The following is a 126,070-nucleotide window of genomic DNA, read 5'->3' on the forward strand; positions in this document are numbered from 1 at the left end:
CAATACAAGAAATTCTTAATCAAAGGATGTTTAAAGATTGACTTCTCTAGATTATCCATGAAAATTTCTGCAAGTAATGGGCTTAATGGATTTCCCATAATTAAACCTTTTGAGGAGGAATAAATATTGTTGTTGAATTGAAAATAATTTTGGTTGAGACATAATGACAGAAGGTCAATTATTTCTCGTTTTATGACTGGGTTCACTCTATTTTTATCTAATAATTCTATTACTAAAGTAATAGTATCATCTGGAGGTATACTGGGAAATAGATTCTGCACATCAAAGGATAGTAATTTTGCGTTGTCTGGTAGAGATAAGTTCTCTATTTTATTGATTAAGTCATATGAGTTCCGTAGACTAAATTTTGGTTGGAAGTTACTATGGTTTAAGATGATATTGATAAGCCTTTCTGATAATTTCACTGATGGTGCAGTGACAAAGGAAACCACTGGTCTAATTGGATAACCCTGTTTGTGCAGTTTTATGAGTGAATATAATTTTGGCATTTGGGGGTTCATCAATGTTAATTTGAACTTTTCCCTTTCTGTAAAAAGTATGTTAGAATTTTTCAAAAAATCTTTCACTTGTCTTTGAAATAAATTAGTTGGATCACGTTTCAGCGTTTCAAAATTTCCTAAATTCAAGAAATCAAGGGTTCCGTTGACATAGCAATGGAAATTAATAAACTTAAAAATTCAAATATTCTAATGAATGACCAATTAGATTTGAATAGATCACCATTATTGAACTTGTTTTCTTAAAAACCCATAAAGAATTATTATTGATGTAGATGGTAGGCAATTTGCTTTAGGTAAGCATAATCGAGCAGGTATGTGATGTAGAGATTCAGGTAATTTCTTACAGGTAGTCTCGATTGTGGTTACCTGTAGTATATAAATATGAATGTAAGGATGCTTGGATGTATTAATCATTTGAAAAAGCTAATGTTTTAGCGAAACATGTTATGATTATTTTCAATAAAGTTAGTGGAGATCAAATCGTTTAAGTGTAGTTTGTGAAATTACTATGGATCTTCATCAAGTAACGGCCGAATCAATCAGAAAACTTATTTTAACGTTTTAGAGTCCAGAATCTGCTTCCGTCCTCAGAACTTAAAAAATCAGCTACTAGAGTTTTTATTTGCTTCGATCTAATTTCAAACGTCCACGACTAGAGTCGAAATGTGAAATATGTCGTCAGTTACGAAAATTGATAATTCACAGAAAGATCCATTGATAAACTGATTTCCTCTACAAAAATTGATTTTTGTTAGATATGTTTTGGTTTGTATTCGTAGTGTAAATTTTTCAAAGATTCAACATTTCATAGTGTTCGTGTTCAATGAACATTGGCAGATTGAAACAATAAGATCATTTACTTGAATTTCCATTTTATAAAAACTGGTTAGCAGTTTGGAAATCTAAAGGAAGATTAATAAATGAAGTATAAAAAATTTATTGAAGCGAAATATTCGTATGAGTTGGTTAAAACTGCAAATGAAATCCAAAAAATGTGAAAAGTAGGTATATAGGTTGTAGGTAAACAATAAATGTGAAGTATGAAAAGATGAAAAGTAAATACATTATTGCAACCCGAAATAATTGTGAAAATAATGGATTACAAATACAAATGCTATAAATTGGTAATGTTTGGAATGAAGATATAAAATTGAATTTATAATACATACATACAAAAACTGAAAAGGGAAACCAGCAAGTTCCTTGAAATATAATGGAATAACTCATTTAAAAATCTCTCAATTCTCTATCTAGTTTTTTTAAAGAAAAAATAATGCAATGCAATATCTCAAGTTTGAATATTTCTTATTAGTCAGTGGGCTATGCTTGAAAACTGGCAGTAAACAAATCTAAAGAAATGAACTTCAAACGTTCAAGCCAGTCTCGAATATACCTGCACAGTAGGTATATTCGAGACTGGCTTGAACGTTTAAAGTTCATTTCCTTAGAAATTTAAATGTTTCCTAAAATCGATTACCAGATGACTTTGTAGAATATATTCAATTTCTTGTAAAAGTTCACATATTTCATCAACCATGAAAATGAAATATGGATTTAATTTGTTTATTTCTTGAAGGGAATGAAATATCCCTGTTTCAAATTTTATTTTCATTTTTTTCAGCAACATACGGTCACCAGCCTAGTTTGGAAATCCAACCGAATCAGAAAGTAGTGACGAAAGAAGTAGGTGGAAGTTTAGCTCTAACGTGTAGGCCGAATGTTCAGGATCCTGGTCTAGTGACGCAACTAGAATGGAGAGACCCTCGGAATAGAAGGATAGACAGCTCCAATAGGGCAAATTCAGTTTATGTCCAGGTGAGCCAGAATTGATACTTCTGTTTTTGTGTTTCCGAACTGGTATTGTGTACACCAATTGTTCCAATTAAAAAATCTCGAAAAATTCTGTATCACTTTCTACCAAAAAATAAAATTGAGATTGATTTGCTGTTTATAGAAAAAACCTCATAAAAAATGGTGAATTTTTTATGTTTGAGACAAATTAAAATGGACAATTCAATTATTGTGAAAATTGTTTCATGTTCATGAAGGAACGAGGGCCAAATAAATCATAATAACAAATTTTTACATGAATCGAATTTAAAGTGAGAAAACTATGACACATTGGTTGATTAAATCAGGGAAATTGATGGCCGTATCTTTGTGAGTACAGCTGGGTACAAATGATAAAAATAAAAATATGGTTGACTATGATGCATATAGATAAAGAAATAAAACTGAAGTAGGAAATGTCCGGAATTCGTTCAAAAATGTCAATCAATACTATTTGGCTTATAGAAATTGTATTGACTGGTTCGATTCAAAACAAAAATTGACAGCCACATAATTTTTTTCAACGAAAAGAAAATGCTAATAATTGAATATTCAATATACAGTGTCATCATTAAAGTGCGCACCATATGGGAAACTTTTTTTTCGAAAAGTTTCAATGAAATTTAACTTCGGCACTTTGAAAAATTTTTATAGCAAATTTTTAATTTCTCTCTAAAAATGTCCGTATAAGTAAAAATGTATCAGAAAAGTTAAACTCCATGATGAGTTTGTTATGTATACATGAATTGATGACAATTAACCGAACTTGTTTTTTAAAATAAAGAGGATATCTGTCAAAAATAAGCAAAACGTTAACTCTATCCTAGATGCATAAAATTTGACATATGGATATAAAATTGCCGTAGACACAACTTTTTCAAGTAACTTTTTGTTAATTTCGATCTAGAAATGCACTTTTTCAATTTTTTTCAAAAAAAAAAGTTCAATTTGACAAACACTGAACGTCAGTGGGTCGCATTTGGCCGCATCATTTTAAGTTAAATTTAAAGCACAAACAAGTGCCGAAGTTGAACTTCATTGAAACTTTTCGAAAAAAAAGTTTCCCATATGGTGCGCACTTTAATGGTGACACTGTATATTCAAATGATATTTCATTATGTCTGGAGTGGATTTAGGATATAATCTCGGAAGGTGATAGTACAATTATAAATTTGGTTAAAGCAGTGTTGTGACAAACCTGGATTACACGTTTAACCTCTCTACGAGTTGCCAGAAATATTTCGCTGATATAATTATGATTGATCTCACGTATATTCCCGAATATCCCAAATGTTCCACATTTTTCAGACCAGATCTAGATCTGTGAAAAAATCATATAATTGCCAGAAGGTTCGAGCTAAAATTGAGGTAGTCATCAAAGTAGTCCTAAAGGACATTAGGGAAGTCTGAGGTGAAAAAAATGAATTTCAAGAGGAATCCAAGAAGGGGGTCAGTAAGCGTGTCTGGAACAGAATAATAATTAGCAAAGATAGGTAGCTTATTATAAAATACCATGCTCAACTGAAACCCCGATGTTCTATGGATAGTCTTTGTGGATCATGTATTGACGTCAGTTTGAAATAATTACACTTTCTTTATTTGTGGATTTTGGGAATCAAGGTTTATGAATAGCTAATGTAAGATCTCACTAAATAGGTATCCAGTTTTATTAGACATAACTTAAGAAACAAACCCAGAAGCCGAAACTCTAATTATGAATGTGATTCTATTGAAAACACTTTCCAGAACGAAAATTTTGTTTCTCGACTCTCGTTCCCAACCAAGTTAGCATCATCAGGAGATGACAGGATTGATGTACAGGATTGAACAATTTTGCTAAACCACAAATACCCACATTATTCATGGAACAAATTGAAGAACAGACCTGTATAGACTAGTTTGGTGACATTCAAATGCAGCAGATTATTTAATCTGAGAAACATGAAATATTCAGAATTGCACAAGAGAGTTGAAAGTTACACTTCAAAAGCTACTGCAGAAAATACTGGGTTCCTTGTCGACAATATACAGAAAATATTTCATCAAAGAGCTGTAAAAGCGTATCGTAGTCCTAGATCATCTTGATGATGGAAAATTTGCTTCAATTGAATTACCAAAGATGAATAAATGAACAGTCCGAATAAAGAAAAAGGATTCCCAATCCATTTCAATTGTAGCACATTTGACACCACATTCTACCATTATTGACGTATACTATTTTCAAATCTAAAAAAATGAACTTTGAATGTTCAAGCCCGTCTCGAATATACCTATACAGTATGTTGAATAGACTGACGCCTATCTGAAAACAACTACTCCACTGGCTATTACCACGAATGGCCTTGATTTATTTCAGGCAGGCGTCAGTGCAGGAATCTTCACAGAAAATTTCCTGCATATGCAATTGGCAATACAACTGAAAAAGTCGACCTTCAATTTTGGAACGGGCACACTTGCATACCGGTTTCTGTGAAGATTCCTACACTGGAGTAGTTGTTTTCTGATAGACGTCAGTCCATTCAACCTACTGTGTAGGTATATTCGAGACGGGCTTGAACATTTAAACTTCATTTCTTTAGATTTGTTAACTGCCTGTCTTCAAGCACAGCCCACTGACTAATGAGAAATATATACTATTTTCTATAAAATACATGAAAATCAAGACGAAATATGCAAATTTTGGTTTTCTTCGAATATCCCCTGAATTGATCAGAATTTCACAAAATTTGATTAAATTTTAAAATAGGCAACTTTTGCTTAATTCGGCGGAATTATTATTTATTTTCAGATGCTAGCTGGAGAACCAGGAGCAGTCCTTATCTTCTCGAGTTTGACGGAAAATCAAGCTGGAAAATATACATGCCACGCTTTTTACGCTAATACTGAATCTTTGAGTGCTTCCGTAGAGCTCAACACTTACAGTAAGTATAAAATTCTGAAAATCAAGAACATCATTGATGATTTCTACCAATTCTCAATCTCTCGATTTCCAATGTTGATAAAGGCTTGCCATTATCATTTCTAATCTTCAGCAAAACCCATGAGATACTTCGAAAGTAATTTACTACTGAATACATGACTGAAGGGATCCAAAAAGTCTTTTTTATTCACATCAAGGCCCCATCCTATCGGTAGTAATGAATTTTACGTACGTTCAATTGATACCGTAGTTTTCATCGTGGTGGTTATGCCATATTTTCAAATAACAACCACTTGCTTGCCACCCATTTTCATAGCAGATTTCATCTAAAAAAAGGATAGGACGTTATTGGATTAGTAACCCTGCTTGTTATCATCAGATGGCGTAAAATTTCATTCGATTTTAATGTAACTATCTGCAATATCGAGTATAAGATTATGAAAGTTGTTTATCACTTGTGGTGATTGCAGCTATACCACAGCTCTTGTTCATTTCGCGGCTTTAAACCAATGGATTTGAGAGTTAAGGCTACTAGCGCGTGGAATGAATCGATTTTTAAATTTTCCTATTTATTCTGTGATTATCAAATTCAGAAATGATAAGCGTTATAGCTTCATCAATTTCAGTTTTACTATTATCTTCTTACCGTTGAAATTTATCAGATTACCATTATCATTCAATATGCGTAGAGTGATGTCAAGGTACTGACTACCGCCAGGTTGGTTCGGCATATAAATAATATTTTGCAGTTCCTTGGTGGGTTTGTATCCGGGCTCCACATCGATATCGAATTCGAAGATGCTGTGAATTTCATTACCCTGCCCTGCCCATTCATGCCCTGGCGGTGACATCGCAATCCACACAAATAATTCTGACCTCAATGATATTAACGAGCAATGTTGATTCATTAGTTTCACCGGTGCTGAACACATTGGCTTAAAACCCCAAATGTTCAGGAATGGTGTTTTCATAGTTGAGATGGATGTAATATTTCGACTACATTTCACATTTCAGAGTATTGTTGTTTGCATGTACGAGAAATACTTCGTTAATATTCTCCTCAACCCCATTTTACGATTGAATTTCTTCATGTTTGATGAATTTCATTATCACCTCATTGATTTCATCAATTTCATATGCCACGGTTGAATTTTTATAATGGTGAGGAGTGGGTTATCTGTTTTGGAATAATCGATAACGTTTTTTATCACATCCTTATTGAATATGGAGTTGTAGGAGTAGAAACCATGTAAACCTAGACCATAATTACTGCTGGTAAGTATTCAATTCGATAGGTGGGTGTAAGTTGGCGCGCAACCCGCTAAAGTATCATGACAATGAAAACGTCCGTGACATGACTGATTTACGTCCTTTAATAGCTGGCAACAGAAATTGTGGAGTAATCGTCGCCTTCTGGGTGGTCTATTCAATTCATTCATCTCATTATGTGTGACTGAATTCACATCATTCATTTCACGATAACAACAGAAAATTTTTCGTAGGTGGACCATCATTCACATCGGAATTACGGCTGCTGGAATCAGTGTAATGAACCTGACGGTACTACTACTTTATGACATCGATATCATTCTGTAGGTTTTTTGGTAGCATATCCCATACAGATATCATTTCATGTGATGCACACCCAATTAACACATCTTTCGGCATATCGTCGAGATGTTCTTTTCGTAAAGTGCGTACTTTGAAATATGAGGCCAATTAATAACTCATTCCCCTGATGGTTCCCTGTCCTGTATTGGTGTTGTTTCCATGTCTTATTCTGGAGAAGCTTCAGGCACAGATCGTCACGCATGAATGAATACTCCACAAGAATACGAAATCGCCATTTTCTTGACATGATACTTGAGGTCGACTTCAGAAAGGGGTTCTTTGAAGTAGTGATTGTAGTAGTTTTTTGTATTTTGAGCCTTCAGATATAGCCTCAAAGCTAGTCTCGCCCAGTTGCTGCTTACTCGCCCTTGCTGCTTAAACTGCTTTGGTTGTGCCAGCTGAAGCGCTAGCTAAACTACCTTGTGCTGGTGATCCGGCACAAAATGGTATGAGAGATGGAATTACATCAATTTCTGGTAACAAATTCGCTACACCCTGCCTTGATTGGTTGGGACATACTGTAACGTCAGAGGTTGGTAACGTCCATATAAGTGATGAATGATGATACTTCAGTTTCATCGTAATCTGGCAGAAAACGATAATTGGCAATATACTTTCTGTTTGAAGGTGATTGACAATGTTTAATGATGAATTTCACTAGTTCGGACTTCCATTGTCTACTATATAAAATGATTTGAAATCCCTGAAACAATTAATAATTAATAGCTGAAAATAAGAATTATATTAACCAAAATAAACCTGAAATGAAATAATAGTGAAATAAAATACAAGTAAATTTTTTTCAAAAGATTGAATTCAAATTGACATAATAATTGTCAAAATTGATATAACTTTGTTTAACAATTTTGAAAAACAAATAGTTGATGTTCATGGAAATATATGGTATGTTTGATTTATAACAAAATGTCGGAGAAAATTCGTGTTTGACTTGATAAATTGAAAAAAGAAATACATGATGGAAAATTCCAAATGATGTTACTTACTTTTATTTATGTCTAAATGTAATAAATGAGTATATATTGTACTAAGATGATTGATATCTATTCGTTTGTTCATAGTATTGGGCTCTTTCATAATTTCTACCATTTCAAGAAAAAGTCTGTTTTTGTAATTGTTTTCAACTTGTAAAATCATACTTTGTTCGTAATTTGGAAAATGATTTTTTGTAATACAATGTTCAGCCAAAGCACAAGATTTTTTATTGAGTTTTATGTCACTTTTATGGGAAACAATTCGATCTCTAAATGATGTAGAAGAAGTTCCAATGTACTCTAAATCACAATCATTGCAAGGTATGTTATATACTATATTAGTTTGCTTCATTGGTTCTGTTTTCTTTCAATTTAGTATATAGATTTCCAACGGTTTTGATATTTTTGTTTGTAATTTTAATATTGATATTTTGATTGAATTTTGAGAATATGCTTTTAATTTGTTTTGATAAAATGGGAATATAAATCAATGAAGAATATACCTATAGTTGTTTTTTCTGTGTTAACATATCCGAAGATTGAGATTGATTGTTTGTATTATTATTGGAATTTTGTATTTCATAGTTAGGATTATTAATTCTTCTGGAGACAGTATTATAGATTAGTTTTTTTAATAATTTAGATGGATAAGAATTATTATCAATGAGAATATTATATAAAATTTTGAATTTTTTTTTAAAGTAGGATGTACCAATTTTTCAATCCTATTTTTTAATCCTAATACTAAATTGATTTTTGTTTTTTGATTATGAAAAGAATGATAATTTAAATATCTCCCAGAAATATCATTTGTGTTTTCTATACCAAAATTAGTATCTGAAGTAGAAGCATTGATATATGATACAACCAATGAACATAATGATCTATTCAGAGCTCAAATCACAAATTTGGTAACCAAGCATTTTCAAAATAACAAAAATAATCATCATATTTCAGACAAAATATTCAATAAAACCAAACAATTTTTCAAAAATCATCCTCAACTCATCATAACCAAATCTGACAAAGGAAATGTTACTGTAATTATGGAAAAAGAAAAATACCTAGGATGTCCAATGAGTTATTAGAAGATGGTAATACATATAAAATTTCACAAAGAGATCCAACTTCAACTATTCAACAAAAATCTAATAAACTCATCTGTAACTTGATGCCTATGAATTCAATAATGAGTACTTACAGGAAAAAAGTGTAATGGTAGTGAGTTGGTAGTCCTGATCACGAATCTGAAGAAATTTTGAGCCTATTCTGCTCCCTAATATGTTTTACTTAAAAATAGGGTGTTCCATCGCGAGTGGCGGACAGTGTATATCACTTTAATTGAAATTTTTTCAGGAAGAAAGTGTATTCGTAGTAAGTTGGTAGTCCTGATCACGAATCTGAAGGAATTTTGAGCCTATTTTGATCCCTAATATGTTTTATCGTAAAAATGGGGTGTTTTATCGCGAGTGGCGGACAGTGTATATCACTTTGGCCAACCCCATTCAGGTGGTAGGTGCATTTTGAGCATTTCCATCAGTCCTGAGAGTTTCATCATTCTACCTCGAATATTACGAAAGATACGGGGGTGTTTCCATGAGAAGTGAGACACACTATATATATATATATATATATATATATATATATATATATATATATATATATATATATATATATATATATATATAAATATATATAGGTCCTCCACAGGAAACGCAGCAATAAGTCGAAGGAGTGCGTATATGATGATTTTAGCCGCGTATATGTGACATTTGCTTTCCATTTATGGTGGAAATGCCTTGAATTGAAACACAATTTTTAAAATTTTGTATGCATGTTGATATCTCTGGGTCTTCCTCCCAAACTACGGTTTTTGCCTCATCCGGGTGTATACTTGTTGACAAACTCACAGCTGTAAGTCCTCCGCATATACTCTTGCGATTCGAACTACAGTGGATAGCTCTTCCGGCAATGTTGTCTGAATATTGGTAATCAGTGGGAATCATTGAAGAGTAGTATAGTCAGAGTAAGACAGAGACAGAGACTGTTATATCTTATTTCATACCCAACTAGTTATCTCATTAATGTTTCAAAATGCCGAAATATTCACACAACTATACTTTCCCAGGATCACGTGTTTTTACCCTCTTTTAGGTAAAATCAGATCCCGAAAAATTCTTCGGAATCAGATTTCACCTAAAAACTGCGACTGTTGAATTTTTTTCCAGTATTAAGCTGATTAATTGAATTGTAATTGAATTTATGTCACAGAAAATCGTATAATATATAAATATGCATGTAAATGTTAGGCATTTCAACAAAAAAAATGCTTGAAATTTAAATACTTTATACTGACTACGTTATTCATTACAATATCTTCAAATACAATAATCTTGTGATTTATATGTACGTTTCTTGAATTCTAATCACTTATCCATTAGTTTGTAGATTCGAAAAACCTTTCCGATTCTAGTAGATCTTCAAGACCATCATTATCTTCGTCTCCAATATTTTTTCCAGTCTGCATTCGTTCTGCATTCGTTCTGCATCCACAATTTCATGTGAATCAATAACTCCTTCGTAGTTTTTTTTTCTTGAACATTGGAGCATTTGTTTTGGTTAGTTTCCGGGTTTTGCCGTGGTCTTCTTTGGTTACAATTTCTAAACCTAAACCTAAAGAAGACCACGGCAAAACCCGGAAACCAATCAGAACATTAATGCCAGCCGTTAAAGCCTACAATCCTTTATTGAAGCATTTTTCATAACAATGTCAATTTGAGCATAAATTTGTGCATTTCAAACCATGTTTTTGTCGGCCACATTTCTGACTGTTACATCCAGTTTCACAGGTGCAACAAATACTTTTGAGCCATATTTTCTGTAGAATTGAGCATAACGCCACTTTAATGTTCCTTCCAGCCTCTATCTGTTGCTGTCAGTTCGTTACCCAGACAAATTTGAAGCTGATGAAATGCCCTGTTACAATGTTGTTCTTCTGCACCTTCTATGGATGGGAGATTTGCCAATATGAAAGATGTAATTTTTACCAATAGATATTTTCGAAATCTTCATTGATTCAGTGTTATTATATTGTCATTTCCACATTTACCAACAGTTTTGTTTAATTGTATTCCATTTTTTGATATTTTTTGATATCATTGTTCGTATCTTCATTATAAAAAATATTGGCCATTTTTATCATCCAATAAGGAATTTATATTTTTTTTTCCTTTTCCGGTAAATCCAGATATTGTATCGCAACCAGAAAAACAATGCAGAAATGCAACAATATTTTTGAAAGATTCATATTTGAAACAATTAGACGTGAAAAATAGATTTTCTACATTTCCAGAACATGGCTTGAAAAAATAAATAAGTATGTTTATTTGAATGAAATTTCAATAAATAGCTCAGAATTCTCAGACATTAACATAATGATGAAAAAACAATTTTCAGATTCGAGTTTTTCATTTTTTTAGCATTTTCTGAGACAATTTGCAATAGTAATGTATACTTTTTTCGCACCATCAAAGAGTAGAGATCTCAAGGAACAAGAAGCACATTTTTTTTTAAACATATTTTTACGTGTGAATTTTCAATTGAAAATCAGGGTGCTTTTTTCAGTAGAATATAAAAATAAAATACCAAAAAAATTGGTTTTTTGAATTCTTCGCATAAATTTTGAGTTTATGTGAAAAAAGTTAGTTGTAGATCTTTTTATTGCCTACAACTCTGCCATTCAACTTTTTTCCATTGGACTTGTAGTTTTGCCGGAAATCGCGATAAACCGTTTTTTACTTTTAATAACTCATCCCCTTCCATTTTCTGAGCTTAGATCGCCCATAATTTTTTTTCATTTTATTTTTGTCATATTTGCTTCCTTTTCCAATGGGTTTCATCTACAAGTGAACTTAGTTGGCATCATCAGAGTAATGAAGCGATTAATATAACATGCTCCAGAAATATTTTCACATAACGATTGTGAGATTATGAATTGATATTGAATTCAATCGATGAAATATTAGATCGCACATTATACGTTTGTAATCTAATCACTTGTTTTCCACAAACTAGTTGAACTATTTGAACCATTTCGCTCATTAAATTTTAATTTTTGGTCTATTACTTGAGATTAACTTTTTTGAATCAGAAGAGGCCAAGCAAACCCACTTCTGAATTTACAGTAATAGTAAATTGCAATTATCATTAACAAATTGAGGTGAAAAAAAATGATATTCAGTTATTCGTTCATAACTCAAAAACTATCAAAAATTGAGGAATTGAAAATAGATTTTAACAGAAGAGGAATTATTCAATTACATAGTTCCAAACTCTCGAAACCCTACCACCTTTATTTATTATTTTAATTCACCTTCGAAAATAGGGCTCCGACCCATATCACGACACGGACATATCGGCAATGAAGACGGACACCACCGCCGTTCACTACAACCTTACCCTTCAATTTTTTTTTTTTTTTCAGTTAGTTACAATTACATAATCACATGCTGATAAGTGTATTGAATAGCAAATGTACCAATGTTTGATAGACTTTTTCAATACTGGAATATTTACCGCTCAACAGCAACAGATGATAAATAAATAAAGAATATGTTATTCATAAAGTCCTCGTTCAGTTGATACCAACAATCAGTAACTTTTTATTGAATGAAACTGAATGATACATACATATGACCTAAATAAATTATTTTCAAGAGAATTTCACCTAGATCATTTTTGTCGAAAATAATTACTCTAGAATGGACACAATTTCATCATTTCAATAAGTAGATCATTTCTTCAAAAAAATTACGAGAATGAATACACAGATGCAGAATACCGTAGAATAAATCTGTTCGACTTCTAGTGAGCTCATCAAAATTTATGAAAAAATCTTAAGTTAATATCTATAATAAAGTAATTATTCTCCAATATATTTAAATTTCTCGATTTGGAATTTCTTGCTTAACAGGGCTATAGACGTCACCTACCATTAGTTTGATGATCATTGAGTAATTATTTCAAGAGGTCCTGAAATATATTATTTATAGTGGCCCCAAAATTTTCCTAACAAAGGTCAGTTACTCGAGTAAATAGTTCGAATAGCAATGCATTCCATTCGATTTCACGTTAGCAACTCCCTTGTCAAAGGCAAGTTATTTTATTATAGAAGTGAATAAGTTTTGTACGTTTTTGATATTTTTCCAAATTAAAAGATCATGTTTCAAAAACTATTTATTAAATGATGAGAAAACAACATAATTCTAAAAATTACAAAATAAAAAATTATTTTTTTATGTTGTTTTTTTTATGTGTAGGTTCACATTATATCAAAAAATAATTTCAACTGAATGACATCAGTAGGTACCTTTCTATTGAATGAAACTCAATAGTACGTATGATCTAAATAAATTACTTTCAAGAAAAGAATTTCACCTGAATACATTTTTTTCGAAAACAATCTCCTCTAGAATAGACATATTTTCATCATTTCAATAAATAGCGTATTTCTTTGAAACAATATTAGAAATGAGTACACAGAATATACTTTGTGCCTGCTTCTCTGGGGACCGAATTAGGTTCTTAGAGTTCGGCAGAGCCGTACTCTTGAACCTGAAAGACCTGACCTGAAAGACCACTCACTGGGTTTATTTGGCCGAGTGTGAATAGGTGTGAGCCACAATAAACCCTTGCGGGTTGCGGTGGAGGGTCGAATAGACCCACTCACTTTAGATCTAACCTAACCCTAACACAGAATCAGAATTTTGTAAGTTAAATATGTTCGCCTTCTAGAGTGAGATCGTCAAAATTTATGAAAAAAAGCTTCTATAATGAAGATAATAATTGAATATAAATAACAATGAATCTCGTTTGTTACATCGTGGATCGGAAAATAATTCCAATTTGAAAAATGGGTTTTTCGACTCCGAACTTCAAAGTATTTGATGTGCAATTATATATGTGGTTGAATCATTATTTTAAAATAAAAATTCCTGATGACAATGTTTTCATTATTGTATTACATTATCAAGTAAAGTAAACTATAATTTCATCGACTACCAGTCCAACTACCAGTCCATATTGTAAAGTTAACGTTATTCTCAAATGTTTTTTCTACATTCTTACTGATTTATCACGAAATGCATTTAAAGCGGTATTGCCAGTTCAACGGAAGAGGCATACACTGCTAATCCTAAATGACATATACTCTGGAAGACTGATCCACTGTCGTTTAGCAAGAGCATATACGCAAGACAGTATACGCACAACAGTGACACCAACCACAGATACGGAGAAACCTCAAACTAAACTATACGGAAAATGCGAAAAACACGTCTTAGGTCATCCCCCTGATATTTATTCTACTGATGCTTCATGATGTTTTAAGCTGTTTTACACGGGAAGCGATAGCTCCTCCGTATACGGAGGACTTATCGCACCCGGACGACCTATTGCATGCAAATGGTCTATTAGCGGAGGAGCTACCTACCGGAGGATAAATATATATATATATATATATATATATATATATATATATATATATATATATATATATATATATATATATTATTAGAAAAATGAAAATAACAAACTTTAAACTCGAACGTACATGGAACTTGTGAACTATTTTCGAAAGCAATAAAATAATCGATGAGCGGGCGATCTACATCAGGCATCGGGAATGACTGGCCGTCCGAAGGTTGCCAGAGAGTCCCTTGACTGACAGCGACTCATCAGTTCTTACGCGGAGTTGCCAACACGTCCATCCTAACGTAGTCTTCGCTCTCGAAGATACCAGAAACATTACTTGGCAGCAGCGACATCTGCAACTCCAACTGAAATACAAATTTTTCAGACCATTATCTTTTCTTTCCTTTCTAATAGTAGTGAGACCGCAGCCATCACTTCGGCTCTACCTGTAACGGGACAGAGACCAACAAAAATTCACATGAATATCACATTTTCAACTGGTGAGGCCCCAGCCATCACCCCGGCTCTAGCGCTGACGGGACAGAGACCGGAAATTTCACAAAAACTGATATGCAATAAATTTAGTTTTTCACAGTGAGACCGCAGCCACCACCTCGGCTCTACCGCTGACGGGATAGAGACCGGAAATGTCACTTAACTTTAAGAAAAAACTGAATAAAACTCATCGTAATACTTATGAAAGCTCATACTCACGATCACCGTTACTTTCAACTGGCACATCGTTCTCTAAAAATTCTAGAATTTTCTCCATATCACATGACACAGCCCACTGTGAAGGCCAACGCCTCAGCTGTTCCTTTGCTGCTCTTGTCACAATATTTGTGCCAACCTTCTTGATTTCGAATCGATCACGTTCTAAGCAAGCAACTACCTCGTAAGGTCCCAAAAATTCATAATCTGATTTGCTGATATGCATCTGTGAGTCCCGATGCATCAAAACAAAATCACCAGGTGAGAAATTTAAATTATTTCTTCGTCGCCGATTCGCTTCATCTAGATTGGTTTTCTTGGACAACCTTTCAGCGATCCGTTTTCTGTCTAATTCTCTGTCACGAATGGGCGATAAATCGGGAGAAATCTCTTTCAACAAAGCTTTAATGAGTGGGGTGCTACAACTGCCAATCAGCAGTTGTAATGGAGAAACATTCGTACTTTTTTGAAATGTTGTGTTCAACACCAGTTGGATTTTCCACAAGTTGCTCGACCATTCTGACTTTACATGTGTTTCAATTCTTAGTAAGTTTCTAATTGTTCTCATGTACCTCTTAACCTGACTATTGCCGCGATATACATCTGGAGTAACATAGTGAAACTCAATTTTCCCTAAAACTTGATCAACATATTTTGTCGAACTCACCGAATGCAACTCAAAACTCCCATCAGAACTGCTCTGAGATTCCTTTCTGTCATTTGAAATGTTGGTTTTTTTCTTATTGAAATTCACAATTTGCTAAAACTATTCAATATTTATATCAGGAACTCCAGACCTCTATGAAACCTACCCAGAATTTCAAAAATGTGTTTTTGCACAAAGTCGGCGCCAGCTTCACATGAGTCATTTATATTGGTAACATGGGTTCCAAAACTTTCATTTTTCCAAGACCGTCCTGGAACTATACAAAAGTCTTGGAACTAGCCATTAGTTAGCAGGAAAAGTCTTGGAAATGAACTTTAGTCATATATATATATATATATATATATATATATATATATATATATATATATATATATATATATATATTGTTATGATAGGTTTTTGTTAAAAGTTTTGATTTTCCTTAGTTCAATGTTGGAAGTTTTGGGGAAGTCAAAGTTTCATTCTTCGATGTTCATTATTATTAAAAGGCCAGATACTTTACCTTGATTCAAGTTCCTATTTTTATAATCCAAGTTATTACATTTCAGTATTAGTGTATTTCAAATTATTTCCAAACAGCGTAACTAACCGGAAACCATCAATCAACAGGAAAAGTACACTGAAAACAGTAAATAAATCAATAAAACATAATAGAATATAATGGAACAGATTTAAATTACAAATTTGTGAGAAAAAAGTTAGTTAACACTGATACAAGAATTTGTAGCTAATCAGATGAATAAATTGGAAAGGAGGTGTCAACAATTTGATCATGAAGAATTTTGAATTCAAAATTATACAAATTGAAATCAGAATGTACAGAAAGGTGATAAAAGTTAATCATTATTATTATTATTGTATATTGGGTAACATAGTTCATAAATATAAGCAGTGAAAGTAGTGAAAAGTACGGAAATTCAAAAATTTCAAAAAATATTGCCATGGAAAAAGGAGATTTGTTGTGTAACCATGGGAGAATCAATAAAAGGAGAAAGAAGTGTGTTTGGGAAGGAGCGACACGCAAATTTTTTGAAGAGCCCAATAAATTGAAATACCAGTCCTATTTTGCAACCAATCAACATAAATCCTTGATAAAAAAAAGAAAAAAACGTACCTACATTAAAAAAAGAAGGATACTTACTGGAATTTCTGAATTTTTTGGAAAAATTCCATTTCCACTTCAAAAGGAGCCATCCCTGGAAGCTGAGCTTGTATGAGGTATAATTCATCCTCAATTTAAATTACAAAGCCTTAAGCGGAATCCAATTTGAATGATATTTGAAGAATTCCAATCTCGAAGTCAGAAATCCATGTTTCCATTCACATCAGACTTTCAAGTGCGCAAAACGTATATCATTGAACTTTCTTGCACTCACTAAATCAATAATTTGATAAATATAAGAACTCTAACTGCTTTGAATGTTGAATAATTGGAATTATTATTCATAGTTGTGGGTAAATATTGTTAGACTCCATCACTTCACGCAACACAGAGTTTTTTTTTGTGCCTATTGCTACGTATGAAGGTATTATAACATCACAGAACATATTCTAAGAATATTTACTACTCCTTGGATATTTATTTGAATATTTATATAGGATAAGTTATCTGGCGCAGTTAAGGGTAAGTTTAAGTTGTCTTGCAAACCATTTACTGAATTTGTTATATTTATTATAAATTTGAAACTTTGAAGCAAAATTTTAATTTTCCATAAAAGTTAAGAGACACAAAATTCTTGAAAAACCCTTTCCAAGAATTCTACCTTGAGAGAGAGAGAGCTGCATGAGCTACCAGACTGAGCTGAGCAAACTTCGAGGATAGAGGTAGGACGTTGAAGTAAGATAAATATCTGCCGGAGCATAGAATTCTTTTCTTTCACAAAACTTTAAAGACATTGAATTGGAATCAGAACCAAAATAAATCAAATTTAAAAATAAAAAAAAAGAATTTTTTTTTTAAATCACAATTCCATCATCATAATTCATAGCAATATATATATATATATATATATATATATATATATATATATATATATATATATATATATATATATATATATGACTAAAGTTCATTTCCAAGACTTTTCCTGCTAACTAATGGCTAGTTCCAAGACTTTTGTATAGTTCCAGGACGGTCTTGGAAAAATGAAAGTTTTGGAACCCATGTTACCAATATAAATGACTCATGTGAAGCTGGCGCCGACTTTGTGCAAAAACACATTTTTGAAATTCTGGGTAGGTTTCATAGAGGTCTGGAGTTCCTGATATAAATATTGAATAGTTTTAGCAAATTGTGAATTTCAATAAGAAAAAAACCAACATTTCAAATGACAGAAAGGAATCTCAGAGCAGTTCTGATGGGAGTTTTGAGTTGCATTCGGTGAGTTCGACAAAATATGTTGATCAAGTTTTAGGGAAAAATGTGTTTTTGCAAAAAGTCGGCGCCAGCTTCAGATGAGTTATATACAAGCACGTTGATATCAATTTTGTGAGATTCCATGTTACCCCGGAGAATTCTCATTATATGAAGGTGAAACAAGAAATATGTTTTGTGAGATTTTATTCAAGAAGCAATATTACAATGAATAATCACAGTCAATCGGTTATGTTGTGAATCACATTGGAAGTACACCCGTTTTGTGTTTTCACCGGACCACTATGTGAATTGACATATCAAAATCGCAATCAATTTACTTTGAAATCACAAGAACTGTGGTAAAATCCAATATCCTGTGATTTGACAATCACTCTTTAGGTGAATTTTGAATTTGCATTCTGATAATGAAATCATGTTGTGAGAGTCATATTAATTCCGATATTATCTGCACTTCAGGCTACTTTCTTTTAGTGATCTCATGTAAATACAGCTGACGATTATGAAAAGGCGAGAAAATTCTATTTACTGTGAAAAAACTTTTATATTGAAAATGACACAATTGATGAAAAATATTTAAATTATATTCAGTAGTACCGTGCCTATTGATTTTTTGCTCTTCTGCAGACTTTGCAAAAGCCTTTGACAATATTTCTTTATATTTCAGTTGTATGGATTGCTTCGATAGTCCTGAAATATTTCAATAGAGATTATTGGCAATTTATCTTGCGTGTAAATTACCTATAATCTGTTTGGAAATCGCAGTAAAATTGTTATTTGATAAAAATTATTGGAACCAAGTGAGATATCGTGGTGTGATTTATTTTACTTATTCAATGGGTACCTTGTGTATTCGCTGTATCTGAAGTGGAATAGTGTCATTGAAGATTTCAGAGTGGTTGGTTTTTCAGAGGTTACACGAAATCTGTAATCAAGAGTATATGGTAGAGAGAACATGGATACTGATAATACAGATTTATATCTAAGATATAACTTTATCAATGTCCAAATCCACCCTGTTTTGGCGAATAAATCGAATGTGACGAAAAAAACATTTTTACATTCACCTGAATGTTATGTTTTGTATATTTAATTTCACCTCGAGCATTGAATTGAATTTGTGTATATTTCGAGAAAAAGTTTTTCGAAAAAGTATTGTTCAATAGTCGATGTTACTCATCACCAAAATAAAAAAGTGCACATGAACATGGGACTGTACAGTTTTTGAGATACAGGTTGTTGAACATTTTCTAAAAATGTTTTTTTTTTTTCGATATACAAATTTTGTATCACGACACGAGAAAAACTATATTTCTATTAGTTTTTTGCTATAGAGAAATTCAATGTGACCCAAATAATTGATGAATAAATTGTATCTTCGAAATTCAACTATCAAGCATTAGCTTATTTTTGCCATAGGATTTTTGTTTCAAAATTTCCCTCATTTCATATGATTGAATTGAATCTGGAACCGAGATAAGATGTACTCACTTATACAGGGTGCTAGTGAATAAGTGCGACAAACTTCAGGAGGTGATTCTGTATGAAAAAATTATGACAGTTTGCTCTCTAGCTTTTGTCCGCGAATTCATCGTATTTATAGATACCAGATGTTATAGTTTTCTTAAAAACTGACTGTTCATTTATTGCTCTGAAACCGGTCGAGATATGCAAATTAAATTTGCTGGGCTTTAAGGGATAGTTATTGCACATTTTCTTACATGCAATTGAGAATTTGTGTGCATCAGTGGTTTGCGTACTGGTATGTCAGATACGTGAGATATTTTAAACTGATAATAATTTTTGAGTTCTTCATTCAATTCATGACAAAAAATCTCTCTTGCCTTTTTTTCATATGGAGGGCCGTTTTTTTTGCAAAAAGAAACATCTCAACGCATATTTTTCATTTCTTCAATACACTATCAAGAACTTTCTAATTCAATTACATTAAACAAGAACAACAACAGAAAATAACACTTATAAATAAACAGGCGCATAGCTACAACAAATGTTCAAAATGACCTCTCTGAGACGTCATACAAAATTCAACTCTTCGCCTCATTGATTGTCGTATTCGCGTAAATATTCCTGGTGTATTTCTTATTGCCTCACGTCCGGCTATAATTCGTTTCCTCAGGTCTTCTACATTTTCGATGGGAGAGGAATAAACCAACGACTTGAGAAAATCCGAATGCAAAAATGGAGAGAATTCAAATCCGGCGATCGAGCAGGTCAATGTTCCGTACCTCCCCTACCTATCCAACGATTTGGATATTCTGTATCTGAGTGAATACGTACATTAATGCTAAAATGGGCTGGTGCACCATCATGCATGAACCATAAGTGCTGTCTCAGCTGCAGAGGGATTTCTTCAAGACAAACAGTTAACTTTTTCTGTAGAAAATGAAGGTAAGAGTCGCTAAATAATCATCAATTACCCCAAGCCATACATTTACTGAAAACTGATGATGAAAATGAGCTTCAAAGATTCCACGTGGATTTTTCTCAGCCCAAAAGTGATATGGAAATTTCATATACACTGTCGTCAAGAATTAACTTCGTAAGTAAACGCCATTTGGAAAATTAAGAATTTGAGCAATTTGATGAAGAATCCAATGGCAAAAAACTATGTGCGGAAAAAAGGCTCTGGGAAGTGGAGCTTGCACACGTTGAATATGAAACGGATATAGTTGCTGTTCTGTGAGAATTTTGAATATAGTGAAGTTGCTTACATTCAATATGTTGGCCATTTTTCAAGTACTTGTTGCAGGTTACTCTATAGATAAAATCCAACTCTGACAATTCCACATTTGCATAATTTTTCAGTCTTTCCGATAAAAGAAAAATTAATTACTTATTGATATTCATATTATACCAAACTGGAAGCTTAATAATGAAGAAACGTTAATTGAACATGTCGTTGAATTATTCGTTTTTGAGAATGTTGCCAGTAGCCTACTAGCTTCGCACAAGTCTCTCGAACACTTCTGAGGGTTGCCGTTAGGAAGCAGCCGGTTGACAGAGAAAAAACAATTTCAGAACAATTTTAGAATAACAATGACAAATACGCGTAAAGATGTTTTATTTATTTATATAAAAACGGCGCCCCATACAAAAAAGGCAAGAGAGACATTTTTGTTACAAATTGAACGAGTCATTCAGAAATGATTGTTAGTTTGAGCTCAGTACCCATATGCGCGCCAATGATGAACATAAAATTCTTGATTGCATATCAGAAAATGCGCAATAACTATCTCTCCAAATTTAATTTGCATATCTTGACCGGTTCCAGAACAATAAATAAATAGTCAGTTTTTAAGTAAAACTTGAACAACCTGTATATCGGAAAACTAAGTATTTGCGGATGAAAGTTATATAGCAAAATGTCACTCATTTCACTTATTCACTAAATACCCTGTGGTGAAAAATTGGAAATTGTAGAAAGATGACTATGAATGAAGTGGATTTTCGAAAATTCGATCACCTGTGCGATGTGATGGTACCACATTGTTTTTTCTGCATTGAAGTATGATTTGTAATGTTATTCAATGGCGAAAATATTCACAACTCATTAAATTATAGGCCCTGAAGGAGCTTTCCATTAGAAGCGAAAGCTTGACAAAGTAAAGCAGAGTTTAATTTTTTATTTTTTGACTGAGAGACCCTGTTAATCTATTTTACCGTACATTTCTCCAGTCGCTAAGATTGTCCACTTTATATGTGTGTTCTGTGTCTTTGATCCTCACAAGGACCATTTCACGACGTTTTATCAAAGTTTCATTTGTCATCCTCTGGTGATGTTTGTACTCTGGACCTAGGCTGATTCTTTGGAACTCCCTCAATTTATAGATGTAGCAGGTACCTGTCATCTGAGTTATTTACCCTACCTGAGTTGGTCTGATTACCAGTGCTGGCCTACCTAACGCACCGAGCATTCGAGACTGGAATGGTCAGTAAAAAACCGGTGAGTATGCAAGAGTGTATTTAGCCATGTATGCCACTACTTCCCGGTACTGATTTGTATTGCGATACAGTGGCAGTGGACAGTGTGCCAGGTCCCGTTCCCACATGTGGTTCACCGGTACTAGTGTAACGCTAGTTGCACACACACCGATTTTGGACGGCCGACTTTGTACCGGTCGTTCAAATTCCAATAGTGAACCACATGTGGGAACGGGACCTGGCACACACGCCGACCGGTGATCGTCGCCGGTAAAATACCGGTGAGCAGCCGTCCACTGCCGGCAGTTCCGGGAAGTACTGGCGTACATGACTACACTCTTGCATACTCACCGGTTTTTTACCGACCATTCCAGTCTCGAATGCTCGGTGAAATTGTAGTTACCACGCATTAACTTCGTTTTGGTAGTGCGTGCTAATTACGATTGTTTGACCGATTGTTTGACCGATAAAAATCCGGTGAGTGTGCAAGAACCCGCTACCAATAAAATATTGGCCGATTTTATACTGGCCGTCCAAAATCGGTGTGTGTGCAACTAGCGTATATATATATATATATATATATATATATATATATATATATATATATATATATATATATATATATACATATATATATATATATATATATATATATATACATATATATATATATATATATATATATATATATATATATATATATATAAAGGATATATATACAAGACAAGATGACTTCGAAGTAGTCTTTTGGGTTTGTCCTTGAACGACATTGATTCAGTCACGCCCCATATTTCCGACAATGAATTTGACCTCGAATGAACCCGAACCAGTCTTTGTTATCATATAATACAAAATCACAATTGTGATGGTAATCGTTTTCTATTCCAACAGTTGACATAAGCTTCATCGATGCTCCCGAAAACCAGTATCCGATAGTGGGAAAAGACTTTGAAGTAAAATGTAAGGTAAAAGGTAATCCCGCTCCCCTCATAGACTGGAACAAGAATGAACAATCAATCAAAACAAATGAAAAATTCGTCGTTGGACCCGATCGATTGCTTATCAGAAATGTTACCGAAGCTGACGATGGAGTGTATAAATGTACCGCAATTGAACTCTCTACTGGACAATTCAAAACGAGAAATATCAAGGTAGGTTTCAGATGATAAGTGTAGTGAATTTCAAAGTTTCCGAATTCAAAACAGATTTTTTTTATAAATATATATAATCTATATTCGAAGTCATGGCCATCCAAGCGAAGTTTTATTTTTTTACCCATTTTCTTAAATGGGGACTACGAAAGAAAAAATGCTGAAACGATAAATAGGCAGCATCCTGTATCTGTAGATCTGTATCTGTAGAGTAGGGAGGGTGAGTGTAAGCCCACGCACTTAGGCCACATGTGACCCATTGTACATCCTCCCGAGGAGTTGTCCTCCTAGGTCGTCGTCCATCCTGTCCTTTCCAGGAAGGTGGACAGGTCGCTGGGAGACATCTCCTTTATATCGGCAGGTGTAGGCCAAGACTCGCCGAACACACACTCTCTTATTGACGATAACTCCGGGCACTCGCACAGGATATGCCTGACAGTCTCATCTTCCTGTTCACACATCCTGCATAGAGGTGTGTCCACTAGCCCCATATTATGTAGGTGTTTCCTTAGCTGACAGTGGCCAGTCAGAAATCCTACTGTAAGGCGTAGATTTTTCCTGGTCATCGCCAGATATTTCTTCGGCGCCAGCTTCCCAGGGTCGCCCAAGGTGATCCTGGCAAGATTACATCCTTTGATTTCATCCCATCTCTTTAAAGATTGAGCATGGGTGTAACATTTGACTAGTTCCGCAATTGTCGATGTCATCAGGCCGTGGGTGCCACTTGGTCCTAAAATTCTTAGTCCAGCCGCTTCCTTGGCTAAAGAGTCGGCAATGCGATTACCTTTACTCCTTTCGTGCCCTTTAACCCACCTCAGGATAATGTTATTATCTACCGAGGCTTTGGCTAAATCTTGGTGGCACTCTAGTGCTAGTCCTGAAGTAACACGGTGTCTGTTCAAGGCTAATAGTGCTTGTCTGCTATCAGTGCAGATTGTAATGTTTTTGCCAGAAATTCTTTTCTTGGTTATTTCTTTTGTGGCGATTGAGATACCAGCCAGTTCTGTTTGGACCACGCTGGTATTTCTTCCCATTCCCCATTTAATCCTTAGGCTTAGTGATCTGGAGTACACTCCACATCCTGAACCTTCTTTGGTTTTTGAGCCATCTGTATAAATCCGTATTGCATTTGTAGCATCTGACTCTGTGTTCTGCTTAATTTGTATTTTGTAGGGTTTATTAAACACAAACCTGGGTTCAATTGCATCACTTGTTGCCTGCAGCAGAGGTTGCGCAGTAAGCGCTTCCCGCCATAGGCCCAGCCTCAATCGACCCATTCCTACTTCTAGGTTTACACCAGCCGTGTGCAATCGTATCATGGCCATTAACGCAACCTCCTTAACGTACAGATCCAGAGGGGTCAGACCCGTGATTAATTCCATTGCCGCGGTTGGTGTTGTTCTCATGGCTCCTGTGATGTTTAAACAAGCCAGTCGCTGTATTTGATATAATTTTTGGATGGCCGTTGCTTGTAGAACTTTCGGTCCCTATGCAATGGCTCCATACGTTAACATAGGTCTTATTATTGCAGTGTAGATCCAGGCGACTACACGGGGTGAAAGACCCCATGCGCGTCCCACTGTCCTCCGACATTGCTCATAAGCCACGTATGCTCTTTTTGCTCTGCTCTGTAGATGAGAGTTCCATGTTAGCTTCTTGTCGAGGATAATACCAAGGTATTTCACCTCTTCAGAGAAGTTCAGTTGGCTTTTGAAGATTTCGGGAGGTTTTAAGCCCGTTAAACTTCTTTTCCTGGTGAAAAGGACCATCTCAGTCTTCTTGGGATTGATCGACAGTGAGTGTTCCTTACACCATGTTTCTATCAATTTGAGCCCATCCTGCGCTCTATCGCACAGTGTGTTTACAAATTTGCCGGTCTGCAAGATAACTATGTCATCTGCGTATGCAATTGTGTAGAATCCATTTTTGTTAAGGTGATTAATTAGGGTATCCAGAACTATGTTCCAGAGAAGGGGTGATAAAACCCCTCCCTGTGGACATCCCCTCATGACCAGTCCTTTAACTGTGATGTCTTCTACATTAATACTTATTGCTCTGCTAGAGAGCATCTGGAGTATCCATTCTCCTACTACCAGGGGTACATTCCTGGAGTGTAGTTGCTGGGTAATTGTTGGAAAGGTTGTTTTATCAAACGCTCCCTCAATATCTATGAATATACCTAGGGTGGATTCTTTGTTGTCCAATGATCTCTCGATTCTGCCAACCACATGGTGAAGGGCAGAATCAGTAGACCTTCCCGGGGTATATGCATGCTGATTTGGATGAAGTGGGTTGTTAACAAGTACTTCATCTCTTATGTACCGCTCACATAGCCTCTCCATGGTTTTTAAGAAAAACGATGTGAGACTAATTGGTCGGAATGCTTTTGGTAGGGTGTAATCCATCCTACCTGGTTTGGGTATAAATACTACTCTTACTTCTCTCCACTTACTGGGAATATACCTCAGAGCTAGAGAGGCTCTGAATATTCCAACCAGGTGTGGCATAAGAGTGTCCAGTCCCCACTGAAGTAGGGCTGGTCTTATACCGTCAGGCCCTGGTGACTTGAAGGGGGAAAAGCCCGATATAGCCCATCTTATTTTGTCCTCATCAATTACTGTACTAGCATATTGCCAGTCATATTGTGAGGGTGTTATTGGTACATCCGTCCAGTTCGCCGTTCCAGGAAAGACAGAACCTGGGAAGTGAGTTTCCATAAGAATCTCAGCACTCTCCTGGAGGTTGGCGGCTTTGTCGCCATTTTTCCTCGTCAGGATGCCGATAGTCTTTTGGTGGTCATTTGAGAGTGCCTTCTGTAGCCTAGAAGCTAGTGGAAAGTCTTCGACTGCCTCACAATAGGCTCTCCAGGCTTCTCTTGTTTTCGTCTGCAGACTTTTTTGAACTCTCTGAGGTTGGCTTGATATATAACCCAGTCCTCTTCGAGTCTTGTACGTTTTGCCTTGTTAAAGGTCGTTCTCGCTGACTTCCTGAGGTGTTCCAATTCAGGGCACCACCATGTGTTGGTTGTGCCATGCGTTTGAACCATCCTCATTGGACAGGATTCCTTATAGGCAGTGTCTATTTTGTTGTGGATAGATACTGTGTACCTTTCCAGTTCTTCATTGTTGCCAGGAGTCAGGACCTCTGTTTCCCGCAGAGCTCCTCTTAAGAGTCGATTGTAGAGAGCTACATCCGTCCTCTTCGGGTCACGGGATTTCACAGTAGTCCTGAGATCCTGGCTTACCGTATAGGTCAGCCAGCGGTGGTCTGACATAGAGATATGGTCCGAGACTTGCCAGTCTTGGATTTTGTTTGATATTTCGGCTGTCGTGAGCGTGATATCTATTAACGTTTGGCTACGGGCATTAATAAATGTTGGCTCCGTGCCTCTGTTCAAGATTGTTAGATCTTTCTGTATTATATATTCGTATAGTGACTTACCTCGGGCGTTGATATCCTTGCTGCCCCAGCTCACGTGGTGAGAGTTTGAGTCGCAACCCAATATGAGCTCCACTCTCTGGTTGAGGCAGTGGTCCACTAGTACTTCCATTTCTCTGGTCGGTGGTAGGGTGGCTGCATCTGAAGGGAGGTACACCGATGCGATTATCAACGCCATATATTTGCCTTTCCCAACTGGACATTCAACTTTGACCGCAGTGAGATCTGAGGTGCTGAATTGTGCCATCGGAAACGCTCTGTATTTCCTAGGAACGTAGACAGCCGTCCTAGGTTGCTGGTTGCTTGGTAAGCTGAAAATTTGACCAGTTAAACTACTGAAACCAGTAATTTTGGTCTTAATTATCCAGGGCTCCTGGATCAAAGCTATTGCCTCCTCCAATACATCAAGGTGGCGACATAGTGTTGCCGTTGCCGCCTTTTTGTGTTGGAGGTTGCATTGTATTATTTTTACTTTTTTTCCAACGTCCTTGCCCATGAGACAGTTGTTGGATACAAAGTTACCTTTAGAGGTCCATCTGCTCCCCTGCTAAGGGGGAGGTGGCCTCGCTGTTTTTGGGTGCCTCCTCCGTCAGGTCATCGAATGTCATCTGTTCAGATGCTTCGACTTCCTTTTCGGGACCCATGGTGGCCTTGGGGTCAATATCCACTTTAGGTGGTTCAACTTCCAAGGACCTAGGGTCTTCAGAGGTACCCTCTGTTTCTTTTATTGTTGCCCTAATAGTCAGTGAGGTAAACGCGTAGCTTAACCTCATTGACTTCTTCTTCAGGACAGCCATATCATCTTCTCCGATCCCGAAGACGAAGAGGTGTCCTTGTGGGTTCATCTTAACCTCATGATGGAAGGTGCACCATCTTGCTACCTTCAGGTCAGGATTCTGCGCCTTTAGCCGACCCAGCACCCTCTCCTTTTCACCGGATGTCGTCTTGTGGACGTCCTCCGGGATCCAGAGTGAGGCTTTGGTAAGCTTCGGGAGCTTATCCACACTGACGACTGCAAGTGATGCCTCCTCCCATGGCTTAATATTCATTGTGGCTTTCTTCAGCCACTCTAGCGTCACGTCGTCATCGCAGACCACTCTGATGATTTCACCGGAGTATGTCCACGACTTGAACGTGGGCGGTTTGCTGTTGTTGCTGGAGGCGGAGAAGATGATCTTGTCCAGCTCCTCCAACAGTTGTTTTTTGATGAGACTCTCTCGTTCTGCGGTAACCTTACCGTACGGGTTAGTCTCATCTATGATGGCTACCTTGAGGTGTCTCAAGGCGGCCTCCACGAAGGTTTTGGAAGGTGCAGCGACATTTCTGTCGCTGCGCAGCTTCTTCAACCTTCTTGGGGTTCCCTCCGTGGAGGTACTCGCGTGAGGGCGCTTTCCTGCGGTGGCAGCCGGTTCCTTGCCTTTTTCCAAGGCGGAGCTCTTGGCGCCCTCCGCAAGAGGTGCCCTTGTTGTTGAGGATGGAGTGGGAGAGGTGGAGGGTGCACTCATAGTTGCTGCCACTTCTGCCTCTTTCGCTCTCTTCCTCCTCTTGGCCTCGGCGCCGCTGATACGCTTACGCCTTGGCCTTTGCGTTGCATCGCGAGGTGGTCTGCTATGTCCAGCCTCTTTCTGAGCGGTAGCTTGGGGTGAGCATTTCTGTTCATCCCCAGCCCCCGCCCTAAATTGAGGTGAGCATTGCTGTCCAGCCTCGGGATTGTTTGGTTTTTTGTACTTACGTTTTGTTTCCATGTATGTTCCCACGAGTAGCAAGGGAAGGGTTGGTCACCTCTAGCAGAGCCCCGCATTACCAGAGGAAGGCTAGTTACAATGAGGTTTCGCCCGGTTCCTCAAGGGGATCGTTCGTAACCGCATATAACCCTGCGGCCATTCAGCTGTCGACACGATTCCTTACATCTTAGCTTGGGTAGGCTGGTCCGCGGTGGCATGTTTTGCAGGGCTTTTGGGGGGTTTTAGTTCCCCTCACCCTACTTATTTCTGCCACTGACCAGGAGTCCGTCAACCCCGTCCGTTAGGCCCCATTGGCTTCCCGGATAGGACCTCCAGTCCCCTGGCCGTTCCCCTATCCGCCACCTGGGGACGCGCCCGATAGGTAGCCCAACCCACGGGCAGCATCCTGTATACGATGGTTTATCTTGATAGCATGTAATATTACGAATTACACAACTATGCTGTCACGGTCAATTTTTTTGAAGAGTGAAATAATTTTCAAAGATTTTGGTGCAAAGTAATTTTTATTTTTTGTCAACACCGAATATTACTCAAAATTATACTGTATTGTAACAAGAACTCAATATTCAATAATATCAAATCACAAAACATCAAAATAAAATAGATATTTCGGAACAAACTCATTGATTTTCTGGAGATTTTCTTGTCCATAATAATTCTCCAAAATAAGCTCCAGAAAATCAATGGGTTTGTTCCAAAATACCCATTTTATTTTGATATTTTGTAATTTGATAATATTGAATATTATCAAGTTCTTGTTACAATAGTGTATAATTTTGAGTAATTTTCGGTGTTAACAAAAAATAAAAATAACTTTGTACCAAAAACATTGAAAATAGTTTTACTTTTTAAAAAAATTGATCGTGATAACACCATATTTGTGTAACTTGTAATATTCCAGGTTTTAAAAATGAACCGTCGTATACAGGTTGCTGTCTTTTTATCGTTTTGGCAATTTTTTTTTCGTAGTCTCCATTTAAAAACAATGGGTGAAAAACATTAAACTTCACTTAGATGGCCATGACTTGAAATCTTGATGTATTTTTTAATGCTGAACAACTTTTCTAAATAACATTTCCCAAGATTTCTCAAAATAAGAGTACTTTTCTCTTGTCTCAAAATCAAATATTTGAAGGCTCCACGTGTATTTACGTGTAATTAACTCTATATGTTGTTGATGCATGTTTAGTTTTAGGGGATGCACAAACTTTTATCAGGAATAACTTTTTGTCGAAAAACCCTTGATACATAAGTTTCCCATATGGTGCATACTTTGGGGATGACACTGTATATATATATATATATATATATATATATATATATATATATATATATATATATATATATATACAGTTAACTCTACAATACGACACAGCATTATTTCTGCCAAAATTCGATAGAGAATGGTTATGGGGGGTTCCAAACGACGTATTTCAAATATTGATTCACTCTGTATGTATGCGCTTATATTTCGTAGAATTTTCAATACGATTTTCACCACACTATGGAAAAATTTCCAACATGTGTGGGCTATTATTTCTGCAAACTGAAACTCACTTTTCATATGTAACTGAAAAAATGAATCGCAAACGTGTTATGATTTCGATATATTTTGAGGTAATAATATTCAATATCGAACGAATAGTCATAAAAAAAATTATTTGCATTGTATTCCGAAAGCTTTGGACACCGAATGAATTTCTTAATACCTATTGATGATCTTGACCTTCCCTAATATTTATAAACATTCATATTATGCTGAAGTTGTAACTTTGCCCCGGTCACCGTACTACGACAAAATGCTTGATGTTCATTCATGCAACTGTATTTGAAGATAGTTTTATATTCCTATATATATATATATATATAAATCTGGTATATACTTTTATGTTATTGCATATTTTTGACAACTTTCCCTGTATAAGTTTTCATTTTCAAAAAAAGATGTGTGTGATATGTATTTTATTTATTTTGGTAGTATATTACGAAGCCATTTATATAAAATATCAACGTTATTGAAACTGCAGCTGAACAAATTTCCTTTGGAATGACCCATACAGAACGGCGTGTTTTTCTTGAATTTTGGAATATATATATACTCCCATTTTGGAGCTATTTTCAAGAATTTGATGTAGCTTGATGCCGGGGACTCAATTTGCCTACTCTCCAGGTCTCGTCACAAGTTCTCTTTAAGGTCTCTATCTGCCTACTCCTTAGATTGATAATTCAAGCTATTGATGAGGCCAAAAGCCAGAAACACGTGTCCGCGGTTTCCCCCCTTTTTTTGGAGTGTTGTGTCCACAAATCGTTTTATTTTTAATTTATATTATACATACTCAATAACATTTATATTTATATGATCTATATGTATATATACAGGGCTATTCAAATTCGTTTCTGTACATGGGGATCTCGTAAACGATAAGAGATAGAGTGTCGGTTGAATCGTGACGAAGTTGCGTATTTTAGAGACCTATTCAATGATGTAAAAAAATCGAATATAGCTCTTTTGTTTCTGGAGATATACATAAAAAACCAAAAAATACCAAATTATTTTTTGTCTATATCTTCTTTATTCAGAGACATTGAAAATCTATCCACATTTTGCTATTGGCACTTGATGTGGGCTATGTCCATGACTCTTCTATATAGGGTGTCATCTGACTTGAACCACCCCCCATCTTTGAATTTTTAAATACGGACCTGTATTTTTTGTTGTAGTTTTCGGATCGTAGACGTTCACTTCATAGTGAGAAATTAAATTTTATTTCATATTTTGGGATGTTTCGGTAATATTTGATTATGAACTTGTAACGTTTTCGTTTTCGTTTTCACTCACTGCGTATATTTTTGTTTTTTCAAAAACTACACCTCACGATTTGATCTTCACAGTTTATGGAGATCAAATCGTGTGGTGTAGTTTTTGAAATTACTATGGATCTTCATCAAGTAACGGCCGAATCAATCAGAAAAAAAATTATATTTTTGTTTTAAGGTGATCAGTGTTTCACCCTGTTTATTGCTCCAGTTGAGGAACTGCAAAAGATAGTTATATATTCATCAACTAGTTTTCCAAAACCACCCAATCTGATAACAACATATCAACTTACCTTCCATGTACACAGGTACAGTGTCCACGACCATATAAATAATCATAAATGTTGTATATAGTTATTGGAATAACCTTGAGCTGACCCGTTCAACGTTCATTTTGAAAGACTATATTGGTATTCTGTGTTGACAAATTCACCTTTCCACATTCCATCTCTCTTTTCTTCTAATAGACTATTAGACTTCGTTTAGTTCCGATAGTCTCTAGTGTGTGAACTCTATGGAGGTCCTACAAATTTGACAGAATTATTTTTGAGAACGACAAGCAGTCAACAAAGTGAAATAGGGAGCACCGATCCCTTTCAATCAGAAGCGAATCATGTTATGTAATGTATAATGGCAGTACCCCTTTGTGTTTGATATTAAAAATATTGTCTTTCGGAGAATCTAGTTGTCGTTCCATTTGCAGAAGAGAACCCTCTTGGTACCAGAGGGTTTTTCTTTTCTACGAAAAATTTTCTCAACCTAATCCTGCATCCCAAATGATTTGGAAACGTTAACTAGGGCCACAAGAGTGTTCCTATTCACTGATTCGGCTCCATTTATCCATTTGGGTGTCCTCTTTGACTCAAACAGAGGGGTATTTCCTACTATAGTCCGGATTTACCAATTCCTAGTAAGTGACAAGATGAAAAGAGAAAATACAACTACTCCTCCTTTCTTACTGCTGAGGACTTCATCTGCTCTGCGGTTATTACTTCTTTAGAATCAACGTTGGATGAAAGGCTAGTTATAGATGATAGAGTTCTTTCATTATTATAGTTTTCATTTAATATTTGAAATCTTACATTCAGTATTTAACTGTTTACATTTAACCATTCAAACAAACAATTCATAATCATTTATATGAATTTGCTATATTCATCAATATTCAAGCCCTTTTGAGGTAACATAACTCACAAAAACATGTTATTTCCCAATAGGAATACGGAGTTTTCTCTTTTGTAAAAAGACAAAACAGGGAAAAGCAATAATGAACTTCGAATAAGAAAACCTTTCATGATCATCTGAAACATAACTACAACCAAAATATATTATATGTGTTTTGATGAGCAGAAAAAGAAATGATAGCAATAAAAACATCCGAAACGAATACTATAATTGTAATGAAAATTGAAGTGAGGTAAGTATATACACAAAAAAATTAATGGCGCAATAAATGTTCGAATTGGAATCCTTCCACTTCGAGACAAATAATGGGCCAATAAGATGGCATGCAAGATCACCAAACCCTACTATTTCGGACTATTTTCTATGAGGAACATTGAAAAATATGATTTACGCTGGCAGAGAAATAGAAAATGTGGAAGACTCGAGATGGAGGATTTTGAATGATTTCATAACAATGCAGCAAATAAGTATATTAAGGGCAATAAATAATATGGAAAACCGAGTTCAAACATGTCTCAAAATGGATGGACTCCAATTCAAACATTTATTGCGCCATTAATTTTTTTGTGTATATAAATTACATCATTTTAATTTTCATTACACTTATAGTGTTTGTTTCGGATGTTATTATTGCTATCATTTCTTTTTATGCTTATTAAAACACATTCAATATATTTTTGATGTATATAAGTTTCAGATAATCATAAAAGGTTTTCTTATTCGAAGTTCATTGTAGAAAACGCTCAGAGCAATGGAAAAAATATGAATAGGTACCTAAAAATGAAAAAAAAAAAAACTCTCGAAAAAATCTACGGTACATAGGGAGACGTAAAAGTTGCTATTGTGTTTTTATTCAACTCAGTCAATCAATTTCCAGGGCCGTAATTTAAAAGGGAATAATTCACACAATTATAATCAAATATTACCAAAACATCCCAAAATATAAAATTCAATTTAATTTCTCAGTATGAAGTGAACGTCAAAGAAACAAATACTACAACAAAAAATACAGGTCCGTATTTAAAAATTCAAAGATGGGGGTGGCCCAAGTCAGATGACACCCTGTTTAAAAGATTAATGGACATATTCTGATAGTCCACATTAAGTGCCAATAGCAAAATGTGGACAGATTTTCAATATGTCTGCGAATGAAGAAGATATAGGCAAAAAAATAATTTGTGATTTTTTTGTTTTTCCTTTATACCTCCAGAACCGAAAGAGCTATATTCGATTTTTTTACATCATTGAATAGGTCACTCAAATACGCAATTTTACCACGATTTCACCGACTCTCTATCTCTCATCGTTTACGAGATCCCCATGTACAGAAACGAATCTTTGCGGTTATGTAGTCCTACTGAAAACCGATTATCCGATTCTTATTTTTAAATGCAATATACTTTGAGGACTTTTGCGGACAAAACGTGTTGTTCCGAAATCATGTCTCGTGGGACAATTATCAAGTAACGAGCTTGAATTACCTATAAAGATTAGTCTATATACAAATGATTTGAAAACAAAACTGCTTTGTCAATTCAGAGGGTAGATAGCGCATATAAACAGTAATATATCAAACCACATTCTCTTTCATTTCATTTCATTTATTTCTGTTACCTCAGCACAGTGTTGATGCCAGGGGTTGGGGGTTAAAGAAAAAAATCTATTCCGGTTCAACATCGCTGCTCGTTCCTGCACTAAAAAACTTTGTTTAATGAAATTCTGTTTTGATTTTGTCGTCGAGTTATCTGTTTTGACCTACTATTCTTTTTCATGCAGTTCTGGCAACTCTGGCTCAGCACAATACAGAAAGAGAAGAATAAGATGTTTTATCTTTATTCTAAAATCGGATGAAAAAATATTGAATTTGTACATGGTAAATCCAGGGGCCACTTAAAATGTAATTACACTTGTGTTTACTTCTGTAGGGTGTTGTATAGTCGGTGCTATTTGCAGAGTCAGAACAGGTAGGTACTTTTTGGAAAAGAGGTAAAAAAGTACACTTTGTGGAAAAACATACCTTATTGTTCTAATTTGATTATTGAGAAGGAAAATGCGATGTGACACCTCGCTCAGGTTTACAGAAACTGAAACAAAGCAGCAGAATGAAATTTGACACATTTTTCAGTAATGCATTTTTTCTATTTTACAGTAGGAAAAGATCATGCGACGCAATTTTCGATACATTTCTTACAGATATAGGATATATCGATACCTTTATGATTGATTAGTAAATTATTATTTTCGATAAAACAAATATGCGGTTTACATGAGTAATTACATGAGCAGAGATAGCTAATATTGATTTATGTTCCAGGAAATAAAGTAGGTAGGTATTTGTCAGAAAAGTATTAGTATGAGTATTAAAACACAGTGAACATAAAAAAGGAGGATAGCATTTGTTAGTTGCCCTATTTATGGCCGAGTGTCCAAACTAGTGATTCGTTTTAGTGGGTTTGAAACAATGATGAAATATGGTAGAATTAAATTTGTGGTAAAGGCGACAGAATCATTGTTCTTTCGGTTCTATTGAATGTGAAATTAGAATATTTTTGAATAAAAGAGAATTGAACTTTCTATGTTTTTTACTACCTTTATTTGTAACTAACGTTACTGCCGTTTCGTCCTATAAGGACGTTTTCGAACTTATACATTAAACTCATGTATAAGTAATGTATAAGTTTGAAAATGTCCTTATAGGAGGAAACTGCATTAACGTCAGTTACCAATAAAAGTGGTAAAAAACAGAAAGTTTTAATTCTCTTTTCTTCATTATGATTTCCTACCACGTAGTAACGGCTACATCCATCAATTAATTTTATATTTTAATCATAGATATGACGAAACTATCACGATTAATTTCTGATGAATTAATACATATAATTTATCCCAAAATAAATTAGAATGGAGAATAAATGAACGAAGAATATTAGATAGTGCAAAGACGTATAGCAAAATCTATCATAACAGTATCATTGTAAAGCTGAGAAAGAATCATAATATCTTTGTATTTAGTCTATATACAAAGATAATACTGAATACTGAAATAATATAGTGTAAGGATAATAATGTAGGATAATAGTGAATATAATAATGAACATAATACACATTACAAACAATAAATAAATGAATAGGTAATAAAGACATTCATAAAATGGACACAGTAACAATTAGGTAGGTAGCAGGTACCCTTGATGTAATAATTTATTTCACATAAAGGTAATCTAGGATATCATTAGTATTAACCTCAGAGTAATAATAAGACATAGAGTTGCCATGCCTATACCTATACCAACACAATACATGTATTTGAAACGGGTATCCGACTATCTTTTTCTGTACAACTTTTGGGCAAGGGGGGTTGGCGGGTAATGAGAAGTTATGGAGGGTTTGTTTACATTTGAAGTAAGTTGGACCATAAGACAGTGGCGGTTGGTTTAGTTGATAATCGAAGGGATATTATATATTTATATATAATCTACAGGAAATCTGATTTGATTACGGAGATGGGGCCAGTTTTTCTACCACCTACTAGATTTTTATTTATGTATGGCTTTATAATAAAGCGCTTGGTTTACGGGGTTAAAATTGAATTATTTCAAATGAATTAATCCATAACAATGATAAATGTTGATTTCAAAAGTAATCAATGAATCAGATGGAGAAATTTGTGATTTATTCTCAGATTTGATGAACAAGCGGTACGGTTTGTTATACGGTTTGTTATATAAAGAATTTTCGATTAGAAATCATGAATATTTATAATTAAGATTGTGGTATGATATTAGGTATTATGTGATTTCATTCAAAATTGGTATCTGTTGGTTTTTGTGGACCGACATTATGAAAGGGGATATTTTTGATGTTTTCAATGTCTTTTCAATAGATAGATAGATAGATAGTCAATGTCAACGCATCGACTGCTGGGGTTATCAGCCTCGTGTTTTGAGTGGGTTATGTTAATATCTTCCCGAGCCACCTAGAGGGCACCATCAGCCATTCCGCATCAGCAAAATCAACTTCGACCAGACTGGCCGCATTACCACCTAGGCCATAATTGATTATTAAATCTGATTGAAATATGTTTCTTTGTCAACCAATTGTCGTTTCCATAGAAACGACAACCTCAAAAAGTTGAATCTTGCGCTAGCTAAGGATTGACTAGGTCTTTTTAGGTTTGTTTGATTCTTAGACGGAATAAGCTAATTATTTAATATTAGTAGTGTAACTGAAATGATTTCACTTTGGTAATTAGGTACATACATTTTATTTATTCGTGTATTAGAAAATACCCAACTACCATATTTTTTCTTTCAATCGAGTATGTGTTAACGTTAGTGCCACCCTTCGACAATGGTCCTTTCATATTGACATATCGAAATAGTAACATATACAGAAAAATCAGGATTTTCGAAGCTCTAATTCTGATTACCAGTGTTTTAGTTATGAAACTAGAAAGCACCTTCATTTATTTTTTTAATATAAGATTACTTTGTTGAGAAGTTAGTTTTATTTTGGAAATTTAATATTTGATATATCTTCAACGAAAGTCATTTTTTGTGGAGGAAAAATCAGTTTTTTATCGACTTTTTTTTGGGTATTTGTTACCTTCCACAATCTGAAAAATATAAAAATTATAATGGAGAAATTTATACAAGTGTAGAAGAGCAAACTTTTCAGTTTACCCCGATAAGTTACTGCGTAAAAATCAAAGTATTTTTCACAAAGAAAAATCTTCTATTTATCAGTAACTTGTCGTATTTAACAATTTTGCCTATCAAAAAAATTGTTAAGAAATAATACTTATCTTTTACGTTTCGGAGGCCAAAATCTGCCTCCGTCTTCAGAAATGGATAAAAAATTCGAATATATTCGCAGTTATTCCTTTTTTGGTAGTTTATTTCTTTACTTCTTCGACAGATGTCAAAGAAGTTTTGAAATATGAAATTATGTCAATGTTGTTGATTGACAACTGAAACATTCGATGTAATTCAAGGTACTCTCCGATATCAGTCTATTGCCATTTCGCCACTATCCAAAGTTTTCTTCAAGATGGGTAGCCAAGTAATAATAATAATAATAATAATATTTATTCACCATTTGTGATACATAGCGTATATATGGTAGGTCAATGATTATTTAGAAAAAACAGTACGTCACTTATGAATAAAATTATGGAATCAAATCTTGAATAAAAATTAATATTTGCATATACAAAGGTATAATAGGTACATATAGATATATGAATTGCTGATTAAAAAAATGAATGAAAAATGTGTCAATTTTGCTTGCCGTAGTCAAATAAATATACATATGTATATATTTACATATATACATATATTTACAAACATGTACACACATATTTAAAAAAAAACGATAAAATCGACAGTCAGAACACTGAAACTAAAGCAAAACAGCAAGTAAAAATTTAGAACGATTATATATCTTATTATCCTTCTGTGAAAGAATCTTCTAAATATTCCTTATGACTGTAGTAACCTTACCTAATTCACCAATCTCTCCAGCTGGTGGAAATATCATGTTTTGGTGTATGAAGTTTTTTGATATAAACATGAATATTGTCGGATACATCACTGTTCCACCATAACACATTAGTGAAAATAAAAATGTACCCTATTATTTTTGACATTCCAATGTTCAAATGGTACTTAACTGTTGATACTGACATCGCCCTCTGGTAGTCAGGGTAAGTACTACAAATTTTAGGTATTCTTTGGCATTGAAGAAAAAACATTGACAGAGATAAGTTATCTTTTCAAAATATGCATATTTTTTGTAATGTGAAAAATAAAAAAAAATCAATATGTTATTTCAATGAATCAATTCAACTCACACTCATATAAAATCTGAATACAAATCGCAATAAACAGGAAATAACAATTAATTTTCATAAAGGAGTTATTGTTAGTAACCAAATAGACAGCAATACTGAAAAATTTAATTCATCGATTCCAGAGGAATTTAAAATAATGGGCGTTTTTGGGCGTGTTTGTAACAATGCGTTTTCTTTGTGACGGAGTATTTTCAATTTGGAGTTTGATAACTTTGAAATGAACTTATCGTATCAAAATTCTATTTCACTTTGAAATGTTTACTTTCACTGCGAAACACGCTTCGTTGTGGTAACCGTTTTTAGGGTTAAACAATTTTTTCGTCAATGAATGTTATTAAAAGAAAATTATTAAAATTACATTGACAAGCGATAGAATGCTATTGTCAAAATTCTCATCAGTCCCCACATCCCACATAATGTATTTCCATTTAAGCGATGTAATTTATCGATGAATACCTACTCTCGAAAATAAGGAACAGTTTGATGAATACGCGTTATTATTGGATGTAAATCAGAGTTTGCTAACAGTTCATTCAAATTACAAAAAATTTCACAATTATCATGGAATTGAAAATAAACTGTGCAGGTCGGCAGAAATTCTTGCATGTCGGGTCTCTCAGACATGAATCTCGACCAGGTTAATCATTTTCCACAAAAGAATTTCCAATCCCCACCCTTTGAGTATGAAAAATGTTCACAATTCTCATAAAATTGAAAATAAACCTTGCAGGTCGGCACAAATTCTTGCAAGTCGCATCTCCCAGATATAATTCTCAACCAGGTTAATCACATTCGATAAAAAAAAAAATCCAATCCGCATCCTTCGTGTATAAAAAATTTAACATTTCTCATAAAATTGAAAATGAACTCAAATAGAGCAATCATTTTAGAGTAATGAACTCCATATCTTATCCTCTGGCCTCTAGCTACCTATACAAAAATTTCACATTTCTAATAAATTATCTTTTCTCATAGTGGTGTCTGAGAAAAATGCTTGTTTCAAACAGTTACGGAATAATTTATTTATACTGCATACAAAAAATACATCTTATCACACGCAGTATTTGAAATTATGATGAAGCGGCAGTCAGCATTGAAGCTAGGACACCAGAACCGAAAAGTAAACGCTAGTCTTTGCAACAGTTTGTCGTGGGGACCTTTGTTATTTTAGATAAACAAGGTTTGGGTTGGATTCCATAGATGTCATCTTCGTAACCGAGGATGTCCATGCATACTTATAAAGGGTGAGTCAGATTCCAAGGTGTACCTAATAATTGGGTTAATCTGAAGTCATCCTGGAATACTTTAAAATTGAATAAAACAAAATATATAAAACACTAAAATACAAGATTGAAAATTCATGCAAAAAAATTAAAAATAACTAATTGAGTACTCAACTTATATGACGTGGAATTAACCAGAAAAAAAATGAATTGTTATGTAATAAACAAGCCAATCGATATTGTTGAAGTTGAAACATTTCAAAATAGGTGATTACATGTGAATGCTTCACCATGTCCCAAATCTGATATTTACGGAATATTACACTCAATCTGCAGGTTCATTAAAGTTTATTTTCAATTTTATGAGAATTGTGAAAATTTTCCATACTCGAAGGGTGAGGGTCGGGAATTTTTCTGTCGAAAATCATCAATTGGGTGGAGATTCATATCTGAAAGACTCGACCTGCAATAATTTCTGTAAAACTGCAAGGTTTATTTTGAATTTTTTTGAGAATTGTGAAATTATTGGGTGAGGGTTGGAAAATTTTTCTGTTGGGTAAACTGGTCGAGATTCATGTCTGGGAATTTCTGCCGACTTGTCAAATGTATTTTCAATTTTATGAGAAATGTGAAATTTTTTCATAGTCAAAGGGTGGGGATTGAAACTTTTTTTGTCGAAAATGATCAACCTGGTCGAGATTCATGTCTGGGAGACATGACCTGCAAGATTTTCTGCCGACTAGCAAAATGTATTTTAAATTTTTTTAGAATTGTTAAATTTTTGGGTGTGGCTTGAAAATTTTATTTGTCGAAAATGAATAATCTGGTCGAGATTCATAAGTGGGAGACCCGACCTGCGAACTGCATTTTCAATTTTCTGAGTAATGTGACATTTTTGAGTGGGGGTTGGAAAATGTTTCTGTCGAAAATGAATTATCTGGTCGATATTCTTATTTGTAAGACCAGACCTACGTAATGAATTTACAATTTTTTGAGAAATGTGATTTTTTTTGGGGGTTTGGTTGGACAATTTTTCTAGATTAATGTCTGGGAGACCCGACCTGCATGGATTTATGTCGACCAGAAAAATGTATTTTAAATTTTTTTAGAATTGTGAAATTTTTGGGTGGGTGTTAGAAAATTCTTTTGTCGAAAATGAATAACCTAGTCGAGATTCATGTTTGTGAGACCCCACCTGCAAGAATTTTTGCCTTTCTACAATATTACGTTCACGTTTACTGAGAAAAATTTGCTGACTTGCAAAATAGTTGGAACCCTTGCCTCAACGCGCGTTTCGCTAATCAGTAGATGACTAAAACTCCGGGTTTTAGTCATCTCCTGGTGACTCCGAGTTTTACTCATCTTTTGATGATGCAAACTTGGTTAGCGCTTCGAGACAAGCGCTTTGGTTGTAATTATTTTACGCCAGAGGTCCCAATTCTACCTATTGATTTAATATTTTTCAACGTAAAAAAACTGCCAAAAACGGCGAATCATCTGAAGATGTCCCATCACTCTTATCAGTACTGTTCAAATGAAGATCTTATCTGACAACGCTCATCTACTGAAATGCATGAAAAACCGTAGTTGTCTTTTGACACTTCACACTTTGTTTTCCGTGTCCTACGATTCCGATATGTGGTTCCGTTATATTTTTGTATTTGATAGTGTGTTATGCTAGCAAGCTATTGCAGGTAGGAAATTGATTAATTTCAAGTTTCAATATTCAAATCATAGTTGAAACGTATATTAATTTACAATTATTACATTTCTTAGAAAATACTATAATTTATTTACTTCATTGAAACCTCTGAAATATTGGAAGAGGTGTATCTACATTAAAAATGCAGAATTTACTCAACACGTGGGTAATACATGATTTTTATTTTTTTGGTAGCTAATATGAGAAAGTTGCAATACAAATTTTTTCTTATTGTCTCGATTCATCATATCACAGTTAACCATATGTACTAAGAGTACCAACATTGTGTAACGTGATAGTTAGGATTGGGATTTTATGAAGTCATAAGTCATTACATTGAAATTCAGTAATAATAGAAAACATTTGGAGGAAGTAATGAACTATATGAAAAGGAATATTAGAACTGGTAAGTAAAATGTATATCCTGGTCACATCTAGTTATTATTTGGAGTGAATTTGCATAGCATCACAGACAACAATATACCGGAACCACAGAATCGGAATCGCAGAACACGGAAACACAAAGTGTCTAAAGACAACTACGGTCTTTCATCCATTTCAAATGCAGTGTTGCCAACTTAGTGGATTTTACACTGAATCTGGTGGTTTTGGCTTGCCTTTTAGCGGACAAATATTGATTTTCGTGGCTAGTGGATTTGTTTAGCGGAATTTAAGAATTTAGTATTTTTTTTCTTAAACATTGAAACGACGACTATAAAGTCCACTCGTATCGTTTTTGGAGTTAATTTTAACGTGCAGCAACACTTTTTCATCTAGTGGGTAAAACAGCCAAAAGGACACGCATCCAGGCCACAAACTCTTTAAAAAAATGACAGTAAATTATCATTATCGAGGATTCCTCGATAATGATAATTATTTATTATTATATTTTCGTTCAAACTCATTGAGTTGGTGTCGGTTTGTTTAGTGTTTCGTCATTAATGACCATAACGATGAAATTGGAACCTTTGGTGTGAAAGTTGAATAACTTTTTTCGAGATCAATTGCCCTAACACCAAACTGATAATTTTGCACTCGACGCGCGTTTCGCCAACAAAGTTAGCATCCTCAGGAGTAGAAAATTGATACCTAGTCTAGTCTGGTTAGTCCTTATATACTAAAATTTGTTACCTGAGGTTGTATACCTGAAGTCCTATATGGAATTTCTTGGTAATTAACTACCTGCAAGTTCTTAGTAATTATTCTCTAACAAGGACCACAGAATTGGTGAAAACAATCTGAAACTGATTAAGCATGTGCATGACACCAGGCTAGTCGATGCATGTGAGAGTCTAGAAATAGCAAAATGTAAAAACAGCATGAATGGCGATAAGGGACCCATCCCGTTTAGCCCGCTCTTTAATCTTCTGTTGGTAAGAGAATAATTACTAAGAACTTGCAGGTAGTTAATTACCGAGAAATTCCATATTGGACTTCAGGTATACAACCTCAGGTAACAAATTTTAGTATATAAGGACTAACCAGACTAGACTAGGTATCAATTTTACGAACGATTTTACGGATTCACAATGGAGATGTAAAAACACATGGGATGTCGAAAAAGCATCAACAAAATATGAAGGTATGTATACGAAGGATGTTTCATAATTATTTCGTTCGGTAGTCATGGAAATATTTTTATTTCAACGAACTGCCCAGAAGAATAGTGTGACATGATTTAGCGCGCGCTGTAACCTAAACTATAGAGGAGGTTTTTGTATATTATTATTTACATTTTTACAGGTAATCGTTACGCAACCTAAGCTACCGTTCAAACCAGAGCCTGTAGGAAAAAACAAAAAGAAAGAAGCCAGTCGCATTGTACACAGTCATGCATACCAGTATCAGTGTAGTTGACCACTTGGGTGAGGTAATTAATCAAAGTCATGGAAAAGATATCAATAAAGTGCAACTGCACTGAACCAAGTGCACTTCGGTTATTAAAAATATATTGGCGTTGCATTTTACCCAAATCCTAAAAGAAGATATTAAAGATCAACCCTACAGTATATTGGTTGATGAGTCTACAGATATTGCAATACAAAAATACCTTGGGGTCATTATAATTTATTACAGTTTTGGAGACCTTGCTGAACTAACTGAGTGCAATGCTGAAGGTATTATCTTTGCTATCAAGAAGACACTAAAATGATTTGATCTGCGACTTGATAATTTAATGGGAATTGGTAAAGACAGTGCTTCTGTAATGGTTGGCGTTAATAATGGGGTCTTTACTAAATTGAAAGAAGAAGTACCACTAATATCAATTGAGATAAACAGAGTTTATCGCCACACATTACTGTGTGGCGAGTTGACCAACCTGATAGATATGCTTGTCAGCAAGGTTACGTTACCTACACATAAAATTAATATTTTTACCCAAAATGTCCGTGACTTTCTAGATCCAAAATGCTATCTGGGATTCCGATTTGAAGAACAAATACTCGAAATGCGAGAAAAGGGATTACCAAGAGAAGAGGAAGAAATAGTGCGGACTCGGTGCATGCAAATAAAAAATTGGCTTCCAGAAAATGTGGAATTAATGAAAAAAATTTCGCGAATAAGTATCGAAAAAGCACTTAGTCATAACAAAGAAGATCTAATAGACATTATTGCTCAATCAAATAAAAGTTCTGAATTCATTGCAAAAGTGGACGATCAATAGCGACAAATTCATTAATTGAATTGATAGGAAACCAAAAATACAAAAATATTTTGGTATGAAGTCCTGAATTTCCAAGATGTACAAGGGGTTTCAAGATTTCACGAATTGGCGACTTTTGCGATCACTCTTTTAATATTGCCGCATTCCAACGCCGATGTGGAGAGACTGTTTAGCAGTATGAATATAATAAAAAACAAGCATTGAAACAGGATGGGGTTTGATCTTTTAACTGCTATATTGAGAGTCCGCTGCGGAATGAAGATAGTGGAAAAATGTTGCAACGACTATGAAATACCAAACAATATTGTGAAATTAATTGGCACCAAAGAGTCCTACCAATCGGAGACTAACGATGATGGTACGGACGAAAACGACTCATCTGAAAATGACTCAATAATATAATTTCATTATTTTTTTTACATAATGTGTAATTTTAATGTTATTTCTCTAATAAATATATCTTTAAAATATTGTTTTCTTTCGCAATGAACAAAAATTTGCTAACAATAAAGTTGGTGGGAAATTTAGCGATTTTTTAAACTGATGCGATTTTTGTTAGTGGATTTCTGGTGATTTTAGAGGTCGCTTCTGGTGGGTATCTTGATACTTTGTTGGCGACACTGTTCAGATGAGCGTTTTCAGATGAGCTCTTCATTTTAACAGTACTGATAAGAGTGATGGGACATCTTTAAATATTAAATTAATACGTAGAATTGGAACCTCTGGTGTAAAATAATCACAACTATAGCACTTGTTTCGACGCCCGTTTCGCTAACCAAGTGCTTTAGTTTTGGTTGCTGTGTACTTTGTGAATCAAAATATTTTTTGTAATATGAAGTGTAAATTTTTTATTTACATGAATAAACTGTTAGAATAACTGATTTCCATACAATAATAACGCATCTTTACGAAATTTTCCCTTTTTTTCGATGCATTGCATCTCCTAAATCGAAATAAATTATCAAGAAGATATGGGGACTATTGAAAATTTTGACACTAATAACATTTTGTCGCTTGTCAATGCATGCAATTTTTGAATTTTTTTTAATAACATTCACTGACGGCAAAAATTGTTCAACCCTCAAATGGTTTACACTACTCAGCTTATGATTTTTGTGTATATGTTAATATTTTAATATGTCCATATGAAGAGACTATTTTTTAAAAATGGCACTAGCGTCAACATTATACTTAATTAAGAGAAAAAATTGGGAAATTAGATATTTGCTAAAAATATCTAAAATTTTTATGTAATAACCAAAGTGAAATAATCTTAGTTTCACTCCAAATGATACATAATTAGCTATTAGCTTATTCCGTCTAGGAATCAAACAAACCTCATAAGACATTCTGTTTCTTTAGTCTTTGCTTCGGTGCACTAGTTAGTTCACACAAGATTCAATTTTTTAGGGTTGTCTTCAACCAGATTCCATAACTGATTCTGGCGTAGAGGTGGTAGTGCAGACAGTCTAGTCAAAGTAGATTTTGCATCATTACATGGCTGATGGGACTGCAAACTATGATGATGCTCTCTACATGACTCGGAAAGATATTAACATAGCCCACTCAAAACACGAGGCTAATAACTCTAGCAGTCGATGCGTTGACATTGAAAAAATATTTGTATGTTTTGTGGTTACCGTTAAACCAGAAGTGGTTGTTGGTACTGGTTGACACATTATTCCGACAGAATGACCAATATGGCGGCTTGAACAACATATACTCTCATTAAAACACTGTGAAGTACCCTATAAAGTATTCAGACGATGGGGTTGATTCAAAATTACCTTTCATAGTAGTTACATGTTCTCTTACATGCTTCATTAGTACCTAGTCACAGGTAGTAGTACACACCTAGTACCTAAGTTTACTGTACGTTTGTGATACTTTAGTTTCATACAACTGAATCAATTTCTATTACGAATAAATTTATCATATTCTCAAAAAAGCTTGTAATACATAAAAATACTAATTATTTAATTTTTCAGGTAATTTCATGACATTTTGTTAAAGCATTTATTTGCCAGGTGAGGTCATCTGTTTGAAACTAATGTGTCATCCTTAGAATTTTGGACTTCGATAGTATTCATTAGAAGAGTTACTTCACGACCTTTAATCGTTAGTACTAATAATCTCGTAGATTACCTTCATGTCGTGAACCAACTTGTTACATCGTGGCTACCTACCTACCTCATTACTAAGGTGTCCATTTTATAAATATCTTTATTGTTCGTGATGTATAATGTGTATTATAGTTACAATAAATATATTCACTATTATCCTATTATACATTATTTCAGTATTATGATTCCTTCTCAACTTTACAATGATATCTTTATTATAGATTTCGCTAAGTGTCGTTTTACCATCTATTATACAAAGGTGCAATCAGGAAGAATGCAGCCACTAGAAGTACCACTAGAGGGCGTCGTTAAAGAAAGCTGTACTAGATGGCGTTTATCCTACTCAAGCAAAAAATACTGAATTTAATTCCAGTTTTAATTCCCATACTCGCCATTTTTTTCTATTCATTTTGCTATATTTTCAAATTCATTATTTCATTGAAGTCTTGCATCCGAATAGAAATCGACCTTCGCTATCGGTTTACCGAATGAAATTTACTTTTTATAAAACTTTACACATAGACTAAGACAGCTGTCGTATATTGCCTATTAAATTATGTTAAAGGCTATTTTTAGTTAAACATTTTTGTATCTATTTTTTATCATCCTTCGCCTACTTGTTTACCGAAAAAAACCTTTCAAGATGAAAAATTCAAATTGTAGAGAATTTGCCCATATGGTATTGCCTACCTGTTTTAAGACCATATCAAGCAAGCAGGTGAATGCACCCATATGTTTACCAATCAAAGTATATATCAAAATAAAAAATAACCATTCAAGAAATAACCACTGCCAGTCTTTAAAGCTGAAAAATCAAAGTTAATGTGTGTGAGAGAGAATTTCGAATGTCATATCCAATGTAATGAAAAATAACGGGTCCGTTGAATGAAATAGATAAACTCATACCTATATCACAATATAAATACTGGGGAAAAAGTGTTTTTGAGTGATTCAAGTGAATCTACAATAGATTTTAACGATGAATCATGCAACAAGTGTGTTGAAGCTATACATATATATATATATATATATATATATATATATATATATATATATATATATATATATATATATATATATATATCCATAAAAGCACTGTTAAGTGGTTTAAACAAACAAAGAATATCAGGGCCGGTTGTTGAAGTATTATAATCAAAGTAAATTATATTATTTTCCAATTAATTCAAAAATTATCAAAATATGTTTCAGGTATCTTTATTTGATAGTGAATTCTTCTCAATTTGACATAATATTTCGAATCCAACGTTTATTACTCTCTGCGCCATCCTCAACTTAATTTTTTCAATACGGACCAATGCGGTATATATTTCGTTCAAAGTTGATTTTCAGGTGATTTTTACCCTTACCCAAATTTCTTTGGTTACTATCTGTATTAAATTTACCTTTTGTTTAATTGACAACATGCAATACATTTATATAACTCAACTTAAACTGAATAGAATATATCAGAATCAAAGCTATAAACACATAATAATTTTTGGGAAAGAAAGGATTTGGCTTTCTACTTCCCCATCTTGAGACAAAAAATGTGGGAATCTTCCAAAGAAAAAAAGGAAGCAATCAATGTCAATAATTTACTCTGTACAAATATGTGTAGATTATACAAAAAAGTAACTTTTAGACAAAAACTGGAAAAAAGCTCTCTTGAAACAGCTATTTTCATATGAACACAAAAAAAATATTTTCGAAACAAATACTTTTTTATGAAAGCTGAATGATACGGTTGTATTCCAAACATTCGTAATGGAATCGAATCCATATTTTTTGTATCAAAAATTTGTCTCTGCCAAAAATATACCCTTTCAATTTATATAATGATTTTGATTATAGAAAAATATTTAAAGAAAAGTAATACAAATTTAAAACAACAACAAAAATCAATTGGCGCTCCGGGGCGACTTTATAGATTCCAGTGGCGCATTTGCTTTTTCAGCTACAAGAAAACCCGGAAAAACCTGCAGCACCACTTCATTTGAAGATCTTGATCTGCCAATGTCCTCTCTTCCATATAATAAAGTATAGAGTGTCTCCAGAGGCTCCGTAAGTTCAAGATATTGCCAGAATATTTAGTGACACGACTATCGTCAAACTTAAACCAGTCCGTTCCGTCTTTGACCCAATGCATAATAATGACCAGATTCAACGCCAGAAACACTGTGAAGATTATATATAATAGTGGTCTGCTAGATTGAAGTGTTCATAAATTTCGAACCTTCGTAAGAGTTTGGTGCTTCCGTCAGAGGTTGACGTATGTTTGAAGATCATCAGTGTTATTATTAGATTGACTGGTGCCTCACTATACTTGTTGTCATATAATGATCACTTATTTTGACGCATATTTGGCAATACAGTTGATCATCACGTATTGAAAGTTCTATTTTCAGATGATTCAATGATAAACTTTGCATGGACTGGTTATCAGTCATATTAGGAAACACTAGTTGAAGTTCCCAGAAATTCACATACGTTTTTGCTACCTCTTCAACATTTACTAGAAAGCAAACAGGTGAGGATTTTTCCAACAAAAGATTACAAACCCACAACGAGATAGACTGTACCGAATCATTCAATCCAGAGCGGTCAGGAGAATTGATTGTGCTATTGTCCTGCTCATGAAAAGTATTCAACAAGGACCACAAGAATTCGGAACAATACTCTCGTTGTCCGAGAATCTAGTGAACTTCAAAGACTCTAGGGAAATCGGTTGGTGGGAAAGATGCCACATTCTTACGAAACTGCAGCTACATGAACAGGTGTTTGAGTTTGGTGAATAAATAGGAAACATTGTCGTTCTCGTTCATCGTTAAAACCTCGTTCTTGAAATTCTTCGATATGAACAATGCTAGTCATGTAGCAAGTGTTTCCTAAATTATCTAAACCAATTTTCTTCACAAGATTTTCAGAACTACTGATTCGTGAGGAAGAACATGTTTTACAGAATCTGCATCACAACCATTTCACAAGCTGCAATCGATCCTTCCAAGTGATGAAGGGTTTCGTAGAAGGATCGATTCGGCTCTTGCTCATGAAGGTAACCAAAACCACAAGGACCACAGCTAATTTTTGGGGGGCAAGAATGACTTATGTCCATTGATCGTACTGAAAAAGAAGAACGTGGATCAATCACCTACTAATTAACCTTGATAGGAGACTGATGAATATAGACATTTGACTTGTTTTGAAGAGATTTCAGTTCCGCACTGAAATGAGGGCAATGCATGATCTCATCAGAATTATGTGAAGGAGGAATAGTTCCAAGGGACGAAGCAGCATTACCAGGTTGAATAGCAATTCTAGTAGTAGAATCTTTCGTTGCTTGGCCTTACCTCCTTCAAGAGTTCATGAACGAATAACAGAGACCGCGGGCCATGAACACCAAAAGTTTCAATCGCTACTGGATGGAATAGATAGTTGTTACCAAGATTTTGGTATTTGTTTCGTTTTAATTTTTCGCCAGATAATGCTGCAGTTCCAGCAGACTTCGAAATTTCAGCTTGAGGGGAAGCCACTACTGTGCAAACGCAAGTGAAGTCCCATATCACAGGTTTACCGTATTCCCATGGTATGAGAGACATCTGGTCGTTTACCATCATCTTGACTGGTACCTAAGGGTTCCAGAATTGCAGGAACATCCGCTGACATCATAGCCCGTTTCAATGTTCCAAGAGATGCAACAGGTAAAGCATTCAACCAAGCACCCGATTCCTTGATCATTGCTGCTTTCAGACGAGCATTATCGTATACACTTGTAAATTTCAGAAGTTTATCATTTATAATGTTCAGAAGAGGTCGGTCCCATCCCCTTACTATTTTCTTTTCATCTGTAGGAGGAGCAATAAGAGTTGCGGCATGCCAAAGTGATTCACCTTCAGCATAAAAATCGTCTTTGATATTGATAGTTATAGAAGGACGGATAGAATCAGTAAGATCAGAAACACTATTGACTGAAGACAGAAAGGCTGGTAATGCTAAGGAAGAAACCAAACCTGTAAGCCCTAGTCCGCCAAGACTTACAGGAAGCGTTGCTTGGAGCTATGAATCATTATTGAAATAATTGTTTGTAACATATTCTGTCATGTAACGGAGTGAATTATCAAATTCGTCAAGCTCTAACTGACTTGACCAAGTGGGGGAACATCTGAGGGCGTACATAAGTTTTGGAATCGCCAAATAATTTTTCAGTGTGAGTTATTCAATCTGGTGGTCAGCAATTTGAGTGATTCCCGTTTTTCTCGTAGATGTTATGAAACTGAATCGTCAGAAAGAGGAGCACCCAGGAGACTTCATCCAAAATTCTTATACCAGAAGCCAATTTCAATTCCAGAGTTGAAAGAGTAATCAATTCGCATCTATCAAAATTAGTTCAAGTCCAAGATATTTTGAATAATCAATAACTTTTTCTAAATTCTTTGAAACAATGTTTTCATCGATAGCGATTGAGCCATCGCCCAAATACTATCAATTAAATTCAGATGATAAATTTCTAGTGAGTTCGTCGATGGTCAGACAAAAAAGAGTAGTTCCTAAGGGATCACCTTGGTGAACACCTCTCTCAGACTGAATCAGATGTTCATCTGAACTCAAATATGAAGCTGATTTATAAAATTGACTTAAGAAGGGATATAATCCTGGAAACGGGTGTTTAACCTCACGAAGCATGATGTTTCTATCAATCATGTTGGAAGGCGTTTTCAGAATCAATTTTCAGGAAAACTTTTGAATCAAGATTTGGATGAAGATTAATATATCTACGAGCAGCATGAGCCACAGATTCACATCCACCTGCAGTACCGAAACCAAACTGAAGTGAAAGTAATATCGATCCTAGTTCGTCTTTGATCTTCATACAACCAAGTTTAGCTATTATTTGACGATAAAAGATACCGACAGCAATCGGTCTTACTCCTCCATCCTTTTTCCGAAGAGCGCACAGTGAAGGACACATTCCTGGAGAAACCCTATCAGAAGAAATGAAATTACATAATTTTGTAACAAAAGAAACAAGTTTCTGTCCTGAATTTCCAGAGCTGTGACTGATGAGGTCTTGCATGTGGCTAGGGCGAAAATAATCTAAACCACCAGCGGAACTAGAACGGAAACATTTAATTACCTCCAATACTTCATGTTCTGAAAATTGGAACACCAGGAACTCTGAAAAATCGGGTGGTGGTTGCGAATCCAGAGAATGCGTTAGAAATCTGCTCGAGGGTGTTTTGATCGGAGAGCTGAAAGTAAGAATTCATCGTATTCGGCCAACGTATCACTGGAGCTCAAGATTCTGATAGCTGACCTAATGTCACCATCAGCTATTTTACTCAAAACAGGCTTACAAAAGTTTTGGTTATATTTCCTTTTATCGATCTGAGATGAAATGATATTGATCTTGGATTGAGAAGTTTTGATGTTTTTGTTTATAAGAGATGTGAGAGAAGATCTACGGGAGTCCTTGCCATGTGGGATGATGAACAAGGTATAAGGAAAAGTTAACCAGCTTGTTAAAGAGTTGGTATGTGAACTGTTTTAAAAAATCTGTTTTTCCTTCAACCAGCTCTCGCACCCCTACGAAAGACAACCCACAGAAGTTGAAACTTGTGCGAGCTAAGGATTAACAAAGTCTTACCTTTTAATGTGTGATTTCTAACACGGGTTGAACGATAGCAAGTGAAAATAGATCGTTTAGACTGGGGCTTGAATCACCGACCAACACGGCAGTCGATTCGGAAATCTTCATTTCTGAATTGCGTCGAATTATTTTTCCTTTAATGTATTTCTATTCAGAACAAAATCTGTTTTGCTGGTTATAACTCTTAACAGTATTTTAGTGCAAAACTGCCGTTTATTGAAACAAATATAATAATGTCCGAGGACTAATATGAGAATACTTGCTTGATTTGAATACCTAATATGAGTAAAATAATAATTCTTGCTGAATGATCGAAGTTGAAATGAGAATAACAGTAACTTTTCTGGTGATTTGATAGTTCGTACTGGAACCCCTCGCCTTAAATGAATCTATCGAAAACACTTTCCCAACACCATAACAACATAATGATCTCCTGAGGATGCTAACTTGGTTAATGATATGCACTTCTAGAGACCGTAATTTTTGTTTTGGTGTCGATTTTCCATTTCCTCTCATAGCTTTGCAGAAATATACCTTCCTGCTTCATCAATAGGTATGAGACAAATTTCTGTAGACCTATTTTTCTCGGATATGAAGCTCTTGTAAAGTGTTCTTTGTCGATATCACATCAAATAACAAATCTTCAACAACAACTGGATTTATCAGTATAGATTCATCTAAGAAAAAACTGTAATTTCAGCCAAACTCCTCATTTGAACTTTAGTATTGAAAATTGGTAGGTAGGTTCTTTTTTTTACAATATGATCCTATATCAGATCAATATCTGAGCCAGTATCTCAATTTTAGTTCATTAACGGTGAGAATTTCAACATTGTAATGGTAATGATAGTTTCAATCTTTCTGCTCGTGAAACGTTGGCTACTACAGTAGTATTCAAGAATATCTAGAACTTGACATAAGTACTACTACTATGAAAAATTTCAGTGAAGCAACCATTTCTGCGAAATACCATATGTAATGAAATAGTTCTGTATAAAAAAATGTATAACTTTATATAAACAACCGAATTGTTTTCATTTTCTATATGTAGAAAAGTGTCAAGTGTTACAATAACAAATAAATATACAGTGTTATACAAATTATAAAGTCATTATTTTGGACATATACTGATGTGGTAAATCTATCTTCTCAGGTTGAAGTCCAAGTACCTCCGAAAATCCAGCCAATCGACTCCATTACGATCATAGAAGGAGAAAGTGCTTCAGCGAAATGTACAGCCACAGGAAAACCTCCTCCAACTTATCAGTGGATTAAACTGAAGGACCGCCAAGACTTGTCGATAACCGATCGATTTGATGTAAAAGAAAACACTGGAGAGCTCATCATGAACAGAGTAGAATTTAGTGATGATGGAGTGTACAAGTGCATTGCTGAAAACACAGTTGCCAGAGAGGAAACTACCGTGATGATCAACGTTCTGGTGCGGCCCAAAATATACTCACTGATAAATGTTACCGCTCCAGTTGGCGCACAAGCTGAATTGGTATGCAAATCATATGGAAGACCTCCTCCAAAAGTGTCATTCAGGAAACTCAGCGAAAGAGAACCATTTAAGGTAGGGCAGCAATTAGACGATCGAAGGATCACGATGGAGCAGCAGTTCTTCGAGGAAAAAGGTGAGGCAATAGGTACTTTGATAATCTCCAATCTCAGCAGAAGCGATGATGGTTTGTACGAATGTATGGCCGATAATAAAGCAGGCACAGGATATAAAAACGGGCATATCACCATAGAATTTCCACCTACCTTCGAAAGGACAAAAGATCTGCCTCCAGTTTGGAGTTGGGACAACAAACCTGGGAATCTGACTTGTTTACCAGAAGCTATTCCTAATGCAACGATAATTTGGAGGTACGGCGGCATTGAGATCCAAAATAACCAGAATTTCCAGAAAATTGGAAACGGGCCTGCATCATTTCTTATTGTAACTCCTCATAACGAGAAACGCTTGTTTACCCAGTACGAGTGCATTGCTTCCAACAAATTAGGACAATCCAGCATAAAGATTCAGCTCAAACAGGCATTCGTACCAGCACAAGTTGCCCAAGCGAGACCAGAGTCTGTCACAGCTACCACGATCAAGTTTAGTATAATACCTGCAAATAATTTTGATGGATTGCCACTCAGGTCCTACACTATCAAATATAAACCTGAAAGAGAGTTGTCCTGGGAGTTTGCAAACAACCATACTTGGAGTTACAGTAAGTTATACCAACTTGATTAATAACTTGATAGAGATCTCAAAATTGTATGAATTAGAAAATAATCATTCATGATAGGTTTATTTGATTTTTTACCGTCTATGACCTTGAAAATATCTGTGCTTCGCTTCTATGGCGAGAAGCACAAAATTATTCGAGTGAAAACTGAAAACATTTACTCAATTTTTCGTTTAATAGTACTGCAATAGTCCAGTCAAAGTTCACACTGGCCGAGTTGAAAATTGGTTTAGTAAAAATTATTATTATATATTTATTTTGTGTTGTAATGTCACTTTATGAACAACTCAGAAACAACTCAAAGTCTACCAATAATACAGAAACTTCAAAGATGATATAATCGAAAATCACTAATGTCTTGACGTGGATAATAAAAGAATTGGAAATGTTAGAAACTTACCCTTACTTTTCTTCAAAGGAATGAACACATTGATTATATAGACTACTTGACTATGTAAATTAATCTATAAATGGTATCAGCTTAGGAATATAATAAACAGAGATATGATACTGATGGTGTATGATGCCTTGGTTAACTCCATAATACATTACTGTATAATAGTATGGGGTGGAACCTTCCAAGAAAAAAATTGACATCAATTATGATATACTTCTACTGATACTAACTTCCTATCTCTTCTTTTCTCCACCCTGCAAAATCAGTACAGTATCTAATATGATGCTTTTTATTTACCTTGATCAACTACTATAATTAAGGTTTGAGCATATTAGGGGTGAACATAATGCTTTTTTCATGCAGCCACTTCAGGTTCGTTCTAGCGAACTCAAGCCGCCCATAAGAAATACTGTACTACACGTACACGGGCGTTCACAAAAGTCAAAACGGGCGTCTGTAGTCAACTTGCTGCTGATCTCCGCCGAGATGTCATCGCGGCATTCGCCGTACACTAACCACAAACTTCCAGTTGTACCCAACCGCGTACACCGTGGTGTACTTTTTCTCATATTGGTCTCACAGCATTCAATTTTTAATGTCAGTTGCCTCAACTGCGAGTGCGGTTTATATGACCGCAAGTCGACCACAAAAATGTGGTTGGATCAGCCGCGAAGTGCAGTCAACATGGCCACAATGTTGTGGTTGCCTCAACTGCAAATATGTGGTCCGTGTACGGCCGAACTAAGATATGCTCTAGGTCGATCTTCTACTGAAAACTACTACAAATCAAATGCGTTACGCTCAACAGAGCAGTGTTGAGGCGTAAATTCATATCTGTATGAGTCATTGCCGGTATGAAAACCAACAAGCTACATGTTATGTGATGGAATCGGCCGGTACTTGATGAAAATCTATATAACGTATTCAAGAAATACTTTATTGTGAGATTTTCACTAAACAGTTTGATTTGATTCATTTCTAGTGTTGTAATCATATATGAAAATTATTTTGGAAATTGAGTTTTTTTAAATAACGGCATCGACCACTTAATCATTAGTTTGTTTTTAAAGGAGAAAAACTTCATCAGCTATTACCCCTTAGAATCGTATCATATGAAATATTGGGGTGGAAGAAGCATAATAGATAGATAACAGAGCATGAAAACTAATTTGAAATTTTGGCACATAGCTTCTCTTTGTGAACTGTCCAGTTCAGTGAGTCACCAATTATAATTCCCAACAATTTAACACTGTCACCCTTGGTTAGGAACTGATTACATACATATATCAATTATATTGAAAGAAGACAAGGTTGACAATTTCAAACTCTTCTATGAATTCTTGTGTGAAGTCTGGTTGATCAGCGATAGCACAGAATGAACTGATGGTTTTTGTTTTACGCTACAATACGAGTATTTACGAGGGTGGCCTTCATGTTGAGGTCGGAAACTTTCCAGACCACCCTCGTATCTACTCGTAGGTCTCTGAATTCAATAACCATAGAGTGCAAAACATTTGAATTTTGACCTAACACCGAGATCAACTATCTATCCTCTTATATTTTGAGTAAGTATTATAGAAACTTCCAGTTGTATAACTGTTGGGAACTAATGTAAATATGCGTGGGAATAAAATGATTCACGGAGTTCGATGCCCTGCCAAAATCCCAAAACTGTCTCATAGTCAAAGTATTATACTTTTTCTTGATGGGAATAATAATAATAACAATAACTTCATTAGCAGTGCATTAGCATTAGCTCACGACCGAAAATTCGTGAGTTCGATGGTGGGTGGCGTAGTAAGAAGCATGAAATTCGATCCTGCTCACCTTACGCCTGTATGGGTGCTGACGCCTACTGGCTGGAGAACCCCCTGTAAGTGACATTTATTCCCTATTTAAAATAACAAAATAACCATATATCTTGAAAAAGAGTTTTCTAAATCATAGGAAATGATTTTTCAGACCTTAATTTCCTGAAACTGAACTCAATATCATGAAAAACAAGCAATTTCTATTCCCATTATTGTTTCCTCTGAGACGGCGGTCCTTGGACTGCAATATCACGGCAATAAAATTCAGTTTTGTTTCGTGACATCTAGTTGAAGTTGCGAATAGCTATGATGCTCTTGGTGGCTCGGGGACTTATTAACGTTGCTACCCAGACCACGAGGCTGATGACCAAGCAGTCTATGCCGATGACACCCAAGAAAACAACTTCATTTCAACTAGGTACTGAATATATAAATTTTTATTTTCACATGTTGGCATTGATGATGCTAACATTGTGAAACTCAATAATTTTTGCACTCGAATATAATCTTGTTTGTCATTTTGAGAAAGTTCATTGAATCATCTTTGAAGTTAAATAGAGTATTACATTGCTTCAATTGTTTGTTATACTCTAGAACACTCTAGAATAGGGAATTTATGTCCAGTGGTATGGGGTACTTAGTAACTATGAACATCATGCTGTTTTGTGAATGGCCTAGTAAAAAACTCCCAATAAAGTGTATGTAATACATTCAAATCAATAATTTTTCAATAAAATATAACGAATCATATTCACAACAATTTATTCAAATAATAGCCTAGGGAAAAACAAATCATTATCAAAAAGCTTGCTATAGTCAATCGATTTAAAAAAAGGCATCATTATTGCTTAACGAGTTACCAGTTTAGTCAATAATTTTGACATTGTTTTATCTTTCAACTGTCTTTTCAATAATATTTTCATTACACAATAGTTTTGGAATTAGTTTTTTCCGTTTATAAAGTTAACGTCATAAAGAAACACCATTATTTCCTTTTGGTATATCAGTTTGTGATATCACTCAACTACTTATCAATAATACCCACATCTTAGAATAGTTCATAGTTTAGCTTTCTGAATTTATATATTGATAAAAATGTTGACGAGTTAATTCAAAATCCAATCCCAGAGTTTTAGGGCTCGTTATTATATTCTATCAAAATAAGCACTGCTCCTTTCGACGCGCGGTTCACCAACCAATTTAACATCATTAAGAGATGAACTAGACTGGTCAGCAGAAGGCGTCTACTTTATTTCCTGATGACTCTAACTTCGTTGATGAAACGTGCGTTGAGAAAAGTTGCAGTTCTGGTATTCGGATACTGCGCTTGTTTTGTAGTTATTCTAATGCCACTTCAACCTCTTCATAATACTTTTTCACCATTTCCTATTTTGTAAAAATCTAGAATATAATCATTTCTCGTTACTCAGCCACCATGTGTTTTAGATGCTCCTTATATCTTAGAAAATCTCGTCCCAGAAGAAACTTACCATTTTCAAATAGCCGCGAAAAACGATGTAGGAATGGGCGCGTTTAGCAATTTAGAGTCGGTTACAATGCCAAGGAGGTCAGAACCTGCTGAACCAAAGATATTGGTGGAGTCACACAACAGAAAAGATGAAAATAACAGCAACAGAGAAGATAAGATCGCGTTGAGTCCTTATGCTGACCACTTTGAGTTGAGGTGGGGTGTTCCAAACGACAATGGGGATCCAATTCAGCATTATTTGGTCAGATATTGTGTGGTGAGTATCTTGTAATACATTTTCAATTGAATTGAAAGGCGTAAATTTTTAGGAGAGATGGATTTTTGGAAAATAAAAATTTTGGCTTTCAACTTCTTTATCTTTATACAAAAAATGTAGAAATCTTCCAAAGAAAGGAAGCAAGCAATCAATTTAAAAAATTTACCTCTGTACATAGATGTGTAGATCATGCAAAGAAGTTACTTTCAGACACAAACTGAAAGAAAAAGTCCTCAGGGGATCATTATGACTGTCATAATGATCTCCTGACGACGATAACTTGGATAGCGAATCGCGCGGCTAGAGACCGAATTTTGTTCTGTTGTTGGGAACGTGTTTTCAATAGATTCATTTTACGTCAGAGGTTCCAATATGAACTATCAAATGTTCTAGATGTCTGACCAATACATGACTTGTCACAATTCTGACAAGGAATTTTGTAAATAATATATTTATAATTATTCAATATGACCTTAAATGATTTATTTGAAAGTGGTTGACAATGTTTCATTGTGAATTTCACTAATTCGGAGTTTCATTGTCTTATATGATTCAAAATATATGAAAGAAACAAATTAAATCAGAATGAATAGCTGAAATATCAATTATATTGAGCAATGAAACGTGAAATAAAAATACAATGAAACGAATAAAATAATCAAGATAGAGAATTGAAATGATCAGAGTAAAAAAGAAATGAAAAAATAAAGAAAAAAGGAATAAAAATAAACAAGAAATTTTAAAAATGAATTTTTTATCTTGAATATTTTATTCATATTATTGTATTTTCATCTAACATTTTATTGCTTGACATAATTGTTATTTCACCTTTTCATTCTGATTTTATAGTTTTCTTTCATAGATTTCGAACCGTATCAGACAATGGAAGTCTGAATCAGTAAAATACATATATATATATATATATATATATATATATATATATATAATTTTTTTTATATTAATATAAGTCTATTGAATTATTTCGACAGCTGTCGAAAGCGCTCGCATATAATTAAATAGGAGTTATGAAGCTTCAAATCCTTTTTGTGACTTATAATGATATAAAAATACTGAAAATAAAGGAAGAAAATTAGTTGCATCATTCAAAAATATATATATATATATATATATATATATATATATATATATATATATATATATATATATATATATATATATATATATGTACATTATATATATGAAATCTAGAAAGGTTAATGCAGTCAAGCTGCTGGAAAATAATTCCATGAAAATGAAAAAATAAATAGATAAGTACTTTTTGATCACTTCCATATTGATTTCAATTTAGGAGCCACCGGTAAACAGCTGTTTCAGCCTATTGGGCATCGTCAGTACCGGGCAGGCGGTCTTCGATTGAAGACAAAATGAGAAAAACCAAGAACGTTCTCGATAAAAAATAGCTGCGTAAACGCAAGCGAAACATAAGTGGAACCACCTATTGATGTGCCACCCAAGTCGAGGTGTTAAAAATAACGATTTGGTGTTGGGGAAAAAACTCCAGTAATATTCATTACTCCACCAAAGATTCCAAACAGTGCATCATAAATAAACATCATATTGATGATGATACGATATTGGCGGCTCATCAAGCTGATCCTAGAATTAGTTTGAGAAACTTATCGCTTCAACTCAATATGAGCCGCAATAAAATATGCATGAAATGCATGCGTTCAAAACCAAAATTTAACATACTTTGCACGAAGGAGATGAAATCCGCCGTATGGAGTATTGTTTATGGATGCAGGAAAATTATCTCAATGACAGGAATTTTTTAAAATATATCTTATACAGTGATGAGGCTACCTTTACCACGAATGGTGTTGTATCTTCCCAGAACATGAGGTTTTGGGCTGAACAAAATCCAAATTGGGTAGTGAATTGTAGAGACCAAATATCTCAGAAAGTTAATGTGTGGTGTGGTATCCTGAACGAAAATATTATCGGGCCATTTTTTTTATCAAAATTTAAACGGACGACTACTATTCGTTGATTTTCTCGAAAATGCATTTTCCAATGTGTTGGAAGAACTACCTTGGGATGTGAGACACAGCATGATTTTTCAGTTAGATGGTTCACCAGTTCACAATAGTGGCATAACAAGGGTTTGGTTGAATAGGAATCTACCTATGAAATAGATAGGACCCAATAGCCCTCTCGTAGTATAGCCACCACGATCCCCAGATTTAACTCCACTGGATTTTTATTTATGGGGAAAATTGAAAAATAAAGTTTATAAGAATAGGCCAACAAATAAGTAAGATATCCGTGCAAGAATTATAAAAGCGTGTAGAGAAATCACACCTAGAGAACTGAGAAGAGTTGGAGGAAATGATAGAAGGCGCATAGAAAAAAAAAAGTGTTCGATTAGAGGGAAATTTCATAGAAGGCACGAAAATATAAAATTGTCAACAGTTAAATAATTTGAAATTGATTGTTTTGTTTTTTAATTGAAAATGTGATTTTGAAAGTAGTACTTCAAAAGAATTCTGGACTACATAACATTTTTCGCCACAAAATATCCTTGTTTTTTTTTTTTAATAATGGGAAAATGAGAATGTGAACTAACATTAACCATCCTTAAAACTCACTGATTACATGTTTCCGTTCCTTTAACAAAATTATCATTTTCTCTCTTATTGAGAAGGAATAGCTTTCCTGACAACAAAATAAAAAATAAATTATTTATGTGAAAACAAAAGTCGAGTTTCCCTTGAACAATTTCGTTCATGTTTTTATGTCACAACAAAAAAAAATCTACTTCAATTATTATGGAAGATACGGGGGTGTTTTCATGAGAAGTGAAACAAATTCGGATTTTTCAGGACTGACATTTTTTCAGGAAAAAAGTGTAATCGTAGTAAGTTGGTAGTCCTGATCCCGAATCTGAAGGAATTTTGAGCCTATTCTGCCCCCTTATATGTTTTACCGTAAAAATGGGGTATTCCATCGCGAGTGGCAGACAGTGTATATCACTTTGGCCAACCCCATTCAGGTGGTAGGTGCATTTTAAGCATTCCCATCAGTCCTGAGATTTGATCGTTCCACCTCGAATATTACGGAAGATACGGGGGTGTTTCCATAAGAAGTGAGACAAATTCGGATTTTTCAGGACTGAAATTTTTTCAGTAAAAAAGTGTAATCGTAGTAAGTTGGTAGTACTGATTACGAATCTGAAGGAATTTTGAGGCTATTTTGCCCCTTAGTATGTTTTACCGTAAAAATGGGGTTTTCCATCGCGAGTGGCGGACAGTGTATATCACTTTGGCCAACCCCATTCAGGTGGTAGGTGCATTTTGAGCATTCCCATCAGTCCTGAGAGTTCCATCGTTCCACCTCGAATATTACGGAAAATACGGGGGTGTTTTCATAAGAAGTGAGACAAATTCGGATTTTTCAGGACTGAACTTTTTTCAGGAAAAAAGTGTAATCGTAGTAAGTTGGTAGTCCTGATCACGATTCTGAGGGAATTCTGAGCCTATTCTGCCCCCTAATATGTTTTACCGTGAAAATGGGGTGTTCCACATCGCGAGTGGCGAACCGTGTATATCACTTTGGCCAACTCCATTCAGGTGGTAAGTGCATTTTGTGCATATCCATCAGTCCAGAGAGTTTCATCGTTCTACCTCGAATATTACGGAATATATGTATATATATATATATATATATATATATATATATATATATATATATATATATATTATTAGAAAAATGAAAATAACAAACTTTAAACTCGAACGTACATGGAACTTGTGAACTATATATATATATATATATATATATATATATATATATATATATATATATATATATATATACAGTGTGGTCCAACGAAAACTTAACACCTCGAGTTTCCGGCGTTAACATGAAAATGTGGAAAATCGCTCGAACCCGTCAATTTCTGATTCGAGGGGGAACAACTGTTCCACTGTTTTCATCCCCGTGACTTCAACCCCCTAACGGGGGTGAGCACAACCCCTTGATTTTGAATAGGGATGAGGGGTGTTGAGATACCTCATTTTGAAGATCTTATCGTGTACTATCTGACCGTATATATATATATATATATCTGATATATATATATATATATATATATATATATATATATATATATATATATATATATATATATATATATAAACAAGTGTACAACATTATATTTTCAATATTTTGCACACTTGCGCTTCGCTGCTATCCCAAATAACTCCAAGGATTTGTTCGTTACTAGTCAGCAAAGACCACCTCTCTCTCTCTCTCTATATATATATATATATATATATATATATATATATATATATATATATTTATATATATATATATATATATATATATATATATATATAACCAAGTTATTCCAATATTTCGATAAAAATTATTAAAATGAACGGTCACAACTTACTGTTAGTGAGGTTGGCCGTGTCGAAAAGAATGTTACATTCAAACAATTGAAATATGTCAATAATATAAACACAAATCATTAAATTAAAAGAGGTTGACACCTCACTGGATACAAAGAAGAATATTGAATTAAAATTCACTAAAAATCGTTATATGTTTTAAAATCATGGATGACCGGTAAAAGCCATGTGCTTGAAGAACAAAGAGAGAGACAAAACAATTGACAATGTCAGCTGTCATATAATTCAGCTTGGAAAGGTGTGTTAGTTTGTAGATGATAAAACTATGGAACAAAAGGAAACAATTCTGGTGCAAGTTTGATCAGAGACATCTGCTGTTCTGTAAGTAACTCAATGAGAAAAACCCAAAAATCAAATATGTTAATTAATTGACAACATCCTCATTAGTCTTGAGGAAAACAAGAGGTTTTGTTTAATGAAAGTAAAACCCTGCCATAGGGAGGTTGGAAGTTTTTTAAAAGGGAAAATATTTAAAATGTTATGAAATTATATTAATGATAAACTAGAATTATTGTTGGTTTGGAAATCAGGTAGATTTTTGTCAATGTCTAATAAAAAAAGAAAGATTTCACTGGGTGATCAATGTCTGATCTTTCATTAAGGCAATTATTGGATTGTAATATAAATGACATTTCCAAAAACAATCTTTTAGATGTATTTCTTTCAGTTTTGAACATGGAATAGAATAATATTAATTGAGACTGAAAGTTGATTGGAGTTTTATTTTTTAGTTTCGAAAATAATTTATTAATGGTGAATATGGTTCTAAAAGCTATTTTTACATTTAAATCTTTGAATATTCTGCATAACTTGGGTGTTATATCACTTATGTATGGTATAGAAGAGAAAAGTATAGGAACTGGAGGTGGATCAGCCCCAATTGTAACATTGTCAGACTCTAAAGGATTTATATCCAACTGGTTGTTATTGTTAATTTGAACGTCAATGGTTGACGTACTGAATAAGATCTTCTTAACCCTCAACTACTAACCATAGGTCTCAAAGACAGCACAACAACAACCGATTTATCAAATGACCCCTCCCTTTCAATATCGGCCATTGCCCTTCCAGGTAATTTATCACCAAACAGCACTCATTCAGTAGCCAGAAATAGATGAACGTGAATGTTTCAGTTTTCGAGATATCTTGAGTGAAAGATCGATTGCCGTCTCCTAGACGTATAGTTAGCGTAAACGTAACAATAAAAAAGCACGATGGATTCTCGGCCTAGTACTTCAAAAGATGTACACTCATCAGATAAAAACTTCGAAGAACAGTTATTGCAATGGTTAGATGAATGTGAAAGTGACATTGGTGATATTCAAGATGAATGTACTGAAAATACCCATATTGAAAGTGATCACAATACGGATTCTGAAGAAGAAAATAGTGAATAGTTTTTAGTCAAATTTGTTATAGTATATGCTTATCATTCATAAATTTTTCAGTTGAAAATCATGAAACCGATGACGAGGATACTGATGAGATACTGGAATGTGAAGAAAATTCAATCTCGAAGTACTATTATGGAAAAAATATATTCAAATGGTCCAGTGAGCCTACTGTTTCCAATAGGGGACGCCTCTTTCAAGAAAATATTCACTTGCCGGGACTACGTCCTTCGGCTAAAGCACTCGGGAAAAAACCTAGCCTTCTCGAAGTTTGGGAAATGTTGTTCACTGAAAAAATCTGTAGTATCATACTTCAATGGACCAACCATAAAATTGAAGCAGAACGAGGCCGGTATAGAACCGAAAATTCTGCAACTCTGAAGAATCTCGATAAAATAGAATTGTACGCATTTTTTTGGCTTCTTTCATACACGGCCGCATTCAAATCGAATAATGAATATATAAATACGTTATTCGCTACCGATGGAACTGGTCGAGAAATAATTAGGTGTATTATGAGTAAAGAGAGATTTGCTTTTTTGATCACTTGTCTCAGATTTGATAATCCTGATGACAGAATGATGAGAAGCTTAGGTGATCCTGCAGCTGCAATTTCCCAAATATTCGATCTTTTTGTCCAGAACTGTCAGGATTGCTACACGATTGGGGAGTATGCTTGTGTGGACGAAATGCTGGTTAGTTTCAGAGGGAGGTGTAAGTTCAAAATGTACATCCCAAACAAACCTGACAAATATGGGTTGAAAATTATGTGTTGCACAGATGCAGGAACTGGATATTTCTATAATGGATATATCTATACAGGTAAAGATTCAGATGGAAGAAACTTGCCGAATGAAGACAAAAAATTCAGCAAACCAGCACAAAGTGTTCTTCGCCTAATACAAACTGAAATGTGACATTTGATAACTGGTTCACATCTATTGAACTTGTGAACATTTTGAAACAAAGAGGGTTAACAAGTATCGGCACTATCAGAAAGAATAAGAAGGAAATTCCATCACAATTTCTACCCAATAGGAATAGGTTGGTTGGATCTTCATTGTATGGTTTCACCAAAGACATAACACTAGTTTCATACGTACCAAAAAAAAAATAAGGCTGTTCTCTTAGTGTCATCTTCCCATCATCATAAAAGTGAAGATCCTGAGTCAGAAAAGCCTGATATAATTCTCGAGTACAATTCAACAAAAGGTGGAGTAGACGCAATTGATGAAAAATGTTCGAAATTTTCCTGCAGTCGTAGGAGCCGTTGATGGCCACTCACTATATTTTATAGACTATTCGATATAAGTCTGTCAATTCGTTTATTTTATATAATAGTTATTCTGAAAAATCTGTGAAAGAAAGATCTGATTTCATGAAGAAACTTGCGTTATAATTAGTGACACCTCATTTACAGAGGAGATCAAAAAATCCGAAGGTGAGCCGGAAATTGTGACTTAGTATTTTCGAGATACTAGGTGAAAAAATTGGCGAAAATCTACCTGAAACTAGAGTAGAAACGTTGGAAAAAAGAAAAAATTGTTCTCTTTGTTCTTATCGGAAGAAGAGAAGAACCGCATATGTTTGTTATGACTGCCAGAATCCGATTTGCCTAGAGTGTGCGAAAAAAATGTGCCCAGATTGTGCGTCAACTTCATAATATCAAGGCATTGTAATTTTTTTATTTTTTATGTTTTTGACTCAGTTTTCTGCTGTGTTTCAGTTCATCTCTTAATGTATCCAGAAAAATTATAAACTCATCGATAATTGTATTATTTCGAATTTTTTCACCAGTTCAATAGATCATGTCAAAATGCGGAAAATTTGAAACTCTTCTACGAAATGTTGATCTTTATTGAAATTATATTTTTTTCATTTTCTGAACTACATGTTTAGTTCGCCAAATATATGAAGAACATATCTGAATAGTTCAGAAAAAAAAAGTTGTGAAATTAAAAAAATATGCACATTTAATATATGGCCGTCTGTGAGACGAGTGGTTAGTGACAACGTGACAGCTTCGGTACGTTAGTAGTTAAGGGTTAAGTAGAGGATCTGGGTAGGAGTTGTTGATGAATAATTGGAAAAGTATATTTCAATTTTTATTATGAAAAGAAGGATCGGAAATTTGCAGAATGCAGTTCTTCATTTGTTTGACCAAATTGATTCTCGTTGATTGCTTATGGTATGACCAATAGTTCAATCACCTACCAGAACTGATAGGCTTGCGATACCAATCTTTGAGTAGAGTATTATCTGTTGTTCTGATAACCTTAGTGTCAAGGAAAGGAACCCACTGTTCGTTGTTCTCAGTTTCGATGGTGAACTGTACGTAAGGGTCATAACTATTGAAGATGTCCACAATCTCAGATATTTCATCTTGAGGAAGGGATATGATAATGTCATCGACATATTGACAAAGATTGAAGGGAAGTACCTGTAAGATCAAATCTAGCAGGTCATCCATGACATATGCTGCTAAAATGGGGCTAATCTTAGCTCCCATTGGAGTACCAGAAGTTTGTTTGTAAATTTTACCATCAAATGAAAAATATGTATTATTAAAAAGGAAAGTTATAAGTTGGAGGAAATCGTCCAACTTACACAGCACAATACCCCTTTCATAGTTTTCAGTGACAAATGGAATGTCTTCCATTATTATCGAAAAATCATCTGTAAGAGGATTTTTTTCTACAACTTCTTTTGATGGTACCTCGATTAAAATTATCTGAAAATTGATGATGATTTTTATATCAAGGGTAATGATATTTTCATGAAAATAATATTTCATTTGTACATATTCCAAGTATGTGTTCAATAATATGATCTATGACCACATCAGTCATTGAAATTTATTATTTTCTTAATAAATACTAATATCGTTAGCAAAAATCAACCTATGCTCATGTCCAATAAGATTATTTTGTGTATAAGTAATTTCATGACCATTTTTGGTTTGAGAAAAAATAAATTAAGGATACAAACCTCCCCACTAGTATTTTAAGAATTGTCGTGAATAATATTATTTATTTATTTTTCCAGGGTTGTTGTTTGTTTTCGTATGATGTTTAGTTATTTTCATTTGTGTGAATTCATCCTCCTTTCTGATATCTGAGGAAAATTCATTCTGAAGATCGCTTTCAACATGTGAACTTTTGTTCTCGTTTAGGTTTTTCAAAAATCCCGTTTCTGATTTTACAGTGTTTTCAGTTTCCTCAACTGATACAATACTTCGGCCGAAGTGTACATCATTCGATGACTGCTTCTTATTTTTCAAAATTCTTGCATCTACTTTGATTAGCCAATGTGATATGGGATCAAAAACTTCCGAAATAAAACTATCGATTTCGAATTTCCTCGAACGTCAATGACCCTAACTCACCAAAAAAACAATTTTTGATTTCAACACGCTTTGCACGTACACTATAAATTTCCTGGCAGGTGAACTGATAGACAAGGGTAACCCTGTTTCTCAGATATTTCATCTGTTGATTTTTATGGGGTCATTTGAAATCAATAATCATTTAGATAGACTTAAGAATCTAGAGTAGTTGAAAAATCGAATTAGCTACAAAATGAGTTGAGTTGTACCCGTAGATTTGCTTATCTGTCAAAAACTAATATTTTCATCAAATTATTAGCATATACAATAAATTGAAATATCATGCAGCTCTGAGGTCCTACGTTTAAAGTTATTTGAAATTGCAAAATTTGTAGCAAACAAATATTATTAACATTATCAATTCAACATATTGTACGATGAATATTACTGGAGTTTTTTCCCTAACACCAAATCGTTATTTTTAACACCTTGACACGTGTTTCAATCACCGAGTGATCATCTTCAAAGAGGAAGATTAAAACTGTTTTAATCTTAAAGTCAAATGGGAAACTTTTTTATTTATCGTTTTATGTGAAATTTGATTTTGGCAGTAGATTTTGCTTAAGAAATGATGTCAAATGGCGTCTACAAAATAGGTCACGTGATTTCCTTAACCTGTCAACATTGACATTTAAAAAAAGAAACATCGAAAAATGACATTATTCTTCAAAATATCCAAAAATATCAAAGGAAAAAAACATTTTCTTTTGTAATTTTATACCCACACACCAAGTTTCAAACCCATAATGAGTATTTTATATTTTCACTATTTTTCCGCATTCCTGCTTTTTCTACTTATCAAAATTTAAGCACACCTGTACTAAATCATTTATTTTAACTAAACTCGTCACCGAATTTCTTTTTTTGTAATATAATAATATTTTAAGAGCCTCTTTGATGTTAATAACAAATTTTGAAAAATAAAAGTTGTCAAACTTGATGCAAAGTTCATCTAGTTTCAACGGGGCTTTCCAAACTATACAGTACTTGAGTTTTTTAATGAGCAGATGGCCTCACAATATGAATTAGAACAAAACGGAACATTAGGAAACAATATCTTAGAGTGTTTATTGTTTTTTTAACAAAAAATACAGTGGAATTTAATCTTAATTAAAAGGAACTGAAAATAAACATGTACCTATACCTAATAGCAAAAAAACACGCAAAAAAAGACTCACGACATTGAATACACTACATTTCTGTATGTCTTCCATCGCGTTCTATGCAGATAATTGTCCTTCTTGATACATATTTTATTGAGTTGCTGATACTCACTATGTTTAAAATAGAGTTTCTAATAACAGTTTCTAGGTGATTCACGTCACAAGAAAAAATCTAGTGGGGTTAAATCTGGCGACCTAGGCGGCCATATTTGCTCCATATTTCGCCCAATAACTTTTCCCCTAAACATTTCTAATAGTTTCTCTTTGACTTGTCTTGAACTATGAATAGGAGCCCCGTCACATTGATACCACAGACTGTGTCTTATTTCAACCGGCATATTGTCCACTATATCACTGATCTCAGTATTTAGAAATTGCAAATAATCCTGAGAAGTTAAATTGTGTCTAAAAAAGAATGGTCCCATTACCTGATTATTTAAAACACCGCACCACACATTTGTTTTAAATGAATATTGGTCCCGACATTCTATCACAAAATGAGGATTTTCCTGAGCCCACCACCTACAATTCTGGGAACTGACTACGCCGTTCGATGTGAAGGTAGCTTCGTCGGTCCATAGGATTTTGTAAGGAAATTTTCTGTTTAATTCTACTTCTCCTTGGTACCAGAAAGAGAAATCTAGTCGAACATCGAAATCTCTTTCCTTTAAGGTATTTATAAATTTGGGTTTGTAGGGTTTGAATGTATTTTTATGTAAAATTGCTCTTACGCTTTATCTTTTAACGCCAGTTCTATCTACAATATTGGTAATACTTGATTTTCCCTGTTCGATAACATCCAGGCAGACAGCCAACTAAACCTCATCATTATTGCGTGATGGATTATGACGTTTCTTAAAAGTATTTTCAACTGAACCAGTCAGTTTAATTTTTTTTAAAGTCCTACTTACAGTGGATTGCTGTACATGTCTACCAGGATGTCTTGCGTTAAAAATATCAGCCACTTGTCGATGCAATGTGTTTTCACCACAAATTAGCACAATTTCAATTTTTTCTTGTAAAGATAACATATTATTTTAATTTTCATACATTCCATTGAACTAACGGGCATTAATTTATTCAGTGACAGTCACGTTTTCTAAAACACATTATGTAGTTTCATATTTTTTCACAGCCTACCCAGTTTTTTTAAATTAGTGTTGTTAGCGGAGTAGGTAAATGTAAATACTATGAGTTTTTTTCTTTTATTGAATGGGCTTCAAGAATCACGAAATGATGTTTCCTAATGTTCCGTTTTGTACTAATTCATATTGTGAGGCCATTTGCTCATTAAAAAACTCAAGTACTGTATAGTTTTGAAAGCCCCGTTGAAACTAGATGAACTTTGCATCAAGTTTGACAACTTTTATTTTTCAAAATTTGTTTTTAACATCAAAGAGGCTCTTAAAATATTATTATATTACAAAAGAAGAAATTCGGTGACGAATTTAGTTAAAATAAATGATTTAGTACAGGTGTGCTTACATTTTGATAAGTAGAAAAAGCAGGAGTGCGGAAAAATAGTGAAAATATAAAATACTTATTATGGGTTTGAAACTTGGTGTGTGGGTATAAAATCACAAAAGAAAATGTTTTTATCCTTTGATATTTTTGGATATTTTGAAGAGTAATGTCATTTTTTGATGTTTCTTTTTTTAAATGTCAATTTTGACAGGTTAAGGAAATCACGTGACCTATTTTGTAGACGCTATTTGACATCATTTCTTAAGCAAAATCTACTGCCAAAGTCAAATTTCACATAAAACGATAAATAAAAAAGTTTCCCATTTGATGCGGACTTTATCGGTGACACTGTATAGTGGTTCAAAATTGCATGTGGGGTTTGTTATCTATGGCTCAGCTACGTATGAAACACACACACACACACACATATATATATATATATATATATATATATATATATATATATATATATATATATATATATATATATATATATATATATATATATATATATATATATATAGTATTTTTTGGGAAAGAAAATTTTTGGCTTTCTACTACTCCATCTTGATACAAAAAAAAAGATGAGGGAATTTTCAAAAGAAAGGAAGGAAGTAATCAATTTGAGAATAAGTAACTCTATACATGGATGTGTAGATCATACAAAGTAACTTTCAGGTACAAACTGAAAGAAAGTCCTGCTGAAACAGCTACTTCCATATAAACATTGAATTACACTAAAGAAAAAAATCTTTCGAAACAAATACTTCTATATGAACATATAGGAAATACTTTTCTCTACTCAGTTTGTATTTCAAACATTCGTTGTGGAATGAAAATCAGATGTCATTCACATGATTTCTACTTTAAATGAATGGTAACAAATTGCACTTACATAGAACACTGTCATCCTCACTGGTATACATCGATGTTTCGCCTTAAGACACTTGCCCCAAGGCTCTTCAGTACCAAATTGGATAACATTATTTGGTACTGAAGAGCCTTGGGCTCTTGTTACCATTCATTTAAAGTAGAACTCATGTGAATGACATCTGATTTTTATTCCACAACAAAGTTTTGAAATACAAACTGAGTAGAGAAAAGTATCTCCTGTATAATTCAGTGTTCATATAGAAGTATTTGTTTCGAAGATTTTTTTCCTTTCGTGTAATTCAATGTTTATATGAAAGTGGCTGTTTCAGCAGGACTTTCTTTCAGTTTGTACCTGAAAGTTACTTTGCATGATCTACACATCCATGTATAGAGTTACTTATTCTCAAATTGATTACTTCCTTCCTTTCTTTTGAAAATTCCCTCATCTTTTTTTTTGTATCAAGATGGAGTAGTAGAAAGCCAAAAATTTTCTCTCCCAAAAATTAATCACTCCTAAAAATATAACCCCTACAATTCAAATATATAGTATGTCTCACTTCTCATTGAAACACCCCCGTATTATCCGTAATATTCGAGGTAGAACAATGAAACTCTCAGGACTGATGGAAATGCTCGAAATGCACCTACCCCTGAATGGGGTTGGCCAAAGTGATATACACTGTCCACCACTCGCGATGGAGAACACCCCATGTTTACGATAAAATGTATTAGGAGGCAAAATAGGCTCAAAATTCCTTCAGATTCGTGGTCAGGACTACCAACTTACTATGAATATACTTTTTTCCTGAAAAAATTTCAGTACTGAAAAATCCGAATTTGTCTCACTTCTTATGGAAACACCCCCGTATCTTCCGTAATATTCGAGGTGGAACGACAAAACTCTCACGACTGATGGAAATGCTCAAAATGCACTTACCACCTGAATGGGGTTGGAAAAGTGATATACACTGTCCACCACTCGCGATGGAACACCCCATTTTTACGGTAAAACATATTGGGGGCAGAATAGGCTCAAAATTCCTTCAGATTCGTGGTCAGAACTACCAACTTACTATGAATATACTTTTTTCCTGAAAAAATTTCAGTACTGAAAAATCCGAATTTGTCTCACTTCTTATGGAAACACCCCCGTATCTTCCGTAATATTCGAGGTGGAACGACAAAACTCTCACGACTGATGGAAATGCTCAAAATGCACTTACCACCTGAATGGGGTTGGCCAAAGTGATATACACTGTCCACCACTCGCGATGGAACACCCCATTTTTACGGTAAAACATATTGGGGGCAGAATAGGCCCAAAATTCCTTCAGATTCGTGGTCAGAACTACCAACTTACTATGAATATACTTTTTTCCTGAAAAAATTTCAGTCCTGAAAAATCCTAATTTGTCTCACTTCTTATGGAAACACCCCCGTATCTTCCGTAATATTCGAGGTGGAACGACGAAACTCTCAGGACTGATGGAAATGCTCAAAATGCGCCTACCACCTGAGTGGGGTTGGCCAAAGTTATATAAACTGTCCACCACTCGCGATGGAATACCCCATTTTTACGGTAAAACATATTAGGGGGCAAAATGGGTTCACAATTCCTTCAATTTGTGGTCAGGACTACCAACTTACTACGAATACACCTTTTTCCTGAAAAAATTTCAGTCCTGAAAAATCCGAATTTGTCTCACTTCTTATGGAAACACCCCCGTATCTTCCGTAATATTCGAGGTGGAACGACAAAACTCTCAGGACTGACAAAATGCATCTACCACCTGAATGGGGTTGGCCAAAGTGATATACACTGTCCACCACTCGCGATGGAAAACTCCATTTTTACGGTAAAACATATTAGGGGGCAGAATAGGCTCAAAATTCCTTCAGATTCGTGGTCAGGACTACCAACTTACTATGAATATACTTTTTTCCTGAAAAAATTTCAGTACTGAAAAATCCGAATTTGTCTCACTTCTTATGGAAACACCCCCGTATCTTCCGTAATATTCGAGGTGGAACGACAAAACTCTCACGACTGATGGAAATGCTCAAAATGCACTTACCACCTGAATGGGGTTGGCCAAAGTGATATACACTGTCCACCACTCGCGATGGAACACCCCATTTTTACGGTAAAACATATTGGGGGCAGAATAGGCTCAAAATTCCTTCAGATTCGTGGTCAGGACTACCAACTTACTATGAATATACTTTTTTCCTGAAAAAATTTCAGTACTGAAAAATCCGAATTTGTCTCACTTCTTATGGAAACACCCCCGTATCTTCCGTAATATTCGAGGTGGAACGACAAAACTCTCACGACTGATGGAAATGCTCAAAATGCACTTACCACCTGAATGGGGTTGGCCAAAGTGATATACACTGTCCACCACTCGCGATGGAACACCCCATTTTTACGGTAAAACATATTGGGGGCAGAATAGGCCCAAAATTCCTTCAGATTCGTGGTCAGGACTACCAACTTAGTACGAATACACTTTTTTCCTGAAAAAAATTCAGTCCTGAAAAATCCTAATTTGTCTCACTTCTTATGGAAACACCCCCGTATCTTCCGTAATATTCGAGGTGGAACGACGAAACTCTCAGGACTGATGGAAATGCTCAAAATGCGCCTACCACCTGAGTGGGGTTGGCCAAAGTTATATAAACTGTCCACCGCTCGCGATGGAATACCCCATTTTTACGGTAAAACATATTAGGGGGCAAAATGGGTTCACAATTCCTTCAGATTTGTGGTCAGGACTACCAACTTACTACGAATACACCTTTTTCCTGAAAAAATTTCAGTCCTGAAAAATCCGAATTTGTCTCACTTCTTATGGAAACACCCCCGTATCTTCCGTAATATTCGAGGTGGAACGACAAAACTCTCAGGACTGACAAAATGCACCTACCACCTGAATGGGGTTGGCCAAAGTGATATACACTGTCCACCAATCGCGATGGAAAACTCCATTTTTACGGTAAAACATATTAGGGGGCAGATACACCTACCACCTGAATGGGGTTGGCCAAAGTGATATACACTGTCCTCCACTCGCGATGGAACGCCTCATTTTTAGGTAAAACATATTACGGCGCAAAATAGTTCGCTTCCAATACCTGAACCCCTTCATTTTATCTGGAGAGTACTTTTAGGTATGAAAGATACAGATGCTGTGAGATGCTATCATCCATTTTGAGCCTATCTGAGGAAAATGTCACAGCTCCACATTCTCAGACTATCGAGATAGTGTGAAGCAGTGTATGAAAAATTATCGATGGCAGCATCTATTATAACTGAAGAAGAATATTCGTAAAACTAATTATGGTTGCTGAATATCCAAATTTTATCCCAACCAGAAGTGAGAGCTCTCGATTGATGAGCAAAAACTGCAAAAAATGGAAAAAATCTATATTCAAAGGTTCACATCTCGAAAACTGTACAATTCTGAGCTTTGGCTGTGGACACTTTCAATCAGCACATCAAGAACTACAACATATCAAAATTTCGGTAAAATTCATGGCAAGCCATTTCTCATAAGAAATGTGCGGGATCCTTTATCAAAATATTGAGGAAACATTTTACCATCCGAAACAAAATTAATCTTCATATTCATTGCAACACCGAAACAACCGTTAATTTTTAAAGTAAAAATAGCACTCGGTGAACAGGTAAAATTTAGATTATTTTACCTACTTGCTGAATTGTTGTCTGAAATCATTTGAAGGGATTGAATTACATCAGTTCCATTGAATCATGCGGTGCCCTGAAATCACCATGGAAAACAGTTGCTCAATGATATTTACTGTCAACCTGACAATATTGTTGAAAGATCTTGTAGTATAAACCCCCAGACCAGTTTTCATTGCATTTGTTGTTTCTAGTATTGTTGTTCTTTGAATCACCGTTGTTCCTGTTGTTTCTGCCGTGTTTTTGTTCCCATTGTGTTTATTGTTCCTGTATTTGTGTTGGATATTGTTCCTGTGTTCCAGTAGTTTTCTGTTCGTGAGTTCCTGTTCATATTTTAATATTTCTGAAGTTCCCATTTTAACTGATATCAGCTCATTTTGATTGACAAAGTTCAACATGGCACGTCTGTCACTTCAAGCAAAAATTCAAATTGTTTTAATTGTTGGTGAAGGGGTGAGGTCTTATCGTGAAGCGGCCGCTGAATTCAATAGAAGACACCCACTAGAGGTAGCTGTACATGTAGCTGTACATACCTAAAATATATAATCTATTCGTGAGCACCGGCCAAGTTACAAAGGACAGAAAAATTGTAAAACATCATATTGATGATGATACGATATTGGCGGCTCATCAAGCTGATCCTAGAATTAGTTTGAGGAACTTATGGCTTCAACTCAATATGAGCCGCAGTAAAATATGGAGGTGTTTAAAGAGGCAAAGAGTAAAATATGCATGAAATGCATGCGTTCAAACCCAAATTTTCACATACTTTGCACGAAGGAGATAAAATCCGCCGTATGGAGTATTGTTTATGGATGCAGGGAAATTATCTCAATGACAGGAATTTTTCAAAGTATATCTTATACAGTGATGAGGCTACCTCTACCACGAATGGTGTTGGATCTTCCCAGAACATGAGATTTTGTGCTGAACAAAATCCAAATTGGGTGGTGAATTGTAGAGACCAAATATCTCAGAAAGTTAATGTGTGGTGTGGTATCCTGAACGAAAATATCATCGGGCCATTTTTTTTTATCAAAATTTAAACGGACGAGTATTCGTTGATTTTCTCGAAAATGCATTTTCCGATGTGTTGGAAGAACTACCTTTGGATGTGAGACACAGCATGATTTTTCAGTTAGATGGTTCACTAGTTCACAATAGAGGCATAACAAGGGTTTGGTTGGATAGGAATCTACCTATGAAATGGATAGGACCCAATAGCCTTCTCGTAGTATGGCCACCACGATCCCCAGATTTATCTCCACTGGATTTTTATTTATGGGGAAACTTGAAAAATGAAGTGTATAAGGATAGGCCAACAAATAAGGAAGATCTCCGTGCAAGAATTATACAAGCGAGTAGAGAAGTCACACCTAGAGAACTGAGAAGAGTTGGAGGAAATAATAGAAGGCGCATAGAAAAATGTGTTCGATTGGAGGGAAATTTCATAGAAGGTACGAAAATATAAAATTGTCAACAGTTAAATCATTTGAAATTGATTGTTTTGTTTTTTAATTGAAAATGTGATTTTGAAAGTAGTACTTTTGAACTACATAACATTTTTCGCCACAAAATATCCTTGTTTTTTTTAAATAATGGGAAAATGAGAATATGAACTAACATCAAGAAAACCTCACCGATTACATGTTTCCGTTCCTCTTACAAAATTACCATTTTCTCTCTTATTGAGAAGGAATAGTTATTCAGGAAAGTTTTCCTGACAACAAAATAGAAAATAAATTATTTAGATGAAAACAACAGTCGAGTTTCTCTCAAACAATTTCGTTCATGTTTTGATGTCAAAACCAAAAAAAAAATCTACTTCAATTATTACGGAAGATACGGGGGTGTTTCCATGAGAAGTGAAACAAATTCGGGTTTTTCAGGGTGAAATTTTTTCAGGAAAAAAGGGTAATCGTAGTAAGTTGGTAGTCCTGATCACGAATCTGAAGGAATTTTGAGCCTATTTTGCCCCCTAATATGTTTTACCGTAAAAATGGGGTGTTCCATCGCGAGTGGCGGACAGTGTATATCACTTTGACCAACCTCATTCAGGTGGTACGTGCATTTTGAGCATTTCCATCAGTCCAGAGAGTTTCATCGTTCTACCTCGAATATTACGGAAGATACGGGGTGTTTCCATGAGAAGTGAGACACACTATATATAGAGTATACAATGCTCGGACTGCAACAAATTCTATATCGGCCAAACCAAGAAAAAACTGATCCAAAGGTACAATGTGCACAAAAAGGCATACATAAATCCAACAGTATATAAATCAAACCTTGCAACACACGCCATACAAAACAAACATAATTTCCCCTCACCAGAGAACATAAAACTAATAAAACAAATCAACAAGGGAAACCGCATGGACATTTGGGAAAACTTGAACATCTATAAATTCAACAGTCATAAATCACTTATCGAGGAACAAGTACAAATCAAAACACAACAAGATCTCACATTCAATATATTAAACAAAACCATACACATTCCTAGAGAAGATCTAACACGAAGAAGAGAACCTGATGCAGAACAAATACAGGCAAATTTACCTAAAGTACCTGAAATACCTGAGTTAAGATATATATATATATATATATATATATATATATATATATATATATATATATATATATATATATATGTATATATGTATTGTCATTCCCATCGGGGAATGACAATACACCACACATACATCGGGGAATAAACCCGAAGAATAATTTCAACATATATATATATATATATATATATATATATATATATATATATATATATATTATATATATATATATATATATATAATTGAAGACTTCTTTCAAAATTGAAATTTCCAAATTGAATATTCTCACATAGCACAGGTATTCTGTTTTATCCGTTATTATGTTATATATATTATATTATATATATTTATTATGTCCTTTTTATATTACAGCCCTCGATAAAGCTAATAAACATTATCGGTAGCTCAGGCAGCTAAAAAGAATAAATATTTATTCTAATCAGACCGAATCCCCGAAAAACTACTATTATATATATATATATATATATATATATATATATATATATATATATATATATATATATATATATATATATATATATATATATTGTTTCGTTGTTCTTGGGTTTTGGATTCTCCTGGAAAATGGAAAAGTTTTTTCAATTAAGTGTCAAGCCGTTTCGCTGGCTAGAGGCTTTTTCGATTGTTTATTTGAAACATTTTTTTATAACACATTGGATATTTGACTGGTTTCCTGGAATAGAATACAATTTTTTGTATTTCTGTTGTTTTTCTTTTGAATTGATCCATTTGTTGAATGTTTATAATTTTTTCTTTTGTACGTACCTTGCTTGAGATTATTGATAACTTTTCAAAATGTAAATAATGTTGAAGTGCTGTTGTTCTTCTTATTTGATAGTGATTGTTAGTAAAGATTCTGGTCATGTTTTCCTATGTTTTTGATGTTGTCGTTGTCTTAAACATGCAGGTGGAGGGATCTTCTGTGTGTCGTTTCGGTGATTGAAGGAGATGAGGACGGAAATGACGTGTTCATGTGTTGGGATTTGATTTGTTCAAAATTAGTTTGTGCGCGCATGTGTATTTAATTGTCTTTCGACTGTGTATTGGGCTTTGTTTGGGGGAGATGGGTGTTATTGTATATATGTGGGTGGTGTGGGTGGTTATAGATCGTATGGTAAAATTGACTCAAGTTGAAAAGAGAAATGAAAATGTCTATGTTTTTTACCACTTTTAATTGTAACATACTGTAACGAATTGAAGAATTAACTGTCTTAAACAAATTTATTTTAACAATACTTCACTATCACAACTAATTTATTTACACCACTCAGTAACTAACGCTTAATTTATCTTCACCGTTTGTTAACCGCTCGATTCGCTTTCTTCGTACAGACTCCTCTTCGGGACGAATAGCGACGTTTTTATATCGTCAACGAACGTTTCGGATCCCTCTGCGGATTTCGGGACCCATCCGGAGTTTTCGCGGTATGCGTCATGCGTTGGCTGACTGGGACACCGGTCAGGGCCGGCTTCAGATTCATTACATTGCCCCCTCCTTAAAGACGTTTCGCCCCGAAATGTCATCCTTGGCGTCTGTCGATACCTGCAGAACTCTCCATATTTGCACTGTGAAGTTCGATGGAAGTAACACTCCACAGTCTTTATGCTCGGTCGTGGAAGATGGTTACCACACACCAAAATCTGGATGCCGCTGGATCTGAAGATCGTTTCCAACATGCTTCTCACAATTATCCAGTCCAGCCTGTCGAGCCCAGAGGCTAATTTCGGGATCGCCAACTCCACGATATTCTGGTCGAGCATCGTCTCCTTCAGTCTAGTAAGACTCCTCCAGACATCTTCATAGGACGGTTTGTCTCGAGAATGCTTTTTGGTCACCAAGTAGAAGATGTTTCTCTGACCCTTCTTCAACTGTAGCACTCCTCCGACTTCTGGATTCTGTTCTCGTAATGTTTGAAGCTGACCGAATTTCTTGTTGAATACCACAGCGATGCCCTTGGACATTTGGAGATCCTTTGCCACGCAGTGTGCTAGGGCGTAATCAACTGGAACCTTGAAAAGGTCTCGTGGCTCTTCTCGAGTTACCCCATGTACGACCTTCTGTCCGTTCGAGTATAAGGACATGAATTGCTGGAACGTCATTTCATCCTCTGGTGGTCTGAGGGCGCGAACTTGGTCGTGATTTCCAGCATAAGGAGCCAGTCTATTAAAATGGACGACCCTAGGCTTTCCTCGAGGTGGCTTATGGATTCGGTAGACGAGATCATTAATCTTTTTCATGATTTTGTACGGACCTTCCCACGAGTTCCGCAACTTCGGTGATAAACCACGGCGGCGCTTAAGATTGTACAGCCAAACTAGGTCGCCGATTTCGAATCCTCCAGCATTCGCCTTGATGTCATAGGCCTCCTTCATCCTATCGCTGGCACTCCGGATGTTCAGACGGACTCGTTCATGAATGTCGTCCATTCTCTGCCGAAGCTTGCTGAAATAGTCTTCCCCCGCAGTGTCTTGTTCTGGAGGCATCCCAAATTTTAGGTCGCAAGGAAGCCGCAGCTCTCATCCCATTATAATACTGGCAGGGGTTTGGCCGGTTGACTCGTGCACTGCCGAACGATAAGCCAGCAGGAACAGGTGGAGGTATTGGTCCCAGTCTCTTTGATGGTCAGAGACTACCTTGGACAAGTGGCGGTTTATAGTCCTATTCATTCGTTCCACCATTCCATCGACTGTGGATGTAAGGCTGTGGTTCTGGTCTTTCGAATGTCCAACAGTTTACATATTTCTTGGAACAGGTTGGACTCAAAATTTCTGCCCTGGTCCGAATGCAGCTCCAATGGGACACCGAATCGACATATCCATTCCTTTACCAGGACGTCAGCGACGGTAAAGGCTTCCTGGTTGGGCAGGGCATAGGCTTCTGCCCACTTGCTGAAGTAGTCCATGGCTACCAGGATGTATTTGTTCCCATGGTGGGACTCTGGGAACGGGCCGGCGATATCGATGGCGATTCTCTCGAAAGGACTACCCACGTTATACTGGCGCATTGGAGCTTTCGGTCGTATCCTAGGTCCGTTACTGGCAGCGCATACAGCACACTTTCTGCACCAGTCCTTGACGTCGGCTTGACAATTAACCCAGTAAAACCGTTGTCTTACTTTCTGGAGGGTCTTCGTTACTCCCAGATGTCCTCCAGTGACTCTATCATGGATTTCTTTGAGCACCTCCCGTCGTCTGCTCCGGGGTACCACTGTCTGGTGCCTTTCTTCTGCACCGTCTTCAGACTCCAACACCCGCTTCAGAACCCCGTTTTCCAAAGTAAGGGAGTTCCATTGTGCCCAGTAGGACTTGATCACTGATCAACAGCTTTCGATGTGTGCCTGAATCAGAGCTACTACAGTTCAACAACAAATTCTATAAACAGGATTCAGGTTTACCAATGGGCTCACCCCTTAGTCCACTTTTAGCAGACATATTTATGAACAACTTGGAGACCACTATAGTAAACTCCGACCAGGGTAAAAACATATTCTTTTTCGGTACAGATATGTAGACGATATTCTTGCCAGTTCCAGAGGTACTATACGACAGCTGAACCAATTTATGACATTCATGAATAATCTCCATAGCAACATTCAGTTCACACTCGAAACAGAGATAGAGAAACAGATACATTTCTCAGACCTGGCCATTACACACAATCAGAATAAATTCGAGTTCGATGTTTTCAGAAAACCTAGCTATACGGACATCACCATCCCAAGCGATTCTTTCCATATAGACAGTCATAAATTAGCAGCCTACAACTCAATGTTGCACAGAGCATTCACACTGCCTTTGTCTGCAGACAATCTAGCTAGGGAAATTGATACAATTACACAGTTAGGTCATAATAATGGTTTCAACGCAGATACTATACAGAACTTAGTCAGGAAACAAAGCCGGAAATTCACTCACAGATTAATATATCCTCAGGTCAAACAACCAAAAATCAAGATTTGGGTAACGATAACGCTACTAAAAACGGTATGCTGAACACGAAAGGTCCTTCAGACTAGGAAAAAATGATTCGACGTTTTCAAACCATTCCTTGGCATGCAACCACAAGTTTCCGAATCTAAACTGATACGGAAATTCTGCACTATGCAAGGAAGGGTTGCAAACTCAATTATTTAGAATCCTTGGAAATTTACAAGCATAAACATTGCTGGTGCAACCTGTTAAATGATCAAATCGATTTAATTTACTCTCCGGTTTTTAAATTAGCACATCCACATTGTGAACTGTAAATTCAGGTACTCAATCAAGTACCTGAATGGTATATATTGGCGAATGTAATGAATCATTGTTAGTTTATTGTATTAGTTTGAGAATGTTCATATAGGACGAAACTGCAGGAACGTTAGTAGTAGTAAAAAACAGAAATTTTCATTTCTCTTTTCATTATGCTCTCCTACCGGTAATCCAGTTTTGGTTGTCTGTGTCTTTTTTGTTGTTTTGGTAGTTTATCAGGTTGATGAAATTTTTAATATTGTTTTGTTTTATTTTGAGGAACAATTTTTCGTGTTTTTTGTTTTCAAGTACTTGAAAAGTTGGTTGAATTTCTAGCCCTACGAACAAATATCAGTTACAAAACAATAATCTAGCAAAAAAATGGTTAGAAAAAAAACTTATACCAGAAAAAACTTCTTAAGCTTACAAAATGCAACTGAAACCAAAATATACGGATTACCCAAATTACATAAAGAAAATACCCCCCTCAGTCCAATCGTATCATCCATTCAATCTCCTTTCTATAATTTAGCAAAATTCCTATCCAATAGTCTATCAAACATAATAGGAAAAAACAACTTTCACATCAAATATTCCTTCACCTTCAAATAATTTATAGACACAATACAACTTCCGGAAAACTATCAATTCATATCACTTGATGTCACATCCCTGTATACGAACATACCAAACGAACTAGTTGAAAACATCATTGATAGAAAATGGCAAGAGTTGAAAAACCATACCCCCTTCCTAAAGACGAATTCATCAATGCATTAAACCTTACCTTATCCACAAATTACTTCCAGTATAATGAAGAATTTTATGAACAGTTAGTTACCCCCTTCCTAAAGACGAATTCATCAATGCATTAAAATTTACCCTATCCACAAATTACTTCCAGTACAATGAAGAATTTTATGAACAGTTAGATGGTTGTGCAATGGGCTCCCCCATCTCAAGCACAGTCGCAGAGCTTTTCATGAAAACCTTAGAAGAAAATGTCATACAAAATCTAAAGTTTCAACTCCCCTTTTTCAAAAGATATGTTGACGACTGCCTAACAGCAATCCCTAACGACAAACTTGATGAAATAACAAAAGCTTTCAATTCCTTTCACCCAAAATTACAGTTCACCGTAGAAATTGAAAAAAACAAAACAATTAACTTTCTAGACATAACACTTATCAGAACTAATATAAAATTCTTACCGAATGGTACACGATACAAACATGGTCAGGTAGATATCTTAATTATAATTCAAATCACCCCCTCAAACAAAAAAAGTGTAATAATAGGAATAGCTGATAGAGCAATATATATCTCGGCAGCCCAACCCGAAGAGATGAATGTTTGAACAAAATTAGCAATATCCTACAAAAAAACAACTACCTCCTCCAATCAATTAATGCCACAATCAAAACACAACACAATCCCCCAAACATAAACAAACAATACATCTCACTTCTCTACATTGAAGGATTATCCGACAATATAAAAAACATTCTTAACAAACACAATCTTGACGTCAGCTTCAAAGCATACAACACTCTAAAACAATATTACACCCCTCTCAAAAGTAGAGATCCGCAATTTAAAAAATCCAATCTGATATATAGCATTCCATGCAATGACTGCAACAAACAATATATAGGTATGACATCACAACTTCTGGGGAACAGAATAAACGGGCACAAATATATGAAAAAATCAAGTACCGCGCTAAACAAACATATCATAGAAGACGACCACAACCCCAATTTTGCAGAAACCAAAATTTTAGCCTATGAACCAAACCTAAACAAAAGAATTGTAAAAGAAATGATTTACATTAAAATAAACCAAAACACAATGAACGACAGACGGACACAAACAACTTAGTCAAATTTACCATACAATCTTATAACCACCCACACCACCCACATATACACAATAACACCCATCTCCCCCAAACAAAGCCCAATATACAGTAGAAAGACAATTAAATACACATGCGCACACAATCTAATATTTGAACAAATCAAATCCCAACACATGAACACGTCATTTCCGTCCTCATAATTGAAAAAACTTTTCCATTTTCCAAGAGAATCCAAAACCCAAGAACAAGGAAACAATCATACTAAACAGAATTCAAGAACCTGCTCAATATATATATATATATATATATATATATATATATATATATATATATATATATATATATATATATATATATATATATATATATATGTTAACTCGAAGATTCTCACGGATAAAGTATGATGAGCTGTTTTCTCGGGTTTCGCTCCGTGTTCTGTGTATTTTCTCCCCATAAGGATTATTTTCACAACGTTTCGGCAAAGTCTCATTTGCCATCTTCTGGTGATGTCTGGTTGAAAAAACCAGATATATATATATATATATATATATATATATATATATATATATATATATATATATATATATATATATATATATATATATATATATATATATATGGAACCAACAAATAATGGGGCTAAGCAGCAAATGAAAGATTACCTTCTCCTTTATATATATATATATATATATATATATATATATATATATATATATATATATATATACATATATATATATATATATACATATATACGATATATATATATATATATATATATATATATATATATATATAATGTATTCATCACTGAATTGTAAGGGTAATATGGTTATGAAAAATGTTCACCTCTGAGTGTCGAGTCTCCTAGCACACTAAAGACGCTTTTTCTAACAACCGTACAGCAGACACTGATCCAAATTTAATGTTTCACAATATTGGGCATATATCATATACCGTACATAACCATAAATAACACCAATATTACATAAGGCACTTTGAATAGTTTATGCGTATAATACGATAACAATTTTGTTCATTCATACAGCCGATATATATTCAACCTCTGGTGTTTTTTTCTCTTCTGCTCGCAAAAAGTATTCGTTCGACGTATTTCTATGTGGAGCCACATATTAAATAGTAAAACTTTGAATACCCGTGATTAGGAAAATATCGTAACAATTTGGACACTGCACCCAAGAAAGTGGCAAACCATAAACACATGCCCATCATCGGTATGGTGCAGCCAAGTGTAAGAAGGGGCAACACTTGGTTACCAAAAAAAAGAAATAAATACAAATGCACGGAGCCACCAGCAGGAGCCAGCCACACATTTGTGGTTTTAGTTAAAAGATCTTGTATTTACAAGAAAACTATCAAAATCAACACGGAGGCTGCTATAGCTACCTGCGTGAATCCGAGTACAGTAAATAATATAAATATGAAGGTTATTGAGTGTCTTGATATAGATACAGAAGTTATTAATCGGATAGGTATTGCACTAAAAAAAAAGCGATTCATTTCCAACAGGAGTACCTAGTTACAGAAAATGATATTATTTATTACAGAGTAGGTATATATGAAATAAATATTAAAAATAATGGAATATAGAAATGTACAAAAGTAAGTGCTAAAACAAAGTATATATAAAATATTCGTATAAGTAAAATTTCAAGAAAGTGGCAAACCATAGACATGTATGTGTTTCGGGCTTTTGGCCCATAATTAGTATGGTGCAGCCGAATGTAAGGATGGGCAACACTTGGTTAACAAAAGAAAGAAATAAATACAAATGCACGGTGCCACCAGCAGGACCCAGCCACACATTTGTGGTTGCAGGTGATAGATCTTTTACAAGAAAACTAACAGAATCACCACGGAGGCAGCTATAGCAAATCACCCGCAATAGCTATAGCAAATCTTCTAATGTTGTTGATTCTTTTTCATACACTTTAGACTTCAAATGACCCCATAGAAAGAAATCTACAGGAGTGAGATCCGGAAACCTTGGTGGTCATTTCGTAGGACCTCTTCTGCCAATCCAGTGACCAGGAAAATGATCATCCAAAAATTGTCGCACTGGAGCTGCATAATGAAAAACTATTTCGTTCTCGACTAAATTTGCCCTATTGATACACGGTATTATTCGATTCTCCAACATAACCAAATATATATGATGCGTAAACGTAGCTTATAGAACGAATAATAACCTAAGTAAATTTATTAAAAACAATAAGGACAAAACTTTGGTGTCGGATAGATCAGGAGTATATAAGCTGACTTGTGGCTCCTGTCCAAAACTGTATATTGGGCAAACAGGAAGAACATTTTTCCAACGAATTAAAGAACATAGGAGTAGTTTTGTAAATAGAAAGACCAATTCCACATTTGCAAACCATCTTTTAGCAGAAGGACACGAGTTCAATCATGAGTACGAGGTGTTACATTTAGAAGAGAAGAGTTTGAAACTTAATCATCTAGAATGTTTAGAAATCAATAGATTCAAGAATTCGGGTAATTTACTGAATGATCAATTAGAACTCAATAACTCTCCGTTACTGAATATATTTTTTCAAATGTGAAAATGGAACATAAGTGCAGGTAATTTAATTCGTTAGAAACTCAGGTAAAATATCAGCTACTTAAAATTCAGGTACTTCGTTTACAGGTACTTTGATTTCAGGTACTCCATAAACTATATATATATTTAGTATTGAATGTGTAGAATTAGTTGAAAGACACGCCAGATGAAGCCATTGTATGGCGAAACACGTGTTGCGTTTTTGTAAAACAATTTAGTGAAAATCTCACAATAAAGTGTTTTTGGAATACGTTAGATAACCAAATATTTATAACTAGTCAAATTATCATCAATAAAAAAGGTCCTATGGTGTGGTCACCTAAAATTCCTGACCGAACATTCAGTTTTTGAGGTCGTTGGGTATGAATTCGACAGTATAAATAAGGATTCGTATCACTCCAATATCGACAATTTTGTCGATTCACCTCTCCATTCAAACTAAACATACATTCATCCGAAAAAACGAATTTTATACAAGAAATTCTGATACAAGTTGATCCGTTCAATGAGACTTTTACAAAATTCGATACGTCTATCGAAATCATCTTCATTCAATTCATGAACTGCAGTACAAATAGCTTCATCGTTGATAACTTCTGAACGGTTATGCCTTTTATTGTTAACAGATCCAGTTTCGATAAAATTGTTCTATTGAACAACAGAATTATTATTCTGAAACGTATTTATGTCGTACATTTCTTCCTGGATGATTATCATTCAACATACGGGCAGTAGCTCTAGAACTATTTCCATTCTGGTAATACAAACTCACTATTTCAGTCCGTTCTCGAAGCGTATAAACCATTGCTTCTCAAGAATTCACAAAAACAGAAACACCAATTGAAACTTCACCTGGTAGGTATTCGTTAATTGTAGAATGACACAAATACAAAATAAAGAGAATATCGAATCATTGTACCAAAAGTTATTCAAGGTGACAGGGTGATATATACATTACCAGAAGATGGCAAATGAGACTTTGCTGAAACGTTGTGAAAATAATATAATGAAAATGCATGTAACTCAACTCATTAGTTAGTTTCATAACCTCAGCGCAATCAATCAGTAATTCATTTTTCAGACCGAAAAAATTAGCGGCGAGTGGCGAGACAGAGATTGCAGTGAGCAAATCCAACAATCTGTGCAGTACACAAGTTACCAATTAGAACATCTCCATCCTGACACAATTTACAAAATAGAATTGCGTGCTCATAATGCCATCGGTGATAGCTCTCCAGCTCAAGTGAAAGTGCGAACGGCAAGAGGTGAGAATAAAGAATATTATGCTTACAATACATACCACGGTAGTTCAAGTTGTTTGGCGAAAATGAACGTTGTTTTGATTTTTGTTTCAGTTTTTAGGTTCTTGGTTTAGTTTTTTGTGTTCATTTTTTGTTATTGATTATAGCTACGTTCATTTTGTGGACAGTGGTATGCTGTTTCTGATTCAGAGATCTTTTTTTTTTATTTCACTTTAAAGAAATATTGGAGCAGTATGTTTTGATCATTTTCATTTTTTAATTGTTATACACACTGATACGCTGCAGTAAATTCAAGAGTCTCTCCCGATGAACATAAAAGCATTTTTACTCAGATATTGTATGAGCATTTGGTGTTTTTAAAAATATATTCGAAATTTGCTACAGAAACATAATAGCAAGAATTGAGCAGAAAATGATTCAATGTTTCGAAGCAGCTTGTTTTTTGACTACCAAAGAATGAAATAGTGATAAGCAAAACAAAATTTTTTTTCAAATAGATACATTTATGTGAATTGCAAATTTGAGAATATGAGACATAAAACAAATCAGTTTCGAATTTCATATCATTTTGAATATTTTCGAGAATATTGAATTCGAAATCAGTTATAATTGTTTACTTCAATTTATCTCAACTCATTATGTTTCTTATTATTTGAAATGTTTGAATTAAACAAAAAAATATTCTTTGAGAGACTTTTATTGTGTAGATGAGTCAACGTTTCTTTCTGTTTTTTCAGGTATTCAACCGTTGACAATCTGAAAAATTAATAATGCTAAATCAATAGAGAATCTGAAGTTCACCTTGAAAACTACTTATTGAGAATCTAGTCGACTTCACTAATTTTGCTTTGCAATAAAATAAATGATTGAAAAATAATCTTTTAATTCCTAATCAAATTCCTAATATCAAATTAATTCCTAATATCAAATAGCTCTGTGGAAATTGATAGTACCTACCTGGTTACCATTGCTAAAGCGAGAAGTTGATAACTGAAATATGAACCTATATTGAATTCTCGGAAAACATCTTGTAAGTTTATTTATGTATACTATCGGAAATTAAAATTTTTCAGGCATTCATTTTATTTACAGGCAAAATTTGTTACTACAAATAAGTAACTGATTAATTGGACTCTTCAGTGGTTTATATTACACAGTAATTTTTCGTGATGAACTTTTCAGTTTACCATTTATATACTTCTGAAGATTCTCTATCGATTTAGCTTTATTTTTCAGATTGTGGAAGTTTGAATAACTGAAAACTCCAAGAAACAAAGTAGAGTAATTCAATATTGAAGAATGAAGAATATGTAATAATAATATACCATTCTGAACAATGTGTTGTATTATCAAAGAAAAACGTACCATTCTTTATTTTCAAAAGGTAATGAATCCATATCTATAACTTGTGATTAGTCATTTTTTTTTCATCTTTTGAATTGGTACTTGAATCAAAATAGCATAGCAATGGTTAAAGAAAATCACGTAGTTATAATTTTATCACCCAATTTACATATTTTTCAAAATTATGTTTATTTTCAGTTGTTTATAAATATTATTAAAATAGGTTTTGTAAAAATTTTGTTTCCCTTTATCAATTAGCTGAGTGAATATTTTAATGTTCACCAAAAAGTCGAATGGTCCTCATAAAGTGATTTGCTAATTTTTTTTTTCTCAGTTGAAAGAAAAAATTATTATTGTTATAAAAAAAAAGTACCTACGATTTTGTAATAACTATAAAATTACATTCTGGACATTCAACCGAAAATGTGAAAATTCTCTTATCAGAACCAATTTTTTCAAACTATTTGTAGTTATTTTTGAATATGCATAACATTCAGTATAGAGAAATCCTTGGAATGAAATGTTTAGAGTATGATGACTTCCTGAAATACAGTGAAAGGCATTATGTGATTTGAAATTTCAAAGTATCTAAATCAGGTAATCAATAAAAAACGCCAAAACATCTTTTACAACTATGGCATGATCTTCTTCATTTTCTGTGTAGCTTTTTATGTAATCTACTTTTTAAAGATTGGTAAGTTCACTATTACATAACTTTTCAAACTTAATTATCTTTCAAAGTCGAAATCTTTCATGAGAAAAATGTAGATTTATTTGAATAATTTTAACCTGACTATAACCTGTTTTATAATTTTCCATCCTTTATATTTATATATTTTCAATATAGCCAAAAATAGGATCAATATAGTTACAAAAATGTGTAATGAATATTTCCAAACATATAATACCACATTCAAACTCAATATTAAGTATCATTATCAACAAATTGTTTGAGCAGCACACGAATCTAAAAAAAGGAATATCATTGGCAATTGAGAAAACACATTTTTATAATATATTATTTCAATAATAGAAAAGTAAAAAATCAACGATAGTTGTTGTCAGTATATGAAATATGATAAAAATCGAAAAATGTTGTAGTTGATTCCCCAGAAAAATGTTTATTTCTTTCAAAGAAGTGTGCCATGGCAAATATTTATTCATTCCACATTATCAAGATGTTCAAGATGTTGACTGGTCTATAAACTATTTGAAGTATTTTAACTGAATAATTAATCAAATTCTGATATATTTTTCAGTTGAACCCAGTGGTTTTAGTTTGTCCACATGTTACACTTTTTGGACACTTCTCTATTGCTTTCTCTCATCATTGCATTATGAGAAAATGTCTCACAAATAGATTCAATGAGAATAAAGGTGAATTTAGGATATGGAAAGCTTTTGGGTTTTCACTAGAACGTTGTTGGCAGTGGATACTTTGAGGTTTATTATTTTATTAATACTTTGATATGAGTGTATACAACCTTGCTAGGAGTATGAGAAATGACAATTATTATTTGGTGCATTACATTCCCAGCATTCACTGAATGCAGATTCAATAAGTAATATAATCAGACTATTCGACAGTTTGGTAACTATCTGAAACAGTGTGGCCTATTCTGACATTTGTTTGAATGAACTCTAGCCTCTTCAGGGTTATTTTGGAACTCTGCGAGGAGAATAAGTTCTTTAAGCCATCTTCAAGCTGCGATGACTATACTTGTGATTACTGTGCGCCGTTTCAATAAATGGTGATAAACTTCTAAATGTCTGTATTGAAATTGACTATATTATATTATACAGGTGCAACTGTACTTGAATGTGTTCCCAAATCATGTAATTAATAGATTTTTGTAAATAAATGACAACAAAGAGAATAACGGTGGATAAAATAAGTTATTCAGATTTATTTGTAGATTGGAAGAATATTCATCAAACTCGAAGTTCTTGAAATCAAATTTTGTCTCATCTGAGTCAATTCATTTTATCTACTTGCACAGTCACTCATTATTTCATGGCCCGAAAGGAAATACAATATTTTCTGAAATGTTATTAATTAGCAAAATAATTTTGTAAATAGCTTAAAAAAAATTGTATTTCTATTTGCTCTAAAGAGCGAATGTGCATGAATTCAACATTCCATATATTTATTAACTTTGAAAAATCAAAAAGCGCATGGCAGTGACCTGTTTTTTTATTTTATTTTTTGATATAGTTATTGCAGCTTTCGATGTTTAATCCGTTTTTATTGGGCCAATTTTATTTTTAGTTTATTTGTTTCAATTGTTACTAACATCGTAGTTATAGTTGTATATGTTTGATTGGAATCAACCCACAAATTATGAACAAATGAGGTTCACTTGATAATATCATGAAGCTTTTATGCAGTTTATTTTTCTGCCAATCTTCATGTTCGACAACATTCTGATGTTGTTATGAACTGAACCCTTCTGATAATGAATTGAATAGTTGATTATATCAGGTTATCTACCTTCGAAGAGCAAACATTTAATTTTTCTTATTTGGGAGAAGCACAGACATTTATAATTCAAACTCCAAACTCTGGGAAATTAATAATCATGGTTTCAAGAAAATGTAGTCACAAAGCTCAAATGCGAGTTTTTAAATTTATTGCAATATTTGTACACTCAAATGTAAAAAATCCTTTTCATAATGACTAGTAAATTAGGAAGGTATCATTGGGTGAGCCACTGTCACGATTATATTCCGAAAATGCGCAGCTGGTCAAAATAATAATAATATATAAAATAATGATAATAATAATAATGACACAAACTACACAAAGTTATTGGATTTCAACATACAGGAACAATTCAAGCTCATGAAGTAAAATAATTTGTGAGTATTAATACATTGACAATAATGATAAGAATGTAATTTGGAATGTTACATTACCTTCATTCTGGGATCAGGAGGTGTATGATTTCATCAAGTGAGAGGCATTATTCAATTATAGTTGAGACCTAAACCGGGAGTGGTAATTTATAGAAAGGTTAGATTTTTGCTATATTTGTTTTTCCATCTTTTGGATAATTGAATATTTCAATATGAATGGATTTTTTGTTTTTCCGAATTTTTCTTTCTTTTTTGGGAAACAGGGATTTATGACAAGTGACTACAGGGGCACAAACAGAAACACTGGTGTTAATAAGATCACAAATTTTTTTAAAGTCAATTCAATAACTCCACATATGTTCAAGACAGGAAGCAAGTACTAAGTATCAATTATCTAGGAAGAAGTTACTCAGAATGAATAATGTTCTATCATTTCATGGAGATAGAATTTAACGCTCGTAAACACAAAGTACATCGGATAAATCTTCCTGATTTCAGATCTTGAAACATAACCGAGCTAACAGAGCTTCTTGGTTCTTTATAGATATAAAGAACCAAGAAGCTGTGTTAGCTTCAGACTAGATAGTCTGAATTAAAATTCCTTAGCATTCGTTAGGAAGGCAACTCACAATATTAGACCCTCTAGTAAAATTTGAGCATAATATTTCTGAAGTTTTGTGATATTGAATCCTTTTTCACATAGTATAGTCAATCTTTTGAACGGTACGCAAATTGAAATGTAACTATATACAGACTGGCTGGCGAGGATTATAGAAATTTGAATACATCATTTCATGACTTTGATTGTACCACTGTTATGATAAATGATGTTTTCACCATCTTAAAATTAATCTTCATGGACAAATTGAAATTGGTCAATATGCGTAGGTATTTGATATATTAAATTCAATATGGCGCCCTATTCATTTAAGAAAAACAAAACTTTTTGAATGAGTGCCCCAAATGTAAGGATTTCAACATGAAGTACAATGTATAAGTAGTTTTATATAAACACCCTTGTATGTTGAATATATTATAAAATCGAAAATTATTAAATGCTCATTGTATAAATCAATAAATGATTAATTTCAGGGAACATTTTCTCATATTTTTCGATAGTTTTCAAACAGTTCATAGTTTTGGGTTGTGCTGAAAGTTTTGCAGAAAGTGTTAAGCAATGCCTGGATTGTGGTAAACTTTGAGACTAAATAATTAATATCGATGTTTGTTCGAAGGTGGATGACAATGTTTCATGGTGCATTTCATTAGTTGAAACTTCCATTGTCTAATATGATATAAATCAATTTGAAATCCCTGAAATAATCGATAAAAAGTTAAAAAGATTACCTGAAAAATAATAACTATATTAGGCAAAAAAACTGAAATTACCATGAAATAAAATGAAAGAAACAAACAAAAAAACAAAAAATTGAACTATTAACTAATTAAAAATTATCAATAAGAAATGAAAATTAAAAGATTTCAAGTCAATTTGTAATTTTCATTTCTTGTTAATAATTTTTAATCAGCTGATAGTTCAATTTTTCGATTTTCTGATTGTTGCCTGTATTTTATTCAATATCTTTTTTTCATAATATAATTGTTATTTTTCAGCTCATCTTTTTAATTTTTTAAAGATTCTTCAAGGGATTTCGAATCATTATATTAGATTTAGTAGACTTTATTTTTTATTAGACATTTTCATCAGACAATACAAGTCCGAACTAATGAAATGAATCAATATTGATATCAAATTCTTCTTTTATTGCTACCAGTCAGGTAAAGATAAAAAATCAACGTTACTGTTGTTCAATTATTAGGACATTAATATTTATTATAAAAAGTCATTGTTATCATAATTTTTACCACATATTTGACAAAATTTTATGTATCTTCTTTCATATGCAGACGAGCAAATATTTACTTTTTTATTTTATTTCACCAGATTGTTAAAAAGTGTATTAAGATACAAGTCCTCTATGAAAGGGCACCATGTAAATGATGTTCAATTACTACAATATCAAATGAGTTTTAATTGAAATGATTGAGAAATTAACCAATTTATGTTTTCCATTTTTTGAAGAAATAAACGGAAATATTCGAAAAGAAACTAAAATTTAAATTTTTTTTCTGTTTCACTGTTTTTCGGGGTCAATGAAATAATCAAAACTATTTTATAGACCCAATCTGAGTTTGTCTGAGCATGTTAGAAAAAATATTTCATGAATGAAATGACTGTTTTTCTCTCAAGTGAGAATTTCAAAACCACTATCAATAAGCTAGAAGAACCAGTGAAAATTAACATTATCAGTTCATAATTTTACTCTATTTCCAAATTTAGTTGCTTTTCATTCTCTCAAGTAATCAAATTCGCTACAGCAAACGCTTAGTTAAAAAATAATTTTGTTATCTAATGATTAATGAAGATATTGTCAATTTAACTATTTTAACAATAAATTGATAAAATATTTTTTCCAACAAATGTTTGACGTGATTCTTTATATTAAACTTTTTTATTCATGAACCTATTGTAGTGTTCAGTGAAACTTACCACAAAACATTGAAACATAGATGAAAACCGTATCAAAATTGGTTGAGCCAGTCTTGAGATTAGCGGGCACAGACAAACAGTTGAACACACAAGCAGATGGAAAGACTAACAGACAGCGATCAAGTACACTTTTATTATATGTATATTTATCAATTGATACATCATAAAGAGGAGGAATTCAGTGAATCCTTCAATTAATTTTATGTATTTTTCTGATGCAAAGTGTTTTTTTCAAAGAAGCAATATGTGAAAGTATTTCTCAATTACATTCTAGATAGATATGATGAAAATAGAGGTTCTTGCTCCCATTCTGAACGATAGGTTGTTCATATCTCTGTTTGACGTTTGAAAATAGTGAAATACATGTTCTGCAACAAATTTTATAAGTTTCAAAATTAATTCGTAAATATGGAGCCACTAAAAAGATATCTCAAATATGTCTTTCACTGGATATCTCAAAAATATCTAAAACAAGATATCGACGTCTTGAGACATTCAGATGTATCAAAGATGCGAAAAAGATATCCCTAAGATATATGTTGCTCTACGGGAAAGCAAGAGAAAAATTATTCAATATTTTCTTGCTCTTGAATAAAGTAGCATATTCAAAAAACAATTCAATGGGAGATTTACACTTGACAATTTACAAAACCACGACACGTGTTTCGCTATTCAATAGCGTCTTCAGGCGTTACACAGTATTGTGAAGCCTGAAGATGCCATTGTATACAATAATGTGTGATGTCTGGAGATGCTATTGTATATCGAAATACGTGTTGTGGTTTTGTAAACTGTCCAGTGGAAATCTCACATTGAAGTGTTTTTTGGATACGCAATAGTGCATTTTCATAAGGTATTGGTCAGCTCTATTGAAATATCAATCTGAGTTCGGATTAGAATGGAAATTGAGAGCATAAAATAGTGTCTCAAATGAGTATTATCAGTTGAATATGGAATGATTTGATGTTTGTATTTTAAGTGCTCGATACAAACTGATTCTAATATATGTAAAAACACAGCATGGTCAGGATTTCGTGTTCCAGAAACGATGGATGACAGATTGAAACTGATATTTAAATGCCATTTCAAAGATGAAAACGTTTTGAATAAATATTGTGTGCAAATTGTAAATTTATATTCAGCTCCTTAGAGACAACTCGAATGACATAACAACCTGAAGATGTACTTCTATATAAGTCTACAATGTAATTTCCAAATTTCAGGATCTTACTAATCTGTACAAACTTACAGAAAATCATTTCATTAAGTTTTTTATGCCAAAGGATTGCCATATCAAAATACCGCAATTTTTCAGTTTGATGAAAGTATATACAGTGCCCAATGTTCAGTTTTGTATTTCATTAATGTTGTTTTAAATTTCATAAAGAATGAAAATTCTCTGCTTCATCAACATTAACAATTTCAAGTTTGATTTTTTTTGTGAGACATAATATGGGAGCTATCAAAGAATAAGCAATAATTCATAATAATAATTTTTTTTTAAAATTTCTATGGCCATTCAGATGAGAGGAAATCAATTTCTGTTCTTCGTATAAATTCATTTTTTTGGTTTATCAAAACTGTTGGTTGCAAAAAAGCTGTAGCAGTGTTAGTTTTCAAATAAATAGTTCACATCATTGAAAGGGAAATAACGGAAAGTCTGCTGGTACTTATATTAAATAAGAAAAGTATGTTTTCAGTTGAAACTTCTAGATGAGTTAATACTTGATAGCTATGCTTATATAAAATTTTAAGGTTAACTTGGAATTTTTTTTTATACTTAATCTCAGTATTTGGTTACTATCTATTGTAGTTCAATAACTTTCACTGCAATGTGATACAAGACTGAAAAATATTATCAAATATGTTTTAAAAATAAGATAATCAAGTGTTTGATTACATTTTGTGTTCGAGGAATGTGCAAGTGAATATCATTGATCATATTTGTATTTTTAATGGACTTGCATATTTCTGTGAACATATTTTCTTTGTTCATGTTGTTATCTAGTACATGTAACTGCATGTAAGTCGCATGATTAGCAATTATTATTAACTTGAAACTTCGGAAACATTTCATTCATAGTTTATAGTGTAAGACAACTAAGTTAATTTTATCCGAGAGGTTTTCAGAGATGATTTAGTGTGTAATTATACAGTTTTACACTCTATCTATATTATACTTCCAAAATAGTAGGCACTAAATTCTCAGAAATGACTGATTTGCCTCAAGGTGTTCCTTGCAGTGGCATATGGAAATTGTACTAAACAGATGAGGAAAAATGATGATAAAATATATAGAATCACAACCTTGACAACAGTGTTTTCGTTTTAATGCAATTATATTTCTGAGAATTTAGTACATACCATAATGGAATTGTACTATAGTCAGACAATAATTTTTTCGTAAACGTGAATACAAACAATATTAGTTATATTACTTGTTTATAAATGAAGTTGTCAATTTATAAGAAAATTTAAATAAATCATTTGAAACATGCCTCTGTTTTTGATGTTCGTGCTTTTGTTTTTTTGTGAAGCGTCGAAGAGTGGCTTAAGTGAGAAAAATTGAAACTACACAGCGGATTCTCCACGTTGAAAGTGTACGTAGCTTAACAAATTCATAAATATTCTAAGAAATTATATGTTATTATATATGTTGCTTCCATTTCTAGAATATTTATGAGTTTTTAGTAACAGTAGGTTTAGGTAGTTGTGATAATCTCCGCTTTCTTGGTCATATTATTTGCCTTGGCATGTGTCTTAACCTAGATGTCTGTAAATACTAACACACACACACACACACACACACACGATACCCAAAAATTCTTTTTCATGTATTCCAGAAAGCACACAATAAAAACGGATTAATAATGTTTCTGATTATGTTTACATAATTTTTAATTTTCTTGATGAAGAGTATGAATTTTAACCCCTTTTCCAGAAAAACATGCAATTTTGGTTAAAAACCAGCATGTCCTGTCTTAGATCTAGAATAGTTTGGCATATATTTTTATGACATTCAAATATCCCCAATTCTATGAAGGATTCATTTTTTGAAGGGTGCAAATTACTTAACCCTCTGGTTGGTGATATTCGATGTGCGAGGCATTTTTTCGGTACATACTAAGAGTAAATGTTATTTGCAAAATGCAATATCCAGAACAATTCATTTACGAAATTATGTAATTTGGTAAAAGTTGACTATCGAAATACATAGTGAGTATTTCAAGAAAGGAACTTACGTGAACTAATCAACCGAAGCAAATATGGCATTTGGAAAATTATAGGGTTTTTTGATGAGAAATTACACTTGGAAACCAGGTCTTAGTTGTCGCCATATATGTAGATGAACATTCCCAATTGAAAATGAACTTCAATTATCAAATAACGTTTTATATAGACTTTGACATGAAATCAATTGATCCACTGAATGAACATTCCCAAATTATAAATCATTGGATAGGTATTGAAAAAAAATATTGTTTCAAATATAGTTCTCTCTCTATGTTATTGGCTTTTGCTTCCATTCAAGCACATTAAGCCAATTCAAAGAAGTTACTTCTCAGAAAATAACGTTTCATATAAATCTGAACAAGAAACCAATGGAACAACTGTGCATACTTTGTGCAAGTTTCCTTACAGAGGTTATCCCTACATATATTTTTAGTTACAAACTAGTTTCAGAGTATTTCAGTCTATTATTCCAAATAATTTCATCGAATTTTTACCGTTATGTTCACTTGGTGTTACCTGCATCTCGTGAACATAGCTCCGTACAGAAAAGAAGTATTCTATATATTACAAATTCAACTCAGACAGAAATCATGGCAAAGATTACTGTAGACACATACAGCTTGTCAAATTTCCTCTCTATCGCCCTTTTAACGAACGCACATCCAGTTGACGGGACCAAAACGAAATTCAGAAAACTATAGGTACAACAAATACCGAAAAAATGCCGTTTCTCTTGGTGATATGGTATTGAAGTTCACTATGCTTGATTTTATGTATACATTTTTCAATTCTGGGAAAATACATTCAAAGTGTATAACTAAAAACACATCTTTCTCAGATACTGCAGTTATATTGAATGAATGTAATCAACAACAAGTTCACTAGACTACTTTAATTTTTTCAATCATTATATTTTACACAGTTGATAATATGTTCATAAAAACAGTCCAGGAGTATTCTCTGCAATAATAGATACAGGAAGTTCATACCTACATGTGTGCACTCACATAACTGTTATTTTCAATATGAAAGTTATATGCATATATATTTTCTAAATTGATGGCAAGGTTCCATTGTAATTAGTAATAAGGTCGTGCTGGTTTTAGTTGGTTTATTTTGTAAATAATAGTTTTTGTTATATGTTTCCCAATCATTTTACCAAAACTATTCATTGAAATCAAATGAATCCGACCATCAAAGCATTTCAAACCACTGGAAACATCCTTTAAAAACAGTATTGAGCCTTTTCCAACAAATTTTTATTGAAAATAGTGCAAATTCTATATTCAGTTACGAATTCTTTTGTATGTTGAACTTCTTTACTTCCTATAATGTATATGGTCATTCTAGTTATAATATAGGACTCTTATTATACAGTGTGACATACTTGAAATGAAGACACCCCATTTCTGAAAGCAGACATTTGATTTTTGGTACAGGCATAAACATTCATGGGCCTTCAACCCAGTAATTTTCATATTCAAGTCCGATTTTCAACTGACTGTTCCGAATAAGAAGCTACAGAAATGATAAAATAGTCAAAATCAATGAAATGAATGTATTCGTAATGATTATTAGGTTTTTCATTCTCATTCCTACATTATAACGAATTTATTATTTTCGTAGCTTCTTATTTAGAACTATTAATTGAAAATCGGACTTTAATATGAAATTAGAATTTTGCGTTGAAATTCGGTATGTAGGGAAAAATCGATTTCCAAGCAACTTTCTCTAATAACTTATTTCGATATCATAAACGCAAAGCAAAATATTGAGAATTTGCCCTTTTCACAGGAACGGAGTAGGCTGCATTTGAGGCTGTCAGTCGAGCTAAGTATTGCGAAAAGTGCGGCGCTTGAAATCAAATCAGAAATCAAATATTGACGTATATGGTTATACGAGGGTGGTTTGAAAAGTTTCCGACTTAACAAAGATACAAGACATTTTTTTGATTTTTTTTCATTTCTCATATTCACCTTTTAACTCTACACACTCCTCCCAGCGATGCTTCCGTCTCTGTAACCCGTCGTACTCGGCGTTTTTCTCTGCAGAGTAATTGTTCACGAAGCTGATCGCCTCTTCATTTGATGAAAATCTCTGTCCCCCAAGTGCAATTTTTAGGTGAGAGAAAAAAAGAAGTCTTGGATCTAGATTTGGTGAGTAAGGTGAATAGTCAAGGAGTTCAAACCGTAATTCTTATATTTTTGACATGTCAGCCGCTGAGGTGTGAGACGGTGTGTTGTCAGCTTCCTCATGCTTAAATTGTTGATCTCTCTCACGTCAGTTCAGTGGTCATCTAGCACCATTTGGTGAAATTTGACGATGTTTTCATCGGTAGTTACAGTTTTCGGACTTCCCGAAAATTCATCGTCTCCCAAGCTCTTATATCCACGTTTCAATTCAGCTGTCAAAAATTCCACTGTGGTAAATGATGATGCAGAGTCCCCATACACATAATTCTACTTATCTTTGATTTGCGTAAGCATATTGCATTTCAAGACAAATATTTAATGACAGCTCGATACTCAATTTAGTCCATTTTCTTGAAAACACTCACATCAACTCACTCAAATGACTGTCACATAACAATTGCGAGTCCAAAATGGCTGACACTTTGGTGTGTAGCTGTCAACAGATGAACAACGAAATTCACTAGCTTTTATTTACGAGTGCTGCAATCTTCATGTTGAGGTCGGAAACTTTTCAAACCATCCTCGTAGATAAGTTGATAACATGAAATTGCAAAATTATTTTGGAAATTATCAAATTCATGAATTTTCAAGTTCTTTTTTCTCCGCTTGACTTGGATCATTTTTTAGCTTTGACGTCACACTCATAGTATTCACACACCATTGATAACTTCCTCTGTTATATAAAATATATCAAATAATATATTACAGACTACTTTTCCACCAATTAATAATGTACAGACTAATTTTCTACCAATGATCAATCATAAAACATTTGTGATTCACTTAGAAATTGAATGCCACTCCAAAAATAAGTACACAATGTGTCAATCGAAGAAACAGGTTAGTTCACAAGTTCATGAGCAGTTATTGATGTTTTGTAGTGGAGCCATTATTAATTGAAAGTTTACCTTTGAGCACTTAAAGATTTCAAATGATAGAGTATGTGAATGACCTGAAGGAGAGACTGCAAATTGTACACCAATTTGTCAGAACCGAATCACAGCTTTCCAGCGATTGGATGAAGATAAGATTTGACAAAAAGTCGCTGCCAGTGAGTTTCAAGGAGGGCGACGCAGTGTGGCTCCACCAACCCCAACGCCGCAAAGCTTTGTGCACCAAATTACAGAGACCATGGCAAGGACTTTACTTGGTAACCAAAAAAATTAACGATCTGGTGTACAGAATTCATTTGTCACCCAGAAGCAAGCCTAAAGTTGTCCACATATAGAGGCTGAGTGAGTCCTTACATAGGTCGTGATGTCTTCTTTTGGAATGTTGTTCGGGGCGAACAACCTCAGGAAAGGGGGTAATGTTGTGAATCATGCCCTAAAGAAAACACCACTGGTAACTATAAACCAATCGTGACGTAGCTAACAGTGCGCGAATGTACGATGTTCGCTGGCGCTCTAGATGTAGCGAGAATAATGCTACCGATTTCGATGGAATTTCGGCGAAATTTTCTAGCGCATTCGATTACGATATATAAATGCTAGCTGCGTGCATATCGAGACAGTCAAGTGGAAGTTACAGAGCGGGACGCGAAGCGATCTAGTAAGGCGATATGCATTCGAATAACAGTTGAAGTTTTAGTTGAAGTAATTGTCGTATTTAAATTGAAATAAAGTTAAGTTTGATTATTCAGTGTAGTCAATTATTGGACAACCCTCACGGGGAAAAAAGTAACAGTAACAATTGGAATGAAAAAATGGTTAAGGCTTTCGCGACAAAGGTTATACACCCAGGCTACAAATTAAACCAAATTGGGGTCATAACATGTACAGGCCCACTGATATTCACTTCTAATGGTCAAAAATTCAATATTGAATATTGTGAATTTTGATACCAATTACACAAAGAATAGGTATATCAAATCTGGGAAAACCAATTTCCCATATTAAAACATAAATTTGAAATGAAAATGGTTGTACACCACTAAACGTTTGGAAAAGAAATCGATAGTAGTTAGACACTCAGACAGCTTCATATTACACTCATTTGTACCAGATCTGTGATATAAACAAGTTTAAGTTGAACACTGGACTCGAGTACCAATCTGCCAATTGTCGTGGGTTCAAGTCATGTCTGAAGCAGTTTTTCATTTTTTTAATTCTCAATATTCAAACTATTTGAAATTGTAGAAAAAACAGAAATAGAAAATATTTTTTTCGAATGCTTTTTCTGGTTGCTTCTTGTCAGGAAATTCAATGGTATTACTCTGTGCTGGTCATTAAGGGGTGGGGGATGAGGTATAACACTTGAGATTTGAGGATATGATAAAAATATTTCCATTTTGCATTTTTTTAACAAATATGTTTTGAAGATATTCGATCTGTTTCATTTTCGGAGCCGTACCATATAGACTATCTGTTTTAAAAAAAACTGTTTGAAATCTGTTTTTCCGTTAACCAGCTGTCGCACCCCTACGAACGACAACCCTCAGAAGTCGAAACTTGTGCGAGCTAAGGATTAACGAGGTCTTACCTTTTAACGTGTGATTCCTAACACGGGTTGCACAATAGCAAGTGAAAATCGTTTGTTTGAAGGTGGTTGACAATGTTTCGTGGTGTGTTTCATCAGTTTGGATTTTCATTGTCTAATATAATATAAATTGATTTGAAATCCTTGAAAATAATTGAAAAAATTAACCGAAAATAACAATTTTATCAAACAAAAAACTGAAATTACAAAGAAATAACATATAAGCTGAAAATTAAAAAATATTAACAAAAAATGAAAATTAAAAGATTCCAAACCAAGTTACGTCACGATGTTTCGATTGTTAATATTCACAATCATCTTCGGGTGACAACTGGACTCATTTTTCCGAGATTTGACTATTTATAGGTCATTCGGGTGCTTTCACCCATCCCCAATTCCCTCTCTCCGCTCCATTGGTTTCAGCGGGAAATGACCGTTTGGCGGGAGTTGGTCGTTTTTCGCTTGATTAGAGGTTTCCATATGTCACGTATCTCTACGCTAGCTTGACTAAATGCGTTGTTGGACAACATATACGCGGCTTCCTTGAATTTTCTCCTAAACCAGTGTTCCTCTTTGTGGATGATTTCAGCTTGAGCCCACTTGATGTTGTGTTGATGAGTCCAAACATGCCTTGCTATTCCGGATTTGCTGGTTTCTACTCGGTGTGTGTGTTTCTAGTGCCGGATAACCTGCGAGTGCGGATAATCATACATCGGTGAAACTAAGAGGCCATTGAAAGTTCGTATTGCTGAGCACTAGAAACACACACAGCGAGGAGAAATCAGCAAATCTGGAATAGCAGAGCATGTTTGTACTCATCAACATAACATCAAGTGGGCTCAAGCTGAAATCATCCACAAAGAGGAACACTGGTTTAGGAGAAAATTCGAGGAAGCCGAGTATATGTTGTCCAACATGGCATTTAGTCAAGCTAGCGTAGAGATACGTAACATATGGAAACCTCTAATCAAGCGAAAAACGACCAACTCCCGCCAAACCGTCATCTCCCTCTGAAACCAGTGAAGCGAAGAGAGGAACAGGGGATAGGTGAAAGCACTCGAATTACCTATAAATAGTCAGATCTCGGAGAAATAAGTCCCGTTATCAGCCGAAGACGATTGTGGATACTAACAATCGAAACATCGTGACGTAACTTGGTTTGGAATCTTTCAATTTTTAATTTTCATTTTTTGTTAATAATATTTTTCAATTTTCAGCTTTTATTAATAATTCAATTTTTTTTGTTGTTGCTTGTATGTTATTCCTTTGCAATTTCAGGTTTCTGTTTAATAACATTGTTATTTTCGGTTAATCTTTTTGATTTTTTTCAGGGATTTCAAATTAATTTATATTATATTAGACAATGGAAGTCTGAACTGATGAAATACAAGTGAAAATCCATCGTTCAGACTGGGGCTTGTACCACCAACCAACACGCAAGTCAATTCGAGTGAGAGAACAAAGCACCCACGTCGAACCAGCTGTCTACCGACCGATTTAATAATTTTCTTTTCACAAACACAGGACTGTCAATATTTATTTGAGTTGCATAGATGCAGAAATAGCTCTCATCCTTGTCTGAAGTCATAATGCAATATAAGAATTCACAATATAACTGCAGTATAAAACACAAACCACATGGTAATGACTTCTCACTTATTTTTTAAGTTTCAACGAAATACAGAATAAATTTTTGTTATCTAGGTATTGACCCCATTGTTCCTGTTCAAACTCCAACAATGAGCAGCGCTGCCATTATTGGTATAGTAATAGCAGCTATACTCCTGGTCTTGATTGTGCTAGATATCACTTGCTATTCAGTTAATAGACTTGGGGTGATAGCGATGTGCTGCAATTCAAAATCCAAAAAAGCAGATGAAGAGGATCCTAAATTGGGAAGGTGAGAAAGTAATATGTTTCTAACGAAGATTTTTCTGGATATCATTGAGTAATGGGGTTACTATTTACTTCAATTACACATTTACTATATTTTTTCCCAAATTGTCAAGCTGACTTCACAATGTGCATTAAGATTTGAAATACCGATTTCCGTAGTTTTGAATTGGATGGAATTCAGTAAAATATTGTGTTGAGACCATGTACCAATGTGTGAGTATTTTTGCTTCTTCTCAGAATGATATAATTGTAAAGTTTTTGTGGAATATGCATCATTTTGGATCTGTGGATCAATTATTGAATTATTTGTTCACGTCTCTCATTTTTATCAAAATGAATTTAGTCTATGATTATTTTTGATTGACAAATTTCTATTTCATAAAAAATGGCGTCATTAGAAGTTTGCTGTACAATTTTTCAACACCGGTTCGTCGTATAGGCGTTAATTGATTATAGAAACAAAATTGATCTCAAATTTTAAATCGATTGATTTTATGAAAAAAATTCGCGAGCAGTGTAATTAACGGCACAACTGGAACCTCTGGCGTAAAATAAGTTCTGTTCTCTAACACAAGAACTGCAACATTCACCTCGAGGCGCGTTTTACTCATCAACTTGGCATCTTAAGGAGATGAAGTAGACTTGACACCAACTTGGTTTGTGAGACATGCATCAAAAAGAGTGTTGCAGTTCTAGTGTTTGAGAACAGTGCTCGCTTTGGAAGTAAGAATTTTTGTTTTGAGTGAGATATATAAGCCCTTCAGAGGATCAATAAACAAGTGAAACTTCGTGTATTCAAGATGAATGCATGTGCATAGATGCCCTTGAAATATTTCTTCTTCAAAATAAAATTCGACATTGGCCTTGTTATATAAATACGAAAATATATTGATATATTACAGGATTTTTTTCAAAATTACATTGGTCGCAAAATAAGCTCTGTTACGCCAGCGACGCAAAGTACAGAAATCGCATTTACAAAATACCAAAATTAGGTACTTTTTAGGTACCGAAATCAAAAATTAGCTGCTCTGTAACTTACACCGCAACTGAGTACTTAAACAATAATAACAATAATATCATCTTCATTATCTTCTTTTACATTTAAAGCAAATTAATTAGGAACAGTTCATTTATTATATGATGATGAAATGCTAGCAACGCAAGTTGCTAACATTATGTAATGCTAGCAACGCAATGAAAATAATAATGAGATAGTGAATGTTAAGGAAACACTATTAGGTGTTTAGGTGTTAAGTGCTGACGGTGAGGATTGTTAAATTTTCTAATTAATAAACAAAAGCTTCAAATTTCGCTAAACAACAGATCTAAGGATCAGGTCTCTCGAAAACGGGGATGAATGCTCAATCAGGTATAAACTAAGCATAGTAATAAAGTGCTAATTTGGTACTTGAAGGAAATTAAGATGGAAACGACCGTAATAAACAAAAAAAAACATCCGGGATACCTGATTTGACGAAAAAATCAACAATTAGCAATAAAGTCTTGGAATGCTTAAAGTGCTAATTAGGTGCTCACTAGATATTTATAGTAAACCTAGATTCAATAATGGCTATAGGGCTCATGGACCTGAAAACCACCATGACTGATGTACTGAGTTCTTATAGTACCTTTCTCAATAAATAAGGGCAAGAGAATAAAGTGCTTATTAGGTCCTCTCTAGATATTTATAGTAAACCTAGATTCCATAATGCCTATGGGGCTTATGGATCTGAAAACCACTATGACTGATGGAATGGGTTCTTACAGTACGTAACTCAATAATGAAGGGCATGAGAATAAAGTGCTGATTAGGTGCTCATTAGATATTTATAGTAAATCTAGATTCCATAATTCTTATGGGGCTTATGGGCCCGATAACCATCATGACTGATGTACAGAGTTTTTCTGGTATTTTCTCACTATCATGACGGCATTAGAATAAAGTGCTATTTAGGTGCTCACTAGATATTTATAGTAATCCTTGATTCCATAATGCCTATGGGGGTTATGGATCTGAAAACCACTATGCCTGATGGACTGAGTTCTTACAGTACATGGCCCAATAAATAAGGGGACGAGAATAAAATGCTAATTAAGTGCTCATTAGATGTCCATGGAACACCCGAGTTCCATAATGCCTATTGACATTCGCGCTCAAAATTTCCATGATTGATGTTCTTTATTGGGTTGGTATCCGATTCACTTCCTTAGTGCACGTCTGAGAAAGCTGAAAATAATCTATTTCTGTGAAAATTTCTAGAATTGAATAAAATAACGTTTTGATTCTCATTTTTACGAAAAACAATTGGAGAGAAAGTCATTTTTTATTAGCGGGCGTTGCAAGACTACTTTTAACTGGTTTGTCTATATTGAATAGAGTGATCCAATAAAAACAGTCTTTCGCTTACCATCTAGAATTTTTTTAGAATGTTACAAAAATTCTTTCAGAAGTGCAGCTCGATATCTCAACTCTTATGGAGGTCACTGAATTTATAATTTTCTTTCTAAATAACACGTAAAACAATTTTTTTCATAAAACAATTTTTTTCCGTTTTCTTTCAGTAGTACTACGAAAATGATTTTGAATCAAATTTTGAAGCTTCAGTTCTTGTCGGAAATTTATTTCTTATTGAAGAAGCTCTGATCCTTTTTTGTCGACTTAACATATGAAGATGTATGAAGCTCTAATAACCGGCAAGGACAAATATTTGCTATTATTATAGTTGAAAAATAAAAAATTCGAAATCTTTTCTTTAGTCTGTTTCAGATGATATCTCACACTTCTTATGTTAAATCAAATTATCCATTTTTATTATTCATCTTTACATTTATATTCGGTACAGAGAAGTTATTTAGTATACACTATCAATTGCGGAATAATTTGATGACTCTTAGGACGATTTTTTTTAATTCAGTCCATTGATTGTTACGGAAACAGTAATTTGAATATAGTCTTATTTGTTTTGTTGAATTTGCTTGATTTGCACTTCTTGACTGTCGTAGAGAATTGCATGATATTATTGATCTTAGGATCAATGGTGATGCAATTGTAGGTAATTGTACAGTTTTTGGAACTTCTCTAAGACTCATAGCTTCATCATTTAGTGCTGGCTCACTGTCTTTGTACGAAACAATCCCTAATAAAACTATATTCTCTGCAAAATAAAAAAAAAATCATTTACTATTTGCTTATTAAAATACACTTACCTACTAATATAATGTTTATAATTTAGAAAAAAATCTTTTTAGGCACGACATGAGGGTAACTCAGTTTTTTTGCCTAACGGAAGTAACGCTTACTATTCTACAGTCTATTCAGATAGTTTCCGCTGTTCAAAACTAGGAACTAATATTAGTCGTCAGTACTAACATAATGTTAGAATTATATCTAACAAATATAGTTTTATGATGTATCATTTTGCGTTGGTCACGCCATCTAATGAAAAGCTGGCAACGCCACTCATTGTAACAAGTAGTTGAAGTAGTGTATAAATAAAATGTCATAGTCGTGTTAGTGTGTTCCTGTTATTTTCCATTTTCTACCGTTATTACAACACAGAAGAAAAATAAAAATTCAACAGTTTTGAAAACATTGTTTATAATTGCACAGTAATATTTTTTGTAAATTTCCAACTATATTTATTCAATCATTTATTATTACTTTTGTAGTAAATGAGGTATCTATACATTTTTTAGAAATTTTCTACCGTTTGCGACATTTTTCAACATTTAATACTACATGACATGTTCTTATTCAACATTCATAGAAAAATTTTATCTAACCAAGAATACTTCTCCAATTTAATCAACAAAGAGATTAGATAAAACGACGGAGGCTGTATATAAATAGTATATATAAATGAATTATTATATCATATTTATTTTTAGTTGAGTTTAATTGTTTCAGTGATATGTATTTTAAACATTAAAGAAGTTTGTCTTCAATAGCATGTGAATATTACATGCACCGATTTCTATATTTCTATCATTCTCAATGATAGTTCAAATTTATAATTACTTTTTGGATAAAAATGTATTTCCAAGCAACCCGGAGACTTGTATCTGATCCAGCCTTCAAAATGGGAACTTTTGATAATTTATTTTTCAAAAAAAAAGCATTTTGTGAGTAGGTAGCTTGCAAGTAATGTCCACGAGTTTCCTTGTTGCATTTCTCCACTTGGTTTTTCCAATTATCAAAATTTTCAGATTCTATCAGTTCGTAGATATTGTTCTGTTGACTACAATATAGGCATACCAAAATTTCCTAACTATGATTCCTATCCTCACTTAAGTTTTTCGCTGAAAACTTATTACATTGTACAATAATAATTTTTTTTATCAAACCAGGTGCCCGCATTTTTTTCCGGTTATTTACGGTCGTTTTCATCTTAATTTCTTGCAAGCACCTGATTAGACTTTAAACCACGCTTAGTTTATAAGCTTTTGTTTATCAATTAGAAAATTTAACGATACTCACCGTTTAGCACTTAATAAGCATCTAATAGTGTTTCCTTAACATTCATTATTTCATTATTATTTTCATTGCGTTGCCAGCATTACATAATGCTAGCAGCGCAACTTTGAGTGTTGAGTTGCGGTGTAAGTTACAGAGCACCTAATTTTTGACTTCGTCACCTGAAAAGCATCTAAAAAGTACTTGATTTTGGCATTTTGTAAATGCGATTTTCGTACTTTGCGTCGCTGAAGTAACAGAGCTCGCAAAATAATAAATTTAACCACATAACCATTTCATATTGGTTGATGAAATGCGCGTTAGGAAAATGTAACAATTGAGGACGGCGGAAAAAGCTTTTTTGTTGCATTTGTCAAGATCAACTCAAAAGTAGACATATCAGCAATTTTGTTTCTTGATCTCAGTCTCTGAAACGAATACTATTCTAGTAAATAAATATCTTTTTTTTTTATTCAGTTCAAAACTACCACTCGTTCTTCATGTTAATTGTGCTTATTTATTGAACGATCACTGATCTAAATTACCATATTAGCTACTGAAAATATCTTGAACAGACAAGTAAATGTCACTTTAGCCTTATGCCCTTTTTTTCTATAAGTCATGCTTGACCCAAAAACCATCACACATACATACCAGGGTATTTCAGTTTATACAGTTGGCGTTTTCCGCTGCCTTATTGCAGTTACAAAGCTGCGCCCGCACATCCAAGCAGCCTCAATCTGCCCCAGCCTATCAAGCTCTCCTCTTCACCTATGTAAGATCATTTTTGTAGCATGCTGGAATGCAACTACATAAGTTACTATTTTATGTATCCAGAATTAAAAGCACTAGTAATAAGACATTTACTTATTCATCCATCTTTCACGTGATTCAACAATTATTAAAAATGTTAAAACAAATTTCATTTTTATAATGGAGAAACAATACTTTATATCAATTTTCAGTAATTGATTATTTGTTTAAATTGAAAGGGGTGTATTTTTAGGGGAGATTAATTTCAGAAATATATAATGAACAAAGCAACTAACTTAACAAGAAAGTATCTGAATAATAATAGAGGTATTCGATTTTCTTACCAGCTAATATGATTTTGAAAATATATGTGCATCGCTTCTATGGTCAGAAACACAAAATTATTCAAGTAAAAAGTGAAAACATTGACACAAGTATTCGTTTATTAGAACTCCAATAGTTCACACTTGTCGAGTATGATATTGATCTAGTAGAAATTATTATCATATAAGTAGATGAATTATTGATAGGTAAACGAGGAAACTACAAGTAGGTATACTCACATAAAAAGTTGAAATTACACAATTTTATTATAACGGCATTTTAAATAAAATTATTGTAAAATTTGGCAAACTAATTTATCGTATTCTGTTTTTCATTGTCAGACAGTTCTGATTCACTCTCACTGGTATCTTCTCCAACATTCATTATGAATTTTTGCACGTCATTCATAATGTGCCCTCTTTCAAAATATTCTTCTTCAATCTTCCCTAAGAATTTGCAAATGTTTTACCAGTTGTGTGTCCTGTTTGCCTCCGCACATCAGGTAATTTTAATGAAACATTACCGGATGCTACTTCAGTCTTTACTAGTGCTCATATTTTTTCTTTGGGGTTCAGGTCCGAATGGTACAGTATCAACAATGTATCTTTTATAAGCTGGTTTATGTTTATCAATTGATACTTATAATTGAGGTTTCAAAGCATTGGCTTCATATGGAATATCTCGTTTCGTTAGCCATAGCTGCATCGCTGCTTTTTTTCATGAAAACTTTGGACTGGAATCAACCTGAATATTGTGGTAGGAGACATTATCCATAACATAACGTGTTTTTTGGAACATTAAGGATGAATTCATCTTCAGACCATTGTGTTGAATTTTTAGAATCCTGATGCACCTCTAGTATGTATGATGGAAAGATGTCTTCCTTTGGACACTGGGGATTTCAAAAATTTATTTTTGCCAACGCAAAGTCCCAAGCATTTGGTACCATATATGAACTGTAGGTTTCATTGCAATATATTATGGTTCGTCCTTATTTCTTATATTTTTTAAATTTTCGTGAATATCCAGTGCGCATAGATTCACTGTCAAATTTCTCAATCAATACTTTTCTATTGGCTTCTGTTTTACTCCTTCAGAATTCCATTTTACAAATTTTCTAAAAGTATCAATCTTGCCTGTAAAATTAATTCCCTCTTCATTTTCAATAGCTTCAATTATTCTTTTCATTGTAGGCCTTCTTTCATGAATAGCTGTATAGAAGTAAATGATTTTTCTGGTAATTTCCTCTCAAATTCATCAACTGATCTCTTGGAAGTTGAAGGTTTGTTCATGGATTTCCTTTCCTTAGTGATTTGAAGGGAGCAGCAGATGTCTTGTTCTTATCTTAGGTAAGTATGCTTATCACAGTAGTGATACCAACTCTACAAACTTCAGCTACTTTCTCTTGTAGATTGCTCAGAGGAATTATTACTGCTCGTCGATCTTTCTCGATTTGCATAAACTTACACCTAAAGATTATAAAAAATTTTTCGACCTTGCCTGTGAATTACTTTCTTGGAACTGTAGACTGGCATTTATAATGAAGGAATGAACAAATTATTGTTAAAGACTCCTTGAGTTTAGGTAACACATTATGGTGAGTTTTTCACAAGGCAGTCTACAAAACCACAAGCAACCGCAACACGTGTTTCGCAATACAATAGCTTTCTAAAGCGTTATCTACTGACTAAATTCTACTTAATTCGATGTTTTAAAACACTTAATAGACAAGTTTCGGAACGTAAAATCGTTATCTGCGCCTGTATGAGTCATTGTCGGTAAGAAAATCAACAAACACACGCATTATGTTTTATTAAGTATATTATTATTATTTTTGTGAACGTTGAATTTTTGTATTTTTTTATTGAGATGAACGTCGATATTAAATAGTCTTATGAAAATGAAATATTCATTGTTTGATTGATATTTCCGAAAAATCTTGTCATCAGTATTGAAAACGTTTTATTAAAAAAAGAAGGCCATACAATTTTTGTTGAGGTGTTATGTTTCTCCATATAGAGATTCTTTTACAGAAACTTGTGTATGGAGCGGTCACTGTAAACGTGGCACCACTGTGTTGAAACCACATATGAACTGTAGTTTTTGGAATCATGCATTCTGCTGTAAAAACAGAAGCCAGTGTTCCTTCTACCAAATGCGATGGTGTTCAAGACATCTTATTTGAAAAAAAATCATGTGTGTGTGTCTTGTGGATAAAAGACTTATGGATAGGAATGATCAAAATGTTGAAAATATTGATTTCGGAAATGTCGTTTGTTTTAATTGCATGAGCCTAACACAAACCATTTTTGGAGTATTCGATTAAGATTGAGGTATCTATATAAGAGAATAACCCAAATTCTTCATTGAAAAGATTTTTTGTTTCTGGACGGGAAAGTTTTTCTCAAGAGCTTTTTCGTTTTTTCCATAATTATAAAAAACATGTGGAAAACTTCCGAAGAAAGGAAGAGGGTAATTAACATCAATCAAAACTCTACATAGATATATACATCGTACACTAGAGTTTCATTCAGATAAAGAAGAAAAAAAATCTTGATAAGTAAAATTTGAAATTTCTTTTGTAAAATGAATCTATTGGTTAACAAACTTAGCATAATCAGGAGACGACTAAAACTTCTTCTGTATTAATGTTTTTATATACATCTAGACAAATCTATATCTTACATAATGAGGGTCAATTAATTAATTCCTAGTATTTCGTTATTATTCCTATTGTTCAGTGTCATTCCCCCTACTTTATATCCCTAGGGTCACAGATAGTGACCCTAGTAATATAAGGTAGTAAGAACGGTAGGACCAGTATTTATAATTTTCCCAAAAGGTTGAAAATACATCCCAAAACGGGTAATCTGGCTTGCGCACGACACGCCCACTTTGGACCTTCAATGAAAAAATTTAATTTAAACTCTTCAAATATCAAAATTAAGAATTGAAGAAATTCAGGAACCAACTGGATGAATGAATGAATGATAATACCTGGTCAAAAAGTTTCATCAAATTCAAAAAAATCATTTTCATGTAGCTGCCGATCCTTTAAAACGAATCGATAGTAATATGGAAAAGAAAATATATATTTTCAATGATTGATGAAGCTTTTTATTTTTAACCTAAGTAAATTATTGAAAAAAATTTTCACAGCTTTGCTAAGTCTTAGCGTTGTTCCTTGGATGTCGAAACTTAGTGGTTTCAGTCTTCTTTTCTTAGAGAGTAGGACATCTTCAGTTTTCTCGGGAACCAATTTCAAGCGCAGCCGGTTGATTTTTTTGAGATACGAACTAGTCCTCTGTTCGTCAAATTCACCAGAAGGTCTACTGTTTTTGCTGTCACTATCGCGGCAACATCATCCTCTAAACCGATAAGTTTTATTTCGTCAGGCATTTCCGATTTCAGAAAGTCGTCATATTGGATGTTCCATATAGTTGGGCCCAGAATCCAGCCCTGGGGTACACCACTACTTATTTCAATAGATTTGACACTTTCTTCGCTCTCCAGCATTACCTCCCTCTCCGATAAGAAAATACCAATCAGGCTCTCCAATATCCCTCTATCTCTCAGTTTGTTCAGAATCAACTTCACTATTGACAGCGTTCCTGATGTCTAGCGTTATCGCAACGCAGAGAAGTCCTTGAGCTATGGCTTCCCTTGCACAAAGTATCACTTTATTACTGCGTCCGTGGTTTGCCGTTTTCGGAAACCATATTGGTTCGCTGATAGTCCCCCGGTTCGTTCCAGTTCTTCGTTGATGCGCTCGAGCCTTAGGTGTTCATTAAACTCGTCTTCTACATCCAGTAGGCAAATTGGTCTAAAGGAAGAAATATTTTCAATTGGTCTGTCACCTTTCCTTTTCAGAGCTATTTTTCATTCTGTGGGAAAATCTGCATGATCTGTTGTCACAAATGAATTTTACCTCCTCATGAGTCGGAAAGAGGTACTTGGTTACTTCATTCATTGTGTCCATTGTGAGACTTATTTGGAGCGGATACCTCATTACTTCCCTCACAGAATGTCCTTTGCCGTTGTTGAGGTTGTTCTAGAGTTCCCTGTATATTATCTTCACTTCTTAAGACATTCTTTTCGAAGGCTAGCAATTTCGTGATTCCACCAGTAAACCGGTTCCTTGCAGATTCTTTTTCTGGTTCTCGGCATAACCTTGTCACATATCTGTACAGGGTTTTCTGAGAAATTATTTGGGGAAAGTATAGCCTCATTTTTCTCCACTTCTTTCAGTATCGAATAGAGCTTCTCTCGGTCTATTTTTTTTGCCAATCTTGTGTATGTTTGGATGTATGTAGTTGGTTTTGTTCCGTGACTTCAAACAGTTGGTCACTGAGATGTTCTTCATCCAGCACATTTCATGATGTTATGAGCTGTGGAGATTGTGAGGTCTAGAACCATAACTTCTGTGGATAAAGGTAGGTTCCTTGGTTTATGATAACCAGGTCAGTAGCTACTATTCATTCTGTCATTTTGTCGCTAGATCATGCGCTTGTCGACTCCTGTTGGTAGTGATTTGTAGGATTCTTATCCTGATCGAGATGAATTTCTGATGCCTCCGACCTTATCATATTTGAGATTATTTGGCATTTACGAGTTTCTGTCTGGTGGCCCTCCAGATTGTATAGAAGGCAGTGTGGTTCGTTTTTGCACTCCTCCACCATATGGCCTCCCTTCCCACATTTTATACAAAGTTGTTTACTATTCGGCCCAGTGCACTGCATTGCTTTTTCAGATGCCCACGCTTCCAACACCTGAAATATCGCTCATCATTTTTCCTCTCAGAGAGTCTCCAGCCAATTTCTGCTGATTGAGCTTCCAGTGATTTTTCAGCGCCATTTTCTTCAGTTTTTTTTTAATAATCTATCTTTGAAATTACTACGCGAATTTCATTCTCGGTCACCACCTCATCCATTCCCCTAACAAGTATAGTCTTGTTGATTTTGAGTAGATGAGTCGTAGTTTCCGGTACTTTTTCAGTGCTTCAGCTTCACTCCATCTATTTTGAACTGTTGAGATGACTTCGTTGTTTCTACTCTTCCTGATTTGCCTGATTTCAGCGCCCACTTCATAAGGGTTGACTGTCTCTTTTATTTTTCGAAGCAGATCAGCTTATGATTTTTCTTCCATACGTACCAATAAGACGTCCTGTCTGGGGTTTCTTGCCTGCTGGTTTTGTAATTTACGTTTTTGGGTGTTACTCATGCTTCTTTTCCGTCGTATCGTTCCTTTCGTTCTTGCCTATTCGCTGTTATGGTCTTGATATACCAGACCAAGGAGACCACCTGTCTCAGGAATGACGAGCTTGTTTAGGTTCTGTCTTATTGCGTGTTCCTTTATATTCGCTAGAGAATGAAAAAGTAGCTTGTCTGACTTATTATTCACTACCATGTCTTGCTCAAAGATTGGATAATACCTCTCCTGCCGTCAAACTTCCTTATGATTCCATTTATATTTTTATCCTTGGACTCTATTTTACTGGTACACAGCAAGATGATATTCATTTGAAGCATCCGTGGTCTGTAAATTTTCGATGCGTTAATGAATATGCACAAAAGTCTTCGTATGTCCCGTCTTTTCTCAGTTGTTTTCTTCATCTCATTCTTTGCTCCATATCACAGTTTCCGTACTTTGCGTCAGGAATATTGAATAAAACCTCAAAATACTACTTACCTCGCAGATTTTCATTTTTGGCTTGTAGGCTTGTTTTAGAACTTGCTCTGATGACTTCCCCTGGCTTGTAATCTGCCTCAGCACTTCCATCAGCTGATGAGAATCCATTTTTATGGTCTAGGGGGAGTCCTAGCTAAAACGTTTCTTTTTTTAACAGGATTTTCCTTACCAACAAGTGCCCCTTCTCCAACTTTTTCATTCCAGCTCCAGCTTTCATTCATTTGATTTCCACGAGATGGGTGGTTTTAATGTCCGGCGTGGCAGAAATATCAGTATTTTTGTTGTTTTCATTTGTATTATTCTTCATGTAATTCCCACGATTAGGGCAGAAAGTAGGTCAGCCACAGCAGTGCTCCCTTACTGTGACAAGGTCTATATCATTACCAGATATCCAACTGGCATGTTTGCGGCACGATCACGCAATAAAGAGATTTTCCTTAGGCACGATAGGCTTACACCGTGGGATTCCCGTCCAGCAAGGGAGGCCCTACCAGTAGGTAATCTACCGCTGGCATTGCTCTTAGGATCATAAAAGCACGCAAGCCCCATCACCACGACAAGGTGGAGTTACCGCCGATGGGTATATAAAAAAAGTAGCTACCTAACATCAATTACTGTCGTTGTTAGTAACTAAAACGGCAATCAGATAACAATTTTGAAAAAAAATCCAACATTATTTTTTTGAAGTTTGAAGTATTGTCTCAATTGGAAGGGGTATTTTTTTATAAGAGATAAGTTTCTGGGAAAAAGTCATATTGAAGTCTTCAACCACCTGTGGGAATACCAAAATCTTAGGTACAGAACCGTCTGAGAAGATAACTGAAGAACTGCTTCAATAAGGCAGGGATTGGATCAAAACATTCACACCGTTCATTGAGAAAACACTTCAACAAAAAAAAAGCTTTACAATAAAAACCCTTGCTACAGGCAATGCAAAAAGGGACTGAGACAAATCGTCGTATTTTATGCAGATGCAAGGCACTGGATCACATGGGGTAAACAATTTAAGGACAACCAAAATTATTTCCAGAAGAAGATGACATACATTCAGGAAGAAACCTGTACAAAATATCACAGGAAACAATACTGTTGTAATGTGTGTTATGAAAAAGATGGGGCCAAAGCGCAATGAGCTCATGAGGCTACAGTGTTTCCCGTAGGCTCGAGAGGAATGAACGAGTCAGACGGCTCCCAAGTAGTAGGAAAAAATATCTCATTCTGAAACTAATGAGCTATCCCTCATTTTAGGAGTTTTATATGTCTCAACTCACTAACCAGACTAGTAGTTCAGTTAACAATTCTGAAAGTAATAGTTGTAGAAAAACAGCACAATTTATTTTCGGTACTATTTCAAACATTTTTTATTTTTGTAACTTTACTAGAAGACCGTGGAATGGAAAATTCCCATTGAAGAATATAACCTCACGAGCAGAAACAATCACAATCATTGCGAACTTTCACAACTTGGTGAATATCTGTGAAAAATGGATGAGTATGGAACACACACTGAGCAATCATGATATTGTTACTGATGACTTCTCGTTTTCCTACACAAAAACATGTTATGTGCTTTATGAATTATAACAAAATATAAAACAATTGATACATTCAAAATGCATGATTTAGAGTTTATTCAGGCAGATTTGTTGATTATTATTCCGAATACATATATAAGAACTTTTTCATGTTACGAAGTTGTAGAGTGTACCAATGAAAAGATCTCTATATATTCTGGTGAATGACCACTTATTGTCTATCTTTCTATTATTTAAACAGATGTAGAAGTCTTCGTGTCTGATAAAATTCAGTCTGAATTTTTTCAGATGACATTTTCAAAATACTTCTTTTATTCAATTTACTTAACGAAATCCATTGACTTAATGAGGGATTTGATGTATTGATACATACATTTTTATATTTTGTTGATAACTTTTAAGAGAAACACTTCATGTACTATCCACCGATGGATTCATTATTCTCATAAAAATCTGAGACTATTATAATGATATAAATATCTGGAGAATCTAACTATATCTTATTTTTTCCTTACTGTTTTGTTTTTGTAATTTCATGATAAAACTGGATATTTTTCTCTCGATAGCTCAAGTTGAAGTTATTTCGGTTTTTAATTTGATCTGAAAGGTATCGATGAAACTGAGCATTATATTCTTTAATGGCTTTTTTATGAAAGTAATAACATAATCGAATATATTCTTCAGGGTCACTGATCATTACGAATTTTTTTATTTGTAAGGTCCCTTAATTAGAATAAGAAAAAAAAAAGTTAAACTTAGGAGAATATCACAATTAAAACATATCTGATATGATATATAGAGATTAAACGAAGTCATGGTCAGTAAAAATAACTACTTTTCTATCTGCAATATATTATAACCTCGCTAGGATAAATGAAACAACAGAATGTTGGGAATGCTGGCATAGGAATGTTACATTAGAAGCAATTTGATATTCAACTTAAGAATTGTGGAAATATCAATAAAATGAAGTATGAGAAATAATGGGAATGTAAAGCCTGACCTGTTTTTCATTACGTATTCTAGATCTGATCATTCGTCTAAACTTAATTATCACTTATTATTCAATAGAATCAATCATTCACCAGGATACCTATAGGAACAGTATATTACAATAATCAGATTGAGTACACCAGTAGAAATGAAAACATATTTTGCCTGATATTACTTGCATGTGATTATTTACAATTCATTCGTATGTAGTGTGTCTAATTAATATTTTTTGTTGATAGGGAGGAAAGAGAACCTCTTAAACCAGAAGAGAAACCGATGACCGTGGAATATGATGGCAGATTTGTTCATTCAAAGCCAGGAGAAATTATCGGGAAACATTCAGCTGTTTAATTTGAGTTCCCAGAAACTTAAATGTTCAAAGATGACATTTCAATTTCGTGACATTACTGTGTACCAAAAACTTTTGATTTCCTCTCTCTTTGAAATGAGCACTGTATATATCAGATAAAAAACTCATTTGTTATGCTCACATTCAGATTTGGAATATTGATTGAAAATATACGGAATAATTTGTTGGACGAATATCTGACTCACAATTTGTTGTATAAGTAGTTCATCTCAATTTTTGAAATTATCTTTGATTGTAGTGTATTTCAGAATGAACCGAACACTCCATAATCTGCTGTCAATATAAATATCACCTATATATAAAATATGATTTCATATGCTTTCTGTTAACGAAATACCTACTCATCATCATCATCATCAAAAACACATATATTATAGAAAATTATCTTTTGATTGAACAAGCTGCAACGAACACATTCCTTGAGATTCATACATTAGTATTAGATACATGATAAGTACCTAATTGAAAATGACATAAAGAAAATTTTTGTGAACATTTTCAAAAAGTTATGGCTTATGAATATACTGATTCGTTACTTGATGAAAATTAATAACACCATCCATGATATTGAAAATATAATTTTCATACTATTATTTTTATTCAAGATACATAGCACGGCTCGGTAGTTTCATCAGTTGTACTGGTACATCAAACTGGTTCAAAGTATCAGTCCGATTGCTGAAACTACCGTGAAGTGAAACGCGTCTTGAATAAAATTCGTAGTGTGAAAGTTGTTTATTTATTATTATGGATAAAAAACGGCTTTTCGTGAAAGTTCTAGATGTGAACCATCATGCAAAACGTAAATACAACTACTTGTCGCAAATCTAACTATTGGTTCAACCAATCACAGGATTTTCATTGAAATGATTTGTCAGAAATTGACCAATTTATATCCCAAAAATTTGGGAAATGCTTTGTTATTTAAATATGACTCTTCAACAATTATTTTATATTGAATGAAATATGGTTCCCAAAGAGATGAAATTGTGATCATAGTATTCAACAAGCAGAGTTTTTTGCCTTATGATAACTTGGAACATTTTACTCAATAAGCATCTTTATGTAAATTTATAGCAAATACTTTCCGAAATCATGAAATATTTGTGTAGGTATATCAAAACATGACAGCTTGCCAACATACAGCCTAAATCTTTAGCCTTAAATGTATTTAGTGTTTTTGCCAAAGCTTCAATATAGCTGTGGGTTGTATAAATGTATCACTTTGTATATTTAAAAATTTTTAGGTATATTTTATCACCGTATTTTATTATAACAGTACTTAATGTTGTGATTGAACACAATACAGTAACAATGCCTGTTCCTACAATTTGTTATCTTATGATTCACTTGCAGAGATGAAATATAAAAACTATTGACTTGCTGTGGGGATATTGAGTTCATATTCCACTTTTTATATCTCAATTAACATTCACGAACTATAGTTCAAATGGTATGAAGATGGTATTATTATAAACAGAATACAGTATTAAAATAATCTTATGTATTTCATTATTAGACTTGCACTATTAGTACCTTGTGCAAGAAGTAATTTTTTTCAAATTTATCATTTGATTATGTATATTACATTACCTAAGTTATTTAGACGTTATTATTGTATTTATATGAAATATCTGTATGGGTAGCTTTTTATATGGAATAGATTACATTAAACTTTCACGACGTGTTTTTATTTTTCATATATTTCAGTCAGCCAACGACAGTTGGCCCACCAAAGTCCCACCTTTGAATGAAGTTCTTCAGGATAATGTTACTGTAGCGTTTGGAAATGATTGACAACTCTGAAAATATGCAAACTGCAGACATGTGTTGACACATGATTTAACTCTTCAGTTGATATCAGTATGTGTAGCCAAATGAAAGGTCAGGCAATACTTAGTTGCAGGAAATGCAGGGAGTCATCAACAGAAGCCAGCTGCACTTTGTGGTTTCGGTCAGATCGCCTCGGCTTAGAGGCATCACTCAAGTTTCCACGGAGTCAGCTTCACTAATTTGCATGACGTTCAAGTCCACTATATGAAACAGACAATGGTTTAGTGGGTGTATTTGAAATGAAAGAAGAACAGGAGAAATTCAGGCACAAAGCACTCCCGGTTTTTTATTTCTATTTGTTTTTTTCAAAAGTTTTGTCCGTTTCAATGTCATGTGTTTTTGTAGCTCCATATCCCAATAAATATTTATTCTACTGTATCGTGGTATATACTGATCCATAAAGAATTTCGTACTCTATACATTGAAACAGTCCAAAAAATCAACCAGACATTTGTCAATGATATTGTTGATGATCACACTGTTCGACGTAAGTTTGCAAAATTTTGTTCCAGAGATTTCATCCTCGAAGATGAGCCCCGAAGTGGTTGACCTACAGTGTTCCAGGACGACGATTTGGAGATTCTGGTGGAGACTGATCCATCATACACGTTTCTTGGAATCGTAAAAGAACTAGGCGCCAGCTCCCATGCGATTTTTGATGGTTTAAAACGCATTGGAAAGGTAACAAACCTCGAAAAGTGGGTGCCCTATGATTTGAACGATCGATAAAAATGGTCATGTTTTGAGATCTGTTCTTCTTTGTTTTTACGCAACCAAAACGATCCTTTCTTGGATCGGATCATCTCGTATGATGAAAAGTGGATCCTTTACGACAACAGGAGACGTTCAGGACAGTTATTGGCCACTTCCCAAACCTTTACAGGAGGATATCGACGAAATGTACCGGAAATTACATCAGCAGCAGCCGGCACTTCTCAAGAAAAGAGGTCCTATCCTGCTCCACGACAACGCCTGTCCGCACGTTTGACAAATAAACATCCTAAACGCCTTAACTTTTGAGATACAGGGTGGCAAAGTTTTCAAAAATATTCAGTTTTTTAATAATAACTGAGATAATTTTGTAGACATCTTTGGCATATTTGGTACATATGTTCTATGCCTCAAGGCGCATTTTCTGATGTACACAAATTTGTATTTTTTCAAACAGTGGCATCCCTACGGGTTTCGCATTGAATATTTTTGGGGAAAAAGTACTACGCCAATGCTTTCTTTTCAAAATAAAATCATTTTTAAAATCCTCATTTATTTTTGAGAAAATTTGATCTCCTGGTATTTCTTTGTCCAACGCATGATTTTCACTCAAAAAAATAAAAATCGACAGAAAGCAAATTAAGAAATTAGATCAATACTAAAATGAATGAGAATCTGAAAATTGCTTCATAACGCATTAACAATTCCCTACTTAATAATATTTGAAAACATAATCTGCAAAAAAAAAAATTTTCACAAAAACGAGTTTTATTTTATTTTGTGACAGTAAAAGTCTAAACGAATAGCACAAATTTGTTAATTAGTAATAATACCAAAATTGATTATAAAAATTTTTGGAAGTGGCCACCTGCACTTAGTATGCATGCTTCCGCCCTTCTACGCATGGAGTTACGCACCCGTTCAAATATTCCCGGCGTATTTCGTATAGTTTCACACGAGGCAACTATTCGCTCTCTTAAATCTTCTAAAGTATCAACGGGAGTTTTATACACAAGAGTTTTAAGGTGACCCCATAAAAAAAAATCTGAACTGTTGTGATCGGGGGATCTTGCTGGCCATTGCTGAGGTCCTCCGCGATCTATCCAACGATTAGGATAAACTGTATTTCAATGGTTTCGGACAATTACACTGAAATGAGCAGGGGCGCCATCGTGCATGTACCATATTCGATTCCTTAACGCAATTGGCACATCTTCCAATAACCCAGGTAAGTCTTCTTCGAGAAAGTGTAAATAAGAACGACCATCAAGGCGTCCAGGTAGAAAAAATGGGCCTATTAGATGATCACCTATAATTCCTGCCCATACATTAACCGAAAATTGGTGTTGGAAATGGGTTTCGGTTATTGCATGGGGATTTTCTTCAGCCCACACATGATTGTTATGGAAATTTTGAATGGCATTCCGAGAAAAATTTGCTTCGTCTGTGAACAAAATTTGTGTCTCAAACTGCGGATTTAGTGCAATACTTTGTAGATACCACTGACTGAAGTTCACACGCTGTGGAAAATCTCTGGGGAGTAATGCCTGCACTCTTGAAATATGGTATGGGTATAACAAAAAATCAACCAAAATACGCCAAACAATTTGATGACAAATATCCAGAGTTCTAGCGATCTTCCTCGTACTCGTCTCAGGATGTTCCTCAATTTCTTACAGCACCGCTTCCTCAATTTCAGGAGTTCTCACTACACGAGGTCTACCTTCCGGAGTCCTTTTCTTGAAACTACCAGTTTCCCCAAGTCGACGATGAATATTTGAAAAGGTTTGGATATCTGGTAAGGCACGATTAGGATATCTTTCCTGATAAATGCGCCTGGCTTCTGTTGTATTACCTTCGGCAAGGCCATATACGTGATGCATTTGCGCCATTTCCGCATTCGTATAATTTACCATATTTACTGATATTCAGAAAAACAGCGGACTACCAATATAACTTCAATAACACTTCAAAATCAATCAAAACGCGCTGTGACAGTTTTTAACACCAACACTTTACTTTAAACCAACATCAATATTAGCTACTGACGTTTGTACATACAGAGAATTCGTTTTTTATTGCTATGGTGGGTACGCTGTTCTGCTTTTAATCTTTAAAAGAAATCACATATCGACAAACTCCATATTTCCAAGAGGTGCAGTAAATAAATTCTGCTACACGTCATTTATTCCAGGATAACTAAATTTATGTTTTCAAAAATTATTAAGCGGTGCTGCGTTATGACGTAATTTTAATTGAGAACAGTGCATCTGACAACAAACAAATACCTTTTAGATCCTCAATTATTTTGCAACAAATCTGATCTCTCAGTTTGCTTTCAGTCGATGCACGACACCGCAACAGATTTTTAAGGAATTTATCCTTGAGTAAAGCGATTTTTAATTTTTTGAGCGAAAACCATGCGTCGGACAAAGAAAACCCATCAAATCAAATGTGCTCAAAAATGTATGGAGATTTTAAAAATAATTTTTAATTCAAGATAAAGCAGTGGCTAGTGTTTTTTTCGCCAAAAATATACATTTCAAAACTCGTACGTACGCCACTGGCAGAGAAAATTAAGAAAATTGTACATCAGAAAATGCGCCTTGAGGCATGGAACATATGTACCAAATATGCCAAAGATGTCTACAAAATTATCTCAGTTATTATTAAAAAACTGATTATTTTTGAAAACTTTGCCACCCTGTATCTCAAAAGTTGAGGCGTTTAGGACATACGTCCATAGAACTTTTTTTCCTCGAAATGGGTATATATATATATATATATATATATATATATATATATATATATATATATATTTCTTCAGAATCGATTTGACCAGATCATCACAGTATTAAAAATAAAATGGGGTTATTTGTGTGAAATACCGTATGTCGAAAATGGGTGATTCTACTCTAGTTCGGATTTCTCTACAATCTTTTGTATCATTTGAGTATTCCCGAATTTCTAATTTTCAATTTTTTTTTATAATGATCTGTGTAATTATTGATCTCTTGGTTGAGATGGTGTGCTCTCTGCGTATTTGTTGATTGGGTTGAATAGCTCATGATCCTTATTGATTTGGGTATCACCTCCGGTGATACGACAAAATTTCAAATTTTGATTTCGTGTTGTTGGTTGACTTGCTCTGTAGTTTAGCTTTTGGGGGTTTCGTATTTGAAAACTTTGCCAAAAACTTTGTCTTCAATAATTCTGTTTGAAATTTTGCCTTCAGAAATTGTGTGAAAAATTTGTTTGGTTTTGAAGATTTTCTTTCACACGAATGTGCCTCTGTCATTAAAGGATATTGCAAACTTTCGTTTTGAGGGTTTGGTTTCTGTGCTGGCCGGAATTAGAATTTTTGTTCATTTTTCAACGTTCGAAAGAAGCTTGATACTGAAAATTACCAAAATATTGATATAGGAAGGGTTTAACTATTTTGCAGGTCTGCAGGTCAGCAAATTGTTCTCAGTAGACAGTGGTCTCGTAATCTCGTAGGAGGACAGACATTTTTGCAGGTCGGGTCTACCAGACTTAAAACTTGACCAGGTTAATCATTTTAGACAGAAAAAACTTCGAACCCCCACCCTTTAAAGGGTGGAAAAATTCCACATTTCTCATTAAATTGAAAATAAACCTTGCAGGTCGGCAGAAATTCTTGCAGGTCGGTTATGCCAAACATGAATCTAGACCAGGTTGATCATTTTCGACAAAAAAAATTTCAACCCCCACCCTTTGAGTATGGAAAAATTCCACATTCCTCATTAAATTGAGAATAAACCTTGCAGGTCGGCAGAAATTCTTGCAGGTCGGGTATGCCAAATATGAATCTCAACCAGGTTAATCATTTTCGACAAAAAAAATTTCAACCTCCACCCTTTATACCTATAGGGTATAACTATTTTGCAGGTTTGCAGGTCAGCAAATTGTTCTCAGTAGACAGTGCTCTCGTAATCATGTAGGAGGACAGACATTTTTGCAGGTCGGGTCTACCAGACATGAATCTCGACCAGGTTAATCATTTTAGACAGAAAAAACTTCGAACCCCCACCCTTTCAGTATGGAAAAATTCCACATTCCTCATTAAATTGAAAATAAACCTTGCAGGTCGGCAGAAATTCTTGCAGGTCGGGTATGCCAAACATGAATCTCGACCAGGTTAATCATTTTCGACAAAAACAAATTTCAACTCCCACCCTTTGAGTATGGAAAAATTCCACATTCCTCATTAAATTGAAAATAAACCTTGCAGGTCGGCAGAAATTCTTGAAGGTCGGGTATGCCAAACATGAATCTCGACCAGGTTATTCATTTTCGACAAAAACAATTTCCAACCCCCACCCAAAAATTTCACAATTCTCAAAAAAGTGGAAATACATTTTGAAGGTCGGCAGAAATTCTTGCAGGTCGAGTATGCCAAACATGAATCTCGACCAGGTTAATCATTTTCCACAAAAAAAAATGTCAACCTCCACCCTTTGAGTATGGAAAAATTTCACATTCCTCATTAAATTGAAAATAAACCTTGCAGGTCGGCAGAAATTCTTGCAGGTCGGGTATGCCAAACATGAATCTCGACCAGGTTTATAATTTTCGACAAAAAAAATTTCAACCCTACCCTTTGAGTATGGAAAAATTCCACATTCCTCATTAAATTGGAAATAAACCTTGCAGGTCGGCGGAAATTCTTGCAGGTCGGATATGCCAAACATGAATCTCGACCAGGTTAATCATTTTCGACAAAAAAAATTTCAGCCTCCACCCTTCGAGTATGGAAAAATTCCACATTCCTCATTAAATTGAAAATAAACCTTACAGGTCGGCAAAAATTCTTGCAGGTCGGGTATGCCCGGTCGAGATTCATGTTTGGCATACCCTACCTGCAAGAATTTCCGCCGACCTTCAAAATGTATTTCCACTTTTTTGAGAATTGTGAAATTTTTGGGTGGGGGTTGGAAATTGTTTTTGTCGAAAATGAATAACCTGGTCGAGATTCATGTTTGGCATACCCGACCTTCAAGAATTTCTGCCGACCTGCAAGGTTTATTTTCAATTTAATGAGGAATGTGGAATTTTTCCATACTCAAAGGGTGGGAGTTGAAATTTGTTTTTGTCGAAAATGATTAACCTGGTCGAGATTCATGTTTGGCATACCCGACCTGCAAGAATTTCTGCCGACCTGCAAGGTTTATTTTCAATTTAATGAGGAATGTGGAATTTTTCCATACTGAAAGGGTGGGGGTTCGAAGTTTTTTCTGTCTAAAATGATTAACCTGGTCGAGATTCATGTCTGGTAGACCCGACCTGCAAAAATGTCTGTCCTCCTACATGATTACGAGAGCACTGTCTACTGAGAACAATTTGCTGACCTGCAAACCTGCAAAATAGTTATACCCTATAGGAATAATTTGATTTCTTTAGAAGTTGAAGGGTTGCAAGAATTCATTAATTTCGCTGATTTGCCTTTAAGTTTGTTTTTGATGTATAACGTGATCAAATTTTTGCGACCCTGCACTACCATATGGTAAGCGGTATACACGAAAGTATAAAGGTGTTGGGAAAATCTGATCGCCGTCATTCTCTAGCATAATTGAGAAAATTCCATTCAGTTTGTAAGATTCAATTGGGAGTGCTGGATTTTGCATGTTGACAAGAGAAACAATTTTCAGTAAAACCAATGAATATTCACTTGTGAATAACACTTAAAAAAATCCATATAATTCTTTGTTTGTTGCTTAATTCATTAATTTCGCTGCTTTGCCATTCAGTTTGATTTTTATGTGATCAGAAATTTTGACCCTGCACTATCACACGGTAAGCGGTATACACATAAGTATGAAGGTGTTGAAAAAAATCTGATTGCCCCCATTCTCTGAGATATATAATGGAGAAACTTTTGTTCACTTTGTAGGATTCAATTGCGGGTGCTGGGTTTTGCATGTTGACTATAAAAAAAATTTGCAGTGAAACCAATAAATAACACTTGTTTGTTGCATACCAAAGGATGTTCATAGAAGATGAAATCGGGTTTCAACAGAGTTGCTCCTAAGAAGTTGGTATGCGTGTATTATTCGACGTCAAAGAGACTATCCTGCTATGGACCAATGACTAAGGTTCTTTTGAAGGATTGAGAATCA

At 34.2% G+C, this 126,070-nt stretch overlaps 1 protein-coding gene across 5 annotated transcripts; it reads left to right on the forward strand.

Annotated features, from left to right (window-relative positions):
- The first annotated feature begins 2,054 nt into the window (after nucleotides 1–2,054).
- Nucleotides 2,055–119,067, forward strand: Fas2 (neural cell adhesion molecule fasciclin 2). 5 transcript variants are annotated; one of them, XM_074170066.1, is made up of 9 exons: nucleotides 2,055–2,336; nucleotides 5,140–5,272; nucleotides 22,931–23,190; nucleotides 52,737–53,805; nucleotides 57,478–57,776; nucleotides 86,539–86,722; nucleotides 103,079–103,274; nucleotides 108,394–108,501; nucleotides 117,259–119,067. In XM_074170066.1, exons 1-9 carry the CDS (start codon nucleotides 2,070–2,072, stop codon nucleotides 117,368–117,370), a joined length of 2,628 nt encoding a protein of 875 aa, XP_074026167.1. In that variant the 5' UTR covers nucleotides 2,055–2,069; the 3' UTR covers nucleotides 117,371–119,067. The 5 variants fall into 5 exon arrangements, with proteins under 5 accessions (XP_074026167.1, XP_074026169.1, XP_074026170.1 ...); XM_074170068.1 differs by having other exon boundaries at nucleotides 108,430–108,501; XM_074170069.1 differs by lacking the exon at nucleotides 108,394–108,501 and adding an exon at nucleotides 109,997–110,152.
- The last annotated feature ends 7,003 nt before the right edge of the window (nucleotides 119,068–126,070 follow it).

The sequence above is a fragment of the Leptinotarsa decemlineata genome, unplaced genomic scaffold (assembly GCF_025532065.1).
Source record: "Leptinotarsa decemlineata unplaced genomic scaffold, Ldec_3_MD MMD2_P_RNA_scaffold_6, whole genome shotgun sequence".
NCBI lineage: Eukaryota > Metazoa > Arthropoda > Insecta > Coleoptera > Chrysomelidae > Leptinotarsa > Leptinotarsa decemlineata.

What these genes read in the sequence shown, in the direction of transcription:
- Fas2 (XM_074170066.1), top strand. Translation starts at nt 2,070, where the DNA reads ATGGATTTAATTTGTTTATTTCTTGAAGGGAATGAAATATCCCTGTTT. An exon ending in CAACCATACTTGGAGTTACA is followed by an intron (nt 53,806 to 57,477) that starts GTAAGTTATACC and finishes CATGTGTTTTAG; the next exon opens with ATGCTCCTTATATCTTAGAA. An exon ending in GAAAGTGCGAACGGCAAGAG is followed by an intron (nt 86,723 to 103,078) that starts GTGAGAATAAAG and finishes TTTGTTATCTAG; the next exon opens with GTATTGACCCCATTGTTCCT.